This window comes from Triturus cristatus, chromosome 4_1, assembly GCF_964204655.1.
Source record: "Triturus cristatus chromosome 4_1, aTriCri1.1, whole genome shotgun sequence".
NCBI lineage: Eukaryota > Metazoa > Chordata > Amphibia > Caudata > Salamandridae > Triturus > Triturus cristatus.
Window position 1 is genome coordinate 1,307,182,130 of NC_140585.1, and position 144,179 is coordinate 1,307,326,308.

Below are 144,179 nucleotides of genomic sequence, written 5' to 3' on the forward strand. Positions count from 1 at the left end.
GACGCATGTTTATTTTTGTTGTTGTTTATCTCCTTACATGAAGATCATTTACGTAACGTTGTTGTCGCTAGTAAAAGTGGGGGAAGGATATCGGGTTCAGTCTCTTTAGTCCACATGTCTTGTTTGTCTCCTTACATGGAGAGCATATACGTAACATTGTTGTCCCTTGTAAAAGTGGGGGCAAGATATTGGGTTTCAGTCCCTTTAGTCCACATGTTGTATTTTGCTCATATGGAGAGTATATATTAATTTACACGTTGTCCCTTGTTTAGGTTAGGGATAGAATATTGAGTTTCAGTCCCCTTGGTCCACATGACTAGTCTCCTTACATCGAGAACTTACATTTTGACGTTCATTTTTTCCTTATTAGAGGGGGATGGGTATCCTTTATCCATCTTTCCTTCTTGTCTTTAGTTCCTTTCCCTCTCGTGATGTGGTGTTCCTGTCATCTCTGGGTCTGGGCTTTTGACTCCTACTGTAATAGTTCATATCCATTTTGTGATGTGGGCGGTGTTCCCCTCATCTTTGGGTTGTGGACTGTTTACGTTTTCTGTACTTCCATGTTTATAGTTTTTCTTTAATGCTTATAGTTTTAATGTTTTGCTTTTATTATTCTTCTGCTCAATAGGGAAGTGATATGTAGTATTCTTGTGTTATGATTCATGCCCTATGTTACCTTGTCCTAGCTGCTCAGAGCCTGTGTGTATGTGCTCTGTATGGAATGTTGGTGAATGGGCCATGAGTGAAATGTTTGGGTGACTGGATGAGTGATGACAATTGGTGGATGGGGCGGAGCAGCTAGCAGGCTGCTCCTGGTGGGGCTGCCCTACAGCACTTATACACCTGCTGATGAGGATTTATGCTACTTGTTTACTTACCTGAATGTAATTACTTGAACCTCATCATAAAAGCATGGACTACCTTACTACAGAAAGCTTTTGAGTCTGCAGGGAATTACAAGTCTTCTCATTCAGCATGCCCACACTTCTCTAGATAAATAGCAGTACCCCACATGTCAGAGAGCCTGCCACCCAGTACAGGAAAGGCCCAGAAAAACCATTGCAACATCAAGAATTTAACTTTGATCTTACATTGATTTTTGGGATATGGACAACTGTGCGTCATTGGGGCATGAGGGGTGAAGGTTCCAATCAATGCTCCTACGGGGTCAGATAATCTGAGACCAAGGGGAGTCCCCCCAACCTACACCTTATATAAAGGAGGGTTCCCTGCTGGTCTAGTGGGGTTTCTGCTTCTTCTTCACAGAGGTATATTGGGGAAATTCCTAACGTGACACCCAGCAGGGAAAAAATACTACCCTGGGCTCATGACTGAGAGGTGGGCCAATGCCAGAATAGGCAGGCCCTTGACCCCTATCACTTTTTCAAAACTTCTTACAGTCATTCACCAGGTGTCTAGTGGGCTTCACTAGAAATGTAGGTTGAGGGGTAACCTCCCCCATTCTTCCTCAGAGAAGGCTAGAGATATTGTTGTGGGCACAGGCCAAGTGGGAGACACCGGGTGCCCGATTGGGCCAGTCGTTCACCCTATTCCTTTTTTACATCTTTATAAAACAATCCTTTCCATGAGGTTTAATTGTCTTCCTTTTTTCTGGGTGGGGGTAACTGAGAAGTAGATTTTGAATGGGCAGAGGGGGGGCATTGTCCCATTGTGAATGGGCTAGTCCCAAAGTCATAACATCCTTGGTGGTCCAGTGGAGTGGATTCCAGCTCATGAATCAACCTGCTGCAGGAATCCCTGGACCTGAATTTACTTTCCCTCCTAACTCTGTTCTGGAAGGGGCTGAGCTGTGCCATAGAGAACTGAATAAACTAAAATCAGCTGAAGCATTTTAGACCCTGAGCACTGATCAAACTGAAAGCAGCCAATGCATGGAGCAAACTATCTGTGCATCAGTGAATCAAAAATAAACAATTTTGGCCTACACTGGAAGCTCTCCCCTCATCCCTCACCACCCGATGGAAGGCCTCAAAAGGTAATTTCTCTGGAGTGAACTTACAGGAATTCCTAGCCTTTGGGACAAAGAAGTGACCTTCATTTCCTATACACTAAAGAGTTAGTGCGGATGAATTTGAGGTCATATTCTCTACTCTGAAATGGTTAACAATTAAAATGAGATGTGCCTCCAGCAAGACATCCAAACAGAAGAGCAACATTTACGTAATGTGGGGTAACGTTTTTAGTGAGGACCCATGAAGAGTTATCATCAAATTAAAGGCTGGTTCAGCAATTTAATATGAATATTTCTGTGGTTTGTGAGCCACTTACTCGTTTTAACTGCTCAGTTATGAACATTTTTAGTGTTTTTATTTTCATGTGGAAAGATGCAAATATTAGGATATAATTGCTTTACCTGGACAGATTGATTTGTACACAGTAAAACCTGTCGAAATAAAACCTTACGCCAGCCTTAGATTTCAATTTCAAAATATGGGTGACTACATTCCAAATATTATCAGGTGATTTTGAATTGAGATGATCTCCAGTTTCTACATTTTTTGGGTTACCTTTACGTTACTGCTGACCAATAAGGAAACATCCCTGGAAGCAGAATCAGCATATACTTGAAAATACAATGATGAAAAACATTTTCATTAAAAAAAAAACAACAAAGAAAACTGCTGTCAACATCTTGCTGGACAAGTGATAGGCAAATACAAAATGAGCTTTTTTTTTATAGATGTAGGGATCCATTCAGTACCTCGTATAAGATTGAACATGATTAAGCTCTATATTTCAGGCAGAAATCATTCAACAATCAGTTTGGCCAAGCCTCTTAGGTGGAAGTGACATGATCTATAAAAAGATTTGTCATGAATTTCTAAAAGGCTTTTCTTGATTTTGTCTAATTTCTTTCTGTTTATTTAATCCAGAATATGCATTACTCTTCAGAAAGATCTAAGTTAAAAGTCAGCATGGTGTCATATTTCTTATTTTGTAGATCAATATGCTTTAGACAACTGGAAGATATACAGCAAATACGATTTTCAAATTGAAAAGTTGGTACCTTTACAAATAAGTGATATAGTAAGTATTAGCTTGCAGTATTAATCCTTTAAATATCTAAGCAAGCATTGATTGAAATAATTTCATTTGGTATTCAATTATTTGAATGATCAGGAATTTAGATGTAAAATAATCAAATTGAAAAAGTGTTGTCAATTTTTTATAATTTATCATTGATTTGTCTGAATTTCAAATTTCCTAAGTAAAGAACCACTTGTATTTGAATATTAAAATGTTAAAGGCAAAAGAAGCTAATAGCACTATGCCCTGACAAAGCTATGATGTTCATATTAAAACAATTTGACACCCAAAGAGCTACATTTGTCAAAGCTAAATAATTATGACGACATATTACAATATTTTATCATTTTCCATTCATATGATTTAACCCATTGAGAAATGCCCCTTCTTACGTGTTACCCCAATTCATTTTGCTGTTTTTTTAGAGTCTATAAACTGGGGCAATGCTGTCCAGTGACATGCCCAGCATATGCAACCAGACCCCTAAAACAGAAGATAAATAAGCCAATTTGAGATCCGCCAATTGTTTCATAAGACCATAGAACATGGTAAAAAAATATACTTATGGAATGGAAAGTAAAAATATCTGCTGTTGAGTGCAGTGCTAATTGTGCCATTCACTAGTGTAACAAAAGGAAACATGCCTCCATGCATAGCATTTCAGCCTGACTTCTGCAGTGTAAAACCTTCAGTGCAACCTGTTCATTTTTTTCAGGTTAAAAACCCACCTTTTATATTAGTAAGTCAACCCTGTGTAAGCCTTGTATCCCACAAGGCAGGGTGCATCATATTTTAAAGTGGGAGATGCAGAACATGAATATAACCTTGTCACTACAATGCAGTAGTCTTAGCTGTCTTATGTAGAAAACCCAACTTCAGATTAAAATAGTAATATTTTATCAACTCCATCTCTGGAGGATGCCCAGTCCCAGACTCATGGAAGGGAGTGGAGGTAGTCCCAATCTACAAGAAGGGGGCTAGAGAGGACCCTTCCAACTACAGGCCAATTAGCCTCATAGGTGCAATGCAGAAGATAGTTGGCAGGGTCATATTACAGAGAATCCAATCGTGGGCTGAGGAGGAGGACATCCTTTCTCAATGCCAGGTGGGCTTCCGGACCAACACAGGTATGGTGGACAAGGTTTTCAGGCTTCTCCTGATCCACTGGAAGATGGTGGTGATTGGCAAGGGCAGTCTTTACCTCGCTTTTATCGACCTAAAGACTGACTTTGACCTGGTCCCCAGTGCCAAGCTATGGCAAACATTGCAGCCATGGGTATCCCTCCAATGATCCTTAACCTCTTAGTAAGGTTACATGAGGGCAATTATGCTCAGATAAGATGGGGGTCCCAGGGACAGCTTACTGATAAGATCCCAGTAAACAGGGGAGTACGCCAGGGCTGTGTGATGGCACCCACCCTGTTCTCGTTATACGTGAACGGGCTGGGCAGATTTCTGCAAGAAGTACCAGCTGATGCCCCATCCCTGGCAGGTAACAAGGTACCAACTCTCCTGTTTGCTGACAACACACTGCTGATCTCAAAGACCCCGGCAGGCCTCCAAAAGCTCCTGAACAGGTTCCACCTTTTTTGTAATACTCAGGGTTTAGTCATAAACACATCTAAAACAAAATTCATGACTTTTAATCCACACAAATCCATTACTTTAGATGGAACTTATCTCGAGAGAGTAACCACCTTTGATAATCTTGGGATACGCCTTTCAGAAATAGTACAATGGAAACTCCACCTTGATAAAATGCTCCTGAATCACAAACTTGTGGCCGGGGCACTGAGCAAAGAGCATCGCTCATCATTTAGTAGACCTATTGCCCCGGCCCTCATTGTGTACGGAGCCAAGGCAGTTAGCTCGGCCCTTTATGGAGCCGAGCTGTGGGGTTTTGATAATCTCGATGAGATCAGTAGATTCGAAAACAAGTTCGTCAGGGACCTGATCATGTTACCACAGGGTACATCCTTAGCCCTTTGATATATGATCTGGGTAGGCGCCACATTAAAGATCTGGCCAAACTTCGCCCCCTGCTGTATTGTGCACGCCTTGGGCGCACTCCTGAACTCGCCATCGCCAACTATGCTGAGGCTTTCACTGAAGTAATGGGGTTGGACATAGGTAAGAAGATAAAATGTATCTCAAATGTCAAGGCATTGATGATAACCCTGGGTCTCGAAGAGTCATGGGACACTCAAAGCCCGCCGAGCAAATCAGAGCTCAAACACATCTACTGGGATTGGATAGATGCCAGAGACCTTAGCAACCCAAATTTAGGAAGGCTTACGGAACAGTTCCTTCAACACAAACCATCTAGAGGCCTCGAACCTTATCGGGATGTAATTCAGACCCCAAGGGACAGGGCATTATATACTCAATTCAGATTCGGCACACTTCCAGTCTACGAATTCACTGCGAAGTGGCGCCCTCCCAACCAGACCACTGTAGAATGCCCATCCTGCAGGATCTCCAAAGAGAGTATTGCACATTTTATGTTTGTCTGCCCTGCTTACGCTAGTGAAAGGTCCTGCTGGCTTGTGCCAATCTGAAAACAACTAGGCACTCGAGACCATCAAGTTGCCCTACTTATACTAAGAACTGACTCGAGAACTTTATATGTTTGCGAAGTTGCCAAGTTTTTGGATCGAGCCTGGCTAACCAGGCATAGGGCTATACTACGGGCTTCCCAAAACTGACACAGATTACTAACGAGTATGAACATAGGATAATTGAAATCTGTAATGCTTTACCTTGTCGCCGATAATGAATTTTATATATTTCAATTTTAACCATCTTTTATTGTTTTAAATTGTACTAATTAAAATGAATTCTTATATGCAGCAAATAGCTTTAATTTTTAATCATCGGGGAAAATGTCATTGTTATACCCTAACCATTATGATGTGATTTTATCTTGAAACCTTTTTGTATTGTGATGCTTTTATGATATTTATATTGAAATAAAACTATTGACTGGCTTACTGGGTAAGACGGCTAACTTGGGAAAGGGACTACCTAGAAACTAAATGAAGAATAAAATCCAATCCAACAATAAAGTTGGATTTCTAATAAATATTAATGGAAAATAACTTTCAGAAAGTAAGCTTTTACCGTTTGAAGCATTCATGAGGCTAATTTAGCTTTCCAGTTACTTCCAGTAAGTGCTCAGCCTTGAATGAGGTGTGAAATGCCTCCCAGGAGCACACAAAAGGTTGACATGAGTAAACATTGAACTCTGAGCACAATACAATATGCGGGGTGCGGTACTGTGCCCCTTGTGTTGACACCCCAATGTCAAATCATACATGACTGGTCTGTCTGAAGCACATATAAAAGTTTTACACCCTTTGAATGTGAGCAAATAGAATGGCAGGACAATTCTTTTGTATCCTGTCTGGTTCCTGAAGGACCCTTTCTTTTATCCTACCAGACGTCGCTCTCTAGGTTTATTGTGGGCACAGTGCCTGCTTCAACCTGGATTTTAGTGTCAAATGAGCGGACACTAGGATTACCATAGTTCACTCTCCATTCACAACCTCAGCCCAAGATTATTATGACCAAAGACCTTCGCCATTTAGGATTTGCCATGACACATTGCATTTTTGACCCATTTGCAGTAAAGCAACAGGAACAACTGCAAATGTACATAGGTCAGGGTCTGGTAACATTTACCCCAGTGGTCAGAGAGGAACTATGAATGTCTTATTGTGTCCTTTAGCCACAAGTTTGTGAACCCTACTAATCTTGGCTCAACCAGTCTGCCTCAGAGCACTTTCTAGGCCTGCAGAAAAATAGAAGAGGTCTGGACCTATTCAGCCTTGTACCCAGGACAAAGTAGTGGACTCCAAGGGTTAGATGGTTGATCCCCTTAGTGACTACAGGGACACAACAAGCTATTACATCTATAACAGTCATTAGTATGCTTAAAAGTAACTATCACCAGATACTAGATTCGGTAGCCAAACAAATACCGCTTTCGGTATGTTGTCTTACGTTACTTTAGTCATCAATGCTGAATAATAATGTCCAATGTACTACAAAACAACGTTCACAAGGAACTGATTTGAAAATAATCATCTGTTACATACAACATCAATGGTTGCTTTTAAGTTAATCTCGCACATGTAAGTCAAGAACAATAAAGGGTAAAAATTAAATAAGACCAAATCAATAATAAACACAGTAAGCCTACACACGACCCTTTTGAATTATTGAAATCTACCAAGCCTCAGCCGAGGTCTTTACTTAATATAAACTTTTTTAATTCACATATAAAAACATTTTATATATACATAATACCTCTCTTTCTTACATTCACAGTGCAAAAGTGAGCCCCAGTGAAAAGAACCATAACCTTTTATAATGTGACAAAACAAGAAAAACAGGAATGTGGAAGGTTATTGGAAAAATTATTATAAGGACAGTTTATATACAATATACAATAATTCAGTCAAGGCTTTTATTCCTCCAAGGATAGGGGTCAAATAGTACACCCGATATTTAGGGAGATTCAGACTGCTGTTTCAACACTTGTATTCTAATTTCAGAAGAGAGGAACAAGTCTCCTTCTATCAGTGACGATACTGCTGTATACCCGAGCAGCGGCGCTCACCCGTTTGTCGCCCCTAGGTCAATACGTATTCCTCCGTGTCATGATTCCGCTATTTGACCCCTATCCTTGGAGGAAAAAAAAGCCCAAGTTTGGATGTAATTTTTCATCCGCCACATCTTTATGCATACTGGATCCTATACGGACGACTGTATGTTTTACACTGTCCCCAGAAATACAGTCCTGATGAGACCCGGTATTTAAAAGTGGGTCGAAACGCCGTCGACAACAAAATAAGAGACAGCCTTGACTGAATTATTGTATATTGTATATAAACTGTCCTTATAATAATTTTTCCAATAACCTTCCACATTCCCGTTTTTCTTGTTTTGTCACATTATAGAAGGTTATGGTTCTTTTCACTAGGGCTCACTTTTGCACTGTGAATGTAAGAAAGAGAGGTATTATGTATATATAAAATGTTTTTATATGTGAATTAAAAAAGTGTATATTAAATAAAGACCTCGGCTGAGGCTTGGTAGATTTCAATAATTCAAAAGGGTCGTGTGTAGGCTTACTGTGTTTATTATTGATTTGGTCTTATTTAATTTTTACCCTTTATTGTTCTTGACTTACATGTGCGAGATTAACTCAAAAGCAACCATTGATGTTGTATGTAACAGATGATTATTTTCAAATCAGTTCCTTGTGAACGTTGTTTTGTAGTACATTGTACTTACCCGGTTCACAGGGACATAAGGGTCGCTCTTGTGATTTAGAATATAGAATAATAATGTCCAGCAGTTAAATCCAGTTCAGTTACATGAAATAAGTTTCCTGATTTGAGAGGATGACAGCATGACATTACATACTTGTGCAGTAAGTTCCTTTTTAACCTGGGTGTTGTGGTATTAGAGTAGTTAGCTGGTAGAACATAGTGATTCTTCAAATGGTGGGAGAAGTGAGCTGGAGACTAAAATGCTAATTTGATTAGGAAGTGCCCCATTTCTATAATTAATGTTGTTTTAATATATATGACAATTTTATTTTTAATATACATTAGCTAGTCCTGTGGGTACTACAGACAATAGGTAGAAGTCCTGAATTTACTGCACCAATATACTGCATTACAACAACCCTATGCAAATTTCAATCACCCTTGCTCACAGAACCCACACTGCATTCATTCGAGCCCTGCTGAACGAAAATACGAAGCCCCCACAGGGCACAAAAAGACCGAAAGGGAGTCCCCCGGACCAAAAGGCCGACAAGTACAGCACCACCGAGCAAGCCACACAGACTCGGCAGCAGAACCGAGTCTGGAGTGTGTCCAAGCAAGAACCAAAGGAACACCACCTAAATCCAAGAAGACACACAACCAACTCCAAAGAAAACCCCACAGCCGCCACCCCATCCAGGTATGAAGGACGAAAGGGCCAACCACAGACAAACACCAACACCACTGGGGAGACCCACTGGAGACCAACCCCCCCAAAAAAGAAGAGGGACAGCCAACAGGGCAAAAACACAAACTCAAAAGATCAACCAAGGGAAAGGCCACACAGACCAAACCAGGATGAGAGGAAGCCCCGACCAAGAGCCATCCCACACCAACCAGAACAACCCGACCACCAGAGAGCCCAGAGGACATAGCCACTGAAACCTTCAGAGGAGGACCAGGCCCTAGGGCAGAAACGTCCAGCACCAAACACCTGCACAGACACAGGAAAACCGCCAAGCATCCACACCAGGATAAGGAGCTGGAAGGTGCGTTGGTTGGATGCCGGCATTTTGTAGCTAGTGCGCCGAGGCTTCTGTGGAGTTTCAGATCCTGACTTTGTGACTTCCTAAGGACGGGCCAGGTGGAATTCACGTTGCTATGGCGTGTACTGTGCTGCTACAGATCCTTCGCCCGGCTTTTGGATTGCCTCTCCTTTGGCTTACCTCGCTCGTGCTCGCTGGCCTGGTCCTGACACAACAGACAGTTGCTGTAGTTGCTTGTAGGTCAGCGCTGTGATGAGGTTGCTCCACTTCTGGGTGTTTCAGGTCGTTCTGCCATTATTTGTCCCGGTGTGCCATTCTTAGTGGGCATGCCTGGGTGTCCTGGGGCTATTTTGAGTTCCTGCTGCCTGAACATCCTCCATGGTGAGTACCGCATAGTGGTTTATTTTCTGTGTTTTATTTCTGGTCTGTTCCCAAGCACTTTGGCATGTGGTGCGTGCCTGGGCTGGCTGATGGGGGCTTTGTTTGGGCTGCTGTATTCTGTTCTATGTTTCTCCAGGTCTGCCTGGTGTGAGAAGGTGGCTTGGTATATGCTGTCCACTAGTTAAAGTGGGCACCCTGTACCAATCCACACAACCCTTATGATGTCAAAGGTCAAAGATAACCTTTATGAAAGCTATCCTAGTGGTAGCTATGGAGAGCAGCCTTCAGGCTTAATATTGAAGGAATGTAAAGCAGCTTGTTTTACCAGAATATCACCTCCTGAATGACTAAATGAAGGAGAACCACAAAGAAGTTATATAAAAATATGTATTTATTAATATAACACTCTCTACTCTCCTCTACACAAGGTTTGAACACAAAGCACACAATACTGGATCAATAGAACAGTTATTAAGTAGCACAATACACAGCGGGCTCCAGGGGGAGACTGAACCACATAAAATAGTGGTATAACAATCACGACTTGACTAGACACAGTGCCTAGTGAACGTAGAATCACTGGGACCCCAAGGAACCACCCAAGGTGGAGACACAGGACACCCACGGAAGACGGGTGCAGTGAGGAAACATGACCGCGTGCTCTGTACAACTCTAAGGGAAAGTCGCGGTTGCAAAGTTGAAGTTTAAGGACCCTTCTAGGAGGACTTTGAGCAAACCCTTTGGAGTTTAAGGAGCCACCCCACCTGTGGATACCATAGTATCAGAGTTACCTCACCCAGGGAAGCCGGGTGCATAGGTCTGAAGTGGCGTCGGAAACTCTTGTTGTTCTCTATGGAAGGAAGTGAAGAAGCACTGCTGCCGTGAAGGTGAAAAGGGTCCGGTGTAATCCAAGGCTGGATTCTTGATGGTAGAAACCTAAAAGCAGAGGGGACAGAGGATGGGTCACTTCAGAGTGACCCGGGGCTTGGTAGACGAATGCCCACCGATGTCGGGTGCTTCAGGTGCGAAGAAGGGACACTCGACTCAGCAGCCACAAGGACCAGGAGATGTCGAGGATGACCCGGAGCTGGAGGTGAGCTGTCCCACGAACAGTTTACGGTGTGGACCAGCAAGGTCCAGGGGAATCTCCAAGCAATGAAGAGTCAGGGCACGTGTGGAGGAACCAGGAAAGCCCAAGAACAATCAAGATGACCCTAAGGGGGACCCACAGGCCGAAGGACCAGGAGTCGCGAGGGGACCTTGAGCAAGTCTGCAAAGCACCAGCCCACGGAGCGCACAGTGCGAGGAGGCCAGAGTTCAGGGTCAGGGATATACAGGGTCCAATGCACAAGCTCAGGAATCACCAACAAGTTATGCACGCCCGAGGGATACTGGCCTCACACTCGGTAAGAAGGCAGTTCTACCTCAGGGACCTTCAGGAACCCACCTCCTGTGTTGCTGAAATCTTCGGAGTCCGCAGGAGCTCAGGAGCAGCTACCGTTTTGTAGCGCTTTAGGTGCCTACGAAGCAGGGGAGTGACTCCTTCACTCCAAGGGAGATTCTTCTGTTGTCTTAAGTGCCCCACGTGTCCTGCACAGAGCCTGTATGGAGTCACAGAACAAACTAAGCTTTGGACAGAAAGGGGGAATGAATTCGAGCCCAGTCGAGGTCTAGTGAAGTCCAAGTGTCCAGATGGTCAAAGGTCAGTGGTTTCTTCTTTGTAGAATCTTGTCCACTTAAAATCAAATGTCCTGTAACCAGGTAACCCATTTTATACCCACGGGAGAGGGTTGGACAGATTTGGGGGACCCTCCTAGGGGAGGGGCAGGACAGAGGGGTGGCTACACCCATGTTCTTTGTCCAGTTTGGCGCCAGAGCAGGAGCAAATTGCTCCCGGAACTGGTTTGAGATGGACTATGCACAGGGACACCAAATGTGCCCCCAGTGCAGGCTTTCAGACACTCTCAGAGTGCACCCACCCAGCCCCAATACACTAAATCCTGTCTGGGTGGTGGTCACACCTCCCTGTGACAGGATGCTTATTGTGCTGCCTTCCTCTGCTCGACCTTGGCTCAGCAGCAGGAGGGCAGAAACGTGTCTCTGGCTGGCAGCATCCATTTTGTGCTGTCCGGGTCGAGAAGGCTGGTACTGGATAGACTGTGATCGCACGAAGCTCGCTTCAGAAGGGTGGAATCATACGGAGGTATGATTCCAAGGTGTTTGACACCAAACTCAATATGTTTCTATGCAGCCATTTTCGAGACAGCATTTACCACGAGGTTATATTGCACCTCTACCTATATGTCCGGCTGAGTCAAAGACAACCCAGGAGAATGGTCCCTGAAGGCTGCAGAAAGGCTCTGCTCATGAAGGGGCACCCTCTCCCATAAAACCCAGCACCCTGCCTTTAGGATTGTTAAGGCCCGCTATAGGGGTGACTTATAAGTTGTAAGTGTAGTGAACATAAGATATAGTGAACCTATATATAAAGTAAGTGGTGCAAGCACCATCTTACGTAGGCTGCAGTAGCAGACCTAGAGTTCCATTTGGCATGGCCTCTCATGGGTGGCATAACACATGCTTCAGCCCATGGGAGGACCCTAAGGTACCTATGCCCTGGTGTACATGGTGTACCATATACTAGGGACTGATAAGGGTACACCAGTATCCAATCTGGAGTGTACCAAAGTACATGTATGTCAGTGTAAGGGAGAAAGCAGATAGGCTGGGGTCCTGATTAGCAGGATCCCAGCCAGACTAGACAAAAACAGTGAGACATCAAGCAAAAAAGTAGGGGTAACCATAAGAAGCAGATCCTACTTTGCCACACCTGGCTTCTGGGTGTCTGGGAGCTGGTCTACTGGTCTCTGTCCAGGCGTGCCAGTCTTGCTGAGCATGCCGGTGTGTCCTAGGGGCATTTGTTTAGGTTCCTGTTGTGTTTTAATGCCCCAATGTGAGTACTGCATAGCGTTTTTCTCTTATTTTTTCTTTTCTGCTGAGTTCCAGGTGCTTTGGGCCTGGGCTAGCTGAGGGAGGGGGTAATCTGCCAGGGCTGCCAGTGCATGTTGGCGTCTGCTAGCCCAGAGCGTGAGTCACACTTTCAGTTTCCATCTTCCTGCCTTGGCCTGGGTGCTGTGTCAGTGGTGCCCAGGTTCTTTGCGCTTTCTGTGTTCTGTCTCCTCTCTGCCTTGCTTGGTGCCTGTGGAGTGTATGGGTTGCATACGCCTTTGGGGGTGACTGGCTCCTTTGCCTCATGTTCCCTTCTCGGGAGGTGTCCTGACATGGCCTCTGGGGGTTGACTTTTTATTTTCTGTCTTCTGCGACTGAGTCTCTGGTGGCTGAGTGTCTGGTGTCACTATGGCAGGGGTTTGTATCCCTGCGGTGGTGGCTGGGTCTTGTTTTTTTCAGCTTGGGGCCTGGTCCCTTGGGGCTTCTGCCCACCTTCTCTTGTGGTCCCTGCTTGGCCTGGTCTTCTGGTGGGCCCTGCTGTTGCTGTTTCTGCTTGGGTCTGATTCTGCCAGGTCCCTCTACTGGTATCTGTTGTGCACTTCTGTGCTCTCCTGGTGCATTTTTCCTTGTTTCTGGTGTTGCTGCAGGTCTTCTAGTCGGTTTATTGGGCCTTGGCTTTGCTTCTGTTTTTCATGACCTCGATGTCCCCTTGTTGGGTCCTCTGGGGCTGGAGCAGGTTGGGTTGGTCGTCCCTTCTCTTCCCTTGTCTCTTGGTTGTGCGGGGCAGGGCTTGGCTCTGGGGGTTGTCTAGTTCCATTCTTGGGGCTTTGGGGTCGCCTTTTGGGTTTCTGTCAGTGTGCCTTTCTGGCTTCCCTTTCCCTGATCGAGTGACTCTTTGCTTGAGGGTGGGTCTTTAGGGCTCTCTGGTGGTCTGACGGTTCTGTGCCTGGCTATGGACCGATACAGCCTCCTTGCCCTTTCTTTTGTGCTCTGCACCGCCCCTCACCAGGTGCAGGCTAAGCCATGGCTTTGATGTGCCAGTGTGGTCTGCTTGGTTTCCGTTCTGGCTGCCTGCCATTTTTGTTGCCTTGGTGGCCTGATTGTGACTGGTTCTGGTGGCTTTCTCTCTACCCTAGGTGATTGGGGCTTTCAGGGTTGTGGCTGTTGGCCCTGTCACACTCCTTCCAGGCCTATGGGGGTGCTATGTTGGTGGCCTCCTGTCTTTGTTGGCTTGTCTGTGGTTCGGTGGACTGGCTTCTCGGGACCTGAGGGCGTGTCTGCAGGGTTTGTCTCTCTTGTTCCTGTTTTCACGGCTTGGTTTTTGTTTCCTGTCATTTTTACTCTGGGTCCGGTGGTTGTATGTGCCTCTGTCTGCTCTGGTGCTGTTGTGGGGTTTGGTCTTGACCCTTCTGCAGCTGGTTCTGGGGCTTGCTTGGTTGGTCCCTTGGTGTGGTCCTTTGCTTTCTGGGCTTGTTGGTCGGCTGGTTGTTCGGTTGGGGGGTTTCCTCCCTCCCAGTTCCTGGATCACAGGGTGTTCCCTGACCCTTGTCCAGTCTGTTGGGTCTGGGGTGTCTGGTGGTGGTTTGCTGTTTGTGTTGTCTGGTGTATGTCTCTTCTCTGGTGGCTGGTGGTTACATCTTCCCCACTGCTGTTGTTTTTCCTCCTTCAATCGACCCCTGGGTTTGTGTTTGGGGTGTCTTCCTTAGTGTGTGTTGTTTAGGGTGCGGTCTTCCCTGTAGTACCTGTTTGGTCTTTGGGATTGTTACCCTGGTGTCGGTGGCCTTGGGGATTTGCCTAGCCAGGTGTTGGTTCTCTTACTATTTGTGTCCTTGGCTTTCCTTTGGTTGGGTCCTGTTGTAGACCTTATTCCTGGTGGGGTGTTGAGCTGCACTGGGTTCTGGCCTCTGGCTCTCTGGTGGCCGGGTTGGTCTGGTTGGTGGGGGCTGGCTCTTGGTCGGTGCTTCCTCCCTTCTTGGTTTCGTCTGTGTGGCCCTGCGCTCAGTTGGTCCTTTGGGTTTGGGCATTTGCCCGTTAGCTGGCCCTCTCCTCTTTTTTTGGGTTGGTCTCCGGTGGGTCTCCTCAGTGGTATTCAGGTTTGTTCCTTGCTTGGCCCTTTTGTCATTCGTGCCTGTTTGGGGCGGGGCAGTGGGGTCTTCTCTTGCTTCCCCTCAGCTTTCTTTGGGGTTGGTCAAGTGTCTTCTTGGATTAAGGGGGTGTTTCTTCTATTCTTGCGTGGGCACACTCTCCGTTGCTTCTGCTGGAGAGTCTGTGTGGCTAGTCTGTGGTGCTGGGCTTGTCGGCCTTTTGGCCTGGTGGGGGCCCTTTCAGGCTTTTTCTGCCCTGTGGGGGCTTCGTATTTTGTGGTCCTCTATGTGCTGGTTGTTTTGGTGATATGGTTGCTTCAGCCCGTGTTTCCCTTCTGGGGCTTCACCTTTGGAGTCTCCATGGTGTTCCTCCTTTCTAGCCTTAGTGGGTCTTTGCCTGGTCTACTTCGTGGCAGGCTCCCGTACGCTCCGCGGTTTGGGAGTTTGGCGTCGGTCGGACCTGGTTGCCCTGCCTATACTTTTTTTATCTGGCTGCCTCCTTGTCACCTTCTGCTTTCCGGGGTCCTGGTTTCCGGTCCTTGAATGTGTCACTGTTGACCTCTTCCTGGCTTGGTGCTGTGTCTGGCCACTTTGGGTCTTCATCTGTGTGTATCCTCCTCGCTGTCCTTCAGTTGTTGGTGGCCTCTGGTGATTCCTTGGTGTGGTATCCTTCTCCTTTGTTAGTTTGGGCAGTTCCAGGTGTGGGTGGGCTCTCCTCTGGATGGCGGCACCCTGGGGTTCCTGTTTTTGTTTTGGCATTTACTGCTGTTCCGGGAGTGCAACCCTGTGGCTTGGTGGGGTGCTTTGTGGGCTGTGTGCTCCTACCAGTTCCCGTGGTTCTCCCTTTGCTTCGCTTGGGATTCTATTTTCAGTGTGGTATCCTGGGTGTGCTTAGGGGATTGGAAGGCCGGGTTTCTGGCTTTGGTATGCTCCACAAGTAATGAATGGGGCAAGGACTGGAGGGACCTGTGTGTAATGCCCTATTACTTACCAGTAATCTTCACTACTTGTGGTCCCGTTGTTCTCGTTCATTATGCCCCTCCCGGACTGCAGGCCTTCCCGTTGATGGCTTGGTAATTCAGGCAGAATGCTGGGTGGTACTGGTTAAGCACTACCAGTGGGAGGGAGTGGGGTTATGATCCCAGTATTCCACTGTTTTTTTTGTCTCAGAGATGGTTATCTCCACAAGTAAGGAATGGGAGGAGGACAATGGGACCAATAGTAACGAAGATTACCGGTAAGTAATGCGGTATTAGCTGTTAAGTAGTAACTGAAAACTTGGATGGCAAGGTATGTCTTTTTAGCTCATGGATGTTTTCTTTAGCAAGTATATGATATTTTTGTTACTGTTATGATACTTTTTTAAATCTTGTTGACTGTTCTGTAAATGTTGAAGAAATTGTACGTGCTTCACATGATGTGAAATTAAGTTTATATGCCTTTTGATCGGTCCTATGAATAGGGGGAAAAGAATCCAATTTCTAACAGGACACATTTTTAGAACATATGATATAACATTAATATTTCAGTGGAAAGTGCAAGAAGAAATAATACTTTGTTTTTATGTACTATTCACAACATTAGGTATCTGGTGTATCAAGGGTGCACCAATTATGCCTGGCGTAATACCAAATGACACTTTATATTTCAACAGAAATTTAGAATTTTGCTTCTAATGAGATGGGAACTACATACACTCGCACTTTGGCTAGAGGTGTATATTTTAATGCATTTAATGTTGAGTGCTGCTAAAGACTTGATAGAATGATTTTTATCCTACAGCCGTACTCTGTTATCTTCTTCCGTGTGTGGACTGTAAAAAAAAAACACAATTTAAAAAATCCAGTGCTGAAAAGTAGGCAACTTTTTAAATTTGATTTAAAAACAATACCTTGCCATTGCTTACAAAGAATAGTGATTTGGGTAGACTGCTATGAATAAAACACCACCATTTAGATTGACTCCAAGATATGGTTACATTTTGACAAACATTAAACATTTTAAATTAGGTTTAAAGTGTGTGTTGTATGAGATTTATTGTTGACCAGGTGATTATAGTCTGTAAATGCATATTTCCAGATTGGAGAACAATAAATTTAATTTTGGTATAATTTTCCATTCATTTTAAAGGAAAAGTATTGCAATCTACAAGCCCTTAAAGCCGCATTGTGCCGTCTAGGTATTTCAATACTAAAAGCTTGATGCTGAGAAACTGTTTGCTCACTGTACCTCTTGATTTCTATTTTCTACCTCTGCTGTGCTCTTTGATCTCAGGTAAATGCTTAAAATAGTGTTCCCTTTCTAGTATATCTTGTGTATTGGGACTAAACTAGCAGTGTATCATGTCCTGGGCATGGCCCTGGTAGTTTTCTCAAATTACTAACCAACAGATTTCAACTTAGTTATCTTTAGTGTTGGCCACTTCATCCAAAAACAAAAGAGAAAGACCCTTCAAAACACAAAGGGAACTGAGTTGAAACAAGTAACAATAAACTGTTCCCTGTGATATTCTTATCTATTCAAACTTTCCTCATAGGGGGGCGTGGCTTGGCGCCCGACGAACGCGGTGGCGTCCAGCTGAAGCTCCGTGGCAGGACTCGGCGGTCCCGCGCTTCCTGCCTGCCTCACATGAAGACATGAGGTGTGGAGGACATCCGAAGGTCTGGTGAGTGCATTGAGACCCTTCTTGTTCCTGTGAGCAGCGAGGAGACGAGGTTTTTCACATTTACAGTTTCCTTCTGTGAGACCAGACATTGCGTTAACGGCTGCCATTTTTTTTTTATATACTTAGCGGCGCTCCGCTCGTCTGTGGCATTTTCCACCCATTGCTGCTCATGTTTCCTCTCAGCACACATGCAGCTGCCTGAGCCCCCTTTTGTTGTGCCCCATGCTCTGCAAGCGGTAATACATGTTTATAATCCCCTGCAATCTCTCTACTAAATGGCAGGGTTTCTCAGCGGCCATTTTGTGACTCCCTTGACACTGTTTCTACTGAAAACGCACTTCCTTCCATTTTAATGTACTTCAGCTAACATTTTGGTAAATGGTTTTTTTCCTACTCCGGGAGTATTGCTGCTTCACAGTGGAATATTTTCACCATAATGCACAAATTGGAAGCATACCTTTGAAGGGCTTGTCCATATTTGTGACTAAGACTGTTCTACAGTTTCTGCCTTTTCATTCACGGAACCTGGTCTTACTTACCTCTGGTTTGCTGTATGAGGCAGTGTTATTATCGATGGGCAGATTGAAAGGCGCTTTATCCAAGCAACAAACTCCAAAACAAACCTTTGTCAAAAATTCAAGAATCTTTACTACTTTTTCTAAGTTAGAAGATTCTCTGTGTTTTTGCCCCAAACTTCTGCGACTGATATGGATCCCTCCACTGCACCTTCGGGCAAATCTGTTACTAAGCGCCTAAAACAGAATCCACCCTCTCCTCCTAAATCAACCTCACTGGTTTCCATGGAGTCATTGCTGGAAGAAATCAGAGCTCTTCGGCCCTTTATGGAGGAAACTAATGCTAATTGGTCTCAACTTGACACGAGAGTCACTGCGGCCGAACAGAGTGTATCTTCCTTCAGCAATACAAATGCAAATGTCTCTCAGCTTCAATCACAGGTTTCTGTGTTCCAACGTCAGCTTGAGGACCTTGAAAATCACAATAGGAGGAATAATTTGTGCTTTTACGGCTTGGCGGAAGGAATTAAGGGGTCTGATCCTCTCACCTTTTTTCAATCTTTCCTCCCCAAGCTGCTACATATGGCAGATGACATATCTTTCAATATACAAAGAGCTCATAGATTGGGCAGACCTCCCTCAAGTACTTCATCTATGCAACGGCCTAGAGGAGTTACTTTATACTTTCTGGAGTACACAGACCTATTAAAGGTGCTATCAGCAGTCAGATCTTCTCAACGAATCACTTGGTCTGGCTCCACCCTATTCTTCACACAGGATTATGCCAAAGCCACCGCCAGCAGGCGCAAGGCGTATCTCGACATGAGACCAGCTTTGAGGTCAATGGGAGCACGTTATGGTCTCTTCCATCCTTGCCTCTTCAAGGTTACTTATAATAACAGGACAACATCATATGAAGATCCTGTGAGACTGCAAAGCTTCATTAGTTCTTGCGGACCGGGTGATATGGATTCTGCAGGATCTTCTTCTTCGACCATTACTTGACTCTTGATGCCTGTTGCAGCTGCAGGTTTCTCTATTCTTTGACGCACGACTGCTCAACTCTCTTGTTCTTATTTTGTATTGTTTACCTGTTCTTTGATTGCATCATTTGCTTGTCCCACTGTTTTTGCTCCTTCTTATGCATGACTTATGATACTTCACAATCCTAGATGATTTTGTGTTTTGAGCTTGCTTTTACAGTACGTTCACTTGTTGGTTGCGTTTTACATGGTTTCATGCTCTCACGTTGCGTCTCTAATTGTTGTTTTAATTTTTATTGTCCTTCGTCTTCACAGATCCTTCACCTTAATGCCATGGTTTCCCCCTGGTCTTCCGTTGACTTAATCTGGATGCCCCGTTTGCTCCATGTGGTTCCACCCCCTCCCTCGTGTTGTTTCCTTGAGTCTTCTATGTGTAGGTATGTTACCCTTATATTTCTCCTTTTTGCTCTATCCTCCTTCATCTTTTCTTTCTCTTTCTATCCGGATATTCTTACTACTTTATTCATGGGTGTTGTTACCATTTTTCTCTTTTGCTTCTCATGTCGTCCTCTTCTCCGTGTTTCTCTACATTTCTTTCTTCTATTTACCTGGATTTCTCTTTGCAATACAGATGCCTTTAACTTGCTATTTCGGCCTTTGCCTCTAGACTTATACACTTCTCCTCATCTTGTCTTTGAATTAATTATCTCCTTCTTTCTCATTTTTTCTCTTTTTCTTTACTGTTGCTACAATGTTTTGGACTCTTGTTTTTTACTCTTTGATCTTTTCGTTTTTAATCACTTATGTCATTGAAATTGGTTACATGGAACGCTAGGGGGTTAAATTCTCCCATTAAAAGGCAAAGAGTATTGACTTACTTGGCCAAGTTAGAAGCTGATACAGCATTCTTGCAAGAAACACATCTCTGTGATGTTGAATCTTTGAAATTAAAAAAAGGGTGGGTGTGTGAAGTTTACTATTCTCCAGGTGATGGTAAACGTAATGGTGTTGTGATATTATGCCACAAATCTCCTTTGTTCACATTCGTATCCCAAGAATCAGATAATGATGGTAGATGGTTGAATGTTAAATTGTCACTGAAGGGTGTTCCAGTCTCTCTTTTTAATGTTTATGCCCCCACTTGTGGTGAACCTTCCTTTTGGTCCAATTTGGCCAGGCAAGTATCTCATTGTATGGAGGATAATTTCATTTTAGCTGGAGACTGTAATCAGTCTTTTGACCCATTTGTTGACAGGAATTCCAAGGTCTCTTTTGTTCTTAATTAACCCCATAAATATTTTGTCCATACTATTACTCAGCATCAGCTTCTTGATGCTTGGCGTCTTTGTAACCCGACCACTAGAGAATATACTTTCTACTCTCCCTCGCATCATACCCAATCTTTAATCGACTATATATTTGTTTCCCATACCATTTCCCAAACTCTCACGCATGCAGAGATTGGCCCCATTTTATTATCGGATCATGCGCCTGTTTCAATTGGCTTAGACATTTTGCCCAAGGCTACAGGTTCTAGATGGTGGCGTTTTAATAATGTTCTACTTTTGGACCCAAAATTCACTGCCTCCTTTATTACCTTTCTTGACAAGTTTTTTTAGATAAATCAGACCCCTTCCATGCCCTTCCCAACTGTATGGGATGCCTTCAAAGGCTCTGCGAGAGATTTTATAGTTGGTTTTGTTGCTAAGAAACAGAATAGTGCTCATAAATTTACTAAGGATCTCCTTCAGGATATTAAGAGACTGGAGCACAATTATTATACTTCACATTCGAAAGATTGTTTGACAGCCCTCATTAATGCCAAAATGCAGTTTAATAAGAAATCTACTGAAGATGCTTCATTGTACTTGTTAAAATCTAGTGCAAAATTCTTCGGTGGGAAAAACAAAGCGGGGAAAATCTAGGCCAACTATTTAAAAGTTAGACATAATAAATTGAATATTGAATCAATATATGATAACCAATCAAATTTAAAATTCAAGGATGTAGAAATTTTGGAGGAATTCTCCCTTTTCTGCAAATCATTATACAACTCTGAAATGCAACCCACTGAACATTCCTTGACGCACATTTTCTCTAACATCCAAAAATCTCAACAAAATACTCCGGACCTATCTTCCCTCGAGTTAGACCTATCACAGCAAGAATTGCTTAAGGCCTTTCAACACCTTAAGAAAGACAAAGCACCTGGGCCTGATGGCTTTACTGTCGAATGTTATCTCCACTTTTCTAAACATCTAATGCCCAAACTATATTCTCTAATACATTCTTGTAATTTATTGGGTAGTTTCTCAGGCTCCTTCTCAGAAACACACATTTGCCTCATCCCCAAGGAAGGCAAAGATTCTAAATACTGTAAAAATTATCGGCCTATTTCCTTGGTTAACTTTGACTATAAAAAAAATTCTAAAGCTTTGGCTATATGATTAGACTCATACCTACCGGATGTACTGGGTAAAGAACAATCTGGATTTGTCAAGGGTCGTTTTATAACTGACAATACACAACTTCTTTTTAATGTTTTGTCTAAGTCTTCCCATTTAAAACAACACTTGCGGCGATAGCGTTGGATGCCGAAAAAGCATTTGATAGGGTTGAGTGGGACTATTTATTTTTTGCGCTCAAATGGTTTGGTTTTGGACCTAAATGTATTTCCTTGATTTCCCTTCTCTATTCTAATCCTCATGCAGCAGTATGTGCCAATGCTTTAATCTCTCCTTTCTTTGATTTGGATAGAGGAGTCCGTCTATGCTGCCCTCTTTCCCCCTTCCTCTTTAATCTGGCTTTGGAACCCTTCCTCTCTAAATTACGTCAAAATCCCAATTTATATGGTTTTCAGGCATCCAATACCCACATTAAACTTGCAGCTTATGCAGATGATATTTTGCTGTTTATGTCACAACCAGATGTCTCAATCCCTGCCTTTTTAACAGAAGTGCAAGCCTATTCTAATATTTCTGGTTATGAACTGAACATCGATAAATGCGAGATTTTGCCCTTAAATAAGTTTACTTTGAAGGCTGATTTTAGCTCTTCTAATTTTAAATGGAAACCTGATCACATCAAATATTTAGGATTACATGTTACCCCTACAATTTTGGATACAGTAGCACTTTGAATGAATAAATGCACTCAAAAAATTTCGGACTTATCCACCAAATGGCATCCTTTATACTTATCCTGGTGGGGTCTTTTGGATACAATAAAGATGATGATGTCACCCATAATCATGTATACCGTATCTAATATTCCAGTCCCTATCCCTGCAAATTTTTTAAAGAAGATTAACTCTATCCTTTCTTCATTCCTATGGAACAATAAGACGCCTCGAATGTCTTTATTTAAATTAACCCGCTCCAAAACAGAAGGTGGAGTTAATTTTCCCGATTTTCAGACATATCAGAAAGCATTCCTCTTACGTCAGGCCTCTTTCTGGTTGATGGATTCCACAGAGGATTGTCCTCTTTGGACTACAATTGAACGTCTATTCATATCCCCCTTTTCCTTTTCTGAGTACCTCTCCTTTTTACGCAAACCACAGACCTTATCTACTCCCATACTCAAAATGACCTCCAAACTTCTGGAATCTGTTTCTCCCCCTATTCATAATGTTATAGATTCCTTCCTTAATTCAACAATCTGCCATAATAGGAACCTACTTATTCGTAATAAACCATTTTATTGGATATCTTGGTGGAAAAAAGGATTAATTTGGATCCATCAGCTATTTTCACAATCAGACTTTTTACCCTTCGATTCACTTAGTCAATTATTCGATTTGCCTTCCTGTTTTATTTATAAATATAACTTGCTTAAAAAAGTTGTAACGGACACCTATAATCGAGTTCTGCCACACCTGTTACTTCCACCAACCTAAATTCCACCTCACAACTTTGCATATTGTTAAAGAATCGACCAAAAGCCTCCATGATATACAGTTACCTACAAGGTAAAGACATTGATAGGCAGAAATCCAAGGTAGAGGAGACCTGGGAAAGAGATTTTTCGATCTCTTGGCCTGCGTCCCTATGGATTAGGATATGGACTAAAATCCGTAAATCATCCAGAGCAGCCAATATAACACAAACGCTGTTTTTCATTTATAATAGACTTTTATTGACACCTAATGCTTTAAGCAAATGATTTATGACTGTACCTGATGCTTTTTGGACATGTACTTCCTCAAATGCTGATTTATTTCACATGATTTTTTCTTGTCCGATTGTGCATAACTTTTGGAAACAGGTATGGGCTCAAATTAATTTATGGAACTAAGGGGCATATTATCAAGAAAGTTCATTAAAATTATCGCCGCTTTAGCGGCAGAAAACTGCTGCTGAAGCGGCGATAATGGGCTTGATATTATGCCCTTGAGAATTCCAATAGAAGCCCATGTTCTAGTGTCAACATAGGCTTCTATTGGAATTCTCTGCGGCATATTATCAAGCCCATTATCGCCGCTTAAGCGGCAGTTTTCTGCCGCTAAAGCGGCGATAATTTTAACGCCGTCCTTGATAATATACCCCTAGGTTTTCTTTTTCTTTTACCAATGTTTTCTTAGGTAGTCTATTATGTTGTTGGGAGAATGTTATGCCTAATGTTAAAATCGTTGATAGCGGTTACATTCCAACAGATTACTGCAAATTGGAAAGACTTTACAAAAATGTCTTATAAGGCATGGTGGTATACTGTGTGCCATAATCACAGATTAGACACAGCTTTTGTTCATCCCTTACATATGGCAACGAAACGCTTGACTTTATGGGCACCCATCACAATATACCTTGATACGAATGCAAAGAGATGTTCCCAGCTGCAACCTTCTCGACAAGAAGTCCAAAAACCCCCTTGAACCCCCTCAATGTTTCTAGAATGTTTCTAGAATGTGTCTAGTTTTTTTAATGTTCTCATGATTTTTATGATATACTTATATCGTTTTATCCCTTTCATTTTTATTTATGAGTCCATTTCTAATTACTGCATTGTAGCAATTTTAATTGTAATGACATGAGTTTAATTTTGTGAATTGTATGTTGACACCTTTATTCTTGTTAATAAAACCTTTCTGAACTTAAAAAAAAGTTCCTCATAGATACACACCCACTCATGCGTGCCCCATATATAAACAAAAATACCTTGCTAGTAGTATAAAAATATCTCCTTTTATTAAAAGATGTTTTAAAGAAAATTCCTTGTTTTACACACCATAAAAATACAGTAATAAAATTTCAGTTTCATAAAAAACACATGCTATTTCATGAGTGGAAGGAGCAAACTTTGATATCTTTGTCTCATTCACCCATGTAGGACTTCAGTTTATATGGCACAAAATACAGCACGTTTCCTTATGTACCAAGTCATTTCTAATGCTTTATCACAATTCATGAACATGTATTAGTTCAATTTTGTGATGCTAATTCTCATAAAAAAACACAGTATCAAAACAATACTCAAAGCAAACGTTGTCAACGCATAGTTCCGGTGGGATGACGAAGGTTTACACCACCTTATTCAGGACAGACATACAGGTTAAAAAACAGTATTGTAGAATCAGAGAATATAAATCAAACAGAAAACAATGCATGTGTAAATATTCAATTACAGGAGGTATTCCTACATACTAACAAGGCAGCAATATGATTATGGCCCCATTCAATGTATAAGAAAAGCGGGGAAACCTATATAAGAAAAAAACCTAACATACGAAAAGGGATCGCATTTAATATTACTAGGAACCCATAGGGCCATAAGCCACCCCCTAACATTCATACTACCAAGCAACTCTTCATTGTGTGTGACTGGAATTGTCTGGTACGACTCAAATCGACATGCACCAGACATTGTGCCTCATTTCCAGGGAGGTGCAGTGCTTGCAACTCTTCACAGTGTGTGACCGAAACTGTCTGGTGTGACTCGTATCAATGCGTAACAAAAGTTGTGCCTTATTTCTAGTGAAGGTGCAGAGGAGTGGATTCATGTTCCAGGGTGCCCAGATTGTCTGGGTGCTACATTGCTCAACGTGTGTTTAAAGGGGTGCCACCTTCTCCTGAGGGGCTACCCTGCTTCATCCCCTATTTAATTGATTGTTCCCTTTGTGCCCAAAGTGTGGCGGACCAGCTGCCTTCTTCTCACTCGGTCCAACGACTTTGTGTTGCCAGGTAGTATTGGCCGGGGTGGTGAGAGTAATTGACTGGGCTAAGGAACGCTTTTGAGAGCGATTAGAAGTGGGTCAAGAGATTGTGTGGCCTCCCTGTGCTTTGCAGAACTGGGCTGGTGCCTTAAGACACAGCGTGGAATCATTTGAACAACTATTTCCTTCATCCTGCTTCTGCTTAGCATACTGTGAGTGAACTGCTAGAATAGTGGCCAAACCTCCATTCGTCAACTGCTGCCTAATTAGACTTGCTTCCTACCCCCACCTCTTCCCTGGGACCTGACTATGTGTGATTCCAGACCCAATTGGCCTAGACTCAGGGGGGAAGGTTTTCTATATGCCCAGTCCATGGGTGTAAGGGAAGTTGGGGTGAGATGAAAGGTGGAGTAGGGTTTGGGGCCATGGGTTGTGCATGTGCAATATCAGCTGACCTGCCGGATGTCAGTTGCCCCACATTACGATGCTGTGTGTTTGTGTGCGCTCGAGTTTACTCTATATGGACCTGCCTGATATCCGTGGCACCATGTATCAGTGCTGAGTGAGTGTGTGGGAGTGGCTGCCTTGATTAATTACACCAAAAGAATATTATGTTTGACATTGGTTTTTACCTGTGCAGCTTTGGCCCATGGTGCTGTTTAAAAGTGTTGTAATGATCTGTGTGTACACATTTCTGATTTTGATGTGGTCTAGGGTGCACCCTATCACTGTCTGGTTTTGAATTATAATAATTGCCAGGATGGGCCTCGTTCTGACAACGTGTCGCTCTGCATAAGGATGCAGGGGCATAGGATCTTTCCCAAGTGTGCATATTATTGATGTCATTTTAACACTGTTGTGCCGAGTACTGCTAGTGATATTTCCGAATGTGATTTATGCCCAGAAATATATGATGTTCCTGTTGTGTTAATCTGTGTGTTGAATACAAACTTTATTTACATACACCACATGTGAAGTCTCTTTTGTGATGTTCAGTGTATTTATTGTGTGACAGTGTTGTGCCAATGCTTTCCACATTGCCTCTGTGATAAGTCTGACTGCTCAGTGTCAAGCTACCCGAGGGTGAGCGAAGGTTATACAGTGAGTGTTATCACCCACCCATGATGGGAGTGCTAGGTTCTGCTTGGCTAGTGCGTTGCCTCAGCCAAGCACAATGTGCCAGCTCCAACAAGTCAATAACTTCATTTCAGAAAATAAGATCTCTATGAAAACAGCAAATAAAAGAAAACCTGCATTATTATTTATGTATAAAACAATACAATATATTCAAAATTATAAGCAAATTGAGAGGGGAACATTAATAAACAATCTCTTCGAGTAAATTGAAGTATGTTCGTAGTAAAACCCCATTTAAATAGTCATTAGACTTCAGTTATACATCAAATTGAATTACTATAAATTAATCATATAAAAAAATAGAAGCTCACAACAGCCATAATCGATTTGAATCAATCTTTTCCCCATATATAAAAATGGCTGTGCAAATCTGCATACACAGATGTCTATTCTTTCACAACAAAGTGCCCCATCTTCGCACATCAATAAACGGAACCAAGAAGGGTGCCCGGCAGATTGTGGCTGTTTTGAGGAAAGAGAAAGTGCATTCCGTCCTTACGCACTCTTTGAGAACAAAAGCAGTCACTGGAGATTTCTAAGGAGCATCTACATTTAAAACTGAAAAAATGGTGTAAATTAAATCTCAGATACCCATGAAGCATACCAGCAGATATTATATTATACAGGCACAATTCCCACCCCAATAACTGCTCATAGTAAAAATAACTGATCAGGAACGTTTCCAATCTTTGTTTACCGAGTTTTTGAAGGCTGCTCCACTAGAGAACTGCATATTTTGTTCCATCTCCTTTTGAAGTTGCTTTCATATAGTCAGTTAGATTTAGGGCTGGATGACATGATTTCCCTGTAGCTGCTGGTACCCATCGGTGGTTCACTGCGGGGCATCATTATTTCTCCATCACAGAAAAACATGTTTCATTTCAATAATGACGTGCCCAGTTTATGGAGATATTAAACCCCTTTGCTTGCATTACTAGACTGTCCCACAGCGCAATTACTTTTTTTCTCTCCAAAAATGGACTTGGTAGGGAAGATGGTGGCTGCAGAACAGCAACTGCTTGACATCTGTGTCTCTCTGCCAGTTGCACGACAACGTGTATGGGATTGGCCGAAATGATTCCTTGGTAACAGTCCAAAAATGTGTTTGTTCAAAAATGGCCAGGACTGAGCCTAAACTAAATACATTAATGCTCTGGTGTTAGAAGATTCACTGTCAGATGGAAGTGGGGCTACTGTGATGGAGCAAGAAGGAGCTGAACCGTTGCAGTGAAGCAGCAACACATTGAAATGCCAAGGTCAGAGCTGACATGGTATTACAACATACAACATTACCACATGACTATATGCCAGGTTGAGACACATCTGTTCATGCTAATATGGCCATAATTATTTAATACTGCCAGAATTCTCCACTAAGGTGTGGCCATGATTTTATTGAATGATGAAAAGGTGTTTGATAGGGCACCCTGGCGTTATGTCTAGTTGGGCAAACGAGCAATAACATTATAATGGTCATCTACTAATTAAATGAAAGCAGGTACTGTATGCTGATCCTCGAGCCAGAGTGATTATTAATGCATGATCTTCTGGAATGTTTAGAATCATCAGGGAAGCTCTCTGAGGATATATGTAGAATCATATTTAATCATATTTATTGATAATTCATCTATATGTCCGGTGATATTTAAAGTACCATTTTAGACTAATAATGTAAAAAAAAGCCATGTATTAAGTTAAACATGAAGCAAAAGCATTTGGAGATTGTGTATCATTTGAATACCTTGAAAACACAAATAGTTATAAATCACAAAATAGGCACTACATTCAGAAGTAAAATTGTCAAAGAAGCTGTTTACATAGGTGTATGCATCTGCAGGCAGTAATATAACCTGATTAAAAAAATATGAAACATGTACAATTCACTATATTAAGCTGATGAAAAGATTGTTTTTGTTAGCAGTTAGTATCATTGAGCAATATATCTTAATCAAATGTTCCAAACGTTATTTTGGGAAATTAGAATCAGCAATTAATAATTTCATTTGGGCACACAAAAAAGTCAAAAGGCAATGACGTTTCTAAGAATGCTTTTATGCAGAGGTGGAGACTGGCACTAAGAGATTTCTAATACACTACTAGGAATTTATGGGGAAGAGAATGTCCACTTTATATGCAGACCAGCTGAAAAGCTTTTTTCTAAAATACTACAAGAGGGTTACATTTAAGGTAGATAGATAAGCCTTACAGATTTGTCAAAGTTGGAAGTGCATAAAATTGACATGATTATTCAATACACATCTTTAGAGGGAAAACCTTAATCTCCACATTTTTTTATTGTGATCAATACTGCTAAAGTAGGGCAATGAATATCGGCTTATTACATGGAAGTATGCATAATTACATGTAATACCAATCGATCATTTTATAGTTTAGTGTGAAATGCGTCCTCATGAAAAAACATTTAAACTAAAGCACTGCAAGCAGCCACTCTCATTCTTTTAATATCATGCATTTGCTGTAAATGTTTACTGCAAATAGTAGTAATAGTGATACATTTTACCTCAAATGACACATATTTACGCAAAATGACGAAATTATGTGAATTTTGCCAACTTAATTTAAATTTCATTTAGGCTTAATTATAGAGCGAAGAAATTGTGAAATCTTTTGACTCAATTCCGAATGATTTCCAACTGCCAATGACAAGTTTTTTTCAAATATTTGCAGATTAGATCACACTTAATTTATATTGGATAACAGTATTAATCTTAAAGAAAACTGTGGAGGAAATGTTTTAAATTAAAAGAAATTCAGAGGACTGATATTAGTTCTATGTATGTGATATTCATCAAAATGTGCAGATAGCTTGGACACCTCAGCTTGCTGGAGACGCAACAGATTTAAAAATTACATGTGAGATGCTACTAAATTTGAATTAGGTATTCCAAGCAGCCAATTTAAGACTTCACCATTATAAATTAATTCATAGATTAAATGATATGCCACTAACATTGCGCAATTAGAAACAATTGAATTATTTTAAATCCCTCAAACGAGATATAGATGAAGTCAATTGCCTACATATGTTTGTAATTTCAACTGTTACCAATATTAAGATTCTGGGCAAGGGTGTCAAATTTACCTTTGAAAATATTATGATGGAACTTGATTATCACATTTCTGGGACATTGCAGGGCGTTTGTCTCATTGCAACTTTTGTAACACATATATGTATAGCAACATTATAAAAAGAAAGTAGTGCACTAAAACTAGAAAAGTGGCGGTCTCACCTTAGAATATTATGTAAAGGACAATTGCGAATATCATTTTTTTTAAATAATTTTTTATTGAGAATTCATGTTGCATTGTAGCAATACAGTATGAATATATTTGACTAAAAAAGAAAAACTAGATGAGATATAAGCAGATTAAAGAAATAGCAATGAAATATGAATAAAGCAAGAACATGGTATGTAGAGGTCGGTTGACGAATTACATTTCTAGTAACTGATTGAGATTGGAGGTTGAAAATCATGGAATGGTGTGGCATAAATATTGATATTGATAGAGATGCGTATAATAAACGTAGTGCCGGTTACCACAATCAGAGGAAGAAAGAGAGAGAGAGATAAGGTATAGCTAATGAAGGTATAAGTATTAGAGTATAAACGTAGCCATATTCTGAGAATCAGTAAGATTACGACAATCTACTAGTGCGCCAAACCGCCACTGGTGCCCAAATCCTCAACCCCAATTCTCTTAATTTTTTTCCCTTAAGTTGATACAGAGCCGCCTCCACATTATGTATACCCAGAAATCTGGAAAGCCACATTTGAAAGGTTGGGACCTGTGTATCTTTCCAAGCTGCTGAGATTAAGATTCTGAGTACAGCAGTGGAGATAAAAATTAGGGCTTCAGTTTCAATATTTAATTTCAATTGACTTTGACATCCGATAATCATGAGTGTCGGAGACAAGGTTATCTGAGCATCCAGCAGACCTGACCAGAAGGATTCGATCTCTGTTTTAATTGATTCTAATTTCTCGCACTTGTAGAACATATGAATAATGTCGGCTGGGCTTTTACAGCATCTGGGACAATTGCTATTCTCCCTCTTGCCCCAATCATGAAGTTTAGAGGGGGTGTAATAGAGATTGAATAATGTTTTGAAATGTTGAGCTCTTAAATTGGAGGAGCGTAGGAACCTTCTATCCATTTCAAGGGCTCTATCCAGGTCAATAGCCGGATCCTCCAAATTGCAGGCCAGGCTGCCTCGGTTTTACCGATATCGTCCTGGGATTCCTGCAAAAACAGCCTGTACACACCGTTAATTCTAGGTTCATCGACCTTCAGATAATCCAATAACTTACACCTCTCCCTTAAGACTATTCGGGACCTTATTGATCTGATAGTACTGACCACCTGAGCATATTTATAATCTTGTATACCCTGAAGCGAGTGCCTTAGTCTTAATTCTTCCAGAGTTCTGCACTCATCCCTGAGAATAACTTGCCCCAGTGTCAGGATACCTTTTCCTGCCCAGTGTCTCCAGGACCCATCATTGCTTAGATTGAGAAAGAGGCCAGAATTCCAGAGTGGGGTATGGTGATTATATTTGGAGATTGACAATACTTTCTGAGCTGCAGCCCAGACCCCCCATATTCCTTCGAGTGTCTCAAGTCTCGACTTACTATAATATTTCCTTTCTGTTCTACTTAGTAGAACACCAGTAGCCTCACTGCCAAGTAGTAATTCAAAGATAGATGGAATCGCGTCTTGCCTTCTCGGGAAGTTTGAGCTGCTTCCCACTGGTTCAAATAAAATATCCATCTGCGTAAGAAGACAAGACCAATGATAGTATCTAACGTTTGGCATTCCCAGACCACCCCTTTCCTGAGGTAATGACATGTGTTTCAAAGATCTTCTGACCTTACCATATTGCCACAGGAAGTTCATAAAGATGGAATCTATTTCCTTAATGATTTTCCCCTCTATTTTAAAGGGGATCGACCAGAATTTATATAACACCTTGGGGAACATAGTCATTTTGATTACATTGGCGCGGCCGATTATTGAGAGTTGTAGGGTGTCCATTCTTTTCAGATTCTCCTTCATGGATTCTCTAATTATTAGCTCCGGTTGTGCGTTGATCGTTATCCCCAAGTAAACCACAGAGTCAACAAATCTGGCGTCTAGCTTGTTTATGTTCTTGGAGCAGAGCACCTGTGTCTTGCCCACATTTAGAAGATAGCCAGATTGTTCGCCAAACTTGCTCGTGGTACCCACTACTTCTCACATAGCTGTTTCGGGATCAGTAGTAATGACAGCTAGATCATCGGCATATGCCAAACTTTTTGTTTGAAATCCATTCGTAACTACCGGTTTAATTGCTGTGTTGTTGATTATTTGGCATAGTAGGGGATCAATGTATAGTGCGAATAATATGGGTGAGCATGGACAACCCTGCCTTGTCCCCCTCGTGATAAAAATCTTATCTGAACTCTCGCCCATCATTTGAATTTTCGCCACTGGGGTGGCATACATGGCTTGAATAGCCTTCATAAACCTTGGTCCAAACCCCAATTCGATGAGCACATTCCACAGGAATTCCCATCTGACGCGGTCAAAAGCTTTCTCCGCATCTAGGAGGATCATTGCGACCCCTCCTTCCCCGTCAGCATGGATATCAAACAACGTGATAGCTCGTCTAATATGATCTGTGGTTCCCCTACCAGGAATGAAACTGTGCTGCCAAGGGGAGACCAGGGATCCAACGATCCGTCCTAGGCGGGTTGCCAAGATCTTGGCATATAATTTATTATCCGCATTTATTAAAGATATGGGTCTGTATGAGCCCGGATTTTCCGTGGGCTTACCTTTTTTATGGAACACCACTATATTGGTGTTCATCCATGACTCAGGGATTAAACCTGTGTTTATAACCCCATTAAAAAGGTCTAGCAAAAGTATTGATGTTTCTTCAAAAAAGCTTTTGTAGAGCTCGATTGGTAGACCATCGGGGCCTGCGAATATTAAATGAAGTGAAAGAAGCCATGCAGTTATAGTACAAATTGCACATAGATAAAGTAGACTACCTTCATTTGGGAATAAGGATGGGAATATATGATGTGGAGATTTTGCAAGAAGTATGTAGCAGTGGTACCCTGAGCCTCAACTCTAGATCTTGGTAGTATAGTGCTACAGCAAATATTTCACTTTTCAAGCAAAAATGCATTTAAATTAAACGTCTATGTTAAATAACTAACATATATAAACACAATTCTTTTATAGTGGGTATTAATTCCCAGATGTTATAAGCATACAAGTGACCTAACATAATGTGTTGATTTAAGTTAGTATTACTGTCCATTACATATTAACCGCAGTTTACATATTAACATATTACAGATTTTCACAAGATATTTTTCTCTTCACTGCAGATGCTGTAAGTTTCCAGAAGTGGCTTTTAGCAAGTAAATAGACATTTGTAATGTATTAGACAACTCATAGTGAGGTTTTCACCAAGACGAGAGGAGACAACAGGAAGGATGATTCCTTAGAAGAACTAACTGAACTGCAAAATGTAGATAAAGTATCTTTTCAAGGACTTGGGTCTCTAGTCTATTGTGAAGACGTTAGAAATTGGCGAGTTTATCTACCCCCTTGAGGTTACTGAAATCTTATTGAATGCTGTGAATGAAGAATATGACACGTTGCAAATTATAATTCATTGTGTTTATTTATTTATAGGTTTTATACCGCGCCTGAATCACCACCGAAGGGGTATCTCTGCGCTAAGGATTTGCACTAGCCAGGTAGACAGATTTTAAGGAAATAGGGCACTTTTAAGAAGTTTTCTAAAACGCAGATAGTCAGAGCACTGTCTCAGGTCGATTGGAAGCTGGTTACAATAGAAGAGAGCGAGGTAGGAGAGAGACTTCCCACCTAACCTTTTTTTCCTCACCTGAGGGACCACAAGGAGAGCCTTGTCTCCCGACCTGAGTGACCTGATAGGGACATAAGGCTTAAGTTTCCTGGCAATGTAAGAAGGACCCTTATTATGCAAGGCCCTATAGACAATGCAGCAGACTTTAAATTTTGACGGCTTGCGGATGGGCAACCAGTGTAGACGTTGGAGCAAGGGGAGAGAAGGAGTTCTTGGCGGAACATTCATAATAAGACGTACCGCCATGTTTTGGACCACCTGCAATCTGCTTAGTGAGGACTCATTAGCAGATATCAGGAGAGCATTCCAGTAATCCAATCAGCTCATAACCATGGTCTGAACAAGGGTTTTACGAGTAGAGTCCAGAAGAAGCGGGAAGTCTCAACGAAGCAAACCCAACACATGAAAGCCACCACTGGCAGTGTAGGCAGCGTGCTCTTTTAATGACAACGTGCGATCGAGGCGATTGCCCAGGTTTTTACCCAGAGGCTTCGGGGCAGGAGGAGAACCAAGGGCTGCTGGCTACCAATCAGGTGACCCCTGCAAAGGAGCCTCACCTATAGTGTGTCTTCCTAGGGTAGACAAGGCTTCTCACTCAAATTCTCTGTGTATCCATCTCTGTGTTTATTAAGACCATATCTCTCTTTATGGAAGAATATTTTGAACTTATTCCCTGATTTATTAGATGTCCACTAATGTATAGCTAAGAATACCTTCCAGCTTGGCATTTTCTTTATTTGAAGTGCAAAGGCTTATGCTTATGCATTTATTATCTGGGCAAAAGTCTTCATGGGGTTTCTGAACAGACACCTAATTCTTTTCTTGTCCAATTTAAATTAGATTGGGGAAATTCCTTTATGGGACATGCTTGCTGTATTATTTCAATTTTAACTATCATGCTTATCAATATTGTATTTTTCCTTATATTGAAATGTAGACTATTTTTGTGAATTCATTCTCAATGATAATGCTCAAGAGACTAATGCTTAATGAATAAATAATGAAACTAAAGAATTGATTAATATTAAAATTATATTCTATATTGTTTTGATGTAGATGATTGCTCCTTTCATCTTCTACTTGTCAACAAACAAATATCCGTAAGACTAATGGGGGGGTTACTTAATGATTATACCAAAAGATTAAGATAAAGAAGACCCCACTCCAACAATAGTGTTGTAGATATGAAGATTTGAGCCCATCTAGAACAAGTAGTCATGAATGAAATATTTCCATATGCAGGACTACGCATCCTATGACAAAGAAGCCTTCCAGTGCACTCACCTTAAGGGTGGGTAAGGATTTGGGGCGGGATAAGGAAAGGGTTGGGGGAAGGAGAGTAGGGAAATTCAGGAGGGTTAACATTGAAAATTAAGATATCTCATAAGGACAACAAATCTTGTGTCTTACAGCCAATAGTCCAGTGTGAGAAATCTGTGAATGCTAATTTGGAATGTTAATATCAAAGCGGAGGTGCGCAGTTTAGCGGCTAGACCAACCACCACAGCCTCACAGTGCTGCCATAAGCATAATGCAAAATGTTTACCCTGTGGTAAGATCCACATCTCACAAGGGCTGGCACACTGGTGGCTATGCTACGCAAAATCCCAGTGTTTGGATGTACATACCAGATTACCCTTGTTGTGCTTGTGGTATGATACAGATGTGCATATTTATTGACCTTGGTTTTCTTTTTAGCCCTGTGTCTATAAGAGGAGGCCCCAGCCAATTACATGTGCTCACTATTCAGGAGACTTCGTGGAAACCGGACCTGAGTCTCATTGGCTCTCTTCTTGACAATTGATGTCCCCGAAGACTCCTTCTGATCACTCCCACTTTTTTGGCTACAATCCAGGTTTGAGCTTTGTAAAACTGGTCCAGTCTTAGTGTTAAGCCTATTCTGCCCGCATTATTCTTTTGATGTTATTCAAGTGTACAAGAGCTCTCGCTCAACGCAGTGGAATTCAGATGCGTGATAAAGAGGTGATGTGACATGCATTTACACACTAGTGAAAGTGATTAAGTTGTTTGAGGCTACAAGCAATCTTGTGCAATGCAGTTGAAGTAAGCTGCAAGTCAAGCCTTTTATTTAGTTATATTGTGACGCACATTTGACATGAAAGTGAATGTGTGACATGCACATTATGAACAAAGAAAGGGATTACACTCTAGTTAGATACCATCTCTAGCAAGAGGTACTGAATCATAATGTCCTTTTCTCTGGTGGCTTAACCAGGAGACGGTATTCTTTAGGAAAGTCCTACTGTGTTCCTTGTAGAGTCATTTTATCTAGAGGGGAACAATGGTTAAGCATATGCCCAGGTATAACACATGAGAAAAAGAAAGACATGCCGAGGCAGAGTTAGATGTGTGACTGAGTTGAAACGTATTCGATCACATTCACAATCACTGTTTACAAATGATTTCATCAACAAGTTCGTACCCACTATGCACACCTGTTGTGTAGTATTTATGTTGAGTGCTATCTGTTTGTTTGTTTAACTTATCCTTTACAGATCTCCCTACCCACAGTCTCCTTCCTACCCTTCCCTCACCTGGCCACTCCAATACTCAACGCTTTAATAGCCTCTGAGTTTGTGCTGCCTGGAGGTGGAACAAGTAACCTCCAAGCAGATCCTGAGGAAGGAGCTCCGTCAAGAGTTAATGGCTTAAACAGTTCCAGTGAAAGGTGGTCAAGAGTACAGGAACTACATAGCTATAATGGAGATATATTAACTTTACAGTAAATACATATTTTATATAAAGATCATGAATGCTTGAGTCAATTGAGTTAAAATGTAGAAATATGCTCTACACAATCAGTTGTACAAGAGGGGTTGCAATCTTATTAAAAGAAAATTATGTAGAAGTGAACTGTCTTTGACATAAGCAGGCAATGGGTTATTACATACGTTATCAGTCAAACAATCATTAATGATTTGTATGATATATGGTCCCAACACTGGCAATCCCTCAATATGATGACTTGGTGATAGAGCTTGCCTTAGGGAAGTTGTGGAGATTCAGATCTATTAACACCTACTGTAGATACCACTAGTGTATACCCTAGTCGTAGTATGCAAACAGTTTGTAAAGCCCTAATAAGGCTGATAGATGTACGGGACTGAGAAGATACTTGGAAGAAACTGAAAAGTGAAATGCCTTGGTTCCATATCAAGTCATCTTTATTTCCTTAACAAGAACACTAAAAGAAAATAGATTAAGGCTGATAAAATATTCATGACATCATGATTTTACGGTCAACTCTTTTCAGGATACTGATGTAAGAGGTAAAATAATGATTAACAGCAAAGGATACGAAAGGCAATTTAAGTATCTGAAGATGAAGTGCAGGCCTACATTGTGCAAAGTAATAAATGTTAAGACTGGGTACAAGAAATATCAAACCACTAATACAACCTGGGTCAGTAATTGAGCAAAAAAATTACACAAACAAGTCTAAGTGAACCCCATTCTCAACGTGACGACTCTATAAGAGAGCACTCCCTTCAACAGGACCCATCAATCACTTAAGGTGGTTAATTGTTATTATCATCTGGGTCTGTGTACTCCAACCTGCAGGACCAGTTCATAAAACAGTGACCCGGTCGCTAGCATAGAAGGAGCAACAAAGGAGGATTGTCACCTGATCTCTCACAAATATTGTCTTGGATGAGGTGCTACCCATAGATCAAGGTGGGAAATCCTAAAGGTCAGCAGTAAAATCATAACAATGTGAGTTAAAAATGGCTAAGGGTGCTCAAAAGTTCTTTAATAGTAGAGAACCCCTGTCATATTTAAAAAGCAAGATGGCAATATTGCATAAATTAAATTGACATTATGCTATTGTCCATAGCAAGTACGGTCAACATGTTTCTGCCCTCAATCGATCAATAGTATCTGGGCTTTCGTCAGGACCTAAATTACTGCTGTGGTTTTCTTTGTGAGAAAAACGTGTGTGTAAATTATACAAAAGTGGGGTGCAGATAAAAAATTCCTACCGCACCGGTCAAGTTTTATCGACAATCAAAACCGGATACCTGTGGAAAAATTGGAAAAGAAACAAAGACCCAATGTGTAAAACAAGCTCAACTAAAGGTCAAACAAACTCAATGACCAAAACTAGCATTCACTAATGCTGTATGGCAATCAATACTGTTCGTTTTGAATTGCACTTACCCATAAACAGTGGGTACAGCCCTCACCTCAACCTGGTCTCGACTCAGGGAAAGGGGCCCCGCTCTAAAAGGACAAATTAGTAGGAGAAATTTGTCCTTTTAGAGCGGGGCCCCTTTCCCTGAGTCGAGACCAGGTTGAGGTGAGGGCTGTACCCACTGTTTATGGGTAAGTGCAATTCAAAACGAACAGTATTGATTGCCATACAGCATTAGTGAATGCTAGTTTTGGTCATTGAGTTTGTTTGACCTTTAGTTGAGCTTGTTTTACACATTGGGTCTTTGTTTCTTTTCCAATTTTTCCACAGGTATCCGGTTTTGATTGTCGATAAAACTTGACCGGTGCGGTAGGAATTTTTTATCTGCACCCCACTTTTGTATAATTTACACACACGTTTTTCTCACAAAGAAAACCACAGCAGTAATTTAGGTCCTGACGAAAGCCCAGATACTATTGATCGATTGAGGGCAGAAACATGTTGACCGTACTTGCTATGGACAATAGCATAATGTCAATTTAATTTATGCAATATTGCCATCTTGCTTTTTAAATATGACAGGGGTTCTCTACTATTAAAGAACTTTTGAGCACCCTTAGCCATTTTTAACTCACATTGTTATGATTTTACTGCTGACCTTTAGGATTTCCCACCTTGATCTATGGGTAGCACCTCATCCAAGACAATATTTGTGAGAGATCAGGTGACAATCCTCCTTTGTTGCTCCTTCTATGCTAGCGACCGGGTCACTGTTTTATGAACTGGTCCTGCAGGTTGGAGTACACAGACCCAGATGATAATAACAATTAACCACCTTAAGTGATTGATGGGTCCTGTTGAAGGGAGTGCTCTCTTATAGAGTCGTCACGTTGAGAATGGGGTTCACTTAGACTTGTTTGTGTAATTTTTTTGCTCAATTACTGACCCAGGTTGTATTAGTGGTTTGATATTTGTTGCTAGGGGAAACACAACCTGCTGGTCTACTGTTTTGTTTAAACTTTCCCTTAGACCTCCCCCACGTTGATATGTGTTATCCCTGGGTACAAGAAATGCCTGACGTCAGGACATTCAAGATCTGCACAAACAAAAAATACATGGTGCATTGTAATGAAGTGCTATCAAAAGGAAACAGATAAATACTGTCATGTAACCTACAGCGCAATGGAAAAGATAAGTAATACTGTATGAGTTTCATTATAAAGGGGGTCAACACATGATGGGCCCAGGAGGCTTGAATGTTAAGAAGAGAAGGTTCCATCTTAAGACTGATCTTAACCATAATGTAATACTTTGCAGATGGCTTTGATAACTGAAGGAGTTTTCTGTCATGGGTTCTATATTGAGCAAAAAGGTCTAAGGTCATAACTTAAACCTCTCTGTGATGAGCTCTGGAAAATCATATATCTCATCTACTTAGTTGGGAGGTAAGACTTCACATAACATGGCCATCATAAATAACCATGGCCTTTGGATGATAACAAATTGTTAATTATCAATTTATTTAAGCCGGTACAGGTATTAGACCAGCCAAAGATTCATAACAGAAAGGGCACACATAGGTTTATGAGCAATAAGGAACTCCAAGCTCTTTATGACAGGTGTAATATGGGAAACTTTGTGGGACAGACAGATGTTGACAATAAGATACATTTTTTTCTATTTGGAGGGGACCCAGATTCATGTATCGCCACACACCCTCACCATAACAGGCAACAGAACTACACACCGAGTGGTATATAAAGCTACTATATGCAGAATATGTTTTATAAATAGTTCATGTGTAAAATTGTATACACATGATACAGAATATACAAAAGACATTTGCTTTAATCTTAAAAAAATTATTTCCAGGAAGAAGTACTGTCAAAAACTATACCTAAGAGAAAACATTAACCGTCTCTAACTGATGGCCTTTCATTGTGATGTTTCTTGGGGGCATATCATCAAGGCCAGGCTATAAAATTATCGCCGCTTTAGCGTCCGTTTTCGGATGGAAAACGGCGATAATTTTATCGCCTTATCAGCACGGTCACACTACCGCGTGAATCCTTGCCTTATTGCCCTTTTCCCCAACGCCCATCTTCACATCTCTAATGAGATGCAAAGTGGGCATTCCACCCCAAGATAACGGGAGAAATGTCGCTAAGCAACATTTCTCCTATTATCTAGCCACACGCTAACCTGCAAAGCGACAAGAAAAGTAGCGATAACCTCGGTTATCGCTACTTCCCTTACGCCTGCTTTTCAACTGACTTATTCATGATATCCTATGGAAGGTGGATATCCTGGCTAAGTCTGCCTTGCCCTATCATTAAGCTTTCGCCAAACGTTGTGCGATTATCGCTGGATTTCCAGCGATAATCGCAAAGTTGGCAGCTTGCTCATTAAATTTTATCGCTTTGAAGATAAGCGTTGCTGATAGCACGCTATCTCCGTGATAAAATTCAGCGTTGGCCGGCGATAATTATCCTCGCGCTAAGAGTGCTGAGCGATAATTATCGCCTGGCCTTGATGATATGCCCCTTGATTCGTCTAATTTTGCACAAAAGTTCTACTTGTGACCTTAACAAATGTCTTACTATAGTTAGTACTAAGGTCTCTATTATCTACATTAGAAACAAAACGTTCAAGTAATTTCTTCAGTGCATTAGCTGTCCTGGACAATAAAACTGCAATTCATGTATAACCGAATTGGTGTAAATCCATTTCCAAAACACACAACGTCCTTTTACTAATTAGCTAAAAGGGATGTAAACTAACAGCTAGGGCGGTCGATGTCAAATCTGAGGAACCGGGTTCAAGTCTCCGCATTGAAGCTCAAAATCCTATGACTCTGGGCAAATCACTTAATCTCCCCGTGCCTAACAAAAATGAATGTGTCCTTTTTTAACAGAACTGGTGCTCATGTAAAGCGCTCTGATACCTGATACCTTCGGGTCAGGTTCGCACTATATAAAACAACGGGAAAAAAAAAATCCAAATCAATATGTAAAATAAATAAAATAGGAGGTAACACAACCTTTTCTGACTCCCCTCACAGCAATCACCCTTTATTTTGTAGTAGACCTTGGCATTTGAATTGTTGTGCAAATGCTGCAGAAAAGATATAATTCATGGGTCATCACCCATGGTGGGAAGGATGGAGCACCGTTTCAGCCTATTGACATCATCAATGACCAAGCTGCGACCCATGAAAGTCAAATGCAGAGAACCCCTAATTCTGACAGTGTATTTTTCTATTAAGAGATGTAAATTGAGACACGTTTCTATGGTTCCCAAACCAGATCTAAAACATTGAGCTTCTGAGAAGATGTCTTTATCCTGTGCCCAGCTCAAGATCTGTTCCAAAATAATCCTCCACACTATTTTTGCCACATAGTCTGCCAAGCAGATAGAACAATAACAACGTGGGTCAACTCTGGTACCTTTTTAGTACATGAGGGATTTTAATTGATTGATACCAGGAATCTGGAATCATTAACTCACTAGCCGCATTGAGAACCCTAGTGACAATTGGGCCCCAGAGGTCAACATTGCTTTTAACAAGATCCGTAGCGATCCCATCAAGACCAGGTGCTTTCATAACAGGGCTACTGATAATTTAATCTCTTACTTCTGGGTACCGAGTTCCTCTTCATGCTAGTTTCAAGACTCTAGATGTTCAGAGGTAAACAAACCTTGTTATAAATACTAGAAAGTTGTTTGATCCAGTTATCAGGCATGATTGATAGACCAAGACCTAAGTTCGTACTGGAACTGGAAAAAGAAATATATTAAGTTACAATAAAGAACTAAAGTTTTTAGTCTGACTGCAAAGTAGGTTATCATCCCAACCCTCATCTTTCAGTTCTTGGTTTTTAGATTTGACTGCCTCTCTATATTGGGCTCTACAGATTACCACTTGCCCTCCAACTCTTGGTGACCTGGAGAGGGCTGGTCTCAGATTTCTACTGGCCTTTGAGCATGCACTATTGAACCATTTTTCACCCCAAGACTTGAGGAGCATGTTTTTTATTTAATACATTATTAATTGTATTACTTATGCATTTAAATGAGTCAGGCACTAAAACATCGCAGTTCTCAGTTAATGTCAGACAGTAAAACATTTTTTTAGATTAGTTAGAATAAAAAAAAACCAGTAGAATTGGTTTGGTCCCCGTTTAATGTACTACCACATTCCAAGACTTCCAATTCCCTATGTACAATTTCAAATTCTCATGACAGGTGACTGTGTATCTTTAGAAATATTAGCAGAGTTTGATCACTATCACCAGCTGGTTTTACACAGAAACTCACACATTTATGTGATACATCACTGGACATAAACATGTATTCAATAATAAATGAACTACCTCTACCAGTGAAGGTGGAATATCAGGTCGTAGTGTTTGGTGTCATTCCATGGACTTCCAATAGATTTTTTTCTATAGTTTAGGGTAAGACCTACCTTTTCCAGCAGGTATATCCCCAGACGTTTAGCTTTTGGGTCTCTTGTTTCTTACCCTGCTTTTGTTGGTTGCATGACTCTTGGCCCTTTACCACTGTTGATCAGTGCCAAAGTGCATATGATCTCTTTGTAAATTGTAAATATGGATTGTTGTTTCTATGATTGACTTATTTGATTTACTACTAAGTACCTAATACAGTGCACTGTGTGTGCCCAGGGCCTGTAAATCAAATGCTGCTAGTTGGCCTGCAACACTAATTGTGCCACCCACACAAGCAGCATTTGCAAATGATTCTCAGACTTGCAACTGCAATGTCTGCGTGCAGTTTTTACTTGCCAGGCCCTAACCTTCCCTTTTATTACGTGTGAGTCACGCCAAAGGCAGTCCCAAGCTACCCCTGTGGGCAGGGTGCAGTGTATGTGAAAGGTAGGACATGAACTGGCTTGTGTGACATGTTCTGATAGTGAAATACAGTGTATTTAATGTTGTACTATGGAAAGGCTGTGAGTCCCATGGAATAGAATGGGAGTATATTTATAACATCTTATATGTAAAACTTCCCATCGGGACAAGATAGAAAGATGGAGTTTAGTATGCCGGAACTCAGAATCTAAAAATGCATCTTTTAGTAGAGCTACTTTTTATATTGTGGGTTTGTGTTAAAAATCGAGGCCTCTAGTTGGCAGAGGTAGGTACCTTTGTCCAAATAGGGACCCTTGAGTCTAATGAGGGTAAAGGGGATACACACTTTAGATAACCCTTGCCACCCCCTTGGTAAATTAACACGAGCAGACAGGCTTATCCCATAGGCAATGTGTAAACTATTTTTACCAACACTCACAGTAACACAGTGAAAACAACACAAATGGACAAAATAAAATATCTTTATCTAAATTAGACAAGATAAAAACTACAACAGTTAAAAATATGACTTTCAAAAGGTTGCAAGAACTTGTACCATAGAAAACTATGGTTACGTGTCTTTTCACCAAAGTACCTGTAAATGCGTCAAAGTTCCAAAAGCCAAACAGCTGCAGTGTCGGAAAAGAAAGAGGTGCGACACTCCTGAGACCTTGGGGAGGCGATGAGAGAGCTCTGCCACACGCAGAGGATGAGTTGCGTCGAATCCTGTCTGTATGGGGAGTAATGCGTCGATTTTTCGTTCCGGTTCGCAGGTGATGTGTCGGGAAAACGTGCCACACAGGTGTAGATGTGTGGAAATCTGAGCTGCGTCGGTGATCGATGCGGCAAACGGCGCTGCTTCGGTCCTCTTCAGCTGCGATCCCTCGATGCGTCGATTCTTGCAGCGGCAACAGATGCTGCAACAGTTTTCACAGCGGCACGGCAATGCATGGAAATTCTTCTTGCACCATGGGGATGAGTCAAGAAAGCAGCCACAAGAAGAGCTATGTGTCAATTTTAGCAGTTCTTCACGTTTCTTCTTTCTTCCAGTTCCCAAACAGCAGCAACAACCTCCAGAGGCCCAGAACTGGCACAGGAACCTCTTGACAGGCTAGAACTCACAGCAACAGAATTCAGGGGAGCTGGGGGTGAAGTCCTTGTGTCCCTGAGACTTCAAAATAAGAGGCCAGCTCACTTCAGGGCATTGGAGATCTCCTTCAAGCAGGGGACACAGCACACAGCAAAGTCATTCTCCTTTCCTTAGCAGAAATAGCAACTGCAGGCCAACCCCAGGCACACAGCAAGGGCAGTACTTCACTTCTCCTCAGTCTCTCCAGCTCTTCTCCTAAGCAAAGGTTCCTCATGAATTCCAGGAATGATCTAAAGTCTGGGGTTTTGGGTCTGATACTTATACCCCAAAATGTCTTTGTTCTCTTTGTACAAGGGGCTCTGAGCCCAGTTCAAGCCAGTTCTGGGGGGCACTCTGCAAGTGCACAACAACACCCATTGTCTGTGTGAGCCTTGGGTCCAGTCACACCACAGTGGGGCGGAGCCAGCATTGTGTGAGGCAGGCATAACCCTATTCAGGTACAGGTGCTACTCCTCCCACCACTCCAAATGCAGATCAGGCCTATTCAGCCTAGTGCTGACTCATCAAGACTCCTGGAGCCACTGTACCTCCCCATCTCCTGTCACTCCAAAGCCAGACAGTCAATCCACAAACAGGCAGAGGCACACAGGATGGCTGAACAAGAAAATAGCCACTTTCTAAAAGTGGCATTTGAAAACACACAATTTAAAAACCATCTTTACTAAAAGATGTGTTATTAAATCCTTAGCTCAGGGATACCAAACTCATTTTTTCTATCTTATCCCTATGGGAAGATATGCTTGTAAAATGTTACAAAGTATTCCCCTTTCTGTGCTATGGGGCAAGATAGCCTTTCAATAGTGAAAAACTAAATTGGCAGTATTTCATTATCAGGACACGTTATACACACCAGTACATGTCCTACCTTTCACATACACTGCACCCTGCCCAGATGTGCACCTTGGGCCTACCTAGGGGTGTCCAATGTGTAAGAGAAGGGAAGGGTAGGTTCTGGAAAGTGGGTGCACTTGCCAAGTCGACATGGCAGTTAACAAACTGCGCAGAGGCACCACGATGGCAGACCTGAGACATCTTTTCAGGGCTACTCATGAGGGTGGCACAATCAGTGCTGCAGGGCCACTAGTAGCATTTGATGTAACAGCCCTGGCACACTCAGTGCACTTTACAAGGGACCTACTGGTAAAACAAATATGCCAATCAGGGAGAACCAATCACAATAACAATTTACACAGAGACCATATGCACTTTAGCACTGATCAGCAGTGGTTAAGTGCCCAGAGTCCCAAAGCCAACACACACAGGTCAGAAGAAAATAGGAGGAAGAAGCAAAAGGTATGGGGGTAACTCTGCAAAAAGGGCCATTTTCAACAGTTTGAGAATACCACTTTCAGAAAGTGCTTGTTAGAGGCCATCAAGGTACATTGTAAACCAGAATGGGGAGAAGATGAACCCTTGTCTTACTCCCCTCTGCACTTGAAAAGATCTAGTACATTCTCCTCCTAGTCCATATTGGACCCTAGTAGGGATATTCCGATAAAGATGGTTAAGTAGATTAATCATTTGGCAGTTACCTTCCATTGAATTCATGGTCTGCTGTAATTTGATATGATTAACACAATCTAATTTACTGCTTAAGTTCACAAAGGCCAGAAAGAGAGAGTGTTTCTTATCCTTTGTATATTCATCCACTAGCAGTTCCAGAGTGAAACATTGTTCCCAGGTACCTAAGCCCTTCCTGAAGTCATACTGTAGATTTGAAATAATCAATTGTTCCTTGCCCCAGGTTTTTAATTTCTCCAGGAGCACCCTAACAAAACCTTTTACCAAACTATCTAAGAAAGAAGTTGGGTGGTAGCACTGGGGTCAGATCATTAACAAAAGGACAATCATTGACATGAAAAAAGTTGAAGAGAACCCTCCCTTATTAGTTGCATTCAAGACATTAGTTTCTCTTTGAACAAGTCAATTTGTACCCTCTTGGGCCCCACTGGCTTGCGTGCTTTGCTTTTGTTTAGTGTCAATTGGATTTCCTCAATTAAATAATTTAGGTTTAGCTCTTCTGGTACATAGTTTGTATGGAGTTTTATGATAATTTCCACATTTTTATAATTTGAAAATGTATTACGTCGCAAGCTCCGACTCTACCACAGCTGAGTCACTACAAGATCTTCCATACTCTCTCGGCACCCTCCCATCTATTTCTGCAGACCAGATGGATAGGTTAACTGTTAAAATTAAATCCGGTTCCCCTGAGGATCCTGTAAAACCCAAAATGGCGCGACTTCATAAGGATCCGATTTTGTCAGAAGGTCTGAATCTGATCAATAAAACCCTGGAATCTACCACAATACCTAGATCATGGAAGCACGCTAAGGTCGTCCCTCTATTAAAAAAACCCACTTTAGATCCTTCCAAGCCGGAAAATTTCCGTCCGATATCCTTGCTACCTTACCTATCCAAGATAGCGGAATCCCATGTAAACTCCACTCTGATCAACTATTTATAAGCCAATGGTATTTTAGATGACTCCCAAAATGGCTTTAGAGCGAATCACAGTACTGAATCGGCCCTGCTAGCCGTTACGGAACAATTGATGGAGGTGCAGGACCGAGGTGGCACAGCAGCGCTGGTCCTGTTGGACCTGAGTGCAGTATTCGACACGGTCTCCCATGAGATCCTCTTAAGAAGACTGTGGGAGATCGGGGTCCGAGATGGAGCCCTAGAGTGGTTTGCTTCATTTTTGAAGGACCGCTCCTTTCAGGTGCATGCTCCACCGTATAAATCAGGAAGGTTTCCACTGTGTTATGGCGTTCCCCAGGGGTCCGCACTTAGCCCCATGCTATTTAATGTGTACGTCCGCCCCCTAGCCGTTTTGGCTAGAGCTCATAACATCAAATTAACATCTTATGCGGACGACACACAGTTCATCTTCTCCTTCTCCAGTGATACCAATGCCGATAAAATTAAATTTCAAGAAGATCTATCGGTCATTGCTAACTGGATGACTGAAAATCGTCTCTAGCTTAATTCATCTAAGACTGAGGTGCTACTGGTTGGAAAGGAGACCCTAAAATGGGATGACCAGTGGTGGCCATCTGCATTGGGACCTGCACCCACCCCTAAGAAGGAAGTTAAAAACTTGGGTATCATGGTCGATAACCGACTAGACCTTGACTCCCACGCCAAAAAGGTAGCAGGCATGTGCTATGGCCGTTTACGGTCTCTGAGACCCATTCTGGGTTTTTTCGAACCCCAAGTACGTCAGACGATCATTCAGGCCATGGTGCTGTCAAACATCGACTACTGCAATGTCCTCATGTTGGGCTCCAACCATTCCACGATTTATAGACTGCAAAGAGCTCAGAATGCGGCCGCACGTAGTCTGTTCGGTCTGCCTAAAAATTGTCATATCTCTCCCATTCTTCATCATTTGCACTGGTTGCCTGTAAAGCAGCGTATACAATTTAAGGCACTCTGCCTTATCCATAAAATTCTTTATTCCTCGGGCCCTAAAATTCTGCAGAATTTAGGTTCTCTATATGCCCCCACTCGGGCTCTTCGTTCTGCAGATCTGACTCTGGCTCACATTCCTATGATCAAGAGGAGCAGAGCAGGAGGCCGATCCTTCAGATATTTGGCCCCGAAATTGTGGAATACTATCCCACTTGAAGCTCGTGCTATCACAAATCACTTGGCCTTCAGAAAGAAAATTAAGACCTGGATATTTACCATTCTTTAGGCCCGACTTTCTGTAGCTCTTCCTACACCTGGCTCGGTTGCTGCGTATCTGGTTGTCTGCAAGCGCTGGGACGCCCCGTTGCTGGGGTAGCCATGCGCTATATAAGCTACCTTAACATAACATAACATATTACCATAGTGGGCTATCCACTGATGTATTGGGACACCATGATTTTGTAAGGGATTGTTTTCCTCCCTGAAATATGGAGCGTTACTGACAGACTAGAAGAGACTGGAATCTTTTAATTCAGTAGATCTGGCGAAATTCCCAATCGTCTCCTTGAAGTTTACATTTGCATGCCTTTGAAGCTTTCTTATACTGAAATCTGCAATGCCCTCTTACAATAGGATCTCTGGGGTTATTTTGTAATGCCTTTTTCTAAAATGTAAATGAGCCTTGCTGCATGAGTGAAATATGCCCAAATAAGCTGGGTTTGAAATGGTGAGCTCACAGAACACAATAAGATGGCAAGAAGGGCGTGGTATGGGTGTGTTTTTACCTCAACCCTGTTCACCTTACACATTAATGGATTACTAGAGCCCCTACATGATTGCAATGGCGACCCTCCAAGATTACTTATAGCCCAGTTGCATCTTTAATGTTTTAAGGACGATACACTGTTTGTATCCAGAACACCAATAGGGTTCTAAAATCTATTAAACAGAATTTCAGTTGCATGTGATTAACTTGGCTTAGAAGACAATGTCAATAAGACTACATTTACAGTGTTTAATCCTCACAAATTGTTTAGAGGTAAGATGAAGCTAGGTGGCACCTTCTTAGAATAAGTTAAGGAATTTCTTTATTTAGGGCTAAGGTTCATTAACACACTAGCATGGACTCCCCAAATCTCTAACTGCCAGCTCACCCTTCATCATTTTCCCTCAGCTTTGCTTAAAAAGTTGAGAGTATGTACGTATAGGCAAGTTGCCCCTGCCATTGATCACTACCGGGCAAAAGGTGCAGGTGCTTCATTATACGGTGCTGAGATCTTTGGTTCACAAAATTTAGGGGTGGTTGAAACGTAGAGAGTATCTTTATGAGATCGATATTGGATCTACCTCGAAATGCACCCCTAACCCCAAAACATTTGGATCTTGTGGCAGCATTTAGACCCCTAACTTATTTGATACGAGTCTGGCACAATAACTCTTCCCTTTCTATGAGAGAATAATTCCACAAAATAATAGCACTCAACAGCAAAGGGAGCATCCCTTGGTTAAAATATGGTAAAACACAGCTATGCAGTCTTGGTATGAGTGAATTGTGGACCAATCCCGATTGGGATTGAAACACATATATGATAAGGGAAAGAAATGGAGAACCTACCAAGTAGGAGACAGACTGTTTGTTCTTCTACGCACATCTGCAAAAAATAAAAATCAGAATGGCAAGGGCCTTATCAGATAGCCGGAAAGATTAGCAAGATCAGGTACAGACTGAGAATATGTCAAGAGAATGAGCAAATATACCACATAAACGTTTTTTACATTTTTTTTAGGTTCTCTCCCAAATGGAAACAAACCATTGTCCCTATAAATAGACTTCCGTGCACCATAACCCACAAACTACCTATTAGTGAAACCTTGTTGAAAATACAAAATCTGGAACTTCTACAAGGGCTACAACCCTTCGCTTCCTTTTAATCTGATCTTTCCAGAAGGCACATTTAGCTGAACATGCCGTTCCCACCAGGTGTTGGAATGGATGAACACAATGTCAATGAATGCCATTATATGTGCAAGTTCGACAATGGCAATATCAATAAATACAGTGTGAAGGTATGACATAGCTTGTGCCCACATAACCACGACAATGCCTGTCAATGCAATGTCAATCTATACAATAAGTTGTTCTTGCACAGCAGAGCCAACATCAACAATAATGAAACCTATATATGTCATAATCCATGGCTGTATGATAATATTATTGTTTTCAAAAAGGATAATGTAAATGTACGTTCAGAACTAAGCAAATACAACTTTGTTAGTACCAGTAAGAACGATGTAAATGTACAAGATGACAACTGTATGTGTAATGTTGAAAACATTGATAAAAACAATAGCATTGAGGACCATATTATTCTTAGGCATTCCAATTAACTCACATTATTGCTGCAGTATTCACCCACGGTAACGTCACCATCAACCTCAAGTCAGAGATACATGGTCAGGCAGATCCTGCGACCTGCGCCCACACCTATTGAGTAACAGATCACAACTGGGGTCCCCCATAAACTGAAGGCAGACATGCACCCAGGGAAAACTTTGATCGATTCCACAGTAAGATAGTTGCAGCACAAAGAAGTCTAAGATAATTGGCCCCAATAAAATACATTTGGCCAAAGGCTTGCATTTCCCAGAAATACCATAAAGCTAGATACCACATGTACATAGGTAAACTTAACTAATTAGGACATGACATGCACAGCACATGGAGTGATCACGCCTCCTCATGCTGGACATCTGTGCATGTGCATACTGGCCCACATTAGCTCTCCCCGAGGCCGAGAGCCAATTGAGTCCTTATCAGATGCACACATTCAATTGATCTACAGCTGAGATGATTTTTGGGAATAAAGAGATCATTTTATTGTACTTCATGAACTGTATAAATTACCGGCTAAAACGTTTCACATCGAGAGATTTTGGGCTCTCCAGGCCACAGCGTTTATTTAATCCAACTTGAATGAATGAATGAATGGGTTTATTTTTAAAGTGCTACGTTCACTCCAAGGAGCATCTTGGTGCTAACGGACCATGAGAAAAGAACAGATGCAGTAGTGGGAAGAGGTGAGAAACGAGTTGGGCTATGAGTCCCTATCTATTATCATATCAAGGAGAACACAGTGCTATCAGGGACAGAAAACATCCATGTTTTTAGAAGCTTCCTAAAGAGGCATTCTGATTGTGCCAATCTCAACTGGAGCGGCAAGCTGTTCCAGGCTTTTGTACCCAGAACCGCTATGGTTTTTCCCCCTTTTGTTTTCAGTCGGTAACTAGGGACTGTCAGATAGTATGCTGAGGATGATCGCAAAAGGCGCTGTGTAGTATAGGGCCGAATTCTAGTTCTAAGATATGTCGGCCCTGATGCTTTAATAGCTTTATAGATAATTGTTAAGATTTTGAACAAAATTCTTTTATGTATAGGCAGCCAATGTAGGTGTTGAAGTGCTACTGAGGAAGAGGATCCTCTGGGGAGCCTAGGCACCAGCCTGGCTGCTGTGTTCTGGACCACTTGTAACTTCTTTATAATAGAGTTATTTGCCCCTTGTTAGACCTGTCAGCCCTTTGGGTGGTCCCTCCTCATCATTATTTATTTTGTCCCACTTCTGCCTCAAACCCTGTTATAATTTTTCCTTTTTGGGAACCACCAGACTTTTTAGTGTTGATGCAGGGTCAGGGAGCCATTTTCCCTACCCCTGGAACTTCTGTCTGAGGGCCTGAGACACAAAATGGTGGCCACCCATTGTCACCTGTGACATCACCAGAACCTCCTGGAACATTCTAGAACCCTGTGACAGTGGGAGGCAGTTTAGAATGTTGGGAGGCCATCTCAGAGGGGCAGTTGGCAACTGACTGGAGAAGAGAGAGGACAGAGTTAGAAAGAGGTCGGAGTAAGGCAGCAGAGGTGGAAACCAGTGCCTGGAGTGGGGTCCAGAAACCCACCCTTGATGCTAGTCTCTACTGACCAAGCCCAGCCTAGAGTCCTGTGTGGGATCAAGACCAGAAGAACCATCTTAAAGAACTGAATATTTGGAACAGGCCTTAAAGAAGAAGAACAGCAAGTTCCTGACTGTTCAGCAGTGTCCTTCTGGAGTCCTGACGTCGCGAAGCCTGGAGACCTGGGGCCTGAGGTCGAGAAGCGGCGCTGACAGAAAGCAGACGTCGTACCCGGAGCCGCCAGAGGTCGAGTGAGGGCGCCGACGGAGGTCGTGGAGAGGCGCTGGAGTTCGAGTGGAGAGTCACCCGAGGTCGGGTGAGGGCGCCGACGGAGGTCGTGGAGAGGCGCTGGAGGTCGAGTGGAGAGTCACCCGAGGTCGAGGTGAGGACGCCGACGGAGGTCGTGGAGGGGCCCCGGAGGTCGAGTACGGAGTCACCTGAGGTCGAGGTGAGGCGTCGACGGGGGAGTGAAGTCTGCCCACCGGAGTCGCCGGAAACCGAGGTGAAGCGCGCCGGAGGTCGGGAGTGGAGATCGCACTCCGGAGACACCAGGAAGTGGGGAGTCCGAGACCCTGTGATGCCGGAAGGCGACATCGAGTCGAGACCGCCCAGCGACATCGAGCCGAGGCCGCCCAGCGACATCGAGTCGAGACCGCCCAGCGACATCGAGTCGAGACCGCCCAGCGACATCGAGCCGAGGCCGCCCAGCGACATCGAGTCGAGACCGCCCAGTGACATCGAGTCGAGACCGCCCAGCGACATCGAGTCGAGACCGCCCAGCGACATCGATCCGGAGCCGCCTCACGGCGTCGACACGGCGCCGAGCGGAGCCGATCATCGTGAAAAGGACAGTAAGTGGTAGAGGGGGCATCTGAGGCCCTGTGGAGTCCTAAAAGACCATCCTAGAGGTTAAAGGGGTGATAGAACCAGCCTGGGAGTGCCAGGGGTGAACTGAGACTGGCACAGTGACCTCCAAAAAGGGTTGTGTAGTTTGGAGGGCCAGATCTTTAGATTACTCTTGTTCTGCCTCAGCTTAGGCCCCAGCCTTGACCAATCTAGGTGGGACACCCCCATGCCATCCAAGTGTCCTTAAGTTGTGTATGGGCAAAGTAAGACCAAGTGACCTCATGAAAATGATTTGAACTGTAACTGTCATTGATTGTTTTACCTTATTTATTGAAGGTGCTTTATTTATTGTCATCCACTAATTTATTCCTGCACTATATTTATTGTCTGACTGTATTTATTTGCCATCTGTATTTATTGCACATCTAGTTATTCTTTGCTAAATGTTGACCTGAACCTATTTATTGAAATTCCAATGTAATATTATTTAATTGACCTGATCTTTTAAAGGAAAATCTTATTGTATTGTATTTATGTTATGAAACCTGCAACTAAGAGAAAATAAGATAAACACATATATTTTCAACTTGACTTGCATAATTTTTACGGTGTAGTGTCGTTTTTGGAACGGATGAACGCATGGTTATTGTGTGGGTGTGACGTACGCTTAACACGGTGCCTGACCCCCAACCGCTCGAGCCAAGCTACCACTGTGCTGGGAACCTGGTGACTGCTAACCCGGTTGCCCGGTTTCCAACATAAAATTGGTGTTCAGTGGTGGGATAGAGCTGTGCTTGCGTCTACTCGACAATAACTGTGGGTAGTCCATAGGCCTACACCGGGAGTTTTCTCCAAGCGGACTTCCTAATTTTGAGTTTTGTTTTTTCCAAATTTACTTCTGGTGGTGGGAGGAGGTATTACAAAAGGTACCCCCCTGCATAGCTTCTGTAAGCAACTGTCTTCTAACCTGAGTGGGCAAAATGGAGTTTGTGTTGGAGGATGTGGAAACTTATACTGTGGCCCAACTCAGGGAGTTTTGTCAGCGAGAGGGGGTGTTTTGTCCCCAAGGTGCAAAGAAGGGTGAACTCCAGACCAGCTTGAGGGCTTGGGGGGAGGCACGGCGAGAAAGAAAGGTTGAGAAGGAGGACAGGGATGGAGAGCCTGACAGCGAGGGGGCTGGTTTGTACCAACCTGAGGTGGGGGACCTAGTAGCGGGGCCCAGAACACTTTCAAGGAAGGGCAGCAGTGTCTCTAGCCACGGCTTATTAGAAGCAGAATTCACTGAACGGAGGGAGAAAAGACAGCTCACATGGGAATTGGCGAAGCTGGAGAAAGAAAAGGAGGAACGGAGGATGGCTCACGAGTTGAGGCTCAGGGAGATAGATCTCCAGATCCTACGGGTCGGGGCACACCCTGTTCCTAATGGTGGCAGCGAAGAAAGAGAAATCACCAGGGAATCCAAACCCTATTTCCCAAAAGACATAGTAGCTAGCTATAGTGCGGGTGATGATATCGCCAGGTGGCTAGCAGCCTATGAGGTCTCTTTAAGAGTCCATGGGGTTCCAGAGAAATATTGGGGAGGGGGATTGTATAGATACATGCCTCCAGCTAATAGGGATACATTATTGGCCCTGGAGCAGGATGAGCAGACCCACTACCCCACCATGAAAGTGGCGCTCGTGAGGAAGTTTGGACTAACACCCGAGAAGTACAGACAGAAGTTCCGGGGTAGCCACAAACTGGGCACACAGAATTGGGTGGATTTCCTGGACTATGCAAAGAAGGCATTAGAGGGTTGGATACAGGGCAGTGAGGTGAGGGACTACGAGGGGTTGTTTGATTTGATGTTGAAGGAACACCTGCTCGAAAAATGTTTCCCTGAACTGCGTCAACACCTGGTGGATAGCAAGCTGACCAATCCCCGGAAGCTTGCTGAGGAGGCGGACATTTGGGCTAGTACCCGGGTGTCCACAAGGGGGACTGGAGGGGACTCTCAAAAGACCGGACAGGGCGCCCCCCAGAAGAAAGAGGGAGGGGAAAAGAAAAATGAGTTCTCTAAAGGCCCCCAAAATAGTTTCCAAGGGAAGGGAACGGGATTCACCCCTAGGGCTAACCCATCCAGAAACCCTAATCCTGGCCAGAGTCAGCAGCCAAGGGTTGTCCATTGCTTTGAGTGCGGTGGTGTCGGACACTATAAGGGAGATGTGAAGTGCCCGAAAAGACCACCCCCTCCCATCGGAGGAAAGACCCCCGGAGTAGCTAGTGTAGTGCTCGGGGAGGAGATGCCTTTAGATAAGGGAAGGGAGTGGGTGGGCGTCACTTTAGTGTCCCTGGGAGAACGGGAGATGGTTCCTAAGATCCAGGTGCCCGCAAATACCACAAAGTATGGGCAGTGAATCACCATCAACGGCCAAAGAGGGGAGGCTCTGAGAGACACAGGAGCCAGTATGACTATGGTACGTAGCCAGCTGGTGTCTCCAGAGCAGGTGATTCCCAATGCACTCCACCCTGCCGCGATGGCTGATGGCAGAATGGGCCACTATCCGGTGGCCGAGGTTCCATTTGAATGGGAAGGGGTTGCAGGGTTGCTTCGAGTTGCCGTAAGCCCTGCCGTGCCAGTCGATTGTCTGCTGGGGAATGACATGGAGCATAATGCTTGGAAGGAGGTGGAATACCGGACTCATGCTGAGATGCTGGGTACACCTGACTGGGCCTGTGTCAGCACAAGGTCTGCGACTACCCGGAGGGGGAGTTCGTTTAGGCGGGAGCCTGGAACAAAGGCACCGCCGGCTGCCGACCAAGGGAAGAACCGAGGGTAGCAGGAGCCTGCCTCGGCATCCGCGCCCCGTGTGACGGATAGGCCACCGGAGGTGGTGGACCAGGAGTCCGCAGAGGGGGATGTTACCGAACTGGAGAACCTACCCATCCCGGCCGAGTGGCCCGTGGAGGGAGGGCCGACCAGGGAGGAATTCTGCAAGGGCCAGAGGGAGTGTCCTACCCTTGAGGGACTGAGGCGACAGGCCGAAGCCCAGGCAGCAGGGAACGTTGAGGGGAACTACAATATTTACTGGGAGGATGGCCTCCTCTACAGTGAACCCAAGGCACCCATGCACGGATCGTCACGGGCCTTGGTTGTCCCTCAACGTTACCGAGCCTTCCTTCTGGAATTGGCTCATGAGATCCCCTTGGCAGGACACCTGGGGCAAGACAAGACCTTTGCCCATCTTGTCCCACACTTTTATTGGCCTCAAATGAAAGTGACGTCCGACACCTACTGCCGGACATGTGTGTCTTGTCAAGCCAGTTGGAAAACAGGGGTGAAGCTGAAAGCTCCCCTGGAACCACTTCCTGTCGTTAGCACCCCCTTTGAAAGGGTGGGCATCGACATTGTGGGTCCGTTAGATCCACCTACTACAGCTGGTCACAGGTTTATCCTGGTTCTGGTGGATCATGCCACACGGTACCCAGAGGCTATACCTCTGAGGACCATTACTGCACCTGTTGTGGCTAGGGCCCTGATGGGAATCTTTACCCAAGTGGGTTTTCCCAAGGAAGTTGTGTCTGACAGGGGGACCAACTTCATGTCAGCATACATGCGGGCCATGTGGAAGGAGTGTGGAGTGACCTACCGGTTCACCACTCCTTACCACCCCCAGACCAATGGTCTGGTGGAGAGGTTCAATAAAACCCTGAAAGGCATGATCAGAAGTCTGCCTGAAAGCCTGCGGAGGAAATGGGACGTCCTCCTACCCTGTCTATTGTTTTCTTACAGGGAAGTGCCACAGAAGGGAGTGGGCTTCAGCCCCTTCGAGCTTTTGTATGGGCACCCTGTGCGTGGACCTCTCAGCCTGGTGAGAGACGGATGGGAAAGAACTCCCAGAAAGCTTCCCCAGGATGTGGTGAGCTACATGCTGGCCTTCCGGAGCCAAATGGCTAAGTTGTGGAAGCAAGCTTCTGACAACTTGGAAGCCAGCCAAGCAGTGATAAAGGCGTGGTATGACCACAATGCTCACCCGGTGGAGTTGGAGCCTGGCCAGAAGGTGTGGGTGATCGAACCAGGAGAGCTTAGCGTCCTCCAGGATCGCTGGTCAGGACCCTTTGAGGTGTTGGAGAAGAAGGGTAAGGCTACCTACTTGGTGGATCTGAAGACCCCTCGCCAGCACCTACGGGTGCTGCATGCCAACTGCCTCAAACCCCACCATGAGAGGCCCGAAGTCATCTTGCTGATGGTGACTGACGGAGCAGAGGACGTGGAAAGCGAGCCTCTCCCCGACTTATTTGCGTCTCAAGAGAAGGATGGGTTGGTGGAGGGAGTGATTCTCTCCCCGTCCCTAACTCCTGAACAGCAGGAGGACTGCCGCCAGGTCCTGGGGCAGTACTCTTCGTTGTTCTCCCTTGTTCCAGGTAGGACTCACCTGTGCGTCCATGATGTGGACACAGGAGACAGCCCACCTGTGAAGTCAAAGATCTACCGGATGACAGACAAGGTGAAGGCCAGCATTCACAGTGAAGTCACTAAGATGCTGGAGCTAGGAGTGATTGAACCTTCCAGCAGCCCCTGGTCCAGTCCGGTGGTATTAGTACCAAAAGCTGTACCACCGGATGCCCAACCGGAACTGAGGTTCTGTGTGGACTACCGGGGACTGAACTCAGTAACCAAGACTGATGCCCATCCGATCCCGAGGGCGGATGAACTGATTGACCGGCTGGGAGCTGCCAAATATCTAAGTACCTTTGACCTTACTTCCGGGTACTGGCAGATCTCTCTGACTGATGGAGCTAAGGAAAGGTCAGCCTTCTCCACGCCCAAGGGCCACTACCAGTTCTGCGTGATGCCCTTTGGGCTCAAGAACGCACCTGCCACGTTTCAGCATCTGGTGAACCAGATCCTCGCTGGGATGGAGAGTTTCTCTGCTGCTTATCTGGACGACATTGCCGTCTTCAGTAACAGCTGGGAGGATCACTTGCGTCACCTGCAAGCTGTTCTCCAGGCCCTGAAACACGCTGGTTTAACGATCAAGGCCAGTAAATGCCAGATCGGGCAGGGGTCGGTAGTGTACCTTGGACACTTGGTGGGTAGGGGAGCGGTGCAACCCCTCCAGGCAAAAATCGAGGCAATCATGGCCTGGGAACCCCCCAAGACTCAGATTGAGGTCCGAGCTTTTCTGGGCCTCACCGGATAGTACCGCCGCTTCGTGAAGGGGTACGGTACCATTGTGGCCCCCCTCACGGAGCTTACGTCCAAGAAGCAACCTCGACGGGTAGTCTGGACGGAGGCTTGTCAGCAGGCCTTTGTGAAACTGAAGCAAGCCATGTGCGAGGCCCCGGTCTTAAGGGCCTCAGACTTTTCCAAGGAGTTCATTGTCCAGACGGATGCATCGGAACATGGCATTGGGGCAGTGTTATCGCAACTCAATGAAGAGGGTCTGGATCAACCCGTGGTCTTCCTATCCCGGAGACTACTTCCCAGGGAACAGAAGTGGAGTGCAATAGAGCGTGAAGCCTTTGCAGTGGTATGGGCTCTGAAGAAGTTGCGGCCATACCTGTTTGGCTCGCACTTCCTAGTTCAGACCGACCACCGACCCCTTCGGTGGCTGATACAGATGAAGGGGGAGAATCCCAAGTTGCTAAGGTGGTCTATCTCCCTACAGGGAATGGACTTTCAGGTGGAACATCGGCCTGGAGTGGACCACGCCAATGCAGACGGTCTCTCAAGGTATTTCCGCCTTAGTGATGAGAACTCCCAAGGGGTTGGGTAGCTCTCCCCACTTTCAGCTGGGGGGGACGCGTGTTAGACCTGTCAGCCCTTTGGGTGGTCCCTCCTCATCATTATTTATTTTGTCCCACTTCTGCCTCAAACCCTGTTATAATTTTTCCTTTTTGGGAACCACCAGACTTTTTAGTGTTGATGCAGGGTCAGGGAGCCATTTTCCCTACCCCTGGAACTTCTGTCTGAGGGCCTGAGACACAAAATGGTGGCCACCCATTGTCACCTGTGACATCACCAGAACCTCCTGGAACATTCTAGAACCCTGTGACAGTGGGAGGCAGTTTAGAATGTTGGGAGGCCATCTCAGAGGGGCAGTTGGCAACTGACTGGAGAAGTGAGAGGACAGAGTTAGAAGGAGGTCGGAGTAAGGCAGCAGAGGTGGAAACCAGTGCCTGGAGTGGGGTCCAGAAACCCACCGTTGATGCTAGTCTCTACTGACCAAGCCCAGCCTAGAGCCCTGTGTGGGATCAAGACCAGAAGAACCATCTTAAAGAACTTAATATTTGGAACAGGCCTTAAAGAAGAAGAACAGCAAGTTCCTGACCTGTTCAGCAGTGTCCTCCTGGAGTCCTGACGTCGTGAAGCCTGGAGACCTGGGGCCTGAGGTCGAGAAGCGGCGCTGACAGAAAGCAGACGTCGTACCCGGAGCCGCCAGAGGTCGAGTGAGGGTGCCGACGGAGGTTGTGGAGAGGCGCTGGAGGTCGAGTGGAGAGTCACCCGAGGTCGGGTGAGGGCGCCAACGGAGGTCGTGGAGAGGCGCTGGAGGTCGAGTGGAGAGTCACCCGAGGTCGAGGTGAGGACGCCGACGGAGGTCGTGGAGGGGCCCCGGAGGTCGAGTACGGAGTCACCTGAGGTCGAGGTGAGGCGTCGACGGGGGAGTGAAGTCCGCCCACCGGAGTCACCGGAAACCGGAGGTCGAGAGTGGAGATCGCACTCCGGAGACACCAGGAAGTGGGGAGTCCGAGACCCTGTGACGCCGGAAAGCGACATCGAGTCGAGACCGCCCAGCGACATCGAGCCGAGGCCGCCCAGCGACATCGAGTCGAGACCGCCCAGCGACGTCGAGCCGAGGCCGCCCAGCGACATCGAGTCGAGACCGCCCAGCGACATCGAGTCGAGACCGCCCAGCGACATCGAGTCGAGACCGCCCAGCGACATCGATCCGGAGCCGCCTCACGGCGTCGACACGGCGCCGAGCGGAGCCGATCATCGTGAAAAGGACAGTAAGTGGTAGAGGGGGCATCTGAGGCCCTGTGGAGTCCTAAAAGACCATCCTAGAGGTTAAAGGGGTGATAGAACCAGACTGGGAGTGCCAGGGGTGAACTGAGACTGGTACAGTGACCTCCAAAAAGGGTTGTGTAGTTTGGAGGGCCAGATCTTTAGATTACTCTTGTTCTGCCTCAGCTTAGGCCCCAGCCTTGGCCAATCTAGGTGGGACACCCCCATGCCATCCAAGTGTCCTTAAGTTGTGTATGGGCAAAGTAAGACCAAGTGACCTCATGAAAATGATTTGAACTGTAACTGTCATTGATTGTTTTACCTTATTTATTGAAGGTGCTTTATTTATTGTCATCCACTAATTTATTCCTGCACTATATTTATTGTCTGACTGTATTTATTTGCCATCTGTATTTATTGCACATCTAATTATTCTTTGCTAAATGTTGACCTGAACCTATTTATTGAAATTCCAATGTAATATTATTTAATTGACCTGCTCTTTTAAAGGAAAATCTTATTGTATTGTATTTTTGTTATGAAACCTGCAACTAAGAGAAAATAAGATAAACACATATATATTTTCAACTTGACTTGCATAATTTTTACGGTGTAGTGTCGTTTTTGGAACGGATGAACGCATGGTTATTGTGTGGGTGTGACGTACGCTTAACACGGTGCCTGACCCCCAACCGCTCGAGCCAAGCTACCACTGTGCTGGGAACCTGGTGACTGCTAACCCGGTTGCCCGGTTTCCAACACCCCTGCATACAAGCTGTTACAATAGTCTAGACATGAAAGCACTAGAGCTACCGCAACGGATTTCCTATCATGCAAAGGCAATAGGTCCAAGAACTTTCTCAGAATTTTTATGGTGTTATGGCTAATGCTTGACTATGAAACGATAAAGAATGGTCAAATAAAATTCCTAGGTGCCGAGCTGTATCGGAAGTGTTGGGTGGAGGGACCATATTTTCAGGCCACCACTGACTGGGCATGAAAAGATTAGTTTTCCCGAACAGCATAATTTCAGTTTTTTGGCTGTTACATTTCAGATGATTGAGTTTCATTCAATTCATGACAGCCGTTAGGTAGTGGTAGAAATTTTCTTCGGATCTGGTGGAATTTTTATCCAAAGTGAGGATGATCTGTGTGTCATCTGCATATGTAATAGCCTCAACATCAAAGGAGTCAATCAAGACAAGTAATGGGGTCATATATAAATTGAAGAGTGTCGGACTCAGGGAAGAGCCCTGGGGGACCCCCGACAGAAGCTGTTTTTCTGCCGACTTGTAATGACCGAGGGTGACAGTGCTACGTCTGTTTTCTAAAAAAGACGAAAACCATGCTAGTGCCTTGTTGGTAATGCCATTGGTAGCGAGTCTATCAAGCAGAACAGCATGGGAAACCGTGCCAAACGCCGCAGATAAATCCAACAGGACCAGTACTGCATCCTTGCCTTGATCCAAAGCCAAACGCCTCTTGTCTTTTCACTTATTTGAGGTAAATTCATATCTGAGCAACACAGGCATTATCATCCAACAAAAGCCCTATCGGATTACTACAGCCTGATGTCAGGCAATAGAGCAAATGTTACAGATGGGTATTATTGAGCCATGCACCAGAGCTTGATGGGAATATCCACCTTTGCACCGACTTTAGGGCAGTTAACAACATTTCAAAATTTGATGGATATTCCCTTCCCCAAATTGACAAGTTGATTGAAGAGTTAGGTGAGGCTCGATATATAACAACACAATTGACCTGACAAAGGAGTATTGACAGGTTCCCCTAAAAAAAGAAGACAGTGAAAAACTGCCTTCTCTACCCATTATGTGTTATTATACTTTACAGTACTGCCCTTTGAGCTTCATGGAGCTCCAGCCACATTTCGAAGACTCTTGAATCAGGTCTTAAGGGAGCACCTAGTATAAGCCTCCGCCTACTTAGAAGACATCATCATGTTTAGTAAAACTTGGGAAGACCACCTAGTCCATCGTCACTCGGTTTTCAGAGAACTAGAAAAGGCCAATCTACAAAAAGATCTTGTGAAGGATATAGTAAAGTACGGTACGTGGGGTATGTCTTGGGAAATGGGATTATCGAGCCCCAAATTGAACAAATTAGTGCTATCACCAAAGCACCGTTTCCCAAAACTAAAAAGGAAGTCAGGGGTTTGTTAGGTCTTCTGGGCTACAGCAGACGATTTATACCTCACTACATGGAAATAGCTACACATCTAGAAGATCTTCTAAAAAAATAATCTACCCACCAAGAGATCTTATGACTGTCTAACAAGGTTCTAGATGCCTTTAACCAGCTTAAAGTAGCTATCAACTCTAGTCCAATGTTGACTTTCCCCAATTTTGAGAAGCCCTTCATTCTCCAAACCAATGCTTCTGATTTAGCTATCGGGCAATTTTGCCTCAATGTAATGATGAAGGTGCAACGCTGCCTGTGTTGTTCATCAGCAATAAACTGTTTCCAATAGAACAGAAGAATCCAGTAATTGAAAAGGAGTGCCTGGCTGTGAAATGGGCCATAAAATACTGCACTATTACTTGGATGGTACTTCCTTTATCCTGTATACTTATCACGCCCCCTAGACCTGGATGAACCATAATAAAGGAAACAACCCCCAAATTTGCAACCTTTCCAATTTGAGGTTTATTGAAGGAAGTGGAGAAATAACAAGGCTGCTAATTCCCTTTCTTGGTTTCCCCTTTTTTCCAATCAGCAAATTCAGGGATGGGGATGTCTCACACAAAGGTTCCGGAGGAGGAGGATTCCCTAATGCACGGCCATGGCCGGAACTTGCCACATCAAATATTGCAAATTGACCTGAGACCATTTCCTCATTTAAGGAAGTCACTCAGGGCACTGACAACAGAAAAAGGACACAGTCAGGCAGCAGTGGAGGTGGACATAAAAAGAAATGAAGAGCATGTAGGGAGATGACTGGAGGACTCATCTTGGCAGACTGAATCGCCAGGACTGGTGCAGCACGTTCGGAGAGGGAGAAGCCCAGCTTAGGACCAGGAGGAACTGACTGCCAAAGCAGGAGGATGTAGCTGCCACAGACCGGGAAAGGAGGTTATGGTGAGATGGAGCACAGCTGCACTCCAATTGATGGCTGCTGGCAGGATGCTTCACCCAGCCACACTCATGGAAGAGCGTGGCTTTAACCAGGTGCATGACCACTTCTGGTTCCCCAAAGGGAAGGCAGAGTGAGCGACAATAGGAGGGTGCTGGGAGAGAAGGGGAGTCCTATACTTTGGAGTACTCTTCCGACCTCTTTGTTACCTCATAGCACCACAAGCCTGGATTTCCTTGTGCTGCGCCTAAAATTGTTTTTGCATAGAAGAAAATGATCAATTCAGAATGGCACTCTGGTTACCATGTTCATATTGACTGAGAAGTAACACCAAAAAGGCATTGAACCATGTCTCTTGGAAATGCCTTTGGAAAGTTTGGCTTGGGATGTGTTTCTTAGCTCACTGTATGTATGCAGATACTTCAGGCGCTATATTCTGTTCTGGTGAGCAGAGTTGTGTCTAAGGGTCAGCTGTCACCATACAAAAGTGAAGTCGGCAGAATTCTTCCTCAATCCCTAATTCATTTTACTTGTCTGTGAGACTAAAGATTGTCCACAGTTATGTGAATTTGGCCATAAAAGATGCACTAAGAAACTCCTCCCATACACAGTTATTTTCCTGTAGCAGGCCCAAGAGATAACAAGCCTCAGATTATAGCATTAGGTTCCTCCCATTTCATGCGCCCTTGATTATTTGCTTTTTTTGATCATCCTGTTATGGACTTTTTACTTTACTATGGGTTAATCTCACCAGATGTGTCTCACCAACAGTAATCACACGGTAAATGGACTGCATATGTTTACCACCAATGTCTGACTTTTATGATAAGCCCACTGCAATGCAGCTAGGGCAAGGGGCACTTGGCTGGTTACACATGAACCTGTGTGCACACACGTGTGAACACAAGACAACTGTTGTGCAAAGCCCTGTAACTGTGAACAGGTATTCTGGTGCAGTGGGGACTCTGCAGGGTTAGATATTGAACTGGGGTAGGTCTTATAATATTAATGAGCAGTCATAGGTAAAGCAAGTGTGGTTCAATTTTCTTTACTGTAGTGACACTTTAATATACATGGAGGGGAAATCTGCCTTAGAGTACAATTTTGCTTCCCTTCGGCCAACAAAGTATGCGAGGTATGAAACTGGGGTAGAAAGTGTATGTCCAGTTCATATTTGCAGGTTCCAAGACTATATATGCACAGATTATTGGTCTTCCAGCATTGTCATGTTTCTCTGACTCAGCTCAGGATCAGAGCCCAGGACATTTGTCACTTTGCTGGGCCAAGTTAAATACATTTCTCCCCAGTAGTGGGAACAAAGACTACACTGGCAGTAATGTTAATGTGGGGTGAAGCTTAGGCCCAAGAGAAGATGTGACTAGTGACCCCTGGATGATGCATTTTTGAACTGTCCCAGCATGCTGTGCAGGAGAGTTGGGAGAGGGTGGACAGGTGATGTGGCACAGTAGGATGTGGCATGGGAGCCTGGCTTCTAAGACCTTCCGCCCCCTTTTAAAAACTCTAGCACAAGGGAGAGAGTTATTTTTAATGCTATTTGTTGCTGGACCATGGGACTGCGTTATCCATAGACAACTGGAAGGAACAAAACCCTGATACCCAAAATGACTAGGGACTCTGTCCCCAGTTGACCCTTTAAGCAGTGGGTCTCTCCAAGGGCCAGTGAGGCTGCCCACCTGACAACCACGGAGGACCAGTTGGAGGAAAGGTCTGGACTTCTGCACCCAGAGACAAAGACCAGGAGGAAAGCTGGTACAGGGAGTCAGTGGAGCCAACTTCCTGCAAAGTATACCACATTGGAGGTCTGCTAAGCTGGCACCAGGAGTTCAATAAGCCCAAGAACTTCCAAATTGGCCCATTGGGGCCTGAGTTAGGGCCATTTTAATTTGGCAACCTTTTTCGGGAATCAGCAATGCCTGGAGCTCCACTGCACAAGCTAAAAATACCCATGGGGTGAGCCATAACCCCTGGGGTCAGTGCAGAAGTGTTTTCCTCCTCACACCTTTGATTGCCCCTGTTGGCCCCCATGTCCCCATGGGTTGATGCAAAATGAAGAGGAGCACTGTGGTATCCCTCAACAAAAGAGACAAGAGGCCATCCCTGGGTCCCTTGAACAGAACCAGAGGAAGGGGGACCACCCAATAGTGTTGGCCTCACCCCTTCTTCCTGTGCTCAGGTCTGGGGGAGTGCCCAGCCATTACATACTAATGGAGAGCTGTCCAGGTGGGTAGCCTGCTGGGGTGGCTGGGGGGTGGGCTCTCTGAGCTGCCTCCAACCAGAAGGGCATGCGGAGTGCCCGGGTGGGACCTAAAAGAAAACAAAAGAAAAGCTATGTCGATCTCCTTGGTACAGTGGGAGAGCAGCTAATAAAATACTCACTGCTCCAGGTTGCAGCGCCCTATAACGCCCTATGGGGCCTGCTATTCTGGGTATTTTACTCCACTGTGGTAGCCCCAAAATGGGCAAGGGCACCGACTGACGATTAAGAGAAAGTATGTGGGGGCTGCAGGAGTAGAGCTCCTCCTCCTCCATGAAATTTAAAGGTACTGACCCTATGTTTACAGGGACCCCGAAATTACAACTCCCCTAGGATTTTAATCAGTATTTCAAGTACTCCCAATGCTCTACAGCTGGGAGTGCAGCATTTTCTAGGGGCTGGTTTTATGATCGAATTTTATGTGACGTGAAAATGTATACTGAAGACACAAACAGTGCGGCGCTTTTTGGGGTCTGACTCTTTGGGTGCATTTTATGTGCCCTTAAAGTGAATAAAAAAGATGCAGACACATAGAAGTTTATAGTTGAATTTCTAATAACTGTTTATGCTGCCAAAATATTGAAATGCTTTATTGATAACAATTATTGCATTTACACATGACTATTATTGATTATTCGATTTACACACAAAATGGTGTTTTGTGTTTTTCTGATGTATTTAATATGGTGAACCTTTGACAAGGCCAATAGGACTACCTTTTATGCTTTAATGACCCTTGGTAAAGCCAATATACCTATTTTATTTAAAGTGATACTTCCCAATATTGTGATGTGCTGTCTGATATAGGTTGGGGTACTGCGATCGTTTGGGTGTAATGTGTTTTGCAATCTGCCTAATGTATATATTTGTAAGTTAATGCATAGTATTTAGTAGTGTGTGTAAAATAATTTAAGTTTCCTTTTTCCAATGAAAAAAACATTGGCGAGACAATCATTTATTAAGTGTTTTTATTATGTGCCAGTGAATGGTGATTGTTAGCCCACACCAGCTCCCCTGGGTGGGCCATGGACTGCTCTGTTTCGCTACCTTGAGAGAGTCAAGTACTACAATGGGGTGCTTGGTTCCCAGTAAGGGGAAATTGCAGACCTATTACTCGCGTAGGTCTCAAATCCTGCACAACTAATAACCCAATTTCCTAGTTGCGTAATAACACAAAACTGTATTTCTTTCAGACAAATTATACATTTCTACTGCATTCAATTTACAAGATTTTTCTTTGGAGGCAAGTTGTACATTCATGCAATCAACCCTATCAATTTTGTCACCAATGCTCTTTCCCAAAAGACTTCTTTTTCAGAAAGTTCTTTTAATATTCCATCTGTTTTTGTCTAAGAAATCCACCATTAAAGTAGTTATTTAATATTAGTATAATTGACCTCATGCATTTCTTGGACACACCCATAAAGATACAAGCTTCTGTAGAGTTAGCTTTAACTCTTTCATAAGTTTATTTTATGCCTATTAAAGAAAGCAGTGTTTTTCACATAATTCTTTCTCATCACTCTTTTTACGGTGCTGCTCAGTACGGGGCTGCTTTCGAGTGAACTAGCGCTTATATAGAAATTATTCTGCACTTTATGAAAATACGTTTGCTATTGTTTTATATATGGTAAATAGGTCTGTATTAAATTATAACTGGTGTACTCATGAGACATGTATGGCTGAAGTTGTGAGCTGACAGAACATGTCAAATCAATTAATTAAAAAGTTCTCACATGTATAATAAGCAGAACCTTACATCTGCTGAACAAATAGTTTGGACCATTGCATTCATTTCAATTGATGTCTCAACACTACAGTAATAGCGGGCCATACATCACTGGTGAACTCCCACTACTTAAGACGTTTCCAAGCTATAAAATATAGAAAAGCAAAAGATGTGGTTATGGGACATAGCTTAATTTGGAAAAAGTAAATAAGAGCCAGGGATCTCGTCAGGAGGGCACTGCAGCTTGCACCACACATTGCCCCTCGGATGCTGCCAATGATAGTAACAACTCAACTACTAACCATTACACTCATACAAGTGTGACAATTCAGACTATTCCAGGCCCCCAAAGCTAGGGGCAGCAGACTGCCACAATCACCAGTGTTGACGATTAAGTGCTGGTGGCGAGCACTGGAAACCACCGGCTCAAATTAAGCACTGCTTTAACTTATCCCCTCCCTCATCTACAGGAGCTGCTGTGGGAATTAGTGCAAAGCCTCTACCTTTCTACTTTATTCATCCACTATTGAGGTCACTTCCAGTCTATTATTTTGCATCCTAGTCTATTCACTGCAAGATTATCGTTTTAGACCGATGTTTGGTGCAACGTGCTGTAAAGTCTGCAGAATTTTACACGGAAGAGATTGTGAAGATCATCACTGAAAAGTTCAAGTCTACCCTAGTACTAAAATTGTGAAACTCTACTGTAGTTCCAATATCACAGTATCTGTTTGATGTACCAATGCAATAAATGTGTGTAGGATTTCCGGTATCTAAGACAATAGGTGCATCCAGCCTTAGTGTTAAAACCTGGTGGAGACCTTATGGAGTATCATACAAATTGTAAAATATTGAACACTATCAATTATCAATGCATACACATTTCACACTCAGTCAGTAAAATAAGCAATTTTTGTTTGAAAATCCAGCTTTAACAACATAGAAGCTTTTTGAGGTTTATTAGGGCATTTAAAAAAATATAAACAGCCATCAGTTTTGAAAAGGATAGTAAGGAAAAAAAAATCCCCAGGATCAGAATGTATACCCTAATTCAATGATAAGGTTCAAAAGCTCGTAGTAATATTGCCATGCATGCAATATTGATCTGATAGTAGGTAATTATTTGGTTAGCCAATTTTCTAAACGTTTACAGAAAGAGTGTATTATGAGGAAATCTTTTAACCTAAATATATTAGCAGAAAAATTGTTACAAAATATAATATCAGCTAGATTAAAGAAGTGTAAAAAATGCTATCTCACATGTATCTGTTAAAATTGTGTTTTATTAAGTACGATTTTTTTTAAAATTAAATTAAGCTAATAATGAATAGTTTCATTGCATTGGAACGGAGGAATATAATCACACATCATTCTTTTTTGTTGTTGTAATTTTGTCTAGGCTGATTTGGGGCACAAACTAAACTGACGATGGGAATAGACCTCTGTCCTCCTCCTGACTGATGCCACGGTGAATTTGGAAAATTAAATCATGTGTCTGTATGTTTTGTCTTTATTCCTTTAAATATAAACTGACCAGCTATAAGAATCACCTCCCTGCCCCAATCACCACTGGAAATATTGCATTATTATTTTTCATTAAATATTTTATTGATTTTGCCATAATATCAAATAATTCATTAATGTCCACAGCAGTCCATACCATAAGTTATACATAATTCATAAACTGATAAAATCTGAGCAAAAATGAATCGTACAAGCTTAAAATAGCCATAAATATCCAGCAGCAGGTTTAACAATGTTTCTAATAGAAATGAAACAGTATAAATACCACATAAAGGGCTATTGTGAGATAAAATTACCCTAAGGCCAGCCCTAGCCCCTCTCTGGAGAAGACCTTGGCTGCCAAACCCCCTCAGTTCTTTTACTAACCCTTCAAACAGGAAATACTGGGATCTCACGACAGTCAATACAATATATACATTATACATAATTGATTAGTTAACAAGATCTGTGCAAACATTTTCATCATAAAGCCTTAATAAAAGTATAATTACCCAGCAATAGGTTTGCAAACATCTTCTAAAGGGCAGAAAATAGGTCTGAAAACCCCTAAAAAAGTTGTTACGTGATTACATTCCCTCAGGGCATCTCTAATCCTTCCCTGGAGAGATGCCTCAGCTAATAAAAAACCTCCCTCCCGTCTCCTACTGAACTTTAAGCTAAGTAGTGATAGGGGCCCATATCCATCGGCCCATACTCTTTTTATCTACCCTTTAAGGTTATAAAGACAGAATTCAATATAGTAAACAGCTGGGAGCCTTGTTATCCAGATAGCAAATGTTGGAGGGTTGGGACTTAACCATTGAGAAGTGATACAGAGGCGAGCTACTGCCATAGCCCCTCACAACTTCGTTTGTTCACTTTGTTTTTATCAAACACCCACAAAATCATTAGGTGGGGGTCATTAAAACTGGTGTACCTACGATAGCCCATAAAAACCTGCCAATCTTCTCAACAAATATATTCAAACTGAGTCAGGAGAAAAACATATGCAAACTGTCTGCCAGCTGTAACCCACATCTGTTACCCCCCAACCTGTCACTCCATGTTTTTACTTTTGCAGGTGTTTAACATAGGTTGAAAATTGACATAAAATGTGTTAAGAGGACCTCATTAGCCAATGCCAGTGATTACTCCATAAAAGACCTTTCTAAACTTAGTCTAGATTCCCATTTCAAGTTTTGCATCCCGATATTATCTGGACATCCCTGGATCAGTATCTCATAAATCTTACCAATCAGGTCTTACCAATCCGAGAACTGTTGATCATTGCCTCCACGATTGGTAGCGTCTTTCCTGTTCTTGACGAGAAAGCCCTGCAATGGTAAGTATTTAAAAAAATCTTCCCTTGCTAATCCATATTACCACTGTAATTCTGAAAAGGAGCAGAACTGTCCATCAATATACACATACCCCAAGGACTTTACCCCCCTAGGCACCCTCTTGAATGTTACATGATCTTGAAGTATTGGAGGAAGAATTGTTTGTGCCGTCATAGGTGTATAGTCAGTTTAGGGATGCCGAATTTCTGTCTCACTTGTATCCAAACCCTATATGCTGCTTTTAAGAATTTAAATCTTGTCTTTTTATAATAGCTAGGATTTAAGATCTTAACCAGATACCCTCTGGCCTCACTTCCCAAAACTAGCTCGTAGATAGTTGGCTTCTCTGCTGCAATCATTTTCCCTGGGCTGTCTGAAACCAAAATACCCATATATTGGAGCATAAATGCCCCGTAATGCAACGTGAAGCTGGGAACTGCCCACCCACCAGTCTTGGCACCCACTTAACTGCCCTCCTGGATTTACAATAGCCCCATAACAATCTAAATCAGATCCTTTTTAAAGACTTGACAACCAAAATAAGATACTTTTTAGCGGGTCTGTTCTCAAAACATACAGTTCTTTGGGTAAAATGGTCATCTTTAACATGTTGCCCCTCTCATACAGTGAAAGATGCAAATGATCCATTCTTTCTAGCTCCCTTCTAGTAATATCTAAGATCGGGCCAGTTTCAAACCAACAATCTCATCCAGGGCTGCTGTGATTTTCACCACCAAATAGACAGCTTTAGAGACTACTCGTGAATCTCTAAATGGCAGTTAAGTCAAAGATTCTTTATTCGGCAGCCAAGAGCCATAAAAGTAAACATTTTAAAAAGGAAACGCAATTCCTAAAGAGACATAAATACATAAAAACTTGAGACCCAATAAAAGTTCTTTGTTTTTAGAAATGCCTATACAAAACAGTAAATGGACATCTACCTTTCTATTTCATCAATCATGTAAAAATCTACAAATAGCACAACAATATAAAGTGCAAGGGTGCTAAATATAAAACCAGAAGATTGTCTCATAAAGTGCACATTAGGTAAGAGAACAGACCTGCTCCAGTGGCGGCAAGTTTTTCCTGTGTCTAATGACCGCTGTCAGGACACTTGCAACCCCCAGGCAAACCATGGGGGAGGATAGCATGTGAAGATAGGTCAATGCCGGCCTAAATTGGACAAACTGGCAGTCTTTAAGCAGTGGTAAAATATGATATCTGTGCTGAGAATCATAATAGGTGCAGAAGAACATGAAATGTAGTGTATCCTGCTCCGAAAGATTATCACAGGGGCAGGGTCTAAGAGAAGCGAGTTTGGAATAGCCTTGGGGAAATGCCAGGAGCCAGAATCTGGTCAAAACAAAACTGTGCTTTGTTAATGTAAGATAGATAGGGCTGCATCTGTGGGCCCAGGCTCAATATGGCAAATCTTCTCACAGATGGTTTGATTAATTCCATATCCTCCCTTAGACTCTGCCGCTTATCCAAAAACTGCTTCTTAAGTTCTCTAATGGCAGACTTACCCAAAAGCCCTGGACTCGGGAACAAATCAGGGCGGCCAAGCCATCTGGTCTGTTCCATTATGTATTTCAGCCAGGGAATAGATAGTGCCCCTTCCAGTGCAATGCAGTCAGTAATTATGAGTTGATTTAGATTTGGGGTCGGGCTTGCCCAAACTCTGAGCCAGCGCAACAGTGGGGCAACCGCAATCTGGTCTTATATGGTCTTATATATAGAACACTCCCAATTCTTCATGTAAATTAAAAACAGGAATAGCAGTGGGGACCGCAAGAAGTTTTCGCATAAAATTATTCTCGGCCACCTGAATACCCTTCACATCCTTACATCCCCAAATATCACTCCCGTACGTAGCCATCGGGATGCACTTTGCATTTTACAATTTTAGTGCGGGAAGTGGCTTTGACCCAAGTCTTTTAGCAAAATTCAGGGTGGCCCCCCTGGCACCAGGATCCTCGCTCATCAAAGACTACCCCCAAGTAAGGGAATGTTGGCACTTTGGTTAACTCGGCCCCCTTGCAATAAAATTTAGCCTTAGCCACCTTTCCAGAACCTATGGTCATAGTATTGGATTTCTTGAAGTTCGAGGTTAAATCAGGTGACTCCATAAAACGTATAAAACAATTTAAAAGGCGTTGAAGACCCAATGCGATTCTGGCCACTAAAACCGCGTCATTGGCGTACAAAAGTGCTGGAATCATGTTGGAGCTAGCTCGGGGTATAACAGGCTGTTAGGGATTCTCCTAGTTAGTTAATATATAATGTAAACAGCAGAGGCGCCAAAATGCTCCCCTGCCGGACCCCTCCTTTTTACTTCCCAAGAACTTGTCAAGCTGCCATCTGTGATTTACCTTTCAGCTGCTGTAGTGTTTTCATGGGCAGTTTGCAGAAAAGAAACCAGCTCCGGTTCTATCCCCAGATCATGTAGCACCAGCCAAAGCTCAGACCTGATGACATAGTTGTACGCTGAAGTTAAGTCCATGAAAGCCAAATGTAAGACTCCCCTCTTGGTGATGGTGTACTTCCCAATGACTAAATGCACGTTAAGACACTGGTCCAGGGTCCCTTTCCCCTGCCTGAAGCCATATTGCAGATCAGAAATGATGTTGGCCTGATCAAGATAGCCTGTTAGGCGATCCAGGATAACTTTCCCCAATATTTTTGCCGCAGAATTTAAGAGGGAGATCGGTCTATAACAGGCGGGATCCGCCTGGGCTCCCTTTTTAAATATGGGGATAATAACCGCCATAGCCCAAGAGGGGGGGAAACCATTGGTGCAGGCTGCGTTAAAGACATGAGTTAAGATCTTAGCCCAGATTTTGGGATCCGCCTTATAAAGGTCAGCTGGTACCCCACCAGGGCCAGATGCCTTGCCTACCGAGGTTGACATAATAGCATTGTAGACCTCATCTATGTTAAAATGGAGAGGGTTGCTGGATGGGCCGGGAACTGATTGTCTCACAGCTGATTCCAAATTTACATCACTGTAGATGTTGCCAAAATGCTGGACCCAAGGCTCAGCAGGTATCGTACAATCGCTGCCAGAGTTTATGGTGTCTGAGAAGAAGGGGCTGTTAACTACCGACAAGAATCTGGTACTATCAGCCAAGACACGAGCTTGATGGAGCACTTCCCAGGCCTGTTCCCTTCTCTGCTTCTTCCTGTTCTGGGCCGTTAGTTATAGGCCTCCCCCGGCTCCTAATTAGTGTTGCGTTCCCTGGGTTTTGCTTAAGTGCCTGTTTCAGTTCCTTATGGGTGACCAAGCACGTATTATCAAACCTTCCTTTAGCTTTTTGGCATGTAGCTCTTGTTTAAAAGTTAAATTGGATGCTACCTGCTTGGTGATACTATCAAAGGCTTCACGAGTGGCTCTGTCGGGTGAGAGAGGATCCATGCAGACTTGGAGCTCAGGGGCACAAGTAGAATACAAATTATCTAAAAACCTCTCCGGTATGATCCTTTCCCACTTCAATCTCCTTTCCTGCTGTATAGTACTAATATTTGCATTATAGATTTGACTCGGGGGCCCCCCCTTTTATGGAGCCCGGCAGCAAGAGGTCCAGTATTAGGGGATTATGATCACTAAGACTATGCCAAGTGACACTTAAGTTGTTTGCAGCCGGCACTAATAAAGCAGATAAGATCATATAATCAATTACACTGGGGCTACCGCTGCCTGCATAGGTGGGAACCTGAGCTGAGGCGTCTGACTGCTGTAGGCATTGCAAAATATGGGCTGAGAGGAGACTTTCTAAACAAATGCCCTATGGTGTTAGCTCAAAGTGATTGTGCCGATCAGGGCCATCACCCACCTCCAATATGGGTGTACAATTGAGACAACACTGATGAATATTAAAGTCCCCTAAAATTGATGTATCGTTATAAACTTGACTTCCTTCCCCAAAATTGTCTAGAAGATCCTCTAGGGCTAATAAATGTTCCATCTCCTGAGATCTAGTGGAAGAGTTATAAAAATTAACCACTAACAGAGTGGGAAGATTCTTGCATGACAGTTCTACTGCTAGAACATTGGGTGACCGGCAATCAATTAGTTTGGCTTTATAGGCAAGCTTAAGTGAGATCATTAAAAGAAGACCCCACTAGCTCTTCCCATGATCGAGGGGATAGCATGTTTACAAAAAGTGATAAAACCATCCAAATAATAACAATTGTTAGACTCCCATGTTTCCTGTAAAGCAATAATGTGATGTGTACCTAGAAACTGTTCCCCAAAAATATTTCCCCGCTTTGACCTAAGGCCGGCTATATTCCAGGACAATACTTTCACGATGGGGTCTACTGGATTGACCAGGGTAGAAATTGGATTAGAGAGATTGTACAGCAATGGTGGGGGTATAGGCACAGATATGCATAACTTAATAGAAGTGTTTGGTGATAACATTTTACCGTGGGTTTTTTCAGTCACCGTTGGTGGTCAATCATTTTCATCAAGGCTCAGGGGACAGGGTAGAGGTAGATAGTCATTATTCAGAGATAGCCCTAAATTCACATTTCTTTCTTTTGTACACTTAACCAACTTAAACGGGGACTGCCATTCGTGATTTGTTGAGGGCCGTTTAAGAGGGTAAAAGAACTGTAGTGGGACTATTCTGATTCTAGACCTAATGGCGTCCTTAAATTGGCAACCCATTAATGCTGTGGCCTCCATAGGATTCTTAAAGTTAACAATAATGCAGACTCCCTCAACATTTTCCTAGTTCCGTGGCCTATTTACCCCACTCTTCTAGCCATGATGATATCATATGAGATCTTAGAACTGTTAATCATGTTGCTGTTACACCAATGAGTGATCTTGTGAATGAGATCCAAAGAGGTTTCCTTAGAGCCAGATGTAGGAGTGGTGACCCCTATTAGAACGGCAACTAAAGGCACTGATTGGGGAGGAGATCAATTATACTAGGATTTTTATCCATGACTATATTAGGGGCTGAAGGTATATAGATCGAGGACCCTCATTAGAATTTTCTAGTTAACGCTAGTGCTGTCACTTCTTGGGAAGTGCTCGTCTGTGGAACTTGGATCACACCACCAGACCCCGGGCAGGTGTGCCCCCTCCCCCTAGCTGTAGTGTTGCTCTCAGAGGGGCAAATTGTGGGCATGGAAACAAAGGAATTAATTTTCAGCTCAATCTCGTCCAATTTTAAAAATAAGGGTGCTAACAAATTTCTGGTCAAGTTCTCTAGCTTATTACAAAATTGTCCAACAACAGTTCCATGTTACAGTTAGCAGAAGGTGTAGTGGTTTTAGTCCGTGGTGATTTCCTCAGTGCTCCCTTACCGCCGGTTCTCTTTCTTTTGGTGGGCAGGCAGCCTAAGTCCTCATCCAAAGTCAAAGCGGGTGCTGGGTTACAAATAGATGCTTCCAACTCCTCGCTTTGTCCTGCTCTCGTTGGCATTCGAGACATAGTCAGAGGCCCTTCTCCTGCCAGTTCCCTGGTAATACCTGTCATGTCCCCCTCCCTTGCTGATGTCAGAGCTAATTTCTCAGACTCCAGGGACAGCCTTTTCTCAGTTAAGCCTATTTCTTTCGTAATGACATTAGCTTCTTTGGTTAAGAAGGAATCTATTATTCCAGCTGAACCCACTACATTAATCCCTTGCCAGCCCCTTGTCTGATAGCCAGTTTCCTTTTAACCATAGCTAATAACTAAGTGATCAGAAAATGCTTTTACTGTGGGTCTTATAACACAAGATCACAGGTCTTTCAGGGGTAAGGGATCGGGAGGGAGGGAGGGCACCTAAGTAACTTCCTAGCTCAATATAGAGTGATCAAGTATATAAGCCGAGGTACTAATACAATAATAAGACTTAGATCCCCTAAACAGAGGAAGCACGCACAGTACATTTATCTTGCCCTTGATAAGTCACTCCGGCCTGGCAATATACCCGATTGTAGATTGATCCGATGGAAAAGGGGCCTGGCCCAGCCCGGCCACTTTTGGCCGCTGACGGGCTCAGACGGGCCTGCCCTTGGCCCGGGCTTTGCCCGGGCGTGGCCTGGGAACACCTGCGTGCGTTCCGCGCTGCCGGAGCCCTCCTGCTGTTTTAAGGCGCCTCTGGGCATGTAGGACCATTGTCAGTGTCGGTTGGAGCCGCTGGGCAGCCTGGGACATGTAGTCCTGTCCCGCTCCCTCCGTGGAATACCGGCAAGTGGCAGCACAGGTTCTACGGGCTTCCCGCGCTGCGGGAGCCCTTCTGGTGTTTTAAGGCGCCTCCGGGCGCGTGGGATCAGAGTCGGTGTCGGTTGGAGCTGCTGGGGAGTCTGGGACGTGTAGTCCTGTCCCGCTCCCTCCGTTGAATACCGGCAAGTGGCAGCAAAGGTTCTACGGGCTTCCCCTTTGCAGTCCCATTGTGCATAGAATTTGTGTCTTATTTTCATTCAGTTTATATCCAGACCATAACCCAAACTGCCTGGCTAGAGCCTCTATCTCAGAAAGTTCAGACACCGGTCCATGGTAACCACCGATATATCGTCAGCATGTGCAAGGGCCCTATACTTCATGGTATCAAGCACCACCGGTTCAATAGTGGTGCTCCCCACTGATTTTTCTAAAAAAGGATCAATATATAAGGCAAATAAAAGTGGGGAGCACAGGCATCCTTGTCTGGTGCACCTTGTAAAATCAATTGCCTCCGAATCTTGTCCCATCGTTTGAAAAATGGCCCTAGGTACACGATACAGTGCATTGATTGCCTGAATAGAGTTATCACCCCATCCTTTCCACTGAAACACTGACCACAAAAACTGCCATGTGACGTGGTCAAATGCCTTTTAGGTGTCCAATAACATCATCCTCAATGATGAACTAGTAGCTTGAGCCCAGTCTAACATCATGATCACTTGACGAACATGACCTGCCGTACTTCTCCCTGCAGAGATGACACTAATGGTGCAAAGACATCGCCTAATCGATTAGCTAAAATAGATTTTTTTTATAGATTTTGCATTCACAGTTGATAAGGGAAATCGGCCTGTAAGAACCAGGAAGAATTTCTGGTTTCCATTTCTTTTTAAAGACTATAATATTATCAATTTGCCAAGAAGCCGGAGATATCCCCGTCTGAGAATGTAAGAAAATCTTCAACATATCCTGTCATACCACCTGAAAAAAGTTTACAAAAATTCCAAAGGGATGTTATCTTGCCTGCAGCTAGACACTGTACCACTCCTTCTATTTCCCTCGCAGATATTGGGGCTGCTAACATAGCATCTTCTTCCCTTGTGACCTTAGCTGTAACTAAATCCCTAAAATAATTCCCATACCCATCAACCTGGGGAACTCTAGCGTCTGTATGTAGCTGTTCAAACAAATCCTTAAAAACCCTTACAATATCTGGTGTAGAGTCAAACACTTGCCCTGACTGATCTTTAATTGCCACAATCTGGTTTATCACTTCTTTCTGCAAATTGTGTTTGTCTAAAAGCCATCAAGTGTTTTTTCCCAATTCATAAGATTCTGATTTATACTGATAGAATTTCACGACAATATCAGCCCCAAAATTCTGATTGATTTTAGCTTTCAGAACTGCTTTTCTTCGCTGACTCTCCTGAGCATCTAGCCCCCTGGACACCTTACCCATAAGTTCCACTTCTGCCACTATCAGCTGCTCATGCCAGTTAAAAAGCTGAGCTCATTTTCTCTTTTGCTGATGGAGAGAAAAACTCAGGGTTTCTCCTCTGACCCCGGCTTTGAAGACATCCCAAACAGAGCTGATTGACGCCGTCCCCTATTAGTCTAAAATAAATCCCAAAATATATTCAGACATATGATCTCTGTGAGCATGCGCTGTGAGCTTCCTCTCAAACATCCAGGATGATTGATCTCTAATAATATCTGTGAATGCATGATATTACACAAGGGGATTATGGTCTGACATTACCCTTGGATTACTCTCCACCCCTACCTGTCCTGCCAGAGTAATTGAAATAAAAAGAAATCCAGCCCTACCAGTTTGTTATGCAGGGCAGAAAAAAATGTAGAGTCTGGTTCAGGTGCCTTACATCTAGCCCATACATCCACCAAACCATGGTTCATCACCAGGCGTTGAAATGCCTTATAAACCCCTGACTTTTTTCCTATATAAGGTTGATTCCCCTTAAGATTGTCCTGTATATCTACATGAATTTTTTAATCTCCATAGAGAATTAGGTGACCCAGCCATAAAGCCAGCTCGGTGTTCAAAATTGTAACACTTCAGCCTCCTCAAATTTAGAGCCGAATATAGAGCAGATTGGGGAAACGGGTACCCCCTGCCCCCACCGCACATTTAATAATGCCCCGCAGGCCAAATGTATCATCTATGACTCGTTTGCGTGGACAGATCAATTTGTTTGCTAAAATTCCAAACCCTCTTGAGGTTCAGCTTTGACTAGTACATGCCAATATTGAAAAGCTCACATTTTTAATCACCCCCTTTATCCCAGGATATATGATTCTCTTGCAAACACATAATGTCATCCTTCATATACCGCAAACCCCTTGCAACCCTGCCCCTCTTATTTCTGTCATTAAGACTTTACCTCCTGACATAAATTACAAAATCAAATAACCACTATTCCCTGCTGCTGCTAGTAAACCTAATGCTTAGAAAAAATTAATTCATCAAAAGCCATATCCACCCATCCCATGCATGACTGCTGTGATATTTGAAAAATAAATTGTGATTTTTTTGACCCCCCCCTCCACCACCCACCTCCACACCCCAACCCCATCTGAACCCATCAAACCCCCCCATGATTCCCACATCCCAACCACCACAGGAAAGCATTCGGACCACCCAGGTCTTGTGATGGAATGTTCCCACCCCGAAGCCTAGCCCTTCTTGACTTAAGAATCTCAGTGCCCCTTATCACAGCCAAAACAGGTCCTCCCCCTGATTATCACAGTGAAAAGAAAAATGACCCAAAACTATAAGGCATCCTAGCATATCATGGGTGGACGTATATACCCTTAGCCTACATTTTTCATAAATTCTTCAGCCTTAATTTCTGACATAACAAAATGAAAATGATCACGCCAGACCACTTTCAACTTTACCTTCATTAAGAAAGCCTGAGCTCCATTGGTTTGGAATGGTTGTATTAGCTTACGTTGATGACAACAACGCTTTACCATAGAATGGCAACAATCAGGCCTGACAAAAAATGTTGAGCCTTCAAAGGAGGGCTTCCGATCTGGGTACACCAGATCATAGATTGCCTGACGTAACAGAAAGTTTCCTAAATAAATCTATATTGCTCTTGGATTTCCCTTCTCCTGAGAAGTAGATGTATTCCGCTTAAAAGGAAGTCTGTGAGCATCTTGAATCTTCTGATCCTAATCCTAATTAAGCAGCTCAGGTAAGCCCCCCTGAAAAGCCCGACCACATATTATCTCCCTCCAAACCCCATGAAATGCCCCAAATTCTTAAGTTATTACGTCTCAGCCTGATCTCAAAATCTTCCATTTTCCAAAGGGTGTATGTCATTAGTACTTCCAATGATTCTGTTGCTTTTTTATGTGTTGACACTAAGCACTCCAGGCATCCAATCCTATTATCGGCCTCTCCCAATCCTTCTATGAATTCAGTATTCAATTCAATTCGATTTTATTATTTGGTTAATTTAAACCTTTACAAAAGTTAAAAAAGTACAGTGACCAATAATAAAACTTTATAATAAAGAAAACGTCGCTAAATACAAGCAGAGAGAGATCAGCTGGACCATTAAAATAATGGGTTAGGAGGTAGTCATGACACATAGCGACGCAGGCTTTCGCACATAAGGGTTAGACAGTGTGCAAAGATACGCAAAACACAAACCTGTTGTAAAAAGACAGATCTGCATAATACAAACAGAAGGAATTCAGCTGAGCCACATATTAAGGCGTAATGTAGGTAACAGATACAAATTTTGTTAGCTTGAGTTACAACGGTGTACAAAGTATGCAAAACACAGACCAGTTGTAAAACGACAGATCTATAACGGTACTTACCACATTCATTCCGCAAGCTTGTCTTACTAAGAGACTTGCAGGGCTTTTTCTTTTTGGGTGATGGCAACCCTGACTTCAACAGAGGTGTTCTTGCTGCAGTTTGATGAATTCCACTTAACATGCAGACCTTGTCTTTGGCACACAAAGATAGCACTGCAAGCTGTGGAAAAGGTAGAAAAATACACACAGCCAACTTTTGCGGCAGAAGGTTTGCTCGGTACAACTGAAAAAAAGACGTCTCCTGTCGGGAGCTTCATAGACCTACTCCTAGAGCAGCAGCATGATCCAAATTTTGGGGACATTTTGTTCAGTTTGATACCTTGTGGTCCCACTGGAATTGCAAGGGAAGCCTACTACAAGTTAATGAGAGTTGGCTCATTGTCTCTCCCTTTGGATAGACCCTTTTGCTGCTCTTGTGACAAACTTGGTGAACCAAAGTTTAAGCATCGGGTTATCTGGGTTCATAAATGCAAGGCTAGCTTGCCTGCAGGTGCGGACACCGAGTTTGTTCCAGTCGCCCGGTAACAAAATCCTACGGTCGTTGAGGAGTGCAGGGCATAGGCAAGCTACATGCTCCAACGATTCCTTGCAGATCCCGCACCTCCTGCAAACTGTATTACCATTAATGTGTCACCAGCCAGGCAAGTGATGCAGGAATGGCCAGTCTCCCATTCTAAGTGCTAGGAATATTTTTCAGAACACTGTGTAGGAGGACAACAGGTGTGATGTAGCAATCCCTAGCTTAAATCCCAATGTGATCGTCCAGTCATGCTTACGCTGTGCCAGTTACACTCTGTCCGAATGAAAGGACCTAGAGTAAATGCTCTTTTTGATGTACATTTTAAGAGCTGGTTGGGATGGATTGGTGCTCCAGATTTCTTTTGCTTCCAAAAGTTGCAAGGAGTCATCTAGGTAACATCGAAAGTGATAGTCTCGGCTGACTGGACGAGATTTCCTGCCACAGCATAACCTACAGTCTTGCTTCTCCGGACAGGCGTAGCTTATTACTCAGCTTGACAAATGCTCCAGCCTCAGCCGCTTGATGATCTTGAAGGCCAAACTTGAGTTGTGTATGCGCGGCGGATGCGGTTTTTGGAAGTCTTAACACTTGCTCAAAAATTCTTTTTGTAATCTTGTTCAGCAGGTGGTGATCCTTCCCTAGCATGATCTCCTGGCCGTAGGTTAAGTAGTTGGAAATTTTAGCCTTCATAATGTTTATTAGAGGGGTCAAGCTTGGTCCAGATACTTGCCCTGTGAACTTCGTTAGTGTTACCTGGACGGTCGGGATTTTGCTTCAACCTCGTCCCTGTGTTTTAGGAAGGTGCACCTTCTGTCCATGTGAACCCCTAGGTATTTATTTGAAGCAGCCCTTTCAATAATCTTACTGTTGAACTGCCATCCACTGCCTTGATATTTTCTTGTCCCATAAGTGATTGTCCTTGTCTTTGTTAGATTTAGTTCCAACTCATTTGAAATTGTGTATAGAACCAATTGATTGAGCAGCCTCTGCAAACCAACCCTTGTATGACTGAGGAGAACATGGTCGGCCGCACACAGCAAATTGCTAACCCTGGTTCTGCCAAGTTTTGGAAGGTGGGAATTGATGTCATCAGGAGACTGCGATAGGTTAGAGATAAAAAGGTCAAAAAGAATTCAGTACAGGTTTTGGCCACCTTACAGATGCTCCCCTGTGATTTCTGACACGCTGATTGCATTCTGCTACTCTCTGACCGTGTTCCTTCCCTATGAGCCATAATATTCTGATAGATTGATTCTAATGAGACTCTCTCTGGGACTGTCTTGGGAGTCCCCTGCATGGAGGTTCCACTTGCTGAGGAGCTCCCTTCCAGGGCATGAAGAGCTGAGGAATCCCAGAGGAGCCCCTTCGTCTTGGCTTCTAGTTTACATACTCTGACCCCGCTGTTGTAGCTTCTCCTACTACTGCAGGGCCCACCACTGTTGAAACCCCTGCTTTAACCACCATTGCCCGTACAGGTTTTGAAAACAGGGTCGGTCAGGGCTTGCCTACTCCTTCTGTTCCAGTAGCAGTCGCAGCTGCAGTGGCTCCCACGTACCCCGCTCTGGACTTCTCTTCAACATGGACTTCTTTGACAAAGGGACGTCTAGACTCTTTGAGCCTCTTGTCACCTTTGGCAGAGATATCACTGATCCATACTCTGCCTGCAGGGGTCTTACCACACCGGGCGTGGCTGCAATGTAGACGATTGCCCGTCTACCGAATCATCTCCAGGTGCATTACACTCCTATTGCGTGCCTCACATTGGCACGTCAAAACCCCAGCGAGGCTACCCCAGGGGTCCTCTCAAGTCGCATTCCCATTTGGCCGCCTTTGTGTCCGTAAGCAAACCAGCTGGGTCAAGCAGACGGGAGAGCAGAAACAGCCGTGCTCATGCAGCCGCCAACTTGCTCTCAGTCAGTTCTTAAATATTGAATTTATGACAAATCTCAGGAATGGGAATCAGAAAGGCTGAAGTCTTCAGCTAAAACAACACAATTATGGCTTCTATTTATGCTGTCATAATATTTTCACTTATAGTGATGGTCTTGAAATGAATTTTTTTGTCATGGTATATTAGGAGCAATGTGCACTAGCAGAGAAAGCAAATAAAAAGAAGGCTTTTTCATTTCTAATATTTTAACCCTTGAGGTGCTCCTTTCAATATGTTCTTAGTTTATATTTCATGGATACTATTTCACCATTCTGTATCTTATGGTCTGCATTTCGGGAGTCTGCCCTTTTGGCTTAAAGGTCTGTTAGTCACAGCCTAATGAGTTAATGGTAATGTCCTCAAAAACAATTTGCCTCTCTGATTTACTCATCAATAGCCTTGTACTACATATCACCAATTATTCTTCATGGACCTACCGATGTCTCTACTGCTGTTGGTATTGTACTGGACCAGTAAGTTAACCATACCATGTGAGGCTATCACACAGAAACAAGGGGCATATGTATCAAACTCCCCTTTAGCGAATCTTAATTTGCGAGATTTTGCGATTCGCAAAATCAGATTCGCTAAACGGGATGTATAAAATAAATCGCTAATCATTTGCGATTCCTTAAAAATCGCAAATAATTCGCAGAATCCCGTATTGCGATTTCTTAATAGCGAAATTCGCTAAATAAGAAATCGCAAAAATGGGAATCTGCAAGCCTGGTGCAGGCTGATGACATCACAAACAGGAAACTGTAGTGATTGCCTGCACCTGCTCACCTGAGCCACACCCAGAGGCTGCTTGTGGAGTGTGAGGAGGCTTTCCTGGAGACAGCAACCAGCAATGGATCCCAAACAAAACCAGCAGGGCAAAGATGCAGAAAAAAGAAAGAGAAAACACAAGTTTTCAGAAAAGGAGCAGGAGGTCCTCATTGAGGAGATGGTCTGCAGCCATGAGCTCCTGTTTGGGAAGAAGGCACTCAAAGTCCCAGAGGCCAGGAAGAGGAAAATCTGGCTGGAAATACAGAGCAAGGTGAATGCTGTAGGAGTCACCACACGCACCATCGAGGAGCTGCGCAAGCGGTGGTATGATATGCGCCAGAGGTCCAAGGAGAGGGTGGCAGCCAGACTCAAGGATGCCACTCAGACTGGAGGAGGATCATCCACTGCAGAGCAGCCAACCCCCCATGAGGAGCTCGTGGAGTCAACCCTCCTGCCTGAGAGCGTTGGTGGTGTGGCTGCAATCGACAGCTCCGACCCCTCATCCAGCAGACAAGGTAAGATGCATGCCAAATCACCCTGCACTCCTCCCCATCCCTTGCACACTCCCCCAAATGCGCATAGTTAACTCCCAACATGCCAATCCAGCCCAGGTCTTACAGCACACCCAGCAATGCATCATGGTACTCGTAGTACTGTGTCTGACTGTGTGTCCATGACACCATCACAAGTAAATGCAACATATGTGTTTTGGGGATCATTGAATAGAAATGTGTCAGAGGTTAGCCGTCAAAGATTTGTAACTTTATTGAGTGCCACATGCAGACAGTAACACAAACTCATATAGTCCCCTTTACATCCACAGCACACGCCATGCCACAAGAAGACAGCGCTGAGGGAGAGGAGCCTGCAGACCCTGCGGACTCCAGCGATGAGACAGAGCAGCAGCCAATTCAGCGCAGGAAGCGCGCACATGTGCCCCCACTGCCTCCATTTGAGGATGAAGTCCCAGCAACAGGCGATGACACCGACAGGAGAGAGGGGAGTCAGGGTGTGACAGACATGCCCCGTCATGACGCACCAACACCAAGGCAAAGGGAACAGGCCATTTCCAGGTCAAGGCCCAGGAGCAGCACTGCAACAGAAGGAGAAGGCACCGTGTTCTCCGGCTTGGAACAGTGCATGTTGCAGGAACAGCGCCTGCAAAGCAAAGCAATGCGGTCAATGAATCGCCAGCTAGGCCGCCTACATCAGGACAATCGCAACATGGTAGCGGCAATACGAGAGCTCTGTGCCACTTTGAGGGACACCCAAGCTGCCAATGACAGGGCTGGACGACGTGCCAATGCACGGCTAAACAATTATACTAAGGCAGTCAACCGCCTCTGCACCACCACCAGCGCACTCACACGCAGAAGCGTAACCATGCAGGTGGACATGGCACATTGCTGCCAGGACATAGCACGAGGGCTGGCGCAGGTGACCACTGCTGTGGAACAGCTGCAGACAGCCAATGCAGGTGGCAGCGCACTAATGGCCTCTGCTGAGAGTGAGGACACATCGAGTCGCAGCAGCATCACTCCAACCTTGCCAGGTGAAAGACACCGCAGTGGCAGACAGGTAGCAGGCCAAGGGCGCACCATGGGGGTCAACCACCCTGGACGGCACCGACGGAGGTGATCATCTGCGGGGACACTGACTGCAACACGGGTGCATTAACCCGCAAAAGGCTGTTTGCCCTATTTCTTGTGCCTTCTCTGCACTGTGTGTACAACATGTGCTGGGGACAATTACAATTTCTTTCATGTTAAGTGTGATTAAACACTTGACACATCATCAGGCTTTGTAGTCTCATTTCCTCAATACTCACCTAAAAGTAGTTTTGTGTGATCTCAGTCCGTCTCTGGCGTCCAGCAGCTGCCCCAACTCCTGGTGCTGGTCTGGCAGGGGGAGCAGGGCGCTCGTCATCCGATGTGTCTGTATCGGTCACATCAATTGTGGTGCCTTTCCTCATTGCCATGTTATGTAGCATTGCACAGCTTGCCACGATTTTACAGCAGGTCTCAGGGCTGTATTGCAGTGCGCCTCCACTTTTATGCAGGCACCTGAAGCGGCTCTTCAGGATTCCGAAGGTTCGCTCAATGACACAGCGTGTAGATCTGTGTGCCCTGTTGTAGCTCCTCTCACTTGCATTTGCAGGATCCAGGTATGGGGTCAGGATGAAGTCGCGCACTGCATAGGCACTGTCACCTGCATGGAAAAAAACACAATAGGTGAGTCAATGTCCCCCCCCTCAACTGATGTAGTGGATGTATTGATGTGTGCAATGTGTTTACCGAGCAGGTACTCCTCCCCAAACTCTCCAGCACTCAGACGTCTGTGTATTCCACTGTGTCGGAAGATGAAGGAGTCATGTGTACTGCCGGGGTATTTGGCTACGATGTCTGTGATGTGATACTTAGCGTTGCACACAATCTGTATGTTGAGGGAATGGTAGCATTTCCGATTCCTGTAGACATATTCAGTTTCTGCTGGGGGTGTGATGGCCACATGGGTCCCGTCAATGCAGCCGATGACGTGGGGGAAACGTGCAATCTGGTAGAAGTCCAGTATCGTTTGTTGTAATGCCTGTTGGGTGGTGGGGAAGTAAATGTGATGTGGGAGCCTCAGTAGCATTGCATCTAGGAAGGCATGGAAGAAGCGCGAAAGTGCACTCTGTGACACCCCACCAACCTCCGCTATGACCCGTTGAAAACTCCCTGACGCCAGGAGGTGCAGGGAGCACAGGACCTGCACATGTGTGGGAATTGTTTGTGTCCTGCGAGTAGGGTGCTCCAAGTGGGGTTTCAGCTCCTCAATCAGGTCCATTATGGTCTGCGGGTGCAGTCTGTACTTGTCATAGATCTCCTCTTCAGTGTTCTGGAACAGGGTGATGCGCAGCCTGAAGATACGTTCCTGTCTCATTCTCCTGTGTGCAAGGGCCCGAATACGCAGCCTCCTGGCTATCACGTACATTGCAGCCATTGTGGGTGTGTTTGTTGCATTGTGGGCTGGTTTTTGTACCTTGCACCAGTTTACCACCTGCAAGCAATTGGTGTTAATAGCGATTTCTTAATTAGCGAATTTCGTGAAATCGCAATTTGCGATTTTTTCATACATGTGTTTGCGATTTCTTAGCTAGCGATTTCTTGTTAGCGATATTCGCAACGCTAAGGAATCGCAAATTAGGTATTCGCTAGGAAATTCGCAGTTTTCTTGTTTCGCAGCCTAAGAAATCGCTAATTTAGCGATTTCTTATTTTTCAGTTTGGAAGTGTGTCATACATATGAAATAGCGAAAAATCAGTCGCAAACGCTGTTTTTTGCGAATCGCAGCGTTTGCGACTAATTTTTGCTTTCATACATATGCCCCCAAATCTGTATATTCAACTCTCTCTCCCTAGATGACTTTGTTTTATTTTGTAGAAGCCTTGGTTGTCTGTATATGATATGATATGATTATATGATTTTATGAAGTCTTTTATGATTATGTTTATGATTTAAGTCTATGTATGTATTATTTTACTCATGCAAAATTCATTTAAAAAGTTTTTGAAATTCAGAAGGTCCGTTAGTTACTAAAAGCAACTGTATCCATGCTATCTTATTAACAGAGATTCATTGGAGGAGTGTGGGAAGATGGCTCTCTATGTAGTGTACTAAAACGAAGCACACTGTGCAGAGAGTCAAGTGAAACCCAGATTGGTACACAGAGGCAAAAGTAGATAATACTAAAGCTCTAAAAGTCAGTGGCGGCTCCTCGAGGGAGTGCTGAGGGGCGGTGTGGCAGGGTGGAGGTAGTAAACTCCGGCATACGGCTGAACGGAGTTTAGTAGATAAATAAATAAATAAAACAAATTACATTGTGAGAGCTGCATTGCCAAATGGCAAAGCAGCGCATGCAATGTAATTTGTTTTATTTATTTATTTATGCACTAAACTCTGTTCAGCCGTATGCCGGAGTTTACTACACCCCGCTCCACCCTCCACCCAGCAGCACTCCCTCAGGGAGCCACCACTGCTAAAAGTGGTAGTGTGGGTGAGCTGTTATGCTTATCAGAGGGCCGTGATATGTATTTATTTCACTAACAGAGGCAATTAATGAACATACACTCAAGAATAAATCCAGGACCAATTTGCAAAAATAACGATTTTTTCAGACCAAGAACTTAATTTACAGGTAAGTATTTCTTTTGTTATGAATTTTCAGAGTTCGTAAAATAACTCACAGTTGTGCGTAATTACGCACAGTAGAAGTCTATGGAAGAAAAATAGAAAATCATTCCATTGGTTCTCTGGGTTCTCCTTTGGCTTTTAGGATGGTAGCAAGGCCAGGTCGAATGTTCCACCAGCAGATCTTCGGTAGCATCCTGGGTTTCGTCCTGGAGCAGGGTGCTGAGGTCGTTGGTAGCAGGGGCTACAGAGAAGGGGGCCACCTCAAAACAGGTTACACAAGGGGACTTATAAGTAAGTCCGGGGGACCCCAAATGAGGGATAGGGTTGCAAGGTATCCCGGACCATGGGGGCACTGCTGAGTTGCCAGTACCCAGGCTGGGCGGGTTAAGGGCAGAGCATGTAGTTCAGCCGTGCTCTGTGTGTCAAGATGTTCTTCACATTCAGGAGCAAGCAGATTGCAGGTATGAGTCAGGGACAGCTAGGCCACTCATGGAATAGGTCTCAGGGGTCTTGATGTCCCTTGATGGTTGTTTGCTTCCTAGGCAATTGGAGTCTAGATTGGATTCTTCGTCTCTGTACAGGTGGTCAGGTACATCGGGTATCGCCACAGCACTGCTCCAGTACGTCCTGGAGTCCTTTCACTTGGTGGGGGGACCGATCTGACTCTATGGAGCTTGTGTACCTCTTCTGGTTTGGTTGCTGAGTCGGTGTTGCTGGGGAGCCACAAATGTCGTTTATCCAGACTTTGCTGGTTTGGCGCCTGCGGAGAACAGGGGTGTAGTTCCTCTATTCCAAGAGATTCCTCTGGTGATTGTTAAAAGGGCTGTGTTAGACTTGGCATCTTTTGGCATGTCTCCCTTGAGTTTTTGCTTTCTGACCTCCCGATTTTGTCTCTGTTTTTGCTGTTTTAGTGTTTCTGCGCACTATCTCACTGCTGATCAGTGTTAAAGTGCAAGTGCTTCTGTTGTAAACTGTGTTATGGATTAGTGTTTCCATGATTGACATATTTGATTTACTTGTCAGTCCGTAGTAAAGAGCACTGAGTGTGCCAGGGCCTGTAAATCAAATGCTGTTAGTGGGCTGCAGCACTGGATTGTGCGTACCAACGCAAACAGCCTGTAAATGTAACTCTGGTCTGCCATTACAGAGCCTGTGTGCAGTCTGCAACTGCCATGTCGACTTGACAAGTGTAGTCAATTGCCAGGCCCTAACCTTCCCTTTTCTTACATTTCAGTCACCCCTAAGGTAGGCCCAAGGTAAACCTGTGGGCAGGGTGCAGTGTCTGTGAAAGATAGGGCATGCCCTGGTGTGTGTGGAATGTCCTGATAGTACTTACTGCCAATTTCGTTTTTCACTATTGCAAGGCTACCTGTTCCCAAAGGACAGAATGAGGAGTTTGTTTATACCATCGTATAAACATAACTGGTCCTAGTAACTAGGTAGAAAAATAGAGTTTCGTATACCTGAACTCAGAATCGAAAGATGCATCTTTTAGTGAAGGTGATTTTTACATCCTGTGTTTGAAAATACCACTTTTAGAAAGTAGGTATTTTCTTGCTCAGCCACCGAGTAGGCCTCTGCTGGGGTTGTGGATTGACTGTCTGGGTTTTGGATGACAGGGGATGGGGAGGAGCAGTGGCTCCAGATAGTGTAAGTGGGTCAGGAAAGGGTGGAATAGACCTGGGCTGCATTTAGAGTAGGGGAAGGAAATTTCCTTTCATCTGAATGGACCTGGTCTGCCTCTGACAATGTTGTCTCCACCTCCTGCCAGGAAGCCACACCAGAGATGGCAGAACTGGTTCTGGCTGGGCACAGACACTCTCTGCCTGAGAGGACAAAGGATTTTGGGCTATAGAAAAGTGGGGCCCAAACCCCTGAACTTTAGAGCTCTTTTGGACCAAGAAGGCTGCCAAGAAGAAGAGCTGGAGAAACTGTGAGGAGGAACTACCACTTTGCTGAGTGCTTTGCTGTGTTGGCCTGCAGTGGCTGCTTCTGTCTTGGGCAGTGAAAGGACTGGACTGGACTTTCTACACCTTCTTGATTTGAGTATCCCCTAGGGCTTGAGGTAGAGCTTTCTCCCTGTTCAAGAAGTCTCAGGAACCACAAAGACCTCAAGTTATTCTGCCCTCAGCACTGGGGACTGTGTATTTTGTGTTGCAACAGAAGAAAAAGCAACCCAACGCCATCTACGACGCCGCTGCGGACTCAGTGATCTGAAGGCACTGCAGAGGGCACCACTGCAACTCCGCACAGTGACCCTGGTCTCATCAATGATGCCATCTGATGCCGCCACTGAGCAGCTGCTCGTACCTCGACCTGTGGGCACCGCACTCCTCACCACCTCGCTTCACAACGTTGCCTTGGTATCCCCGATAACGCCGCTTCGTGCCCACATCGATGCCTCTGCCTGCACTGTGGTTCGAGGGCACTGCTTGTAAAGCTACACGACGCACCACCCTCTTCCCACACCACATCCTTGGACTACTGACAGCAGCACCATCAACTCCAGTTCATCAGCTGATGACATCTTTTCAGTAACCATGACACCGCTGCCTGCACCGTGACCTGCCCTGCATCACTTTGCAGTGCGACCCTGGTCTCACCGCCGCGCCATCTGAAGCCCCCATCAAGCCGCTTCTCGCACCATGGACTGAGAACATCGCACACCGCACAGCTGCACTTCGCACCGCAGCACCTGACGCCTGCCGACGCCAGCGCTCCTGACTTCAACTTCGAGGAATTCAATCTGCAACGCGTGTGTCTTCAAGGGCCTGACGACTCCTTCGCCCCAACCTCCGGAACCGATGCCTGCGGACGCCATGCTTTCGGAGCTCAACAAGAGGCTGTCGACGCCCTGCATTTCTAAAGGTACTGTTTTGCAGATCTTCCCGACACCATAGTTGGTCCGCGACGCTGTGATCAGCCAGAACTGTTTGGATTTGATTGTTCACATCGCTGTGATAGCCCCGTACATAGTTATGGACTTCAAGGAACTGTATTTCAAGGTTCTTTTGATAAATGAAGATCTCTAAGTACTGTAATGTGGATTTTTATCGTTTTTGGTCTTCTCTCAAGTATATACAAATATTAGATATTTTTCTAAACTGGTGTAGTGTCCTTTTGTGGTGCTTACACTGTATTACTGTTGGTTATGTGCAAATGCTTTACACACTGCCTCTAAGATAAGCCTGACTGCTTGTGCCAAGCTACCAAGGGGGTGAGCAGGGGTTATTTTAGGAGTGTACCTCCCTTATCCTGGACAAGGTGCAAACCACTGCCAACTAGAGACCCCCATTTCTAACAGGCTGTATGTGCTCCGGGGTTGATGGAGGCTTCACAGCAGCAGGACGAAACAGCACACCACAATGCTCGAGTCCTTGAGGCAGCAGGGCAGGTTCTCGGCTCAGCAGCTCTTATTTGTCCGTTTTCTTCTTAAGTCCATCAAGTCTAAAGTTCAGGGTCCAGGGTGCCACCTAAATACTAAATTTGGGAGCATTAAAGGGAGTACCTGGTAGTAGCCAAAGAGCTGCCTGCTTTTAGGGTGACTACACCCTCCTACGGAGCCACAGGCGGGTGCTATCTCCAGCGAGGGAGGAGCCTTGACACAAGTTTGACTACAGACATCCCTTTTTTCCCCGTATGTCCCCTAGGCAGCAACAGGTATTTTCTCAACAGAATTGCTACAAACACCAATCAGAGCTGTATTGATTTTCTATTTTTCTCAATACAGTTTAGTTCTCCCTATTAGGAGAGAACGTAACACTGGTATCAGGAAATATCATTTTTGGTCCTGAAGAATAGCCTTGGGGTAGGGCTAGAAACATATTGACCATATGGAAGTAGGGCTCATTGATATCCCCACAGTTCCCATATTTCCCCATATTTCAAACTATACCAGCTAGAGGTAAAAATTAAAGGGGTTGCCTCCTACTACGCCTGGTATTTTTAATTTTTCCTCCCACTCCCTTTCCTATATACTTCAACCTCAAATCGATCTTTTACCACCCATAAGTGCTCCCTCGTAGCTCGCAGGTTGAGGCACGCCCGGTTCCGCAGCTGAACGGGAAGAAACCCAATGATAGAACATACCCCCAAGTGGAAACCCTGGTGGGTGAGTGATATTTAAAGGATACACACTGTTTTCCAAAACTAACCAGTGAGTGGAAAGAAATAACCCTTCCAATTTTACAGAAGGACTCTCTTTGATTAACACATACATATTACGGAGGACAAGCCTGCTCTGAGTTTTTTCCTCTACCTCCCGCTTGTTTCTTTAAAATTTACCCTCCTATGACCATTTCCATTGAGGTGTGGGCATAACCCTGACCCTGGTTGGCTAATTTTCTACAACACCAGATGGAGGAATTGTAAAAGTGGGGTCCACATCACTTGCACCACCATTGGGTGTTGCTGGCTCAGTGTGATGCCACTTCCTAATCTAAATAATTGTCCTGCCTGAAAGAGAAGCAGGACAGAGGGGTTGGTATCCTCCACTAACTAGAGATGCCTGGGTTGCATTTTAAAGGTGGCATCACCTTTGAAGCTTCCAAACTTGGAATGCCATTCCACCCTTGAGGAGGTGCGAAGCACCTCCACCCAGAGCAGGCATTGTCCCATGCCCCTAATAGTGAAGGCTATCATCCCATGAGGTCAGAAATGTGTCTGGTGGTGGCAGGCTGGCTAAGACTAGTCAGAGACCACACCAGTGTTCTCTAAGGTACCCTTTGCACAGCTTTATTAAGTAATTCAACACTCGCTTTAGTGGGGATTTATTGGGATGAGATGTTTGGTGCCAAACATCCCTGGGTACAGTGAAGCCATTATGGTTCTGGGGAACCCATGATGGGGTTGTCCAGTCCATGTACTCTATATGGCTTCCCTGTGCACTTACACTATCCAAAGAATGGACTTTGATATTGTAGGGTCATATCCGCTCATTCAGATATGACCACACATGTTGTATAGTGCACCCTGCCTTAGGGCAGTAAGGCCTGAAGTATAGGTGACTTACCTATACCTCATGCAGTGTCTGGGGGCATGGAACATATGGATGTGTGCCATGTCATCTCTTTAGTTTTCTCACCACTAAGACATGCAGCCTGCAATGGCAGTTTGCATAGTTTTGGTGAGGTGTCCCTAGGGTAACACAATTCGAGCTGCAGCCCTAGTGGACCTTCTTCAGTCCAATGCCCTAGGTGCAAGGGTTACCATTTAGTAAGGACTTACAGGGGTTGCTGAAGTGGTACCAATCGTGGTACGGTTTTAGGAAAGACCTCTGACACTGGGAACCTGGTTAGCAGGGACCCAGTGCACATGTCAAAAAGAGGCACTTTCCTACAAGGAAAGATGGCTTTTTACCAGAAATACGCCCACATATTCTGTTGCATAAGTAATGTGTTGTTTTTAATTAGGTACATCCATAACTCATTTAAAGAATGTAGTCTTTACTAAATTTAAGAAATGCATGTGCTTTCCTAATTAGGTTTTTCATTCACAAACTAAAAGCTTTTTTTTTATTAATGATAATTTGTCTTATTGGGCAAAGCAAAAAACATCTCATAAAACACAATAATCACGCAAGCAATACATTGTAGAGAATGTTACAAAACAAAGCTTTTGCCAAGCCCAAACCTTAATTTTTAATACACATAAGTCACTTTTAAGGTAGACCCCAAACAGGCCATAGAGTAGTGCCCAGTGTATTTAAAAAGTTGCACATGCACTTTTACATGTTCTGGTAATGAATAATTCTTACATTCATTTTTCACTACTGCAAGGCCTACCTGTCCCATCAGAGAACATTGGATTGCCTTATTACATATCGCAAGTGACAACTTTCAATTGGTAGCAGGTAGGAATTTTGAGTTTGATGTCTAAATAATTGTAATTTAAAACTGTCTTTAATTGTAAAGTCAGATTTGAAGACAACATTTTATAAACACCACTTTTAGCAAGTTGGCATGTGCCTGTTCTAACCATTTGGCACCTGCATCCTGTTTCCTGGGTCACATGACTAGATGTCGCTGGGTTGGTATTTGTGTATGACTCCCAGACAGTGAGACAAAGGAGCATTGGTGTTGGCAGGATGGACCATCTCTGACTTGATGAAGGGGAGGAGCTGTCACCTAACTCTCTTGCACATCACAAAGTCTCTTCCAGAGCACACTCACAAAGGGTTTGATACTAGTCTATTGTGACACCAAACAAGCTGAGGCCAGGGCAGGGAGGCAGGAAATTCCAAACAACTCTTGGGTCGGAAACTTCCAGAACCTTCTCCTACTTCAAAGTGGGGATGAGGAAAATCCTATTGGGCCCTCACACCCAACTCTTCAGTACAACTCTGGACCTGTGGAAGACTCAGAAGGACTGTGATGCTACTCTGCAAGAAGGTCTGCTGCTCTACTGTCCAGCTGTCTGAGTGAAAGGACTGGACCTGCATCTTGAACACATGACCAACAGAGTGAATCCAAGGGCTAGTTGTCTGACCTCGTGAACAGAGCCTCAGGGACAGAAAAGGCACCAACAACCTTGAACCCAGCACCTGTACTCTGATTGATGTGAGTCTGACCCTCCACGTAGTGCCACCCTAGTTCTCGACCCTTGGAAGTGGGCCTGAAGGTGATGTGCCAGCACAGCTGTAGTCCTATGGGCAGAACCAACACAGCGTGATTCATCTCCAAGCAGCTTTGCTCTGTAACCACCACTGCATGATGCATCCCTGATGCAGGACCTTGCAACGCAGCATGCAGTCTCCTTGGAACCACTGCTGCAGGACTCATCCTGGAAGCAGACCTTCGCATTGCAAGCCCCTCCTCGACAGCCTCCTCAATGACTCAAGACTCCTCATCGCATCCCTGCAACTTCTTCAGAACCACCTGTGTAAGACACATCTTCAATGCAGGATTTCGCATCGGAAGCCCCTCATCAATTTCACCTTTGATGACAATGCAGCCTTGGTGCTTCCCAGAACCAAAGTTGTGTGACGTGTCCTCCATTCAGGATTTTGCAACAATCTATACCCAGGATTTAAGGTACTCATGTTCAGCCGGCCTAACTTGGTCCCTGTATGTGGCCTAAGTTCCATGGTGGTTGGACTGAACTTGTGTTTTATTCTGGTTCAGCACAACGAGATAACCACAGTTTGCACTTTACGCATTGTATCAGAGTGCTGTATACTTTTTCTTTTAATGTAATTTGATACTGGTAGGGAAAAGCTCTTGTAAAGTCAAAAGGTCAATATAAGGATCTAACATCAAAGAATGCCAGTAGGTTTGAAGTTTGTAACACTTTTCATGTCCACTTCAGGCTTTACTTGGAAGGCCGAAATGCTGTGAACATTTTGAAAGGTAAGCAGAAGTGGTTGTGAAACTCACGTGCAAAAGGCATATATTTTTGTAAGTAATCTCTCTTATCAGTGAGTAGGCCAAAGGTGGAACTCATAATTTGTGTAGAGTGCAGTGCTACAAAATTATTGCAGCAAAGCAAGGATTTCATCATGGTTTTTTGTGTGTCCTCGTTCTTCTCCAATTGGAGAGTGAAGTCTCCAAGATGTTCACAAGAGGATAATAATTGATTTGTCATATAATCAAGACATCTTTTAGTAAAGTTGCTTTATCTGCTTGATCATTAGTGTAACTTCTGTGTTGGTTATTTCCGTAGCACATCTTTAAAAATAAGAAATACTGGGAGAGTTGATCCATTTGCACTTATCAGAATCCTTGTCGATAAAGGTGCCCCTTCAGTTCATTTGTACAGTTCTGTTGAGAGGAAGGAAAGGTTAGTCTGGTGACAGTGTCAGAATGTAACAGAGTTATAAGGAAGGGCCAGATCATATTTCAGAAGACACAATCATATCAAGGATGAAATACAAGGAGATAGTGGATATGGAAACAGCAGTAAGAATGCAAATCAAATATTGGTTAGGCCTCCTTTAATGACCTACCTAATGGGGCATACTAACATTTCAGGAGGAAGTTCTAAATCCAGGTGAATATACTAATTTTCAAACTCCTCCATAGCTTTATATCTATATTGGAGGATTTTCATTGATGTCTTTTTCTTGAAATATAGGGGCATATTATTAAGGGTGTAATAGCTGCTTTTTGGGCACATAGCGCCGAAAAAGCGGCACATTTTTTATCACTCAATCAACAGGGACACGCTAACAAGGGTTAGCACGTGTTTCCTTGCTACTTTGCTTGTCAGCGATCAATATCGCTAATGACATGCAAAGTAGGTGTTCCCGTCCATAACTGCATGTCAATTCACGATGACACGGCTTCGCCCTATTTACAACCCTGCAGCAGACCCATGAAGCGATACAAAAAAACACGCTAACCGCATTTATCGCTGAAATTTAACGTCTGCTTTTTATTTGACTTAGCTATACTAATAATGGGAGGTGGATTGTATGTTTAGGTCCACACTCCCCTATCAGCAAGCAGGTCCATAGCGCTGTGAAATCTTCACTGGATTTCACACGCTATTTCTCATTTGTGTCTTCTATCGCTGGAATTACATCACCTGTTAGTAAAGCATTGCTAATACGCTGCTAACACGGAGATGTATTCCGGATATAGACGGTGATAAACAGAAACGTGCTAAGTGCGCTTAGCGATGTTTATCGCTATTCTTTGATAATATGCCCCATAGACTTTACATCAGAAAACAAGTATGTATTCCAGTACCACTCTAAGGTTAATCTGACTCCAAATTTGCACTAAGTGCTCATTGCCTTCAATGCGTTAATGCCAAATGTTCATTTTGCAAACAATTTGGTCAGCGTGGGCTCTGCGTTTTCCTCTGTTCACTTTTGATTGTTTTTTGTTTATTGTAATTGTTACATAGGTTTTTTGTCTTTCTGTGATATTCTCTACCAAAAGGATCTGAGTCAATGTATTGGGGTTGATTAGCATATACATGGTCAGCCTGTCTTTCATGCAAATTGTATTATGATCTCAAATTTCTAGCCATACCCTTGATATTACACACAGTTTGTGAGGATCTTTTCTGTGCATTACTGAGTATTAGCAAGCTTGTGTTTTCAACACTCTAGTGATTTCAGTTAGACTGTATGACAAACTGATGTGCTGGCTACCTTGGCTCTGTGATCACTGGTCTTTGTTATGTGCCCTCTACTTCTTCTGTTTTGGTCCCCATCTTTCACAGGCTTGCAGTCGCACACTAAGGGGTCCATTAGGATGTCGGGCGGTGGCCCCACCGCGTTGCCGGCGGTGCAGAAAAATGCTTATTTCCGCACGCGAGCAGCATCTCACATGCCTGCCATATTAGTATGACCAAACATAGCCCATTTCCCGACTGCCACGGTGCGACGCGCACTGCCATCAAAGTGCGCCCGCCACCGCGGCGGTGGGAGCCAATGGAGACTCTCCACCGTGCGGAACGACGTCCGCCCTGCTCCACAAATTAGCATCACCCAAACAAGCAGACGTACCGCAGCGGAGAAACCGCCCAACCAGAGATGCCGGAAGCACGACAGCGGAGCCTGAAACCAGAGTCCTGGTCCACACCACCCGTCACGACCCCCATGGACGAGCTCTACACGTCTTTCCAGTGCTGTACCTGCTACATCACCAGGAACTCATGGACCGCCGCGGACGCCACCGCAGGTACGCAATAACACAACACACAACACATGGGCTGACACAGGGTCCAAATCCACATCAGAAACCCTGGTGGGGACAGGGACACATCCACAAGGGCACCCACACATTACCCACCTGCCACCAAGTCACTCCTCCGCATACTGGACACACATCTCCCGCGACCATGCAGCAATGTCCCGGTCACGTCACTGCAGTGGTGAACACAAGGAAATACATGCGCACAATGCAGAAGGCAGGGCCAGTGCCAGGCATGGGCAGGGCACAAAGACCACAGGGCCACACCCCCTCCCACCACACACTAGCCCACCCCATGAAGGCACATGCCATGTGCCCCTCCTGTGCACCCCATGCAAAACAACAAGCCAGGTCAATATGCACCCTGCACCACACAACAAACAATCACAAGACAGACACTGCAGGATTGGCTGCACAGGAACACACAACACACAGCACAGTAGCACAGGGCCAGGGAAACACACACACCACCACAACACCACACTCAGGGAAACAAAAATGAGGACAAGCACCAAATGAACACATACAAGGAACAAACATCCAAATGGACACACAGCCTACATAGTCACACATACATACCACAGACTGACATACAGACACATACACACTCCACATGCCTACAGCAATGGAGCAAAACAAATAGGAAAGCCAACGTGGGATGCACACAAATGGAAGGCCAAGGAGACACACAACAAGCATGTGTACATCACATGCAAGACAAGGAACAGAGAACAACACCCTCACACCATCAAAGCACACATGGCTGGTACAGTCAGTGAGGACAAACCACAGACGTCACAGTGCAACAACACAGGGAGACAGCAAGGCAAACCATGTAGAGGCACAAGGATGAAAGGAAGGCCCTGAAGTGAAACTGTGAACAGCCACACATCTATACAACTACTTCACAGGAGTACACCAGCAGCACTACACACAGGGACCATTGACACATACCATAACTGACAAACACCAGTAGGAATCCACACACATACCCCCTCACACCAGCAGCACACAACACCAGTGCCAAACACACTGAAGGCTGGCAATACTTGCCAGTCAACACACACACAAACAATCACACACCCTGGGGGTAGCCGCAAACATCACACACACACAGGGATGCCACAACAAATGTCTGCACAAAAACAACACACAAACACATGACCCAACAGAAACACACACAGAACAACAACAAGAACAGACATGCCCTGTGCAGCTAAACTGGGGAAAGGCAATGGGAGCACAGATACAACAGGAGGGAACAACATCATCACTACAATGCACAGACAACATACCACAACACACACAAGAAGTGCACCATCACAGAAAAACACAGCCACATCAAACAAACAACAGGTGCACAGGCACAAAAATCACACAGCAGGGGATGCACACCAGGCAATGACAAGGCAACAGACACGCACAGCACTGCATGCACAACAAGCAGTGTGTGCACACCAGGCATACCAGACACATACAGACATCAGTGAAAGAACAGCAACCCACACAACACCATACAGCACAGCACAAAAACAACAGCACACCCAGGAAGTGAAGCAATAACACAGACAACACACATACATCCAACCCACCACCACCAGATGCACAAGTCCGGGACACAAAGGTGGAAACAACGTGACAAGAGGACTGGGCAGCACATACAGTTGGACTGCATAGGAACAACCATGACTGACAAACAGCACCAGCACATCACATACAACCCATTGGGGAAATGCCCTGAGTGACACATTGACCCCGGACAAAGAACTGCACCACAAAGAACAGTGGCACAAATGAAGTGATGGGGAGGCACACACACATGGAAACCAAGGGGACAGCTGACACCAAAGTGAAGTGTACTGCATGCCAGTAGGGGACATGGCAGGAGTGTACCATACACAAAGAGAGGGAGTGCAGACCCACAATGGATAGGCATCTGAAGCACAGATAGGGGATGACATGACAACACACACAACATGCCACACTGGAGACAAGAAGGCACCGTCTGACAGCAAGGCATGAGAAAACACAACCACAATGGCAGTGTGGAACAGCAGGTCTGCATAGTCCCCACAAGCAGCAACCAGACACATGGATGTGCAACAAAACACAACACTGACTCGCCAGTCGCACACTCTGCATACTCACAAGTGACAAAAACAACAAGTAGGAGTCAGACAGAACTGCAAGGACACACCAACAGCCTCTACAGTGCATTACATACAACTCACACATGTGCATACAACCACAACCACATCCACAGGGCTGAAAAATCAAAACAACAGGCATACAACTCCTGGATGACACATGTGTGTAGTTCACATTGCAGGGGCATGCACACATCAACACTCCCCACAAACTCACCCCTTCACACCGCACACCACCTGACCATCCAAGAGCACACATGGAAAGTAAGCCATTGGACTAGGATGACTGGCCATCACAAGATGACCACAGACATACACCACTGGGCACACATAAAGGAAGAACACACATACATGATGAGTAATGTCATATTTGAATATGAACAAAACATGAGACCATGTCATTGTCTTTGCAGCCTTGAGGAAGTCACTGGATGTGACGAAACACACGTCGGCTGTTGCGCTTTTTGGATCAAGACTATAGAGCCTCAAACATTTCTTATAATCGGCTTCTCAACTGTTATGCCTTCTGAAGAGTAAGGGGTCTTTATGGTCTTGTTTTTGTAAATTTTGATGCTTCAATGTTATGTTCAATTTTGATATTTTGCTGAAATTAAAAAGCACATCTTTTGAATGAATTTATCTCCGCTTGTTATCAGTTGTATATTAAGAAAACGGAATGTAGCTTGCTTATAAAGGCTAGACAAAAAGGAAAAAGGCTATCACTTTGAGTGCCGGGGTACTTACGCTGTATACACATACATGATGACCCTGGACAGCCTGCCTGCAAAACTGTGTGCAGAAACCCACTCTGTGCCGGCAGTGCCCCCCAACCTGACATTTGTACAATATAGCCAACATGAACTAATCAAGTAAATGACAACTGCTGCACATTGTAAAATTACACCATTGCCCCCACAAGTATCTGGTTCAGGAAGAACTGAAGACCCTGTCACCGCAGAAAACTGATTCGTAAGTGAGCCCAAACATTGACCATGTTGAAGTGGCACGCAGAGCATATGGCACAGTAAACCATTTACACACAGCAAAATAACTTTATTCAGTAAGGACACTGACAAAATAGACAACAGGAGCAACTGACTTTATTCACATATTGCACAGATAGGCACCATGACAAGAGAAGAGCAAGGCACAAAATGCAGAGCATGTCAATGAGAAGCTGAACAGGCAAAGCCAAAACAGCAGTGAACGACAAGTCCAGTAGCCAGGGCAGAGTGCAGAGCATGTCAATGAGAAGCTGCACTGGCAGGGGGCACACAGCAGGGAACGACAAGGTCAGTGGCCAGGGTAGAGTGCAGTGCATGCCCATGAGAAGCTGTACAGGCAGGGGGCACACAGCAGTGAACGACAAGGCCAGTGGGCAGGGCAAAGTGCAGAGTGAGTCCATGAGAAGCTGCACAGGCAGGGGGCAAAACACAAGGCCAGTGGCCAGTCCAAGGTGCAGACTGAGTCCATAAGAAGCTGCACAGGCAGGGGGCACACAGCAGTGAACGACAAGGCCAGTGGGTAGGACAAAGTGTAGACTGAGTCCATGAGAAGCTGGACAGGCAGGGGGTACACAGCAAGGCCAGTGGCCAGTCCAAGGTGCAGACTGAGTCCATGAGAGGCTGCGCAGGCAGGGGGCACACAGCAGTGAACGACAAGTCCAATGGCCAGGGCAGAGTGCAGAGAATGTCCATGAGAAGCTGCACAGGTAGGGGGCACACAGAAGTGAACGACAAGGCCAGTGGCCAGGGCAGAGTGCAGAGCATGTCCATGAGAAGCTACACAGGCAGGGGACACACATCAGTGAACGACAAGGCTATTGGGCAGGACAAAGTGCAGAGTGAGTCCCTGAGAAGATGCACAGGCAGGGGGAAAAACACAAGGCCAGTGGCCAGTCCAAGGTACATACTGAGTCCAAGAGAAGCTGCACAGGCAGGGGGCACACAGCAGTGAACGACAAGGCCAGTGGGCAGGACAAAGTGCAGACTGAGTCCATGAGAAGCTGCACAGGCAGGGGGCGCACAGCAAGGCCTGTGGCCACTCCAAGGTGCAGACTGAGTCCACGAGAAGCTGCACAGGCAGGGGGCACACAGCAGTGAAAACAAGGCCAGTGGGCAGGACAAAATGCAGAGTGAGTCCATGAGAAGCTGCACAGGCAGGGTGCAAAACACAAGGCCAGTGGCCAGTCCAAGGTGCAGACTGAGTCCATGAGAAGCTGTACAAGCAGGGGGCAAAACACAAGGCCAGTGGGCAGGACAAAGTGCAGAGTGAGTCCATGAGAAGCTGCACAGGCAGGGGGCACACAGCAGTGAATGACAAGGCCAGTGGGCAGGGCAAAGTGCAGAGTGAGTCCATGAGAAGCTGCACAGGCAGGGGGCAGAACACAAGGCCAGTGGCCAGTCTAAGGTGAAGACTGAGGCCACGAAAAGCTGCACAGGCAGGGGGCACACAGCAGTGAATGTCAAGGCCAGTGAGCAGGACAAACTGCAGACTGAGTCTGTGAGAAGTTGCACAGGGAATGTGTGTGACTGTACCTTTCCATGGTCAGCAACACAGTCAGGGGGTAACAATGTGCAGTACAGGCCCACCTGTGTGAGAGAAAGGTGTGTGAGGGTAACTAACACTCAGACTTGGCTGTAAGGTGGACTGGGAGCTGACTGTGTCTTGGGGACTGTCAGGGCACCTGAACAGGGAGAAGAGCGGAACAGCTGAGGTAGAGCTATCAGTGGCTTGGCAAGTCAGAGGGCTCCTTGGACCAGGTGGTGTAGTGGCACATGGAGGTGGAGTCATGCAGACGGGAGACACAGTGTGGCTTGGAGATTGTGGAGGGGTGCCTTTCCACTTCTTGGGGATTCTAAATGGCTTGCCTGACTTTGGATCAATGGGAAGTGGTGTGGGCACAACAGGCAAACTCACCACCAAAGCTGCATAAGGTGCAGGTGCTGGCACCCCCTCTGGTGATGTACTGGACCCAGCGGAACGCTTTGCCTGGTTTAGCCTCTGCCCCCCTTCCCCTGTTTACTAGGTGTCACCCCTACAGTGCACTCCAGCCCCTGCTTCACTGGGCTTGGAATGGGAGTCAAGGTAGTGGGTGAATCTGCCTTGGAGCCCTTCCTAGGTGTACCCTTGGCATGCACCACCTCCTTGGTGGGCACAGACACTGTATGCTTCTCTTTGTGCGATGCTTTAGGGGCAGGAGAATCCTTGGATGGGGATGCCTCTGAGGCAAGTGTGCCTGAGGCCTCCTGCTTTGCTTTTTGTCCACTGGTGTTGCCTGACGGGCTTTTCTCCATGCGCTCTGGGGTAGCTTTGGTCATCTGTGGGGATTGTGTCTGCGGCCGGGACCGCTTGGGTTGCTGCTGCTGTGTGCTCCGTGTGCTGTATCGTGACTTTGATGTATGTGGACCGTGGTCACTATCATCAGATGTGGCCACTGCCAGGGGGATGGACAATGGGACTGGAGCTGGACTGTGAGTATGTGCCTGTTGAAGGGCTGACGTCACTGTCGATGACAAAGCCTGGACTGTCTGGTGCAGCCCACCCACGTCAGAATGTATGCCCTCCATGAAAGCAACCACCTGGGCCAATTGTTTTTCGTGGTCAATGAAGGCATTGAGGAGAGCTGTCTGGCCTACACACAGCTGGTGCAAAAGGTGCACAGACTAAGCACTGATGGCAGCAGGGGGGACAGGGGCAGGGGCAGCGGAGCCAGGGGTGAAGGACACTCTTCCCCTCTTACTGAGGCGGACACGGGCAGCACCAGAGGAAGTGGCTAGGAAGGTGGGCACTGGCTGCTGTGTGGTGGAAGACGATGCAGAGTCCCCGTTCCCTGTGCGCTCAAACATGGATGCATCCCCGCTGGCATTAGATGATGTGGTGCTCTGCGTCTCAGGCTGGGATTCCTCCAGCAGACTCCTGTCCCCCTCTGAGGCACTGGTGACATCTGTGTCACTAGGCTCCTGTGCAGCTGTTGTGCTTGTTTCACCCCCACTGGTGTCCATCTCCTGTCCCTCCGTGACCACAGGAGATGCTGCATGAGAAAGAGAGATGTAGGGTCAGGTCAGTGACAGCAACAGAACAAACATATGCAAGCAATGCATTACAAAAGATGACCACATCTACATGTTGCACACCACCCTCTGCAATCACACCGTGCCAACTCACTATATAGACTCAAGCAGTGCATGGAAACTGGACACTCAGGCATGAGTGAGCCATGTGATGACCACACAGCACAACACCCTGCTTGTGGCTCTGTTCAACCTGACACACAACTAGCAAATGCATGCCACCGGCACCCAGCCCAGCAGTCACTTACATGCCACAGCATCCCACTACCAACATCACATAGGCCAGCGCTGGTACAGGCTCTGTACACATGCAGCCACTCCCAGCCAAAGTCACCCTCCCCAAGTGCTCACCCCTGGCTTGCTGCTGATGCTCTTTCAAATGTGTATCCAGCTCAGGCTGTGTCACCGCCAAGATGAGGCCCATTAGTGGTGTCATGCTGCGCCGTGCCAAACGCCCAGTGCGAGGAAGCAGCCCCAAGGTCATCTCCACCACGCTCTTTGCCAGCCGGCTGATGTCGTTCCACCTCTTGTGGCAGTGGGTGCGTCGTCGGTTTGAGACCTCCAGAGCTCGCACCTTTGCTGCAATGGCCCTCCACACAGCCTTACGCTGGTGTCCCTTGAGCTGCAGGCATGGGAGACAAGAGGGGGAAATGATCAGGGACACAGTGTTATGTACCGACATCTATCAGTATAGCAGCAAGATACAAATTCATCACATATCCAACAATATGTCTATCAGAGACTAGAGTACATCTCACATGGTACTTCTGCATGAGAAAAGCTGATGTGAATGCATGCAGGTGTGAGGGGAACACAGTCCATGCACATCTCACACACATGCAGGATGCCAGCACTGGACCCCCTTTGTAGCCTGCCCACATCTCCAATCCATTGTTGGGTTGAGCAACACATACATCACATATCAACATGTGTGTGGGGGTGACCCACTGTGTCCAGGACTGCACAGCCCCAATGTCCCTGCCCTGTGTATAGATAACTGTGTCATGGATTTCAAATTGAGGGACATGATCTCACAACTACAAAATGCCATTCACAAGGGTGGTTGTGTGCAATCTACAGTGCTGAGATGGCCCATAGCTGGATGCAATGTGAAAAGACTGATGTCATACTCTGTTAGTGAAGTGATGTGTCCTTGTCTTTGTAGACGGGGACTGTGCTGCCCAGCTGGGCTCACACTGAGATGGACTACAGGGGCACACACAGCCATCCAGCCAAGCAATCACTGTCCTGACTACAGCGTGAACAACCTTCTGTGTCATTGTATGGCTGACAACACAACACAGGTCACTCATGCATACCTGTGCAGGCAGGGAAACCTGTGGCATTGGGTACACACAACCTCCCCCTGGAGACAGCATGTCATGCAGTGCATAACACTACCCCACACTCCCAGGCACATACTGCATCAGTCCAACTACATGTGTTGCCCCCCTGCCCTCCCTCCTGTTGACGACTTACCACAACATTTTGGGCACCATATAGCCTTGGGTACTGTGTGAGCAGCTCGTCCACCAGGACCTCCAGCTCCTCGCTCGTGAAGGAACTGGCATGGATCTTCTCTGTCCTTGCCATCACTGTGGACATGAGACAACAGAACCGGAATTGGGTGGTGAGGGGTCACCTTCAGCAGTCCCTGGAGGCAGCAGCAGGTGAGGGGTCTCAGGCAGCAGTCCCTGGAGGTAGCAGCAGGTGAGGGGTCTCTGGCAGCAGTCCCTGGAGGCAGCAGCAGGTGAGGGGTCTCAGGCAGCAGTCCCTGGAGGCAGCGGTAGGTGAGGGGTCTCTGGGAGCAGGCTCTGGGAGCAGTGGAAATGTGAGGCTCAATTCCACACATATATAACCCCCTGGGGTCGTTTCAAAGGTGCCAGATGCAGCAATTGGTGGTCCAGGTCTGCCTCTTTCAAATACATCCAATGACCGCCTGCGCAAAGGCAGAACACGCCTACCGTGATTTTCAAAATTGCATCATGCCACCGCTATTGAGCTTCCCATTGGCTCTAGGGCAAGCTCCATGGCGGTGACACACTGCCGGGGCCCGGTGTGCGCTAGCGCAATGGTGCATCTTTTAAATGCATCCAAATGACTGCCTACGCGGTGGCGGAGCACACCTACCGCGATCTTCAAAATTTCATCATGCCATCGCTATCGAGGTTCCCATTGGCTCTAGGGCAAGCTCCATGGCGGTGACACACCACCGGGGCCAGGCAGTAGCTACCGCAATATGGGTGGCAGAGCATTCCAACCGCCATCTCCCCATGTCTCCATGCCTATGACTACCGCGCTTGTGTGAATGGGGGGTGCTGGTGACACACCGCCAGGGCCAGGCGGTAGCTACCGCAATATGGGTGCCATACATTGACACGAGGCACCGCGATTTAGGCGGCAGAGCATGCCAACCACCATTTCCCCATGTCTCCATGCCTATCACTACCGCACAAGTGTGAATGGGGGTGCTGGTGACACACTGCCGGGGCCAGGCGGTAGCTACCGCGATATGGGTGCCATACATTGACATGAGGCACTGTGATTTAGGCGGCGGAGCATGCTAACCGCCATTTCCCCATGTCTCCATACCTTTGACTACTGAACTTGTGTTAATGGGGTAGCTGGTGACACACCGCCGGGGCCAGGCGGTAGCCACTGCGACATGCGTGCCTTACATTGACACGAGGCACCTCGATTCAGGTGGCGGAGCATGCCAACCGCCGTCTCCCCATGTCTCTATGCCTATCACTACCGCACTTGTGAGAATGGAGGGTGCTGGTGACACACCGCTGGGGCCAGGAGGTAGCTACCGCGATATGGGTGCCATACATTGGCACGAGGCACTGCGATTTAGGCGGCGGAGCATGTCAATCACCATTTCCCCATGTCTCCATGCCTATCACTACCGCACTTGTGTGAATGGGGGGTGCTGGTGGCACACCGCCGGGGCCAGGCGTTAGCTACCGCGATATGGGTGCCATACATTGACACGAGGCACCGCGATCCAGGCGGCGGAGCATGCCAACCGCCATCTCCCCATGTCTCCATGCCTATCACTACCGCACATGTGTGAATGGGGGTGATGGTGACACACCGCTGGAGCCAGGCGGTAACTACCGCGATATATGTGCCATACAATCGCAATGGCCATCTGGCAAACATCAACAGTGCACAGTGCCCACATGGTCAATGGCACATCATTGTGCACACGATGTCAATGTTCCATTTACTCCACAGATGGCTACACATGCCATGTTTGAGTGTGTGATTTCGTAGATTGGCCTGTACTCACTCACATGTCACCTATGGATTTGAGGGTTGGGTGGGCAGGACAGTGTTGTTCTGGACTCTACAATGTGTAGACATGTCAATGTGTTAAGGTGCAGTGGCAATCACAGCAATGCTCGTCTTAATGAATGATGATCCATTTTGCATTGCCTCTCATGTCTGCTCACGGACACATTCATCATTCCTGCACCGACGGTGGTCATTGTGTGATGGATGTGTGCCAGGTTGTAATGACGCATTAAGGTGTGACAGGTACAGCAGCTAGGTATGAGACAGTGGGTTTGATTTGTTGTACATATGCTGGATGCTATACTCCCAGGTGTGCCCATGTGAAATGTGGCCATCTATTTGCATTCACATTGACCAAGGTGTTGTTTGAGGTACTTGTCTTGTGTAAGTTGACAGGTGTGCCCTTTGTGTAGTTGAAGGTGTCCCTACATGTAAGCTGGTCTGTAACTCACTATTGATGGCAGTCATTGTTGTCGTTGTGTCATTCAGAACGTGATATGCTGTGCACATCTCATGATGTATTGCATTTACATGTGTCCACTATCATCTCAAATAGGAGGAGGCCAAATTTGATTCGTCACTTGATGGTGCTGGAGGACATGGAGGATGTTGCGATCATCCGGAAATACCGTCTGGATAGAGCCACTGTGAAAACCCTTTGTGATCTGTTGGAGCCCCACCTGCAGCCTCGCCGGACATACCCAACAGCTTTCACCCCTACTTATAAGGTGATGGCGGCCCTGCATTTTTTTGCCACTGGATCGTTCCAAGAGACAGTGGCCAGCGTAGGTGGGATGTCACAACCAATGTTCAGCATGGTGCTACTGATGTACTTTCCCCCGTGATGATATACAAGGACAGATACATCCATTTCCCCAGGGGTGCTGAATTGCCAGCTGTGAAGGGAGACTTCTATCCCCTTGGACACATCCCCAATGTTGTTGGTGCCATTGATTTCACCCTTGTCGAGCTTGTGCCACCACAGGCAAGTGAGCACATTTTCAGGAATCGCAAGCATTACCACTCCATAAATGTGCAGGTGGTGTGCCTGGCAGATATGATCATCTACCACTTGTTTGCCAAATTCCCAGGCTCTGCCCTTGACTCCCACATCCTGTGATACAGCATTGTGCCCCAGCTGATGGCTAATCTGCTTCCTGAGTGTGCATGGATTGTGGGTGAGTATGGCTAGTCGTATTGCGTGCTGGGTGTGTAACGTGCTGCCCTCAGCCTCAGCAACATTGCAATGTCTATTTGTGTTTGTCATACCTAGGTGACTCTGCATATCCCAACCGTCCCTGGATCCTGAGCCCACTGAGGAATCCCAGGACCCCAGCTGACATCCGCTACAATGAGACACATGGGAGGACACGTTGTGTAGTGGAGCGTACGTTTGGTCTGCTCAAGTCACGTTTCCGCTGCCTGGACAAGACCGGAGGTGCACTGGCATACTCGCCCGGGAAGGTGTGTCAGATTGTAGTGGCATGTTTCATGCTCCACAACCTAGCCATTCGCAAGGAGATTCCCCAGTGATGAGGAAAGTGGAGAAGAGGAAGGTGTTGCCCTGTGTCAACAGCTCATCACCCGCTACTTAACTTGAAGGTGGGTGACAATGTGCAACATGCCCATTGTCTGCTGATATTGCTGTTGTCGTGCAGGGGCATGTGAGAATTGTAACAGCAGCCAGTTGTAGACCCAGCAGTGTTTGGCAATGTTTCTGGGACTGGTCATTTGGGAACATCTACAGGATGTGTATGTTGACACTTGTTGCCCATTGTGACGTGTGCATGTTGGGTTATCCTGATGGTAGGTGTTGTGAGATGTCTGTGATGCCACACCCAGACTAGTGAATGTTGTTCTGTTGTGTTTCCCTAGGTGCCTTCAACTTCTCCTTGCCTACATACTGCCCGTACTCCAGGTACATTGTGATCATGTTGAAGACTGTAAATCCTGCAATAAAGACGGAGCAGGCACGACAACATGTGTGTAAGGATATTTTATTTGGAATGGTGAGATGCAAGGGGGGGTGTACATTTCCATGGGGGGGAGCAGTGAGTTGACAGTTGTTTACGATGAGATAATCGAGTAGTCACCACATTGATGTGGTGACCCAGTCCAACAGACAGATGCCATTCACAAGGCAGTGTGGGAAAGGACAGTCCAAAAATTCAATGCAGTGGTGGAGAGGGTTGCCATCATAGTTGGCTCCGTGACTGGCGTCTGGCAGGTGCTTTGCCTCCAGATACTCCCTGGGTCTTCTTAGGACGGCCCCTTTGTCGCTTGGCTGGGGGGTGCCCTGCTGCAGGGCCAGTGGGCTCTGAGGACTCACCCTCTCTGTGGGCACAGGGGAGGATAGTGAACTGTCATCCTGCGACTCACCAGAGGGAGGTGGAGGTGTTGTCTGTGGCGCATACCTATCCCTCAGTACCGCCACTTGCTGGCCCAAGAGGTCCACGATTTGTCCCATCCGGGTGTCGATGGACCTCATCAGCAGGATGAGCTCGAGCAACAGTTTGTCCGACCGGCCCGTTCGTCCTTGGGACTGTTTATATCTGCCCAGGATTCTGGTGATGTGTTTCAGGGATTGGGTCCCAGCCTCCTGGTGTCCGTGGGTGACCCTGCCCCTCCCACCTGCCCTGCTGCCACGGACCTGTTGCCTCACCACTGTGGGCACCCACATCCTCTCCCTGCCCTCCTCCATCGGTGGTGTGTGCTGGTCATCCTCTGGGACAGGGAGGGTGTTGCAGGCAGCACTGGTGGTGGTTGTGGTGGTGGTATTAGCGGTGGCCGCACAGGCCGTGACAGCAGGGGTCTGCTGTGGAGTTGTTGTTGCCGCAGATGTGGTGGGGGTATGATGGGGTCCTGGGACCTGTTGCTCCCTGGCACACCAGATGGGCTGGCTTCAAGCTCATCGTCCATGGAATCCTAGGATTCAACATCTGAGAGTCCATGTACCGGGGGGGGGGGTGAGACTGGCTCTGCAGGTTGCTGGTGTTGTCCTCTGCAGTGAGTTCTTGGTCACCTGTGGGTAAGATGGGAAATGGTCATTGCAGTGCACCTGGCAAGCTTTGTGTTAGCTGTGTGTCATTCACTTTTTGTACACTGCACAATTGACTGATCATCACATTGTTTCCTATGTGTACTACTGTGCTTCCTGACATGATGCAGTGGTACATGCATTACTTGTCCATGGTGTGAGGTGGCAAGGCATACCATGCGACCCATGCACAATTAATGATTACAGGGACTTGGTGCCATCTAGGGCCTGGCACAACATGTTTTTCATTGAGGACTCTTTGTTGATTTGTCTGACCTGGCAGGCGTCACATCTGGCCATGGACTGGCCATTGTCATCTCCTACATACCTTTGTCCTGTCATGTGCATATCTTGATTTGTACCACCACACATGCTTTCATATTTTTCGAATGACCCTTGTTGCACTTTGCCCATGGCGATGCACATGTAAATAGGTGCTGTGCATGATTGTGCCGTAACTTTCTTCTACTTGTGCATCGGTGTGTCACACTTTGGTAGCTGTGACAGTTTCCTTAGCTTACCTGTGTGCGCACTGTGCTTGGCAATGGGGTAGGTGTGCCTCTTTGTGCAATGAGAGGGCTGGTGTTATCATATGGCACCATTTAATTTGTGACAAATGGGTGGGTATACGTACTGGCTACTTACCTGTAATGTGCCCACATTTGGGTTTGTTATGTCACACGTGTGTGCGTGGTGGAGGCTTACATCCTGCTCAGTGGGGTCACAGGACAGAATCATATGTCTACCTACCTGTAAGTTTGTTTAGTGTACTGCAATGGCTTCCAACAGCTTCTGGATGGGGTGGGGGGAGGGCTCCATCCTGCTGAGGTGGGGGGCAGGGGTCATGGTGGGAGTGGTAGTGCAGGCCTCCCACCCCCAAACACCATCATTGTGAAAATGGCTACCTACCTGTAAGCTTGTTTGGTGTACTGCAATGGCTTCTAACTGCTTCTGGGTGGGGTGAGGGAGGGCTCCATCCTGCTGAGGTAAGGGGCAGTGTGCATGGTGGGAGTAGTGGTACAGGCCTCCCACACCCAGACACCCTCACTGTGAAAATGGCTACCTACCTGTTAGTTTGATGAGGGTGATGTAATGGCTTCCAACGTGGGGTGAGGGAGGGCTCCATCCTGCTGAGGTAGGGGCAGGGTGCATGGTGGGAGTAGTGGTACAGGCTAAGGGTGGGCGTAGTTCGCGAAGTAGCACTTCGCGAAGCTACGCAAAGTGAAGTTCGCACTACGCGAGCTACGCGTAGCACTTCGCGAACTGCGTAGTAACATGTTCGCACTGTGCAAGATGTTGTTTTCAATGATTGCACAGTGCGGACAAGCAACCGGCACTGTGCAATCATTGAAAATGGCATCTTGCACAGTGCGAGCTGTAGTTTTCTGCTGCTCGAGTAGATTTTTACTCGAGCGGCAGCTTTCTCAACGCGAACTGTTAGTTTCTCATCGCGAGCGGTCGCGAGCATACGCGACCCCTCGCAATGAGAAACCTGACCTCCTCGCGTTGGGAATCTCGCCGGGAGGTTTATTTTCCATGCTCGCGATCGCCAACTTGATGTTGCTGATCGCGAACAAGGAAAAAGTCTCGCCGGGATGTCATTTTGCTTGCTCGCGGTCGCCAACTTGACGTTGAGGACCGCGAGCAAGCAAAAAATGACCGCAGCACTACGCAACACTACGCTACGCGTGTTCGCACTGTGCTACGTGCAGTTCGCGTAGTGCGAAGTAGCGCGAACTTCGCAAACTGCGAGCGTAGCGTAGTGCTTCGCCCAGGCTTAGTACAGGCCTCCCACACCCAGACACCCTCACTGTGAAAATGGCTACCTACCTGTTAGTTTGATGAGGGTGATGCAATGGCCTCCAACTGCTTCTGGATGGGGTGGGGGGAGTGCTCCATCCTGCTGAGGTGGGGGGCAGGGTATATGGTGGGAGTAGTGGTACAGGCCTCCCACACCCAGACACCCTCACTGTGAAAATGGTTACCTACCTGTTAGTTTGATGAGGGTGATGTAATGGCTTCCAACTGCTTCTGGGTGGGCTGGGGGGAGTGCTCCATCCTGCTGAGGTGGGGGGCAGGGTGCATGGTGGGAGTCGTGGTACAGGTCTCCCACACCCAGACACCCTCACTGTGAAAATGGCTACCTACCTGTTAGTTTGATGAGGGTGATACAATGGCTTCCAACTGCTTCTGGGTGGGGTGGGGGGAGGGCTCCATCCTGCTGAGGTGGGGGCAAGGGTGCATGGTGGGAGTAGTGGTACAGGCCTCCCACACCCAGACACCTTCACTGTGAAAATGGCTACCAACCTGTTTGTTTGATGAGGGTGATGTAATGGCTTCCAACTGCTTCTGGGTGGGGTGGAGGTAGGGCTCCATCCTGCTGAGGTGGGGGCCAGGGTGCATGGTGGAAGTAGTGGTACAGGCCACTGGAATCAAGCTATCCTGGCTGAAGAGGGGTGACACCCCGAAACCGGTCCTAGGATGCTTGTTTCCAGTTCAGGGAGGACCTGGCTTGGCAGTTCGGGCTGGACTGTTCCCATGAGGTACAGGGTCAAGACTGATTAGCATATGGCTAGGTTCAAACTGGAATGGCATGGTGAGCAAAAAAACGATGGATTTAGGCCCAGGTCTCTGTACTGGGGTGAATGTATGAAATTGTTCTGCATTCTGTCCATCAACTGTTGTTTTTGCATTTGTCACCCCGAGTGGGACGGGTATGCTCAGACGTGAGTCCCGTGCTCTCCATGCCACTGGAATCAAGCTATCCTGGCTGAAGAGGGGTGAAACCCCGAAACCGGTCCTAGGATGCTTGTTTCCAGTTCAGGGAGGACATGGCTTGGCAGTTCGGGCTGGACTGTTCCCATGAGGTACTGGGTCAAGACTGATTTGCATATGGCTGGGTTCAAACTGGAATGGCATGGTGAGCAAAAAAACGATGGATTTAGGCCCAGATCTCTGTACTGGGGTGAATGTATGACATTTTTCTGCATTCTGTCCATCAACTGTTGTTTTTGCACAGGCCTCCCACACCCGGACACCCTCATTGTGAAGATGGCTACCTACCTGTAAGTTTGTTTGGTGTACTGCAATGGCTTCCAGCTGCTTCTGGGTGGGAGAGTGCTCCATCCTGCTCAAGTGTGGGACAGAGGGAATGGTGGGAGTAGTAGTGCAGGCCTCCCACCCCCAAACACCCTCCCATGGAAGATGGCTACCTACCTGTAAGTTTGATGAGGGTATTGTAATGGATGACACATGCTTCTGGGTGGGGTGGGTGGAGGGCTCCATCTTGCTGATGCTGTGGGACAAGGGGGCCTGGTGGGAGTTGTAGTGCTGTCTGCCTGTACACATGTCCCCATGGTAATATTGGTAGCTACGTTTGAGGTGAATGGGAGTGGGTGAATGTTGGATCTGTGAGACATGTTTTTGTGAGTGTGTGGTGCAGATGGATGGAATTTGTCCTAGGTGGTGTAGCTTTGCAGTTGTGCAAGACAGTACATAGCAGAGTGGTGGTAGTCATGTGTTTGTACTTACCAGCCTCCACTCCCCCAGCTACTCCTGTGAGACTCTCTGGATGCAGTATGGCAAGCACCTTCTCCTCCCATGGTGTGAATGGTTTTTGTGCAATGGTAGGCCACCGCCAGTCCTCTGAACCAGCTCACGGTTCTTGCTCCTCCTCTCCTAGACCACCCTCTTCAGATCATGCCACCACTTCATGATCTCCTTTTTTGATCTTAGGGTGGTCCCCACTGCATTGACCCTTTGGACTATCCTTGCCCACATTTCTGTCCTTGTGGCTAATGGTGTCTGTTGGATCAGGCTACCAAAAAAGCTGTGGTTCCACTCTGACTATCTCATCTACCATGACTGTCAATTCACTCTCTGTGAATTTGGGCATTTTCTGTGTGGCCATGGTGTTTGGTGTGCAAAATGGTTGTGGGTGCAGGACTGTGAGTGGTGGGTGTGGTTGTGATGTGTATGGTGTGTGTTTTGCACAGGGGTTAGTTGTGCAGTTGTGGAAGTGGTGGTAGTGCTGAGTGTGGTGTGGCTAGTGATGTTGTGTCCTTTGTGTCTCCTGTAAGCTGGGGTGTGTGTCCCTTCTCTCATGGAGTATTGCAAAGGATTGTGGTCAGGGAAGGGGCTGGTTTTATACTCACTATGTGGGTGTGTCCAATTGGGGTATTGCTCTCAGGTGTGTTGTCCTGGGATTTGTATGTTACTTTTTGACATGTGGTTGTGTCATTGGGGTGTGTTTTGTGTATTTGGGGGGCATGGCTAGTTTTCTGTGTGCACTTTTTGGCCTTCTTGTGTGTTTTTTGGTTCGTCCGCCATATTTTTTACGGATCGCCCGCAGCGGTGGCTGTGCTTAAGCTCTTCCGCTGGCTCTCCCATTCATCCCATTGTGCGACCGCGGCGGTTGGAGACAGTGGTATGTACCGCGGGACCGTTGGAGATATCCTAATTTGCCGTGCGGTGTCTCCACTATACTTGCGGAAGGTTGCCATTTTTCGGCCGTGACTCCAACCTCCGCGGACGGATTTTGGCCTTCTCCTCCCGCTACTGGTGGTTTTTCTTGGTCCTGTTCCACTGCGGTCGGTGTTTTTTGGCGGTTGATCCTAATTTGGCTGCCGGTTTTCCACGGTGCCGGCGGGCGGTTGCTTTCTGCTTCCATGGCGGTCGGGTGGTTTTCCGGCCGCCATCCTAATAGGCCCCTTAGTAATGATACATTCAAAACATGTAGAATCAGGGAACTGGTGCTAGCTCCATTTATATGGAACATATTCTACGTTGACTGCTTTCTGTCATGGGTCCAAGGACCTTGCACTTAGTCTTGAGCAAAGACCAGTTCATATGGGAGCTTTGTCAGACATTAGTTCTGATGAGAGTCGATATACCGCCACTGCTGGGTGCCACTTGCAACATGCTAAACATAAAGCATAAAGCATGTTTGCCAAGAGGATTGCCATTCGGGCAGTACTTTACACAAGGATGGTACTGCCTTGTGACCATAACATTTTGCACACCCTGAAGTGCCACTTCTGCAAAAGCCAGAAATGGGGGTACTGATAAAAACAATATATGTTATTGTTGCTGTGGAGAGGAATCCTGCTCTCTATATAGAAATTGCATTGTTTGTGTATCATAATAATTGTTAACCATTATCATACTATTGTTAAATGTCATAGTTACAAATTACAGGTTGTGTGAGTGAATATTGTGATTTTCCCTGTGAAAATACAATATATCAAGGACATATAGTTAAGCGCAATATTTGGTCTCAATATGATGGAGGTCTGGATGGCAGATATGATTCCTATCTTATTGATGTGAGATGGATGGACACCACACTACATGGTTTCCTTCAAGAGTTTACCAGCAAGGAAAGGTTGCAGTTAAGAAGCAGAAAGGAATCCAGAGTCTTAGAAATGAAAGGGAGAACAGCCAATTACCAGAACCAACTCAGTTCTTGGATGCCAAAAGGGGTTACTTGAGCCTATTTTATGTGTAACTGTTTTTATAATGAAAGTTTGAACCAAATCTTAACTTGAAGGATATAAGAAGAGCAGGAGGCAGCTGGAGAGCCAGTATGAAGTAGTTTACACATGGGCATATCAAAATATGCTGTGGGTGATGGCATGGAAAGGCAGGGCTGCTAAAAAGAAGTACAAGTTTTGGAGAACGAGGAGAACTGGGAATTTGTGAAGCATGGTATGGCAGAATTAATGGCGAGTAGATAGTTATAATATACAGATGATGGAGAGAATACAAAGGCAAGAAAATAAATATTTTAAAGCAACAACCATGTAAATAAAATAGATTACTAGAGGAAATATGGATCTGCTAAAGGGTGTGGACTTTTTTCAGGGTTGATGCATGGTGAGGGGGTGTTCTTCTATATCTCTTATCAGTCTTTGATTACCATCCTATCTAAAAACATAGAAGACATTAGCAGCCAATTTCACAAAATGTGTGTAAGAGCGGCAAATCTTCTTCAGATAGTTTTTGTTTTCTAGGTACCTGAAATCGCTTAGAGATGAACCTCCAAAAGAATGCTTTGTCTAAACATTTAAGGGGGATATTCACAAGGATCTATCACCGAGTTAATGGCACTTTATCGCAGCCAAAGTAGCGATAAACTTATCGCCCCAATCACAAGCTGGTGTAAACAGCCCACAGCACCAGTTTACCCACGATAGCAGCCACTAAAAACATCGCCACAGATGACCCCCGCAACTATCGCCAATGAGATGCAGAGTGGGAGTTACTGTGTCAAAAGCCGCGACAACACCACTCCACAACATTCACAACGACCAGCCAGAACTGCGATAAGAACACAAAACAGGCGATAAGGCGCATTAGCAGCAGGAAAATAACACCTGCTCTGACCTGGTGCAAAGTCGGACCACAGCCTGCACCACAAAAGAGAGACCAACCCACAGCCACATCGAAAGGGCAACAGATGCACCCGGGCAACTAAACATGCAGCCCGGAGGGCCGAAAAGGCAACAACACCTGCCACCACCACCCCGAGGACACCCCTCCCCGGCACCCCCCTACCAAAGACATGCCACATCAGCTACACCTAAACACGTACAAAATAATCCGCTTGATGTCGCACAATCACAACTGGTGACATGCATGTGTCATAACAAAAATGAGCATCACACATTCACTTTCGAAGCAACAAATGAAACTTTATTAACATGAGCACTGAAATGAAATGAAGACACATGGCGGCTCCCCTCGGGACAATCCGTAGGTCACAGCCTGCAAGACAAAAATCATGATGATAAGGCGTGTCCTGCGCACATCAAAGGACAGAGAAAGAGCGAAGGAGAGAGAGAGGAAGAGAGGGCGAGAGAGAGATACGAAGAGAGGGAGAGAGAGAGAGAGATGAGAAGAGAGGGGGAGAGAGAGAGAGATAGGAAGAGAGGGGGAGAGAGAGATAGAAGAAGAAAGGGGGAGAGAGAGAGAGAGAGAGAAGAAGAGAGGGGGAGGGAGAGAGATAAGAAGAGAGGGGAGAGAGAGAGAGAAAAAGAGAGGGTGAGAGAGAGAAGAAGAGAGAGAGAGAGAGAGAGAGAGAGTGTGGCCCCTGTGCACCCAGGACACACTGTTCACCTGCTGCTACCGGTGTGTCTCCAACCACTTGCCGGTATGTATAGCAGTACACCAGGTCACACATCTGAGACAGACCCGTCATCTGAAACAGAGTCCAGATACATGATTGGCACAGTACACACAATACACAAGGCAACATCACCTGCCTGCCCATGCACAACAAGGCAGATGCACCCCAGCCCTTCCCACTGCCCATCGGAGCATGCCCGCCCATGCAAACCCAGGCAGAGGCACCCCAGCCCCTTCCGCCGCCCATTGGAGCATGCCCGCCCATGCACACCCAGGCCTCACTGCTCACCTTCCGCCACTGGCATGTAGACAGGAGGTCCCACTATGTGCTGCTGCATGCCACAAGCCCGGGACCCACAGACATGGCACCCTCCACACCATGCAGCCCCGCTCCATGGTCCACCAGGTCCCACGTTTGGTGCTGGGTCTTGATTACTCCATGGCGTAGGACATACCAGTGCACATAGCATCATCGCAGGTTGCACACCCGCTCCGCAGCTTAAAGGTGCCACTGACTCAGTGCTCCCAAAGTCACCGTCCCGTGGCGGGGTGCCTGTGCCGGCCGCAATGCTCCGGGTGCCACTAACCCTGTGCAACGCCAGGCAGCGCCACATGGTGCTTTGCCCATGACGGCCGCAAGGCTTCGGGTGCCACTAACCCTGTGCAACACCAGTCAGCGCCACATGGTGGTAGGCCCATGACGGCCGCAAGGCCTCGGATGCCACTAACCCTGTGTGCAACAACTCATGTGCCCTTTATGATTGAGAACCGCGGAGCGTCCATCATCCAGTCACCACCGGCAAAGGGGAAAGTGACGTCGTCGGCCCCTTATGTTGTCGTAGTCACATGGCTCGTGACGCCTGTGCCGGATGGGTGTGGTGTGCATGCAAACCTGCCATCAGGGAGTGGCTGTGACATGCAGACAACTAGACCAGTCACCTGCACACCACCAGCGAGTACACCTGCGACGGGTAGCAATGAGGGCCCCCCCTCGGAGCGTAAGTGGAGTGGTCTGGCCGGCTGTACGCCTGCAAAAATGACTCGTGGGCTCTGGGCGTGGTTCAGTCCATGTCCGGACATGGAAGTGACTGATGTGTGTGTCCCTGTTGTAGTGTTCACGGGACCCGGTACACAGCATGCAATGTAGCACCCTCTGACTGGCATCCCACAGGATGAGCATCATTGAAGCAAGGGAAATCACTGTCCCTACATTCATCCACACATTCATACATGAATGATGAAAGACATGACACAGCAGTGCGTCACTGGATGTTTATTGCACATCCAGAGCAGTTCTGCAGCTGGAGCGGTACAGGGCAATTCCGAGCACACTACACAATATGGGCCCATGGAGGGCCAGCCAGAGTCCATTCGGGGATGACAAGTACTGCTGAAGAGGCAGGGTACAGTTTGCAGTCTGGTCGCCCTGTCATTGGTCATCAAACAGGATATGGCAGTCCATGTCGCTGTCCAAGGTGAGAGCATCGGAGTGTATCGGGGGTCAGTGGACGGTCATGAGGCCATGTGCGGCACCAAGCAGAAACAGGCCAGGTGGCAGAAATGAATGCTAGTGCCTCCTGATCACATACCCATCCATGTCCTCGTCCCCGGATGTGTGCTCTGCCCCACCTGTGGGTGTTGCAGTACCGGCTGAGGCTCTGTGTGCCACTGACACATAAGGTGCCGTAGTGGATACGTCTGCCACACTGTGAGGCAATGGCACACCAGGGGGCGGAGATGTGGATGGTGTGGGGGCAGCAGCATTCATCTGCACAACACACCTTGTGGCAGCAATGCCATGATGATGATCTGCAGGACATGGTAGATCCCAGCTACATTTTGCTGATGTACAGCGGTGGCTGCCATCCTTTCCGCCTCCATCCTCACCTTGTCCTCCATGAGCCTCTGCATGTATGCCTGCTCACGGCTGGTATCACTGGTACCCCTCTGAGCAGACAGGTGTTCTCTCCGTTTCAGGACTCCAGCGATGTCAGTTAGGGCTCATTGGAGACCATGGAGCAGTCCTAGATCCCCATGGATGGCGTCCAGTTTGGTGGCCATTAGGTCTAACCCCACCCGCACCTGCTCAGCCGTCTCACTCTGGGCCTCCAGCACATGGTGTTGGAAGGCTGTGTGTTGTTCCTGTGGGTCTTGGGAGACTGCTAGGGCCGTGAGTGCCTCCTGTTGGGTGGTTTGGGTGGTGGGTGGGGTCTCCTCGATGCAGCTGGTCAGCCCTGATCCTGGAGGTGAGTCGCGTATGATGTCAATGATGTCTAGTAGGGCTTGTGCGTCGATGCTGGGGTTGTCCTCCTTGTCATCAGTGAAGAGTGGCTGGGACTGCTCTGCAGGGGGTGTTGAAGGTGTCCCTGCAATGTGAAGGGGAGATGGTGCATTGAAATGTGTCCACATGTATGTAGCCACATGGTACATGTTGACATTCAGACAGCATGGCATTGTACATTGTGACAGTCTATAGATCTGGGTGATGACCCAGAGCCATTGAGGGTGTGCACTGTGCTCTGCTTGATTGTGCATGTGTGCCATCGTGGCAATCTCCTCCCATCCCCCCAGTACCTGGTGGTCACTCCCCTTTTGCGGCTGTGTTGTGTCCTGTTAAGCAGTGTCCGGTCCCCCGACTCCGGCCACAGTATCCACACTGATGACTGTCGACACCAGCTCCTCCATGTCATCCAGCACAAGCTGTGGCACTGGGCCCCCCACCTCCAGTCTGCATTGCTGCCTTCTGGTTGACTGCGAGTTTCTCCTTGGTCTTTCTCTTGATGTCATTCCATCGCCTCTTGACCTCGTCCACTGTCCTCTTGTGCTCTCCGACGGCAGTCACCTTGTCCATGATGTCCCACCAGTTTTGGTGCCCAATGACACATTGGAGGTGACGAACAGTTGTTGATGGTGTTCCATCACCTCCATGACTATGATCCTGTTCGCCTGCGGACTGAACTTTGTCTTCATCTTCTTCTTGTCCTTGCCCTTCCCTGTCCCCGTGGTCCCGGGCTGGTTGTCCGGGATGCTTATGGTGTTGTGCTCGTCCTCTGCGCCTGCTCCGGCTGCCTCCATGGTGCTTGTGTGTTGGTCAGTTTGTGTTTGGTTGGTTTTTCTACTTTTATGGTGATTTTTCCCGCCTGCCAGGTGTGTGTTGCAGGCCTGGCGCTTCTTATCGCTGATTTCCTCATCGCGCCTTGGCCCATCGCAGGTTTTTTTGTGCTGTGGTTTGTGTTTTTATCTCCATCGAGGTGGTTGTATCGCGGACATTGTCCCCGGTTTAGGCAGACTATTGCATGGTACCGCCTTGCTGTGAATTCCACGTTGTCACAGTGTTATTTTCCCGTGATGGGCTGCAATGTTGAGAGTTAAGCTACACTTGCGGTAGTTATCATACGTTGTTGTGAATATACCCCTGAGTGTAGCCATCTTGGGGAGGCAAAATGGTGATCAACTTGTCAGTGATGGGTTTTGCTTTCAGGTGAATGAGTTTAAAGGTGGTAGGGAATTATTGAACGATAATTAGCAAATAATTGTATTCTACTTAAGTATCTGTCTTGATGTGCCACTAGTGGCCGCTTATATGTTTTCCTTACTACCTATTAGCAGACATGCTTCTTATTAATCCTTTAATTTTACTGTAATAGATTAGGCGCTGTAGAGGAGCTTGACATAACTTTTTCCTGTGGACGTGATTCAGCTGCCACAGCTGATTTTTAACCTTCTTGGTACTGGTGTTTAGCTGATCCTAAAATGGCTTATTCTAATGAGGGCAACAATGAATAGTGAAAATGCATATGAAAGTGAGCTTGTATATGAGAATCAAAGCCCTCTGGGCATCCTTTCTGTGTTACAACCGACCTTGATAAATATATTGCAGAACCCCTCATATTTATGGCTTTCACTTCCATTTTATGAAATGTTGCTCTGCTGCACCGGGTTCAGCACGAAGTTCATGGCATTTAGTCGCATAGGCATTTTCAGGATTTTTGACACCCGAATGAGTGATGGCTGCAAACTGTGCCTCAGAATATTTAATCTTGTAATAGTTTAAAGGAACATCTGTTTTTCAAACAGCATTTTGGAGACACTAATAACATTTTTGTTTTATAAGCTTTCAATCATTTCCTATCTGGGGGCTGCTCTGATGTTTAACGGCCCTAGCAAAAGTCAAGGCCCATTAACGGTGTTCCCGTCTCTGATTAATTATATAGCAGTCATTAACTCTCACCAATTGTTCTGCCAACAGACAGGTTTTTTTTCCACATAAAGAATCCAGGTATTTCATGATTTATCTGCTTAATGACAAGGTGGCCAGTAACTAGAGTGACAATGTGCACCTTCTCTTGAGGTCAAAGTTAAAATGGTGCAGGCAATGGGCCAGATTTACAATAACTGGCACATCCCTGCGTATTAGCAGGGATGCGCCAGTTATTTTGCGTGACTCAGAAAGCCCCTTGCGGCACCATGGATGCGCCGCATTTACATTTTACTCAGGGGTGCCCTATATCTTATATGCTGCATCACTCCTTATGCCTGCGTCAAGCAGGCGTAAGGATTTGACGCAGCTGGGATGTAAAAGTGACTCCGTGAAATCTTGTAGATTTCACTGCGTCACTTTTACGGGGCTTCCTTACTACGGAACGCCCACCCTGCATACATTATACCTTATGCAGGTATAATGTAGCGCAGGGCTTTACAATGTGACGCATCTCACTGGATGCGTCACATTGTAAATATGTCTCATAGTGGCACATTGTTTACGCCGCCGCGTAAAAGTGTCGCAAGGGGCTTGTAAATCTGCCCCAATTTATTTTTAAATTACAGCGGAGGAATGGGTAACACAGGACCGATGTTGTAAAATAGTTTGGAAAACCAATAAACAGTTACTGCAAACAGCATTCTGATTTAAAAAACGACTTCACCCATTTAGCATGAGCTATTTATTTATCTCTGTGTATATTATTTTGTAGTTTAATTTATCCCAAACTTTAAATACAACTCACAACAGAAATGCCATAAATTATGTTGGTTTACAGATTTTGCTACATTTGTTCTGTTTCATGCCACAAGTAACATAAATACACATTCTATTGGATTGATCAGGCTAGCGCACCACAACAACAGGCACTAACCATGTGGACGATTCGATTTCCTCAATGATGTCAACATCCATTAATTTCTTTAACTCAGATTTGACATCATCTCTTACAGCAAGTGGCAGACTTTGCACTTTTTGAGCCTTAGGTTGACACCCCCTAGCCAATATGATCTGAGACTTTAATCCTTTCGAGTTCTCTAACTTGTCAGGAAATACTTCTGGGAAACTTGCACACCATTTTCTTCTTGCACAGTAGCAATCACAAGAACTATTTGGTCGTGATCGCCCATATTCATTTACATGCCCATGACAGTTTGATAAATCAGAGCAAACAATGGTGCACCTTTTTTAGAAACATACACTCTACCTGAAATGTTCTTTGTACACAACATTTTGGCAATAAAAAATGCTAGTAACTCCACACATTCACCCCATATGACTTCAATTTAACATCTTGTTTACACAGTTATTTGTTTTTTAAAAGCTTCACATTTTCCAAAAACATCTTCAGAAATGATGGTATGCCTAGCTCCTGAGTCCACCAACATTAAAAAAGGCTTGCCATCAATTTTAATTGCACACTTGAGATCTCTCACACCCTACCACCTTTCTTTGTCATAATCAACAACTGCTGATAACACCAACTGCTCATCCGGTTCATTAGAATCCTCACCACCATCTTCACTTACTACACCCAAAATCTGATCAACACATGGATCCTTATTCCCTGTGTCCTCATCACTCACATCACTAACTGATCCTTTACATACACATGCATAATGAACCAATTTTATGCAGCGTAAACAAGTTACATTTCTTGCAGCGCATGACTTATCATTAGCCCAGTGGTTAATGTCACCACACCTTACACATGCATTCATCTGAATAACAGTATGATTCCCTTTAGTTTTGTCTCTTTCTTTACTATATTGTTTCTCAGTTTTAGAAATACCTTCAACCACACTTACTTGTGATCCCTCTTGACCTCTCTCATCCTTCACTTTATCCTCATTCATAACTTTGACACATTTGTTAGTCCATTCTTCACCTTTTGCAATGTCCAGGACGAGCACTCCGCAATTTGTTTCTGAATTACAACATTAGACATATTGATCATTAATTGATCACAAATATATTCATCTTGATTTCCTGAGAAAGCATTATTCACCAATAGTGCTCTCAAGCCTGTCATGAACGAGTCAATAGTTTCATCACTTGCTTGTACACAAGAGAAAAATTTGCAGCGCTCCAAAATAACATTAGGTTTGCTGCCAACATATAAATCAAATGATTTAATAGTTCTTGCATACATTGACAAATCATCCCCCTCCTCCTGAGTGGGATTAATAAGAAGAGTGTGATATATCTTCAATACCTAATGAATGTAACAAAATAGCTTGTTTTCTCTTATCAGCCATCCTTTCATTACCAGCGGCCAACATATATATTTTAACCCCTTTGCTGCTAGGCCTTTCCCCCTGTGCTAAGCCTTTTTTTGGCTATTTGGGATAGTTCGTGCTTAGGCCCCTGTAACTTTTTGACCACATAAGGTATCCATGCCAAATTTGTGTCCTTTTCTTCAAACATCACGTGGATTCTAAAGGTACCCAGGGTTTGTGGATTCCCCTGGGATTTAAGTCCTGCCACTGAAAGCATCTGTTTTTTTTTCCCTGCAAATGGTATCAACAAAGGGTTTGTGGGGCTGAAATCACCATTTTCCCAGCCTTCAGGGACTGACAGACTTTTGTCAGTAAACTAACATTTTGTACACAGTTTTGCCATTTTACCGGGAGATAGCTTATTTTTGCTATATTTTGTGCATTCAACCTTCTTCCAGTTAATGGTAGAAATGGGTATGAAAACAATATTGGATCCTGGAAAGCTGTACATTTTAGAAAAGTAGAAAAAATTCTGAATTCAGCAAAGGGTCATTTGTGTAGATTCTTCAAGGTTTCTTTATAGAAACTAACAGTTGAAAATAATTAAAATTGAATGTGAGTTGAAAAAAACCGCCATTTGTGCCAACGTTTTCACCTGTAACTTCTTCTAATTATGATAGAGAGTTTAAAACAATATGCTGTTACATCCGCTGGTCCTTTATGGTTGTGGGGATATATAGGACTTGTAGGTTCACCAAGAACCCGATGAACCCAGAGCCAATAACTGAGCAGTGTCTTGCAATGTTTTTTTATTATGTACTGGGTATATAGCAATTCATTTGTGAAAATATATACAGTGAAAAATCGGGGAGTGAAAGACACCTATGTATTTCTGAAATTGGAACAAAATATAGAGTTTAGAAACAGTAGGTATTTGCACATTTCCGAAATTGCGAGCACCAATACTAGCATAAGAATTATAGGACATTTTTCAAAGTGATTTCTTTTTACACATTGTCTTTCATTTGGAAGGCAGAAATGCATCGAAAGTCAATAGATAATACCAGTTGCTCTACAATTCTGTGTTACCCTAAGTCTCCCGATAAAAATGGTACCTCACTTGTGTGGGTAGGCCTTGTGTCCGTGACAGAAAACGGCTCAAAACGCAACTTGGACACACTTCATTATTACAGTGAAAACTGACCCTTTTTTGCAAAGTGCCTAGCTGTAGATTTTGAACCATAGCTCTGCAAGCGCCTAGGGACCCCTAGAAAACCTATACATTTTTTAAAACTAGACACGCAGGGGAATCCAGGATGGGGTAATCTGTCTGGCTTTCTCCAGGTTCTGTTACCCAGAATCCCTAGCAAACCTCAAACTTTGGTAAAAAAAACACATTTTCCCCAAAGTTCTGTGGTGGAAAGTTCTGGAATCTGTGTGGGCCCACAAAATTCCATGCACCCCGCATTCGCAAAGTCTTCAGAGAAAAATGATACCTCACTTGTGTGGGTAGACCTAGTGCCCATGATAGGAAACGGCCCAAAACGCAACACATTTTCACAGTGAAAACGCACCCTTTTTTTGCAAAGTGCCTTGCGGTAGGTTTTGAACCCTAGCTCTGTCAGCACTTAGGGAAACCTAGCAAACCTTCACATTTTTTAACACTAAACACCCAGGGAAATCCAGGATGGCATGACTTGTCTGGCTCTCACAAGGTTCTGTTTCCCAGAATCCCATGCAAACCTAAAACTTTCTGTGGTGAAAAGTTCTGGAATCTGCGTGGACCCACAAAATTCCACCCACCCCGCGTGAGAAAAATGGCACCTCACTTGTGTGGGTAGACCTAATGCCCGCGACAGGAAATGGCCCGAAACACAATGTGGACACACCACATTTTCACAGTGAAAATGGACACTTTTTTTGCACTAGTCCACGCACCCTACCAGTCAAGCGCCAGTCCACGCACACTGTCAGCCAAGCGCCAGTCCACGCACACCGTCATCAAATGTTTTTTAACAAGAAAGAAAACACAAACCAATTGCAACTAGATACAAAACTATAACTACAAAAACAACAGCAGCAACTAACAACATCATTCTAATGCCAACCGCGAAACTGAACAACAACTATTTAAAACCACACAGAATAGCAAGTACGCTATTATACTCATGGTTACTCCCAAAAACTCTTTTGAGTGTGATACCATCTGAAACATGTGGGCACACCCAGCCCAGGATCAGAAGGACAAATAGCAAAGTGCATACGACTCTCCTTCCGCATACCTCTTCGCAAACAGACTCTACATCTCTTAAAGGGAAAGATTTTTTTGGGCGTGGGAGGAATTGAATCAGGAAAGTGGGGATCAATCTAGCCACATCCTTCACCACTTCAGCTCTAGGAACACTCGCCTGTTCCACTACAACAAGGCTGCCTATCACAGACTTCTGAAACTGAACAAAACTCATCTTTGATGCAGGAGAACTCTCCTTGAACACAACAAAAGCATTAAATGTTGCTAAATTGAAGAGATGGATGGCCAACTTCTTACACCAAATGTAAGTCTTACGAATAGCAGTGTAAAGTTCCAACCTCTGATCTACTCTATTGACACCACCCATTGTGCTACAATGCACACAGGTTTGCGCACTTCAGCAACCTGCCCCCAAACAGTCACAGGTGAAGTACTCTCATCATGGATGGTAGTCAGCATGTACACATCCCTCCTGTCTACAAATTTCACAGCTAGCACTTCCCAACTACACAAGGCACTGCACTGTCCCCTCTGAAGCTTTTTGCAAACAAGCTCTTTTGAGTAACCTTCACGGTTAGAGCGGATTGTGCCACAAGCAAAAGTGTCCACTTTGAACAATTCCTTAACCAATTGCACAGCAGTGTAGAAGTTATCAAGGTACAAATGGAGACCTCTGTTAAACAGTCCTCTAGCAAGTTCCCACACAATTTTCTATGAAACTCCAAAAGTGGACGGACAACTGGGGGGTCAATAGGGGAATCCCTACCAGAGTACACCCGGAAATTATAGACATATCATGTCCTACTCTCAGACAACATATACATCTTATCAACAGATATTTCTTTCCCTGGAGTATAGATCTCTGAAAATCTATCGTGATCAAGAACAGACTTCACTCGCAGCTCTGACATTGCCTTCTTATGATCAGCCGAAGCTCAAGGAGCTGACGAAAGCCTGAGGTGATGCTGGAAGAATAACAGCGTTCTGAATAATGGCCTATACATGGTCTTAAGGTGATTTTGGAACAACCATAGAGCAGAAGCCGCCCCTCTGAATCACGGTCCCTAGTGACCGCAAGAGGGGAGGACCAATCAAGCCTCCCTTCACAGCAGTGGGTGTCCACAAAAAATCAACAGTTGGCCACTTCCCAATGCTGTAGCAATCCATCTTGATGTACAGAAAAACCTCCTCACAGCATGGATTCACTAGGGGGTCGTTCATTCATTGTCAAACTGTTGTGTGTACTGCAACAGACTCCCATATATCAACTAGTAATGTATAAAGTATTTTATTCATTGACTCCCCAGGGCAGTTTAACTTTCACTGACCCGCTGTTACCTGTCTTGTTTTCATCCCCACTCAACCACTGCAATTCCCCACATTCCACACTCCAAACGCGAGGCGTTGGGGTGGATATAAATAAGAACACCAAGGAGATATAGAAGGGCTTATGAGATTGAGGCATTTCAGCAAAGAAAGACCCCGCAGGGAGGAAAACATATGGTTATGCAGCCGCGTCGGATCTGAAAGCCACGTACAAGTGACCGTATGAACATAGCGACCGGATAACAGAGAGAACCCACACTAAATATCTCCAAAAGCCAAGCGAGGGTTTAACAGATTTGTAGACGGGGATCTGTGGAGCAGTGAACTGGAACATTTTGATGGAACAACAGTTACACTTTGGACCCAAAGTAATTTTTTGGGCTAGATAAATGGGACAAGTAGCGCATAACCCAGCGAGAATTTTTGTCCCGCTAATGATAGCGAATTGAAAATCGCATTATCTCAACCTGAGTGCTGTTGCACCGGCATAATACAAAGTCTAGAGAGGACTGGTTGTTTTTTAATCAACACGAGGAGAAAATTATTTCACTGTCCTGAGAAAGGTGGTTGTATCACAAGTGTTCCACCGAAACGCGTCAACGCTTAGAATCGACACTTTTAAATTTGGAAGAGCCAGCAATAAGTGTTTAGACAAGGAAGTTGGCCCTATGCTTTAAGCTGGCTCTATACATATCCAAATTAACCAGCAGATGACATAATGAATTGTCTTGCTTAAATTCTCCTTTTTAATTGTGATTTGTTTTAGCATTGATGATTTTATGTTTTTTACCAATAATTTTGTGATTTGCGTATATAACATTGAATGTACATTTTTTTATATATTGATTACAATTTGTTAATATTTTGAGAGGAAGTGGTCATCAATTTATGAGTGCCTTAATCATTGCTGTACGGGAGCTATATTGAGTATGAACGCGGTGAAGTGATAGAAAATGAATTGTTGAATGGATTCTATATCCTAAGGGAACATATTTTTGAAACTTTGAAATTTTAGCAAAGAACCACATACAACGCTAAGACTATTTTTTAAAGGTGGGATTACTAAAATCATAGTGCTCAAATCCCTTTCCTATCACTTGAAGTAACAGATAGTAGCTTGTCGCTCTTTGTATATGTTGCAGCGGTTTGAGAATTGAATCCTTTCCATTATCAACATGATCTCTAAAACCTTCACATGTGGATTTAAAGCTAACCTTAAAGTTCCTCAATAAATTATGCAGTTTCTCATCATCTTTAGAACATTGGTTAGCAGTGTTGTTAGGGCATTTGTGTGAATTGAGAACAATTGAGACCAGGATTTGTACAATAACCAAAAACCTTTACGCCCAGGTGATATGCAGGCCATCCAAAACATCTTCCTGGCCAGACGACTTTAGGAAAGGGAAGATAGGGAATTTATGAAACCCAACATTTGTTGACAACAATCTTCGTTGACAAGTTTGAGGGGGTAATCCTACCTGTCATTGTCAATAATGCCCACCATCGTTTCATATTGATCAGATTTTGACTCAACATTATACATTGGTTCCTAATAGTCCCAATGGGTTTTTTATAGCCAGGAGCCCTGAAACCTTGCCCTTGGGAAAAATTTTCAGAGCAAGCATTTTAAATTCTTCTGTGATTTTTATTGCTCCCTGAGGCGTAAATTCATTATTTCGCTGGTAAGAAACAACCAATTAAGTAAAGCCCGCATTTTTGTTTCTACAAACCTTACCCTCCCCTGTGAATTGTTTTGGGGTTGCAAGTTTTTTCTCAGGTGCCCTCAGATTGAGAAAAAAAGCTATTCAAGCACTAGAGGGAACATCCATCATCCACATCACATGGGGCAGCTTTTGTATACATTTCAAAGAAGTGGAATTTTATTGAAAAATTCTGATTTTGCTAAACCTGTCTGAGATAATGCACCTGGCCATTATCACTTTACATGTACATTATATATTGTTTTTAATTCGCATTTGGTATGACGTTTTTAGATTGTGTTTATATGTGTGTCAATTTCATTCTCCGCTGTAATTATGTATTCCATCAGTATTTATGTGATATTTATGTTGTATGTGCCTTTATGGTCTACACTGTTCGAATAAAGATTTCTTGATGATGATGAGAACATCTGTCTGAGATGCAAGTGTCAAAAAATTACACATTGCTTGCAGACAGTGCATATTATATTGAAAATAAAATATCAGCAAAAGCTTAATTTCGCACAGTGGTTTGATTCCACAGGGCTGATAGCTCTTTAAAAATTACTTTCAATTGCTTATATCTTCTACAGCATTCAGGATAAGTTTTAGAGAAACGTTCTTAAACTTTTCAATAACCACAGAGTGGAAATGATAAGCTTGTATGCATGTGGTAAAATGAAACCTTTTGAAGTGCTTCTGAAAGGTTTTACATTTTTTGTAAATAACCCACTTATCTGAGAATTTTGTTTGGAAACCTAAGAGTCTGATTGATATTGATATAATGAGATGCACTAAACGTGCCTGCAAGAAATTTCTGAATGTGTGGGTGAATCGGCAGTACTCTCATGCTGCTCAGATTTTCCATTTTCTAGTGGCAGTCTAAAAACTTAAAAACACGCTAGCAATTTTGAGAATTTAAATTTCCGGTACTTTTGCTGTTCCTGGATTTTGCATTCATTGTTTGCCGAATGGTGATAAACAGCCTATAGTATTCCCAAAAACGTTGTAAGAGTCTTGGTATCTGGAACACTTATTTGTTCATTTATTTAACTTTTTGGGCACTGTTGGGCTTAGCAATCTGACAGGATGGTATGCCATGTGTAGATGTTGTAAGTGTACACTGCAGACAGCCTATGACTTTTAACTTCCACATCACTTGTGCACTTCCTGTATCACCTTACACTGGCTGTATTCAAAAGCTGAGTCAGACAATTGAGTTCTACCAGTGTAAAAGTACATAGTTAAAGGGAAAAGCATGCCACTATGAAACTGATTAACAGTTTCACAGCAGACCAGAGTACTAAGGGCAACATAACAACTAGTGCTGCTATATCTACCCCAACAGTCACCTCTTTACTAAGTGTGTCAGGTGTCCCCTTAACGGTTAGATTCTCAGATATCCACTACTCCCATTGTCAGATTGTATTTCCATTTAGTGTTATTAAAAGCTCTGGCACTTTTAACTATTTAAATGCATCAATTTTATTTTTTAACAATACCTTAAACCTGGCAGAAAATAATGTGCTGTCAATGGCCTTCTATTTCTAAAATTGATCTAAAATTCTATTGGCAATCACCCATTGCAAAAGATTTCTGACTTGACAAGCGAATGATAATGAGTCAATGCATGAATATTGAACATGTGGTTAAGCAAAAAGATGATAAATATCATAGAAGCTTAAAAAATAGTCTGATTAGTTTGCCTGTTAGTAGAGATTTTCTGGGATGAACCCTTCAAATTTCATTGCAGGGATCAATGTCTTCAACTCCCAACCAAATTTTTCCTCAGGTAAATTGAATCAACATTTCTGAGTTGGTTTGTGGCTTCACTTCCCTCAGCTACACGTCGGAACTGGAAAGCAGACATTTGGCTTCTATTCCCAAACCCTCAGAATTCAAATTAATGTAGCAGATGGATCCTTCTTGGTCTCTTCACTACCTGTATGTTTTCTTTTATGTTAGTATGGCATAATATCCAAGTTCTAATAGTACTTGATATTACACTCTGCTTCTTAGTTAACTTTGAAAGTCAATTGACATTTATAATTTGGGCTTGAGGAATCAACATAGTTCAACCCCACTCCATTATCTTAAAATGTATGATCTATCAAGGATAAGATTTTGTAACAAACCTTTTTTTTTTTTTGCTTGTTAAATACCATCAGAATGACTATTAATTGCATTAATTTTACTTTCAGTTAATATGTTGAAAATAGTTTCACATTTTCTTTTGAGCACTGATTCCCGAAGCATGCCAGGTACTATGTGATGTCATTATTTCCATTCTCTTGATGACATCCTTGCTTTTTCGCTTTAAAGTCAATAGACATATTGACATTGACATGAGCTGTCATCTCTCCACACCAGAGGTCACATCTGAGGCAAAATACAAGTTCCTACACATTGTTCATAGATCTGACACTATTTCTTTCACCTAGAAAATAGTGAGACACTGGTCACATCTAATGAGTGCTAAGCTGTAACTCAGGGGGTCATCACGAGTACAGCGGTCCTTGGATCACCACAAGACCGCTGCTTCCACCGGGATCCAGGATCTCACGGGGGTGGCGGTGGGGAAAGGAGCATGAATATGCTAAGCATATTAAGACTTGCATTTCCACTGCCCATTTCATAGTGGGAACCCTGCCATGAAAAGGGTGGCAGAAATTCAGATAAGGGGGCCCTAATAGGGTCCCTGGGCAAATGTGGTCATGGGGTGTGAGTGGGGTCATATGTTGTGCCCCCCAACAATTGCAATTTCATGAGTGCACTGTGTGGCATGTATGAATGGTGCATGCCCTACAGTGAACGTACGTGCAGCAGACACTTACAATGTGGCAGTATGTTGTAGAGGCTCTCATACTTGCCCCGTAACACCGTCGCGGCACCACCTGCCCACCCCAGATTTAACTCGTAATCTGGTGGGTGGGTGCACCACGGACAGGCTTGTCGGTCTTGGTGGCGGTCCCAGGTGAAGGCTACCAAACTCGTAATAAGACCCTCAGTGGTCTCTTAGAATATCACCCTGGTTACTCTGCTTTCATCCCTTCCTCTCAAGTCGAAGTAGGATATAAAATAGCTTTTACTCTACAATCTCCACAACATTTGATACATCAAGGATTGTGTATTCTTTTTATTGTTGTCAACAGTACAATATGTTACAGCATACTCAATAAACATAAATGATTTCTTAAATATTTGTAACAATGTGCAATACTTAAAACACAATGTAGACACTTAAGGGTTGAGCTTAATTCATCATTTGTTGATATTTTTAGATAGCTCGAGCTTGAGCCGTACTCTATTAAAATAATGTGACAATGGATGAGCTTCTGACATAAGTTTAATGCAGAGGTAAATATCCTGAAATTGGTTTATATTCTTTCAATGATGGTGGGATAGAATCTTTTGTATACTGGACAGCTATCAATCTCCCTACCATAATTGAACAACACATATATCCACCTGAAAGTCCTATTTAGAATAATATTTACAGGTGTATTGGCAACTAGAATCAATCCTGCTGCCTGTAAAGGGGTGGAAAATAATTCTAATATCAAAGTTTGAGTCTTATTTTATTTGGCTGATAGATAGCATGTGAGCAATGGATTGTCTTTTATCTTCTCTGCAATTCAGTTGATGTCACAAATTCTTATTCTTTTCCCAGGGATTGACATGATGATTCACCACCCAGCAGCAGTCCTTGTGTAGAACAGAACAGATGGGGCACAAGGTACGTTATCACAAACTAAGGAGAATTAAAATACCTTATTTTCCCTTCTAAGCAGGATTCCGATCTGCGCATTTTAATGTTTACAGCGCCAAGCCCCTTCCTTTAGGATACACACAATAACATAAGCAGTACTACCCTTCCCTTTAGAATGGAACCTTATCCCCTTAATAGGAAATAAAAACACACACAAAAACCAAAGTCATGATTCTGTTTTCATGGGCTGTGTACACATTCATAACGTGTTAATGAATACTCTTTTGGCCAAGAAGGATTATGAGTGTTCTTATCTGTGCCCATATCATTGCGTTGCTGAATTCTCTTAGAAAGAAAACTTGGTAAGTGTTACTGTGTTGGGTAGGAGGTCAGAACTGTTACCATATTCCCCTCACACCCTCCCGTTTCTCTCCAACCTAGTTTTACACCCGGCACTCACCTGCCTGGCCACAATCATCCTGGATTGTGGTGGTTATCATTGCTTTGGTTGTCACCGGAAGAGTTCACCATGCCTTATTCCATGTCTTGTCTTCATAGCTTTCCTTCCTGTGGTGCATGTCTTATGCCTCTCTGTAGTGTGCGTCTACTTTCTCTGGCATTGGATGCCCCCTTCCTTGAGTCCCCGGGTTTAAATCCTCTTCACTCTTGTTCATCTCCTCTTTTTTCACTCACTGTTTGTTGCTTTTCTCCTCCTTGCTCTCTGCCCCCTTCCTATTTACATAAGTAGTACTTCTTTAGTTTTCCTTCTCTTTCTCTTCTTTTTGTTTGCGCCCTATGATGCTGTCTTCCTTTTATTTCTAGCTACCCCAGGCTCATGAAAAGCCTTGACTGTATGAGGCTTTCGGCTGGTGAGTGTCTTTCCACCTAACCTGCCCCTTAACTCTCTTCTCTCTTTGATTGTTCTGATCGAGAAGAATTTTGTTATGGGGTATGAGATAAGAGGAGTACATTGACCTTGTCTATACCTTGTCTATGATATGTATGAAATCAGACTAAAAACCATTTTAATACCGTTAAATTATTTGCTTTGGTCTTTGAACAATATCAGTTTCTCCATTACTGTTATATCTTTGTGTAACAGGACATTGCCTGATCCAACCAATGTCTGGACCATCTATACTCACAAACATTTGCCCAGGGGCCAAAAAGTACGGTTTATGGTATGTCCGAGGGCTGTACTGATGCCAGCAGGGTGGCGGTAAGGTGTCTGGGTGGGTCAGGGATTGTTTAAGGAGGTTCAAAAATATGTTAAATAAACAGGCAGGCATTTATTTGCAGGTTAATAAATGGTTGGACATTTATTTAACATTTTATTCTGAATATTAGTGCTTAGCAACTAAAGAGCAGGCGGTGTTGCTGTTCACCAAGGGGGCCGCATTTAAAGGTCAAGAAGACCCCGGGCCGTACTTTTAGTATCACTGGTCTGGACGATAAATGTTTTGCAAACGTTTTGGGATTGTAAAACCATTTTTGAGGTAAGCACTTCTTTTAGAGTTTTAAAGGCTTGATAACTTTCTTTTGTGTATTCCTAAGGAGTATATTTGTATTATTATCTTTTCTAAGAAGGTCTGTCAAGAGCACAACTAACTTGGAAAATCTGGGACTAAACCTACAATAATAACCTATAAATCTGATTAAGGCCCAAAGATCTCTCTTGGTTTTTGGAGAAGGGCCCTTTACAATTGCTTTCACTTACCCTTCCTGTGGTCTTATCAAACCATTTCCTTAGAATTATCTGAAATATTCGACTTTTTCACTTTCAAGTTTACTTTCTTTGGAAAGATCTTCAATCTCACCTGCTCTAGAGTAGTGAGTACTTTCATAATCTGATCTATATGTTTTTGCCTAATTGGGCTATAAATGACAATATCGTTAATATAGGCCATAGAAAATGTCTTATTGGGTTGGAGTAATGAGTTCACCATGCATTGGAATGAAGCTTGGGCCCATGGAGACCAGGGGCAGCACAGTGAACAAGAAGATTTTATAGGGGGTCCAGAGTGTCATATTCTCCTTTTCTTTACGATTTAGGAACATTCGCCAGTGTCCCGTAACTAAATCTAAAATAGGGTTGTACTGGGATTCCTCTAATTTCTCAATCAATACAAAACCATATTGTACCATCCGGTTTTGGGACTTGATCCGCAGGTGAATTCCAGAACCTTGAACATAGCCTCTAGATTACTGGACAACATTGCACTCAGTCACCAACATAAAGTTCACACCTTTGCACCTTAGTGGTAACTGTACTCTACTACACTATTCTGCTATTTTAGGTGGAGAATTATAAAAATGAAAGAGGAAATGATATTACTGACATTTGTATTTAATAATTAACAAAATCGTATGCATCAATCTTACTGAAAATAGGCCTCCATACTAAATTATAAAACGTTTTTAGGGTTTAAAAATATCTAAGAGTAGTATTACAGGTTGAGCTATATGGCCATGCATTTGATTTGTTTTGAATGGTATTTTATTGCACAAAGTTCCTACAGAAAAATGCTATTAAATTGCATAATAATATAAGTAAAGGTCATAGCATTTAATAAAGGTTTTATGAGATACATCATTGTAGGGCCCAGTGCATAACAGTAATACCATTATAATTACTAAAGCACCCCATCTAATTGTAACATAAGGTTGCACCTTTGTTAATTCAAATTTACTTCTTAAAAATAGCATCAGTTAGGTTTCAGCACTTTTAATTCCTTCACTTAAAAGATGACTTTGGTTCAACTTAAGTGAATTAAGTGCAGCTTGAGCTTGAAAAACAACATTATTTTAATATTTTTTCATGCCAGATAGATTAAAAAACTCTAACACCCATCAACGCTTTTCAATTAAACACATTTCCAACTGTGACATTACCTACATGCATTTATAGGGGCGATCCTATACTCCTAACCATATTGCCTTAGCCCGTATTGCCATCCATATCCGTTACCACTTTTACACTCTCCTTACTTCAGTATCTTTTGGAAACAAACACTTTGGAAAGTGGTTCTATTTCAAAGAATGTATTTGAATTTAATAACTGAGAATTATTTAGAAGTTCCTGCTTTCAAAGTTTTGAAGCAATGCTAACAAAGGCATTTGAAGCAAACAGGTTGTAGAAAGCAAAGGACCCAACTAGGGGGCATATTAACAAGCCAGGCGATAAAATTATCGCCGCTTTAGCGGCAGAAAACTGCCGCTAAAACGGCGATAATGGGCTTGATAATATGCTCTATGGAATTCCAATTGAAACCCATGTTTAATATGAAGGAGTCTATCATGGGCTTCAATTGGAATTCCATAGAGCATATTATCAAGCCCATTATCGCCGCTTTAGTGGCAGTTTTCTGCCGCTAAAGCGGCGATAATTTTATTGCCTGGCTTGTTAATATGCCCCCTGGTCTTATCTGACACCACGTAAAATTCAATAGACACAAGTAAACTTAAGCCAAAAAAAATGCGGAACAAAAATAAGATGAGTTTAAAATAAAGAAATAGTCATAGACAGGAACAGCCTTCCGATCCTATTTACTCTTTCCCACAGAAAGTGGAAAATGCTTCAATTTTCTTAGAACCTTAATACAATCCTGCAGCAGTGATTCATTGCAGTTGGATAGGTATGCCACATCTCTTTGAGTTTTACTTCAGGAGGGTCCATTTTACTCTATTTTAGGCTGCCTTTACTACAGAGGTGAATATTGTCACTTAAGGGCCTTTCATTTTCATGTTGACAATCATTGAGACCACACCACGGGGCTTATGAACAAGGAAATGTTGGGGCGCAGAGCTGCACTACATTTGGCAGCACTGCACTTTGACATTTCCAAAATGCAAGGATCCGTCTGCGTAAAATGGTTCCATATTTAGCGCTACTTTGTAAATATGGAGCGGGCATTGCCCCACTGAAACGTCAGCCTCCCTTCAGGCCACGTTGCCCCCGGAAGTGACGCCCATCGCGTCACGCCCAGGGAGGAAGAGGGGGAACTCCGGAGTCCCTGTCCCCACAGGGGGTGGGGAGGGGACTCTGGTGCCCAGACGACACTAGAACGCCGACTGCTCTATTTTCCCGCTGCGGGCGCCGCGGTCAGCGGCATTTGTACAAGGAAATGTCGAGGCGCAGAGCTGCGCCACATTTGCCAGCACTGCACTTTGACTTTTCCAAAATGTAAGGATGCGTCTACGTAAAATGGTTCCACATTTAGCGCTACTTTGTAAATACGGAGCGGGCGTTGCCCTACTGAAACGTCATTAACAGCGACGTTCCTGCAGCGAAATGCCATTGTAAATATGCCCCTCTGTGTGTACTTGCCTGATAAAAAGGTGCGCTGCCAGGGAGAAATAAGATAACCTGTAAACTTTGATAGTTAGTGAAAATGCAAACTTAAATATTAATGTGTGCATCTAGAGATGAAATTAGTCGATGTAAAACTGCTAGCTGATTTCACCTACTAATGAACGGATATTTTTTTTCTCTTTCAGTCTAAACAGAAAACATTTTGGAACATTCTACCAGCTAAGTTCGACTGCATAGTATAATATTTAGAGTCTAATTACAAGTCCTGCGATAATTATCACAATCAGTTTTCGCTTATTAAATTCCCGCAGGTCAGACCTGCTTAAATTTCTTGGATTAAAAGTCCGTAAAAAAATGCTTCATTTGGTGTGCTAAATTCTGGTTCTGCATGTTATGTCTCATTTGAAAGTTGAAAACTCTGCTGTAATGGTATTTAGCGCGTGAAAATTACCTCGCCTCATCTTCCAAAGTAGAACTGAGGGCCATAAAATTCAGGGAAAAGGTAAAAATCTTGTGGCATATTATCAAGCACGGCGTTAAAATTATCGCCGCTTTAGCAGCAGACAACTTCCGCTTAAGTGGCGATAATGGGCTTGATAATATGCCGCATGGAATTCCAATAGAAGCCCATGTTGACACCAGACCATGGGCTTCTATGGGAATTCTCAAGGGCATTTTATCAAGCCCATTATCGCCACTTTAGCGGCCATTTTCTGCCGCTAAAGCAGCGATAATTTTAACGCTGTTTCTTGATAATATGCCCCTGAGTTGTTCACAAGACAACCACTAACAGTAGCCAGCCCCAATACCCTGGAGTATCATAATCCAGTAGATGATAACCACAAGTGGCTAGAGCTTTCAGCCAACCCTCTCTCAAAATGGAATGGCAACCTCAGACCCCTACACTTCTTCAGGTCTGTTGTCTGTTAAACATCCAGGATCTTATAGCTATTTGTGAAGAGGATAGGTTGCAGGATAAATACCCATCCATTTTAGTACAGATAATTAGACCTGAGATTAAATTTCCTAATAAAGTTTCAATGAGCCAGTGTCCTACCTCAGTCTTCAGCAACTAAACACCTTCCAGTAGTTGGACAAGTTAAACAAAAAGTAGGCATGCTTCAGAAAGATTTCCCAAACAGTATTGGTTAATGGTTGACTCTAACTTAGACCAAAACATGGAGTCCTATTAGCAAAGTACTCTGATCTTCACGTATCACCCTACCTTGTTGATCACATAAGAAGATTACATCACAGTCCTTACTGGCAGATTTTGTCACACTCTTCTTTCCACTCAATACCTGTCCAAACCCACATTATAGAGCAGTCATTCTAAAGCCAATAAATAAATGAGGCTGAAATCTCTCTTACACTAAAAAATGGAACTAAGAAATACTACTTAAGGCTACCTGCATATCTCAACATGTAAGTTGCACCACTATCCATCACACTTCATTCATTCAACATACTTCTATGAGTTGCATTTCATAAAACAAACATTGCACCTAAGTGGCTATTAGGCATAACATGGAGAGACTTAGCACATGAGCTCACTACTGCACCTGTCATTAGTCTTGGTGATGTACTAATCGGACAGTCACAAGGTCAGGACTAGTTTAGAAACTTTCTTTTCTTGAATAGCAGAGACTCCATTCCCACCCTTTACCCCTACCGTCTACTAAATGTCAGTGCCCAGGAATAACTCATCCTCAGCTCTTTGCTGACAACAACAGATGCTCCTTCCTGCCCCTGGTACATAGGTTGTTTATCAGCAGATTTATCTTATTCAAATGTACAGATAATGGGTTTTGTGAAATATTTGTACTATAAGACTTTGGTGATACTTATCCAAAAACGATAGCATATATGTTATATTTAAAATCCCGCCAGAAACATGATGGCTGTGTACTCTGGGGCAATTGATCACTTCTTCGATCACTTCTTCGATCTTCAATGTTGAGGAGCCCAAATATATTTCTTTAGGTAAATTCTATCTTCACAAACACACTTTTTTCCTGAGTACAGAGAGGACGGAACAGCCTAATGCTCCTTTGGTAGAATTCCAGCAACCCATGTGTGACATCAAGGTAATGGCATCCCTATGATAGCAGGGCTGGAATGTAGAACTTGGTGGTGTGAGAATCCTAATGTCAGTGGATCTGAGAGGTTGGCTGAGGTTATTATTCTCTACCCATTTTATATTGAAATAAATCTCCTCTTTGAAACAAACGTACTTCACACATCTTTTAAGCATTATTGGTTGACATAGATTAATGTGTTGAAAGGGTGGACTTGTTAGCTAACTAACCCCTATAACTAATAGGCAGTCACTGTAACTTATAGCACCAATTATAGAATAAAAGACTATGGTACATATTTACAAGGAGCTAGCACCACTGCAGCTTCATTTTATTTGACCTAGCGAGGCACAATCAGTGCTCCACACTGCTCCATATTTACAAACTGATGCATTGGGTCCATTGCCTCAGTTTGTTGAGGCCTGAGTTACATTGTACCTATGCCAGGTATAACTGCATCACTCCACGACTTAGCTGCCTTCTCAAACCAGGCGTAAGGATTGATGCATGGCTTTTAACATGGGACTCACCTCTGTGTTCTGACGCATTGCTGGAGTTTAATCAGTCTTACGACCAATTCCAGCAACGCGTCCATGCCATGGACGCTTTGAGCAACCATCATCCATGGTATCATTAGGGCATTTGCAGCAAGATCAAGAAATCGGACGCATCGATGCTGATGGGTCAGTTCTTGTAAATATGCCCATATTGTGCAGCTGAGATGTTTTTTCAGAATCCCTTTAAACAAAAAGTACTCACCAGTTTCTGAAAACAAATGGTATAAATATTTAAAAAGTAATTTTGAAGACTCGATTTCTCATATTTAAATGGAAATGTTATCTCATACACGACTGAAATATTTATCCCTAGCTAAAAAAGCATCTATTTGAAGTATTTTTCTAACTTTATTTTAGGTTTTGTGTAATCATCTTCAATAAAGTTTTGCAAACGAATCACACCCATTTGCATTGGGTTTAAGCAGGAGTGGTTCATTAATGGGGGCATTATGGGTAGTGTGCCACCTGGTTTTGGGGAGGAAAGAATAAGGTTGGTCTGCAGTTCTTCTATTACTTAGTCCGGCAGTAGAAGAGGAGCAGAGCAATCAGTTTACAAACACACACTGAGCATTTGAGGATGGTTGAATTCAAAATTGTCCAAATGTTGCACCCACAGTGTGTCTGTGAGGCAGCAGTTAGAGTAGCTAGCCTTTAAAAAAACATGCAATATTTCTTTGCTTAGGGTGAAAAAAAAAGCTCACCCTGATCGATAACATGTCTAGATGCAATTGTTTGAAATCTACATTCTCTTCTCATTGGTTGACCTATGTGGACAGTCTGCCAATGGGAGAAGGAGGCCGGATCCAGGAAGAACAATGCTTCCTGTGCACCACATCTCTTCCCTCACCATTATCTCTGCTCTCCTTCTTTAGCTTTCCCAACCCCCTTGGCCTGTCACTACATGGGTTCTTTGCCATGCACACCTGGCCCTAGTCCATGTCTTTATGTGACATTATCAGAGTTGAGAGGTGAAGAGCTGCAATCAGGAGCAGTCCACCTACTGAACCATGCTGATGCTGAGCACTGCATATTTGCCCTTACCTGGTCCACAGCTCGATCCCTCCACCACAATCTTAAACCTCTGCTTGCATCAAGAACAGAGGGAAGTGATCGGGACTTTTTTTGTTCCTGGTACCCAGAATTCGCCAATGTGATCCCTGAGATTAGGTAAGGGAGAATGGGTAACAATGTGGGTTTCTAGCCAGCAATAGTTGGTATTGCTCAAGTGTATATGCATATTGTTGCATTAAAGCTTCTTCCTACTTTGCATACGCTTTGATATAGCACTCTTGTATAAACAATAACAGGTGTTTGTGCCCCATTACCATTACCCATCAAATTGCACATTTGACATCTGAGCGAATGGCATGTTCTCAAATTGGTATTGTTTGCATTGACTGTGGTGAGGTAAGCAAAAATTACTCTGAGGGCTCGAGGCACATCCTCTCGCAGCACTGACCTTGAATGACAATAGTCATTTAAGTCTTAAGGCCACTACACCTAATTTATCCAGATTCTCATAGGTGGCCGATCAAAAAGTGTAAATGTGTCCTCAGGTTTGACTGTAGTTATGCTAACTATAAGAAGGCTGTCTGCACAGGCAATCTAATTCCATGTGCAACAAAACTATGAGTATTCATGTTCAATTGTACCCCATCTTGTTGTTTTGCAGCCCTTGGAAACAACAAAAAGTCTTTGGAAGTGCTGTGTAAAAATGAGTAAGTCGTTTTGAAGTTCTGTACGTTTCTTCAAACAATTAAGACTGCTTGCAAGTACATTGCCTACTCAGGCCCCGATTACCAGTCTGGCGGTCCATGGTGGAGAGGAAGCAAAGGGGGCCCTGCAGGGCCACCTATGCCTCCTCCGCGGGGTTTTGATGGCATTGACTTTTCAGTCCATGCAGTGCAGGAGCTGTTTTTGGCATTCCCATTCCGATGGTTGTTTTTAAAGGCACCATTGTGGGAACACCAAAAACCAGCCCGCCAGACAGGAGGAAACTTCTAATCTAACGGGCAGTCTGACCACAGCTTTGGCTGTGCGGCGGTAGGGGGCACCCCTTACCACACTGCCAAAGTCATAATCGGGCCCTTAGTAAGTGCCTGAGAAATTGTTTTAGTGCTTAGACCTATGCCAGACACATACCGAACACGAACTCCGCCATTAATAAACAAAGATTTTGATGTGCTTTAAGGAATAATACCAAAGGTAAAAAGCTGTTTAAAAATGTTAAAATCATAAAGGATACCATTTCATTTTGAGAGTACATGATACAAAGGTGAAAAATCGCTTTCAGAAATTGATGTTGCGTACAGTACAGAAAAGTGTGAATAAAAATTACATGATCTAAACCGTGCACACCATTATTGCATCTTTAAAGGACAGTTTTTCGATCCACCCATAGTTACTCCCAATCGGAGCGCATTTATTCTTAGCACTAGATTAATCTGGCTCACCCCATCATTTAAAATCAAAGCTAAGTATGGCTATATTTTTGGCAGCAGATGAATAGATAATACATGTAAAATATCTACAATTAGCACATTTTAAAATGATCAAAGTCCACTTGTCTCTGATTATAAACAATTGAGATGTGTGATTATTATTATTTTTATTTGATTCAAAGATGTTTCTTAGGTAAGGGTAGTTTTTAACAACTTCCAGAGGTTAGTTTCCTAAAGACCATGTCGATTTTACTTTCTTTTGCTTCTTCTTTTCCTCACATACAAGAATTTTGTTATTAATCTCTAAAGATTGTTCAGTGGCATACAGAATGCTTGATCTTACCTCTTCGGGTACGATCAAGCATTATTACGTCATCTGCATACAGTAAGCAGGATGTGTTTCAACTACCAATTGTTGGGGTATGACCAAAACATACTGAGAGCACAGAAGGTAGATCCTGCATATCAAGAGAAAACAATGAGGGTGCAAGTAAACAACCCTGTTTTAGTCCAGTTTCCATTATGACTTTCAAGGAAAGACCTTGATCTTCTCCCAACAGCACCTGATACTAGGTGGAAGTGTGGAGGTCTATGACTATTCATAACAAGTTTGGAGTTATTCCCAAAGTGATTCATTTACTCCATAAATTGGGTGGGTCTATGGGTTCCTATTTAGTAGTGAAACCAATTAATTCAGAATAAATCATTTGACGTCTAGTAAGAACGTGTTCCAATAAGTGCTTGTACTGTAGAAATATCATCTAAAGTGAAGCTATTTATTCTCAAACCAGCTTGACCGGTTTGTATTATACTATTCCCTGTATCCCAGCATTGATGAATTTCTAAAATGCTTCATGCTAATATATTCCCTCTTGCATCGATAAGAGCTATTTATCTATAATTCATTGGCAATCTCTGTGGCCCCTTTTTGCATGGTGAAATTGTGTTGCTATATCTCAAGGAGTTAATATTGTTTGTTTTGTTAATTGTTAATATTGTTTATGAAGTATCTGGAGATTTGGAGCCATCAAGATTTGAAAGATTATGTGCCCACTTCTGCTCACTAATAGGGATTGGTTTAGCAGCTACCCTATTTTTGCATTTTTATGCAATGGTATTCCAATATCTTTGTGTGTTTTTCAAGACAACGTCATCATGAACATCAACACAAATCTGGTTTGCCTGAAGTCTTTACTAGGACATTCAATATCTAGCTCTCCTTCTTTTTAGGGTAATGATTAATTTCCTTCTAATAAAGGAATACATTATCTGTGTACTAGTGTATTAATTTGTTCAGTCAAATTGCATTCTGACTGATTGCCCATTATGGTTGCCTTTGGCTTACTTGTTTCGCATTTATGCAATTTAGCTCCAAGAAAAGGTATTATATAAAATTCATAGATTTCCGTCAGAATTAATTATACCTTAAAGGCTTTTGGTAACCTTTTGGAGCAGGTTCAGTATTTGATTTGTGTTCCAGTAAATCTGTCCATTGGATTTCCTGAGAAATACTGCACCATGCTTCAGGTTCCATGAGAATGTGTTTTCTAATGAGACCATCACTTTGAATGAAAGTATCCTGCAATCACCATATGTGTTGTCCACCATTTTCACACCAGATAGAGAATCAAATGAAGAATTGTAAAATAATGTATTGTCTAGTATGGATGTCCACTGGTTACTAAAATGAGTGTGATTTGCCTTTATATCTTGTTAAAGTCTGCCATTTTTTATGATACATTTATGTTCTTTGAGAAATTCCAAAATCATGAATCACCACTTGTTGGCCCTAATGTATAAAGAAAATTTACAAGAGGGAATGTTGAGAGTCTTCTATTTTTTATCAGAAATGTTTTCTAAAGCCTGATTAGAAACCTTGGCATTAAGGTCATCAACTCTGAGGATAAAGTTAAATTTCTCAGTTTTAATTTCAATGATGTTAGATATAAAATCATGTATAGATTTTACCACCACCAGAAGATTTTTGGTGACCCGGTAAGTATATGTAAATCAAGAGCCAAGTATGTTTTGTGAACTATCTTAAATATGTGATGGTGATTTTGCAGATTGAATTTGATTATATGGATAAAGAGGTGGTAAAACCAAAGCTAGTTTGTGGAAAGTAGATTTGCAATTCCATTGCTCGCATGACTCCTCCTGGAATTTTTGGCTATGCAATGAAGTGGATTTTAGTTGTCAAACTGGACTTAATCTGTGGGTCAAGTTTCTTGCTAGCAGATTATGTAAGCCTGCAAAGAGTCTAAGAAATCTATTTTTGTGGGTGAAGAATAACGTGCCATACTCCAGGAGAGGATCTTTATGGCTGTGCTAAACTCTGCAGTGTATAACCTGTCTTCAATGGGACTTTGCTTAGTGGGACTTTGCTTTGTTTTCCTGTAAGTTACAGCCGATATGTAAAATTGTTACATCAAAAAGTGCAATTACACACCTCCTTTACGAATAGGACTGAAACTACCCTCCCTAATGTCCTCAAGGAAATTACTGTGTCTTTACCACTTTTTAATATTTCCTCCGTAGTATGCCATCATTACTATAAAAGACAATTTCCCTTGTCAATTCAGAGTGTATCCTTGGGCCAATTAATTAGAGAGCGAGGAGGCCTAAATCATATTTACTACTTGAGAATTACTCACAATTTTACAGTGTCAGTTTCTCCACTGCATTTGAGTTGAAAATTACTCTACAGTAATATGGATATTGGATGATGATTGAGTAAATATCACTATTCATTTTTATAAAAACACCTCTCAATGAACTGGCCTCCTGCATACAGGTTCAAATTCACAATTTAATTCATTGCAACATTTTTCAGGTTAAGATTATCTGCTGCTTTTGATTTACTAAGAGTATTTGAAAATGGAGAGGAAATAGTACGTAGTGGACAAAGGTGTTTTTGGGGGACCATTTTATTAGTGATTTTTCATTTTTTGTTGTTTACTTTTCTCTTTTTTCATCTTTGGATTAGTACAGCATTTAAAGTCGACTGTTAATGCTTTCTCATCGAACTTTTGAAACATAGAACAATGTACAACATGGGAGTTGGAAGTTATATTGGAAGGAGGTTTGCTATCATTCAGACAAAGTTTTCCAAGCAAATACATTTGCCCATATTTGGTCTTTTCTTCCTTTTTTTTAGTTTTCATCTCCTTTATTATTTGACTTCCAGCCTGTACCCTAATATTGTAAGATAATATTAGTATAAAGCTTTTTACTAAGTGATCAACACAAGATATGACTGGAGGTGACCGTTCAATCTCTCATATTTTGGTGCCAGTCTGAATTAGCGGATCCATTGCTCCGGGCTCCCTCTGGGAACCTTCTTTTGCCCTAGGTGTAAGATTTTGAAGAAAGGGAGAGAGAGCATCTAAAATATTATCTGATTTATTTGTACTTCTTTCTCCAAGTGATAAAACTGAAGATACAATTCTTTAAAGTGCATGTAATACTTCAGAGTACTGAACATGTCAGCCGGGTAAATTGCAGGAGTTTTGAAAATTAATTCCTGGAGTTCCTGATATCTCTAGAATTGATGGAGACAATTTGCTTGGTGTACTGCTGAATACATTTATTTAACCATTTTGAGGTTTTGTAGTAGTAGCACAGCACAAAATAAGTACAGAAGTTTTAATTGAAACATTAGGTAATGTAAAGTCTTCCATCAATGGCTCAAGTTAAGATGTTTGAACTGTATAGCTGGGTTATGGGGGTATGTTTTTCCTTATATTAGTGACTATTAAAACATGTTTTCTTTGATCTGTGCTTGGCTCAGCTACATTGGGGCCGATTCCGATGTCGGACGGACTCAGGTCCGTCCGACATCGGTCAGGAGCTGTAGCAGACTGACCTGCTGTTGTCGGTTACGGCCCTGCTAGTACGATGCGACCGAACAGGGTTCGGTCGCACTCGTATACAAGTCAATGAAGGCATGTATTCCGAGCGGAATGCATGCCTGCATCCTTGAAAGCAGGGCTGCAGGTCATCCTTGCAACCTGTGGGCAGCACCCCAAGGTGCCTGCCACGGGGTGCAGGGATCCACAGAGGGGCACCATAGGTGCCCCCAGGCTGCCATTCGGCAGCCTCGCACCCATGGGGGACCTACTGGGGGACCCCAAAAACAGGTTCT